The sequence below is a fragment of the Phyllobates terribilis genome, unplaced genomic scaffold (genome assembly GCF_046119375.1).
Source record: "Phyllobates terribilis strain yellow unplaced genomic scaffold, ASM4611937v1 Scaffold_5__5_contigs__length_657084704, whole genome shotgun sequence".
Lineage (NCBI taxonomy): Eukaryota > Metazoa > Chordata > Amphibia > Anura > Dendrobatidae > Phyllobates > Phyllobates terribilis.
The window spans coordinates 435,743,799-435,887,977 of NW_027362765.1; the positions used below are offsets into that span (position 1 = coordinate 435,743,799).

A 144,179-nucleotide genomic window follows, 5' to 3' on the forward strand; every position below is an offset into this window, starting at 1 on the left:
TTTACAGGACACCGGATCCGAGCTTACCGAGATCTCTATGACCCAGTAAGGCATAACTGGAATCCCTGGAGAACAACAAGTCCCAGGATCGCTAAGCTGCTGATACGTAACAGAGGCAGGAGACGCTTTGGCCCCGCATACTGGGAGTGTGAACTCCAATAGAAGGCCCTACCACAAGGTCAGCCAGCGCAGGACAGACACAAAGTTAGGCCTAGCTCCAGGCAGGTCAGAAACTTACTACGCAGAGGCAAGAAACAGGAGGCCCTACACCCGCTCATTGGGGAGGATCCTGATATGCACCCTTCACCCTACAGTGCTCCGGGATGTGCCTGTATTTCCACCAGTTAAAGGTGCTGAATTGACTACCGTGTCCATTCCTGTTCTTGCTCTGACCCAGCTGGGTCTCGACTGTCCTGCATTCCCCCTGCATACGCTTTTCTGAGGCCTAGCTCCACCTGTGGGGAGATATACCATCGAGCTGTCTTATCACCGGCCTCAGTGGACTACTGCAGCGCTGGTGCTTCTCAACAGATACCACAGGTGGCGTCACGAACTCTTATAAAATTAACAATTATCCACCCTTTTAAAGACTGACCCCAGGGTACAGGCCCGGGAGCCGACCACCGCGACATCCCAAAGGCCAGGCAAAGGCCCGGGTACCGAGTCATCCCCATCCCCTGATCTAGTCACATCCTCCTCCACCTCCTCTGCTGACCTCATCAACTGGCTGACTGTGGGTTGACAGTAAGTTGGATCTCCAACCTCGTCATCATCACCCTTTGTGTTCTCACACCCGTCGTCCTCAGAGCCAACCTCTTCCTGACTTGACCGAAAAGTCAAGTTGTCGCTCCAATCAGGTATTTGAGTCTCATCATCGTCTTCATCATTGTCTCCACCAACACGAGTTACAGTTTGGGAACGAGGGTCTACATTATGCTCAGAACCTTCTTCATCTGGTCCTGGATCCGAATAATAAAGATTCTGGGCATCAGTGCAGATCATTTCCTCGTCTGGATTAACAGAAGCTCTGGAGCAGACCTCTGATTCCCAGGCTATAGTATGAGTAAACAGCTGTGCAGATTCAACCATCTGTTCTACCTCATACTCAGACGGGCAGCTGGAGACTTGGGAGATGTGAGGAAGCAAGTGCGATTGGGGTGACACCTCTGAGGACTGGAGTATTTCTGATGTTGAAGTTGAGGTGGAGGAGAGCCCACTTGAAGGAGCACTTGATATATGTTGAAGCACCTGCTGTTTTTGTGCCTCATCTGGAATTTGTAGCGATGGGCGTGTCCGTAACAAAGGGATCGAATCACATTGTCCACGAAAAGAAGTAGAAATCTTAGTTTGACTGGAAGATGGTCTTTCTTCTGCAGATGTTACTTCCCCCCACCGCTTGGTGGCTCGACCCACCAGCGGACAGGCACCAGTATTGGGAGAGGGGGGCTTGCCGTCAGGGTCCACCGCAGCTCTGGCACAAACCCGGCGACACGGAGGTCGCACGGGCAGGAACGGACTGGCCGTGTCGGCTTCGCACTTTTTTGGTTTTAGAAGGGCATGACATGCCTATATCTGTGTCTCCCCCTCCTTTTACTCCTCCACCTCTTTTCTTTTTGCATGACTATATGTACTTGTCACTTTTCCATGTGTTAGTTGTGTCTTCTGAGCAGTTTGTCAGCTTTTGGACACCTTTGAAGTGTTTTCTATGTGTTTTCTATGTGTTTTTGTTTGCCTGCCATTGGTTTTAACGGTGTTCAACGGTGTTCAACGAACAGTTCGACGAACAGTTCGGCGAACATTCGGGTGTTCGACGAACCGAACCGAACTCGAACACAACGGGGGTGGCTCAACACTACTCATAGGCTTGTGAATTAAAACATTGATTTCTCTAGAATGCAGTAATAGATAGAAGATTTAAAGCTGATTATAAATTTATATTTCAAAAACCTGCATTCTCATGTATGCCGTTGGGGAGGAGGGAGGTTTGAATGTTACTATATAGAGAAGAGCAGATCGATCCACAGAGGATCGAGTTAGAGCTTGCGGGAATTCAAACATTTGGAGATTCAATGTGAGGTTAAAAAAAATATATACAGTACAGACCAAAAGTTTGCACACACCTTCTCATTTAAAGATTTTTCTGTATTTTCATGACTATGAAAATTGTACATTCACTAGAGATGAGCAGTGTTCGACTCGAACTGTTCGACAATCTCAAATTCGAGCTGTTTTGGGCGGTGTTCGAGCCGATCGGCGAACACGAACGATTTGAAAAAAATTCGGCTGTTCGAGGTTATGTTCGATAACTGTTCGTGCACCAAAATCATAACTGGATTTTTTCTCAGCAATGCTGAAAATTAATGTTAATAAGCAGTTTGAGAGTACAGCGGGGCGGGGGGAGGGGCTGGGGATGGATCTCTGCAGAAATAATGAAGATCTCCATTTTTTTTTCTCTTCCCCGCATTTACAGCGGGGCGGTGCAGTCTGTCAGCCTATCAGCAGTGCACACACGGAGCGAACTGCTTTTTTTCACACAAGCAAAGGCATGTGTCATTGGCAGTGTATGTCACATGTCCTTACCCTATAGGACTGAGCTATTTTCCCCGTCGCCACCATTTTCTCACTGCTGTAGCTGCGTGTTAGACGGCACCCCTGTTGCTGTGTGCGCTATACTTTGTTAATTTCAAGCCAATTTTCGCACAAATCTACAGATAGCTTGGGAGTAGGGTAGAGTTGTGATTGCAGTCCTTTTAAGGACTAGGTTACATTATTTCCTACGACTTTTATCAGGCAGGTCTGTGCTCTTAAATAGATAGGTTGGGAGTAAAGACTAATTGTAATTGCAGTCCTTTTCAGGGCTAGGTTACATCAGTTCCTATCACTTTTTGCCAGGCAGGTCTGTGCCAGTGCTGTGCAAGTTTTTTTCACAGCATTTGGCTAAATCTAGCAGAGCAAATCCTTTTTGGCCTATTGCAGAGTGTGTTCATCAGTGGAGTAGCCTATCTGTGTTGCAAGCTACACAACCTGTGTATAGAATACAATTTTTTTTACTGCACCTAGTGAAGTAAAACCTTTTGAGCATAGCATTATTCTATTAGTCCATCTATACTAACCTGCACCAGGTTGCAAATTCAATATAATTTTTTTCTGCATCGAGCTCTGAAAAAATATTTAGGCTTCTAGCAGTGTGTGGGACTTGTTCTATTAGTCCATCTATACTAACCTCCATCAGGTTGCAAATTCAATATAATTTTTTTCTGCATGTTGCTCTGAAAAAATATTTAGGCTTCTAGCAGTGTGTGGGACTTGTTCTATTAGTCTATCTATATTGACCTCCATCAGGTTGCAAATTCAATATAATTTTTTTTCTGCATCTAGCTCTGAAAAAATATTTAGGCATCTAGCTGTGTGTGGGACTTGTTCTATTAGTCCATCTATACTGACCTCCATTAGGTTGAAAATTCAATATAATTTTTTTCTGCATCTAGCTCTGAAAAAATATTTCGGCTTCTAGCAGTTTGTGGGACTTGTTCTATTAGTCCATCTATACTGACCTCCATCAGGTTGCAAATTCAATATAATTTTTTTCTTCATCTAGCTCTGAAAAAATATTTCAGCTTGTAACAGTGTGTGGGACTTGTTCTTTTAGTCCATCTATACTAACCTCCACCAGGTTGCAAATTCAATATAATTTTTTTCTGCATTGAGCTCTGAAAAAATATATCGGCTTCTAGCAGTGTGTGGGACTTGTTCTATTAGTCCATCTATACTGACCTCCATCATTTTGCAAATTCATTATAATTTTTTTCTGCATCTAGCTCTGAAAAAATATTTCGGATTCTTCCAATGTGTGGGACTTGTTCTATTAGTCTATCTATACTGACATCCATCAGGTTGCAAATTCAATATAATTTTTTTCTGCACCTAGCTCTGAAAAAATATTTCAGCTTGTAGCAGTGTGTGGGACTTGTTCTATTAGTCCATCTATACTAACCTCCATCAGGATGCAAATTCAATATAATTTTTTTCTGCATCGAGCTCTGAAAAAATATTTCGGCTTCTACCAGTGTGTGGGACTTGTTCTTTTAGTCCATCTATACTGACCTCCATCAGGTTGCAAATTCAATATAATTTATTTCTGCATCTAGCTCTGAAAAAATATTTCGGCTTCTAGCAGTGTGTGGGACTTGTTCTATTAGTCCATCTATACTGACCTCCATCAGGTTGCAAAATCAATATAATTTTTTCGTGCATTTAACCCAGCCAATACTTTTGGGCTAATACCACAGTTTGGCCACTCAGCTCTGCTCGGTTCCCATCCATTGTTTTTTGTGCAAACAACTCCAGAGTTGTGAATTAGTTAACCAACAAAATGAGTGGAAAAAGGCCTGCTTCTGGTGGAAAGGGGAATAGGCGTGTTGGGAAGGGAAAAAAAGGTTGTGTCCGTGGCGTAGGTGTTAAAGCAACAGTAACATCTGCAGAAGAAAGACTATCTTCCTGCCATACTAAGATGTCTACTTCTTTTAGCGGACAATGTGATAAGATCCCTTTCTTACGGCCACGCCAATCGCTACAAATTCCAGATGAGGCACAAAAACAGCAGGTGCTTCAACGGATATCAAGTGCTCCTTTAAGTGGGCTCTCCTCCACCTCAACTTCAACATCAGAAATACTCCAGTCCTCAGAGGTGTCACCCCAATTGCACTTGCTTCCTCACAGCTCCCAAGTCTCCAGCTGCCCATCTGAGTATGGGGTAGAACAGATGGTTGAGCCTGCAGAGCTGTTTACTCATACTATAGCCTGGGATTAAGAGGTCAGCTCCAGAGCTTCTGTGAATCCAGACGAGGAAATGATCTGCACTGATGCCCAGAATCTTTATGAATCATATCCAGGACCAGACGCAGAAGGTTCTGACCATAATGTAGACCCTCGTTCCCAAACTGTAACTCCTGTTGGTGGAGACAATGAGGAAGACGATGATGAGACTCAAATACCTGATTGGAGCGACAACTTTAGTTTTTTGTCAGGGCAGGAACAGGTTGGCTCTGAGGACGACGGGTGTGATAACACACAGGGTGATGATGATGAGGTTGGAGATCCCACTTACTGTCAACCCACAGTCAGCCAAGAGATGAGGAAAGCAATGGAGGTGGATGACGATGCTAGTGACGACGAGGTCAGGTTGCGCCTTCCTGGACAGAAATGTAGTACTGGAAGCACGTCAACAACTGCATCCTCAAACACAACTCTGCCTCTGACCAAAAGTCGTGGTGGCTCTTCAGTTCGCATGGGTGCTAAGCCTTGCATAGCCTGGGCATTTTTTCAGATCGATAAAGATGACCCAACTAGTGTTATCTGTAACATTTATCAGCAAAAGCTAAGTAGAGGCCAAAAAATACATAGTTTGAGTACTTCATGCATGAACCGGATAATGGATATGAAGCATAAGTTGCAGTGGGAAGCTCACTGTGCTACAATGTGGCATAGCCGGCCGGGCCAACCACCGTCTGCCACATCTTGTGCATCCGCCGCCTCTTCATCCTGTGTGACTGGGGGGACAGCAGTCACACGTGTTTTGGGACGCAGACCTGCCACCTCTTTACCCGCAACAGCCAGCGTGATTGGCAGTTCATCATTTTCTTTGGAGGTGGAAACACCAGCTGGTGTTCAGCGCTGTCCGACATCGATAGCACCACCTTTGGATCAAGGCAACCTAACATGTCCGCCTGCATCTTCCTCGCAGACCGGCAGATTGCTGGGGACACCCTTCTCAACCCCGTCTAAGCACAACAGCCAGCCCTCGGTCCCTCAGATGTGGACAAGTAAAAGACCTTTTCCTCCTAGCCATGAGAAAGCGAAGAGGTTGAATTTCACCATCTGCAAGCTCTTGGCTACAGAAATGCTGCCTTTCCACCTCGTGGACGCAGAGGATTTTCGAGACCTTATGTCGGTCGCTGTGCCCCAGTACCAGATGCCCAGTCGGCACTACTTCTCAAAGAAAGGTGTGCCTGCGCTCCACCAGCATGTCGCACACAACATCACCGCTTCTTTGAGAAACTCTGTGTGTGACAGGGTGAATTTCACAACTGACACTTGAACGAGTAGGCATGGATAGGGGCGTTAGATGTAGCTGACTGGGCACTGGGTAACTATGGTGACAGCAGGTCAAGGGGCTGCTGTCCAAGTCTTGCCGGCCCCACGAGTTGTGCGTCAATCCTCTTTATCTCAAAGTTCCTCCACTGCTTCTGCCTAATCAACCTCCTCTCGGTCCTCCACCTGCACCCAAAGCCTGTCTGGTCAAGCCACAAGCTTTCTAACTGCGCAGAAGGGATCCTGCACACCTCCTTACTATGATGGCAGCAGGGCTCAACGTCATCAGGCGATTTTTACTTTGAAATGTCTGGGAAATGTGAGTCACACAGCTGAGGATTTGTGGTTAGCTCTGGAGAACCAGTTTCTTGTATGGTTGTCTCCACTGGACCTGAAACCAGGGAAGGCCGTGTGCGACAATGCTGCAAACCTGGGTGCGGCCCTTCGCCGGGGCAATGTCACACACGTGCCTTGTATGGCTCACGTGTTGAACCTGGTTGTCCATCAATTTTTGTCTATCCTGGACAAGAGGGCCTTCTGCAGAGTGCGCGGTCGCTGTGTGCTCACTTCCGCCATTCGCATCCCGCAGCTCAGCGACTTACATCTCTACAGAAGTCGTTGGGCCTGCCACTTCACCGGCTGAAATGCGATGTGCCGACATGTGGGAATTCAACTCTTTACATGTTGCAGCGACTGTGGCAGCACCGACAAGCCCTGGTGCAATAAGTTCTGATGTATAGCCTGTTCCAACGAGATCCAGAGGTGGGGCAAATCACGCTGGAGGAGTGGTCTCAGATCAGGGACCTATGCACCCTTATGCACAGTTTTGAAATAGCGACGAGGATGTTTAGGGCTGACGATGCCATTATCAGCATGACTATTCCGGTGATTTACATGCTGGAGCACATGTTAAACAGAATTCGGAGTCAGGTGGTGGCACAAGAGGAGGTGGAGGAAGTAGAGGAGGAGGAGTTGTATGCAGAAGGGCTAACATCTGCAAGGTCCAGACGGTCGGCAGCACCAAGGCGGCAGGCATGTGAGGATGGAGGAGATGGCTTTACCAGGGCGCATGGTAGCAGCCAAACTAGTGAGGAAGGTGCAGGAGCCCAGGAAGAAGTGGAGGACGAACTGATGGAAGACTCATCAGATGAGGGAGACCTTGATCACATTTCTGTTGTGCGAGGTTGGGGGGAGAGGACAGAGGAAGGAAGCATGATTGTTATCTCGCCACCAACACAACTGGGACTTGGTGCTCCTGGATGTCCAAGACTCATGAGTGCCTTCTTGCTGCACTACCTGCAACATGACCCTCGAATTGTGAGAATTAGAAATAATCCTGACTACTGGGTTGCCACACTGTTAGATCCCCGGTACAAAAGTAAATTTGCAGAAATGATTCCTGCCATAGAAAGGGATGCACGCATGCAGGAGTATCAGCAGAGACTGTTGCAGAATCTTTCATGTGCTTTTCCACAAAACACCAGTGGTGAACCTAGTGAATCTCATAGTTCCAACTTGCCAACCGTGGGACCGTCGAGTGTTCAACACTCAAACCGTAACAGAAACACAGTATCTGCTGGTAACATCAATTTTGCGGAATCGTTTCACCACTTTTTTAGCCCATCCTTTGCAACGCCACAGGAGACAAGAAGTCTGACACATAGTCAACGCCTAGAGACGATGGTACAGGAGTATCTCCAAGTAAACATTGAAGCCATGAATGTGTCACTGGACCCTTGCTCTTTTTGGGCTTCCAATCTGGATAAATGGCCGGAGCTCGCCACTTACGCCTTCGAGATCTAGCCATGCCCTGCAGCCAGCTTTCTGTCTGAACGTGTGTTCAGCGCTGCTGGTGGTGTGCTGACAGATAAGCGCACGCGGCTCTCCACTGATAATGTAGACAGACTCACTTTCATAAAGATGAACAAATCATGGATCCAAAATGACTTTTCTACCCCTGTGTCATCCTGGGGAGAATAAAAACTTGATGAATTGTTAAAATCACCTCACCAACCGTTTTAAGCTTTCAAATTACTAATCATGTTTATCTGTATCTTGGCTGGAAAATAATTTGGGCCTTGTAGCAGTGTGCAGTACTGATTCTATTAGGCCATCTATACTAAGCTCCACCAGATTTAAAATTACTAATCATGTTTATCTGTATCTTGGCTGGAAAATAATTTGGGCCTTTTAGCAGTGTGCAGTACTGATTCTATTAGGCCATCTATACTAAACTCCACCAGATTTAAAATTACTAATCATGTTTATCTGTATCTTGGCTGGGAAATAATTTGGGCTTTGTAGCAGTTTGCAGTACTGATTCTATTAGGCCATCTATACTAAGCTCCACCAGCTTTCAAATTAATAATAATTTTTAGCTGCATCTAGCCCGGAAAATAATTTTGGGGCTCCAAGATGCGCATGACACATGAGTGCCTTCTTGCTACACTACCTGCAACATGACCCTAAGATTGTCAGAATTCGAAGTAATTCTGACTAGTGGGTTGCCACACTCTTAGATCCCCCACACTCTTCGATCAACCTTTTCATTTTAATAAAGAACAAAAAAATTGTAATTTTTGAAATTATAAGCATTAGCAGGTTATTAGAAACTGAAATCAAACAGTTTTCAACTCAAAACTCAAGGTGATGTTACATTTGCACATAGGACCCCTTGTTCAAAAGGAGCTTCTGAACTCTCTCGTCCATTGAATTTGTCAGGTTTTGGATGGTTTCTGCTTCAATTGTTTTGCATGAGGACAGAATACCCTCCCAGAGCTGTTGCTTAGATGTGAACTGCCTCCCGCCATCATAGACACTCCTTTTGATGATGCTCCAGAGGTTCTGAATGGGGTTGAGGTCAGGGGAGCATGGGGCTCACACCATAAGTTTGTCCCCTTGTATGCCCATATCAGCCAGAGATGCAGATGTGTTATGTGCAGCATGAGACGGTGCATTATCATGCATGAAAATGATCTTGCTGCGGAATACACGGTTCTTCTTCTTGAACCATGGCAGGAAGTGCTGTTTGAGAAACTCCACATACATTATGGAGTTCATCTTTACCCCTTCAGGGATCCTAAAGGGGCCAACAATCTCTCTCCCCATGATTCCAGCCCAAAACATTACTCCACCGCCTCCTTGTTGGCGCGGTAGCCGTGTTTGTGTGGGGTGTCCATCAACCAGCCATCCTCCACTCCATCCATCTGGACCATCGAGCGTTGCACGGCACTCATCGGTGAACAAAACAGTTTTGAAGTCAGTCTTCATGTATTGTTTGGCCCACTGGAGCCATTTCTGCTTGTGTGCAGTGGATAGAGGAGGTCGACAGGATGGCTTACGCACAGCTGCAAACCTCTGAAGGACTCTGCATCTTGTTGTTCGGGGGACGTTGGAGGCACCAGCAGCTTCAAAAACTTGTCTGCTGCTATGACAAGGCTTTTTTGCCGCTGCTCTTTTAACCTGACGTAATTGCCTGGAGGAAAGAGTCCTCAATTTTCCCTTATCAGCACGCACACGTGTGTACTGTGAATCAGCTACATACTTCTTGATTGTGCGATGATCAGGATGAAGTGTCTTGGCAATGTTGATTGTAGTCATGCCTTGACCTAAACACTCCACAATTTGTTGCTTCTCAGCAGCCGACACATCCTTTTTCTTTCACATTTTGGCAGAAAATTTAGGCTGCTTAATAATGTGGGACAGCATTCTTAAGTAGTCTCGCCTTTCATTGGACCCACCTGCCAAACTAATTAGCACAGGTGTCTGCAATTGCTTACAGTGATATAAAGGGCCCTGACACACATCACCATCAATGAGTTTAACTGACAAACAAACAAATTCTTCCCTTATCACTCCTAAACACTTTTTGCATAATAATTTGGAACACAGTGTACATGTGCTTTTCCACAAAACACCAGTGGTTCACGTATTGAATCTTACAGTTCTAACTTGCCAACCGTGGTCTGTATGGAGGTCCCAAAATTAAGATAACAAAGACGGGAGAGGTCTCTATGAATACGAATTCCTAAGTATTTGATACCCTGTGAGGGCCAGGCAAAGGGAAAGTTGGACTGGATGGAATCCTGTATGGATTTGGAGAGGGAGACATCGAGGGCCTCAGACTTCGCTGCATTGATTTTAAAATTTGACCATGTAACAAAGTGATCTATTTCAGCCATAACAGCAGGGATGGATATATGTGATTGAGTGATATATACTAGGACATCATCAGCAAATGCAGAGCACTTGTACTCGGTGCCTCCCACCTCAATCCACCTAATATTGGGGTTATGGCGAATTGATGAGAGCAGGTGCTCCGTCACTAGGATGTATAAGAGAGGGGACAAAGGACATCCCTGCCTTGTCCCATTGGTGATTATGAAAGGTGATGAAATTGTTCCATTTATCTTCAGCCTAGGTGACGTATTGCGATACAGGGCCGTGATTTTGCTTATAAAAGGGTCCCCTAGACCCCTACCCAAAGCTTTTTAAGGGAATAATATATGGCGTGCCAGGAGACTCCATGGATTGCTTCCTCAGCATCCAACGAGAGTATCTGAATACAAATTTTTAACTGCATCTAGCCCAGGAAATACTTTGTGCCTAGTAGCAGTGTCTGCTAGTCAGCGGATTATCCCAGCTGTTAAGCAAGCTACACCACCTGTAGTTTGGACACTTAATTTTTTCAAAGGAAATGCTTCGGACCCCCGGGACACTCAGTGAAGAGCATCGGGGAGATACCCCAAGGCATAGGGGCTGGGACTGGCGGTAGGACGCCTTGCGGTGGACCGCCGAGCTCGATCCTTATAAAATCTTTTTAATTGCAGCAGCTTTAGTGGATGCTACTGGAGCTGGAATTACGCGGCTGCTGACATGAGACTTGCCCTCCAATAGATCCTTGTAAAAGGATTTAAAGTGTATTCATTCAAATTAGAGAGACAATTTAAATTAAAAAGCTTAGACCTGCCTCCACCACAGGGGGGCTCGCTCGACCCACCAGCGGACAGGCACCAGTATTGGGAGAGGGGGGCTGGCATTCAGAGTCCACCGCAGCTCTGGCACAAACCCGGCGACACGGAGGTGGCACGGGCAGGAGCGGACTGGCCGTGTCGGCTTCTCACTTTTTGGATTTTAGAAGGGCATGACATGCCTATATCTGTGTCTCCCCCTCCTTTTACTCCTCCACCTCTTATCTTTTCGCATGATATATGTACTTGTCACTTTTCCATGTGTTAGTTGTGTCTTCTGAGCAGTTTGTCAGCTTTTGGACACCTTTTGAAGGTGTTTTCTATGTATTTCTATGTGTTTTTGTTTGCCTGCCATTGGTTTTAACGGTGTTCGAAGGTGTTCAACGAACAGTTCGACGAACAGTTCGGCGAACATACAGGTGTTCGACGAACCGAACCGAACTCGCACACTACGGGGGTGCCTCAACACTAACATTCACACTGAATGCATCAAAACTATGAATTAACACATGTGGAATTATATACTTAACAAAAAAGTGTGAAACAATTGAAAATATGTCTTATATTCTAGGTTCTTCAAAGTAGCCACCTTTTGCTTTGATGACTGCTTTGCACGCTCTTGGAATTCTCTTGATGAGCTTCAAGAGGAAGTCACCGGAAACGGTCTTCCAACAATTTTGAAGGAGTTCCCAGAGATACTTAACACTTGTTGGCCCTTTTGCCTTCACTCTGCGGTCCAGCTCACCACAAGCCATCTCAATTGGGTTCAGGTCTGGTGACTGTGGAGACCAGGTCATCTGGCATAGCACCCCATCACTCTCTTTCTTGGTCAAATAGCCCTTACACAGCCTGAAGGTGTGTTTGTGGTCATTGTCCTGTTGAAAAATAAATGATGGTCCAACTAAACACAAACCGGATGGAATAGCATGCCGCTGCAAAATGCTGTGGTAGCCATGCTGGTTCAGTATGCCTTCAATTTTGAATAAATCCCCAACAGTGTCACTAGCAAAGCACCCCCACACCATCACACCTCCTCCTCCATGCTTCATGGTGGGAACCAGGCATGTAGAGTCCATCCGTTCACTTTTTCTGCATCGAACAAAGACGCGGTGGTTGGAACCCAAGATCTCAAATTTGGACTCATCAGACCAAAGCACAGATTTCCACTGGTCTAATGTCCATTCCTTGTGTTCTTTAGCCCAAACAAGTCTCTTCTGCTTGTTGCCTGTCCTTAGCAGTGGTTTCCTAGCAGCTATTTTACCATGAAGGCCTGCTGCACAAAGTCTCCTCTTAACAGTTGTTGAAAAGACGTGTCTGCTGCTAGAACTCTGTGTGGCATTGACCTGGTCTCTAATCTGAGCTGCTTTTATCCTGTGATTTCTGAGGCTTGTGACTTGGATAAACTTATCCTCAGAAGCAGAGGTGACTCTTGGTCTTCTTTTCCTGGGGTGGTCCTCATGTGAGCCAGTTTCTTTGTAGCTCTTGATGGTTTTTGCAACTGCAACACTTTCAAAGTTTTCCCAATTTTTCGCACTGACTGACCTTCATTTCTTAAAGTAATGATGGCCACTCATTTTTCTTTACTTAGCTGCTTTTTTCTTGCCATAATACAAATTCTAACAATCTATTCAGTAGGACTATCAGCTGTGTATCCACCAGACTTCTTCACAACACAACTGATAGTCCCAACCCCATTTATAAGGCAAGAAATCCTACTTATTAAACCTGACAGGGCACACCTGTGAAGTGAAAACCATTTCCGGTGACTTCCACTTGAAGCTCATCTAGAGAATGCCAAGAGTGTGCAAAGCAGTCATCAAAGCAAAAGGTGGCTACTTTGAAGAACCTAGAATAAAAGACATATTTTCAGTTGTTTCACACTTTTTTGTTAAGTATATAATTCCACATGTGTTAATTCATAGTTTTGATGCCTTCAGTGAGAATGTACAATTTTCATAGTCATGAAAATACAGAAAAATCTTTAAATGAGAAGGTGTGTCCAAACTTTTGGTCTGTACTGTATATATTACCTGGCACCATTTCCCACACTGCTGAAGCTTCAAAGAATGGGCTAACATGACATTTTATGTATTATCATTCCTTATACAGTGGTAAGTAAATAGGCCATCAGATATCAGCGACTCAAAGTGGAGCACAGCTTCTACTAAAGAGTGGTTTTTCATCTTTTATAATAAAAAGGGTACTCTTTCTCTCCCCTGTAGAGTGTAAGCTTTTATGGTCAGCAGGGTCCTCTCTCTCTCCTGTAGAGGGTAAGTTACTATGGTCAGCAGGGTCCTCTCTCTCCTGTACAGTGTAAGTTCTTATGGTCAGTAGGATTCTCTCTCTTTTGCCTCTAAAGTTTTAGCTCATATGTTTACCCGGGTCCTCTCTCTCTCTCACGCTCATGCCCCATATGTGGTGGAAAACTAATGTTTGGGTAAATGGCAGAGTTTGAAAGGGGAGGAGCCCCAACTGAATTCTGTAGTGCAATTTTGGCTGGAACAGATTGCGGATGCCATGCCACACTATAAGAGCCCCTGACATGCCAAAACAGCAGAAAACCCCACAAGTGACCCCATTTTGGAAGCTACACTTCTTGAGGAATTAATTTAGGGGTATAGGGAGCATTTTTAACCCTTAGGCAATTCATAGAATTGAATAACATTGGGTTGAGTCAATGTAAAATTACCATTTTTCCAGTATAATGTTGTTTTGGCCCCAAATTTTCAAAAGAGATAATAATAGAAAATGGACTGTACAATATCTCATATGTGGTCAAAGACTACATTTGAGGCATAGTGCAGAGCTCAGTGGCACAATTCCTCGTCTCAGAGCATCATATGCATAGTGAGTAATAGCTTAGTCATCCAACCAGGTGCAGGGGTGTGCTGATCTGTTAGTGTGTTGATTGACAGCTCAGTCATCTAATCAAATTCAGATGAGTGCTGAGCTGTTGGTCCCAGAGACTGGGAGATCAGGAGAATTTGGAACAGTCATGTAGAGCGACACAATCAAAAGACTGGAGGTGCTGGGCTTCTTGTAGTTGCTTCCTGATTCTAATTAATTCCTTGCTACTTAGCTAAGATCTCATCCCAGATCTCCCAGTCTCTGGTTGGACTACTGAGCTGTCAACCAACGCACTGACAGCTCAGCACACCCCTGTAACCGATGACACTCTGACAGGAAGAATCGCAACACTCAGAAGGGAAGAAGCACCATATTGGAGTTCAGATTTGGCTGTTACGGTTTGTGGGTGCCATGTCACATTGGCAGTGCCCTTGAAGTGCCAAAACAGGTGAACCCCTCCATAAGTGACTCCATTTTACAAACTACATCTCTTAATGAATTCATCTAAGGGTGCAGTAATCATAATGACAAGACAGATGTGTCATAAAATTTTATATCATTGGCCAATGAAGAAAAAATAATATTTTTACCACAAAATTTTTGTTTTACACCCATATTTTACATTTTCTCACAAAAAAAGTAGTAGAAATGTCACCAATATTTGTCACACAATTTCTGCTGGACTTTGCAAAACCCTATAATACCACATATGTGGCTATACAGCATGGAGGGACGGAGCGCTATTTGACAAATTATAGTAGAATAGTTTCCAGACTTCATATTCAGAGCTTCTAAGTGCCAAAAGAGCAGAATCCCCGCCTCAAGTTACCTCATTTTGGAAATTATACTCCTCTGGGAATTTATCTAAAGGTGTAGTGAAGATTTTGACTCCAATGGTGTTTTCCAGCAAGAAGGAGCATTGGATGTTGCTGAGTGAAAAGTGGAAATCTGCCAATGTAGTACCCATACATTGTAGTGTCCAATATGTTGAATTTTGTATATTGTAGTGCACATACATTGTGCCCAGCTCGTGCTTCTGGAGACACGCACCCCGTAAATTAAGCAGGCTCTCATTGCTCCTGAAATAGCAAACATGTGGATGCTAAATTTGGTTTAGGCACACTGTGGGGCTCAGAATGAAGGGGGGCATTTGAATTTGTGAGTGCAGAATTCGCTGGATTTCTTTTGGAGGGCGAGGATCCATGGCATTTTTCCAGAACTTTGTGCTACGAGTAACGTGGAAGCCTTCTGTATTTCCATTGACAAATGATGCACCTGAGAGGGATTTTTTTTTTGTGGATTGAGTTGAATCTTTTATTGGGAACGTTTTAAATAGCATTTTGGATCACATTTATCCTGCGCTCTACGCTGAGCACATACATCGGGGGTTTCCATTTAAACCTCTGACTTATGAAATTAAGATGAAACCTCCGAGGGATCATTTCACTATAATGAGGGAGCAGAGTTACTCTTGACTCCATCTGGTCTCTAATGTGGCTTATAGCGATTTTATGCATGCTTAAAAAGATGACACCACTGGATAATAGGCAAGACAGACTACACAGTGTCTCCATCTGCCTGATTAAAGGGAACCTCCCTCCACGGGTTCCATCTGAATCACGTTTTTCAGAGATTTACACCGAAACTTTGGTGCAATCGCTTAGCGCAGAGCACAGGATAAATGTGAGCAGGGCTTTACTGCGATCTTTAGGTGGCAGAATAAACAAATCAACAGCAGGTGAAGAATTGGTTTTACATATTTTTTATGCCATTCACCATGTTATATAAGTAATAAGTCAACTTTGTTCTTAGGGTCAATGCAATTACTGCGATACCAGATTTACAGTGGGTACGGAAAGTATTCAGACCCCTTTACATTTTTCACTCTTTGTTTCATTACAGCCATATGGTAAATTCTAAAAAGTTAATTTTCTTTTCTTATCTAAGTACACTCTGCACCTCATCTTGACTGAAAAAAACAGAAATGCTGAAATTTTTACAAATTTATTAAAAAAGAAAAACTGAAATATCACATGGTCATAAGTATTCAGACCCTTTGCTCAGTATTGAGTAGAAGCACCCTTTTGAGCTAGTACAGCCATGAGTCTTCTTGGGAATGATGCAACCAGTTTTTCACACCTGGATTTGGGGATCCTCTGCCATTCTGCTTTGCAGATCCTCTCCAGATCCGTCAGGTTGGATGGTGAACGTTGGTGGACAGCCATTTTCAGGTCTCTCCAGAGATGCTTAATTGAGTTTAGGTCAGGGCTCTGGCCGGGCCAGTCAAGAATGGTCACAGAGTTGTTCTGAAGCCACTCCTTTGTTATTTTAGCTCTGTGCTTAGGGTCATTGTCTTGTTGGAAGGTGAACCTTTGGCCAAGTCTGAGGTCCAGAGCACTCTTTAAGAGGTTTTCATCCAGGATATCTCTGTACTTGGCCACATTCATGTTTCCTTCAATTTCAACCAGTCGTCCTGTCCCTGCAGCTGAAAAACACCCCCATAGCATGATGCTGCCACCACAATGTTTCACTGTTGGGATTGTATTGGGCAGGTGATGTGCAGTGTCTGGTTTTCTCCACATATACCGCTTAGAATTATCACCAAAAAGTTCTATCTTCATCTCATCAGACCAGAGAATCTAATTTCTCGTAGTCTGGGAGTCCTTCATGTGTTTTTGAGCAAACTCTATGTGGGCTTTCATATGTCTTGCACTGAGGAGAGGCTTCCGTCGGGCCACTCCACTCTGCCATAAATGGCCAACTGGTGGAGGGCTGTAGTGATAGTTGACTTTGTGGAACTTTCTCCCTTCTCCCTACTGCATCTCTGGAGCTCAGCCACAGTGATCTTGGGGTTCTTCTTTACCTCTCTCACCAAGGCTCTTCTCCCATGATTGCTCAGTTTGGCTGGACGGCCAGGTCTAGGAAGACTTCTGGTGGTCCCAAACTTCTTCCATTTAAGGATTATGTAGCCCACTGTGCTCTTACGAACCTTGAGTAATGCAGAAATTCTTTTGTAATCTTGGCCAGATCTGTGCCTTGCCACAATTCTGTCTCTGAGCTCCTTGGGCAGTTCCTTTGAGCTCATGATTCTCATTTGGTCTGACATGCACTGTGAGCTGTGAGGTCTTATATAGACAGGTGTGGGCATTTCCAAGGCAAGTCCTAGCAGTTTAATTAAACACAGCTAGACTCTAATGAAGGCGTAGAACCATCTCAAGGAGAATCACAAGGAAAAGGACAGCATGTGACATATATGAGTGTCTGAGCAAAGGGTCTGAATACTTATGCCCATGTGATATTTCAGTTTTTCTTTTTAAATAAATTTGCAAAAATTTCTACATTTCTTTTTTTTTTTCAGTCAAGATGGGGTGCAGAATGTACTGTAATGAGAAAAAAATGAACTTTTTAGAATTTACCAAATGGCTGCAATGAAACAAAGAGTGGAAAATTTTAAGGAGTCTGAATACTTTCCGTAAACACTGTATAATTTTTTTTTATGCTTGGCTACTATCACAAACTAAAAAACGTTTTTTTTTGTAAAAACATGTTTTTACATTGACATATTTTGAGAGCTATAATATTTCTGTATTTCTGCAGACGGAGTCATGTGAGGGCTTATTTTTTGCAAGACGAGTTGTCCTTTTTATCAGTACCATTTTCGGGCACATAACTTTTTTTATCACTTTCTATTCCAATTTTAGGAGACAGAATGAACAAAAACTGGAAATTGAGGACCTGTTTTTTTATGCTGTTCATCGTATGGTAAAAGTGATAAGGCATCTTTATTCTTTGGGTCACTACAACTACAGTGATACCACATTTATTTAAATTTTTTCTCATGTTTTGCTGCTTTTACACAATAAAAACTATTTTATAGACAAAAGAATGTTTTTGCATTGCTATAGCTTCCCCCCCCCTGCTCATGGAGCTGTATGGTGGCTTATTTCTTGCTGGACAAGATGATGTTTTCAGTAGTGTTGAGCCACCCCCGTAGTGTTCGAGTTCGGTTCGTCGAACACCCGTATGTTCGCCGAACTGTTCGTCGAACACCTTCGAACACCGTTAAAACCAATGGCAGGCAAACAAAAACACATAGAAATACATAGAAAACACATTCAAAGGTGTCCAAAAGCTGACAAACTGCTCAGAAGACACAACTAACACATGGAAAAGTGACAAGTACATATAGTCATGCGAAAAGAAAAGAGGTGGAGGAGTAAAAGGTGGGGGAGACACAGATATAGGCATGTCATGCCCTTCTAAAACCAAAAAAGTGCAAAGCCGACACGGCCAGTCCGTTCCTGCCCGTGCGACCTCCGTGTCGCCGGGTTTGTGCCAGAGCTGCGGTGGACCCTGACGGCCAGCCCCCCTCTCCCAAAAACTGGTGCCTGTCCGCTGGTGTGTCGAGCGGTGGAGGCAGGTCTAAGCTTTTTAATTTAAATTGTCTCTCTAATTTGAATGAATACACTTTAAATCCTTTTACAAGGATCTATTGGAGGGCAAGTCTCATGCCAGCAGCCGCTTAATTCCAGCTCCAGTAGCGTCCAATAAAGCTGCTGCAGTTAAAAAGCTTTTATAAGGATCGAGCTCGGCTGTCCACCGCAAGGCGTCCTACCGCCAGTCCCAGCCCCTATGCCTTGGGGTGCCTCCTGATGCTCTTCACTGAGTATCCCGTGGTCCCGAAGCATTTCCTTTGAAAATATTAAGTGTCCAAACTACAGGTGGTGTAGCTTGCTTAACAGCTGGGATAATCCGCTGACTAGCAGACACTGCTACTAGGCACAAAGTATTTCCTGGGCTAGATGCAGTTAAAAATTTGTAATCAGATACTCTCGATGGATGCTGAGAAAGCACTCCATGGAGTCTCCTGGCACACCATATATTATTCTCTTAAAAAGCTTGGGGTAGGGGTCTAGGGGACCATTTTATAGGCAAAATCACGGCCCTGTATCGCAATACGTCACCTAGGCTGAAGATAAATGGAACATTTTCATCACATTTCATAATCACCAATGGGACAAGGCAGGGATGTCCTCTGTCCCCTCTCTTATACATCCTAGTGACGGAGCACCTGCTCTCATCAATTTGCCATAACCCCAATATTAGGTGGATTGAGGTGGGAGGCACCGAGTACAAGTGCTCTGCATTTGCTGATGATGTCCTAGTATATATCACTCAATCACATATATCCATCCCTGCTGTTATGGCTGAAATAGATCACTTTGTTACATGGTCAAATTTTAAAATCAATGCAGCGAAGTCTGAGGCCCTCGATGTCTCCCTTCCCAAATCCATACAGGATTCCATCCAGTCCAACTTTCCCTTTGCCTGGCCCTCACAGGGTATCAAATACTTAGGAATTCGTATTCATAGAGACCTCTCCCGTCTATGTTATCTTAATTTTGGGCCCTTTATTGAACAACTCCATACAGACCACGGTTGGAAAGTTAGAACTGTAAGATTCACTACGTGAACCACTGGTGTTTTGTGGAAAAGCACATGTACACTGTGTTCCAAATTATTATGCAAAAAGTGTTTAGGAGTGATAAGGGAAGAATTTGTTTGTTTGTCAGTTAAACTCATTGATGGTGATGTGTGTCAGGGCTCTTTATATCTCTGTAAGCAATTGCAGACACCTGTGCTAATTAGTTTGGCAGGTGTGTCCAATGAAACGCAAGACTACTTAAGAAGGCTGTCCCACATTATTAAGCAGCCTACATTTTCTGCCAAAATGGGAAAGAAGAAGAATGTGTCAGCTGCTGAGAAGCAACAAATTGTGGAGTGTTTAGGTCAAGGCATGACTGCAATCAACATTGCCAAAACACTTCATCCTGATCATCGTACAATCAAGAAGTATGTAGCTGATTCACAGTACACACGTGTGCGTGCTGATAAGGGAAAATTGAGGACTCTTTCCTCCAGGCTATTACATCAGGTTAAAAGAGCAGTGGCAAAAAAGCCTTGTCATAGCAGCAGACAAGTTTTTGAAGCTGCTGGTGCCTCCAACATCTCCCGAACAACAAGATGCAGAGTCCTTCTGAGGTTTGCAGCTGTGCGTAAGCCATCCTGTCGACCTCCTCTATCGACTGCACACAAGCAGAAACGGCTCCAGTGGGCCAAACAATACATGAAGACTGACTTCAAAACTGTTTTGTTCACCGATGAGTGCCGTGCAACGCTCGATGGTCCAGATGGATGGAGTGGAGGATGGCTGGATGATGGACACTCCACGCAAACACGGCTAAAGCGCCAACAAGGAGGAGATGGAGTAATGTTTTGGGCTGGAATCATGGGGAGAGAGATTGTCGGCCCCTTTAGGATCCCTGAAGGGGTAAAGATGAACTCCATAATGTATGTGGAGTTTCTCAAACAGCACTTCCTGCCATGGTTCAAGAAGAAGAACCGTGTATTCTGCAGCAAGATCATGATAATGCACCGTCTAATGCTGCACATAACACATCTGCATCTCTGGCTGATATGGGCATAAAAGGGGACAAATTTATGGTGTGACCCCCATGCTCCCCTGACCTCAACCCCATTCAGAACCTCTGGAGCATCATCAAAAGGAGTGTCTATGATGGCGGGAGGCAGTTCACATCTAAGCAACAGCTCTGGGAGGGTATTCTGTCCTCATGCAAAACAATTGAAGCAGAAACCATTCAAAACCTGACAAATTCAATGGACGAGAGAGTTCAGAAACTCCTTTCGAACAAGGAGTCCTATGTGCAAATGTAACATCACCTAGAATAAAGTTTTGAGTTGAAAATTGTTTGATTTTAGTTTCTAATAACCTGCTAATGCTTATCATTTCAAAAATTACCATTTTTTGTTCTTTATTAAAATGAAAAGGTTGATCGAAGAGTGTGGGGGTTCTAAGAGTGTGGCAACCCAGTAGTCAGTATTACTTCGAATTCTGACAATCTGAGGGTCATGTTGCAGGTAGTGCAGAAAGAAGGCACCCATGTGTCTTGCGCATCTAGGAGACCCAAAATTATTTTCTGGGCTAGATGCAGCTAAAAATTATTATTAATTTGAAAGCTGGTGGAGCTTAGTATAGATGGCCTAATAGAATCAGCACTGCAAACTGCTACAAAGCACAAATTATTTTCCAGCCAAGATACAGATAAACATGAATAGTAATTTTAAATCTTGTGGAGATTAGTATAGATGGCCTAATAGAATCAGTACTGCACACTGCTACAAGGCCCAAATTATTTTCCAGCCAAGATACAGATAAACATGTTTAGTAATTTTAATCTGGTGGAGCTTAGTATAGATGGCCTAATTGAATCAGTACTGCACACTGCTCCAAGGCCCAAATTATTTTCCAGCCAAGATACAGATAAACATGATTAGTAATTTTAAATACTGAAATGGTTAGTGAGGTGATTTTAACAAATCATCAAGCTTTTACTCTCCCCAGGGTGACACAGGGGTAGAAAAGTCGTTTCGGATCCATGATTTGTTCATCTTTATGAATGTGAGTCTGTCTACAATATCAGTGGAGAGCCGCGTGCGCTTATCTGTCAGCACACCACCAGCAGCGCTGAACACACGTTCAGACAGAACGCTGGCTGCAGGGCATGACAAGATCTCCAAGGCTTAAGTGGCGAGCTCCGGCCATTTATCCAGATTGGAAGCCCAAAAAGAGCAAGGGTCCAGTGACACAGTCATAGCTTCAATGTTTACTTGGAGATACTCCTGTACCATCGTCTCTAGGCGTTGACTATGTGTCAGACTTCTTATCTCCTGCGGCCTTGCAAAGGATGGGCTAAAAAAGTGGTGAAATGATTCCGCAAAATTGATGTTACCAGCAGATACTGTGTTTCTGTTACAGTTTGAGTGCTGAACACTCGACGGTCCCATGGTTGGCAAGTTGGAACTGTGAGATTCACTACGTGCACCACTGGTGTTTTGTGGAAAAGCACATGTTAAATTCTGCAACAGACTCTGCTGATACTCCTGCATGCGTGCATCCCTTTCTATGGCAGGAATAATTTCTGCAAATTTACTTTTGTACCGGGGATCTAACAGCGTGGCAACCCAGTAGTCAGGATTATTTCTAATTCTCACAATTCGAGGGTCATGTTGCAGGTAGTGCAGCAAGAAGGCACTCATGTGTCTTGCGCATCCAGGAGCACCAAGTCCCTGTTGTGTTGGTGGAGAGGTAACAATCATGCTTCCTTCCTCTGTCCTCTCCCCCCAACCTCGCACAACAGAAATGTGATCAAGGTTTCCCTCATCTGAAGAGTCTTCCATCAGTTCGTCCTCCTCTTCTTCCTCACTAGTTTGGCTGCTACCATGCGCCCTGGTAAAACCATCTCCCCCACCCTCCCATGCCTGCCGCCTTGGTGCTGCCGACCGTCTGGACCTTGCAGATGTTAGCCCTTCCGCATACAACTCCTCCTCCTCTACTTCCTCCACCTCCTCTTGTGCCACCACCTGACTCCGAATTCTGTTTAACATGTGCTCCAGCATGTAATTCACCGGAATAGTCATGCTGATAATGGCATCGTCAGCACTAAACATCCTCGTCGCCATTTCAAAACTGTGCATAAGGGTGCATAGGTCCCTGATCTGAGACCACTCCTCCAGCGTGATTTGCCCCACCTCTGGATCTCGTTGGCCCAGGCTATGCATCACAACGTATTGCACCAGGGCTTGTCGGTGCTGCCACAGTCACTGCAACTTGTGCAGAGTTGAATTCCACCGGGTAGGCACATCGCATTTTAGGCGGTGAAGTGGCAGGCCCAATGACTTCTGTAGAGATGTAAGTCGCTGAGCTGCGGGATGCGAACGGCGGAAGTGAGCACACAGCGACGGTGCCCTCTGCAGAAGGCCATCTAGTCTGGGATAGTGGGCTAAAACTTGCTGGACAACCAGGTTCAACACGTGAGCCATACAAGGCACGTGTGTGACATTGCCCCGACGAAGGGCCGCACCCAGGTTTGCAGCATTGTCGCACACGGCCTTCCCTGGTTGCAGGTCCAGTGGAGACAACCATTCATGAAACTGGTTCTCCAGAGCTGCCCACAACTCCTCAGCTGTGTGACTCACATTTCCCAGACATTTCAAAGTAAAAACCGCCTGATGACGTTGAGCCCTGCTGCCAGCATAGTAAGGAGGTGTGCAAGATCCGTTCTGCGCAGTTAGAAATCTTGTGGCATGACCAGACAGTATTTGGGTGGAGGTGGAGGACCGAGAGGAGGTTGAGGAGGCAGAAGCAGTGGAGGAACTTTGAGATAAAGAGGATTGACGCACAACTCGTGGGGACGACAAGACTTGGACAGCAGCCCCTTGTCCTGCTGTCACCATAGTTACCTAGTGCCCAGTCAGCGACATGTAACGCCCCTGTCCATGCCTACTCGTCCAAGTGTCTGTGGTGAAATGCACCCTGTCACACACAGAGTTTCTCAAAGAAGCAGTGATGTTGTGTGCGACATGCTGGTGGAGCGCAGGCACACCATCCTTTGAGAAGTAGTGCCGACTGGGCATCTGATACTGGGGCACTGCGACGGACATAAGGTCTCAAAAATTCTCTGTGTCCACCAGGGGGAAAGGAAGCATTTCAGTAGCCAAGAGCTTGCAGATGGTGAAATTCAACCTCTTAGCTTTCTCATGGCTAGGAGGAAATGGTCTTTTACTTGTCCACATCTGAGGGACCGAGAGCTGGCTGTTGTGCTTTGACGGGGTTGAGAAGGGTGTCCCCGGCAAACTGCCGGTCTGTGAGGAAGATGCAGGCGGACATGTTAGGTTGCCTTGATCCAAAGATGGTGCTATCGATGTCGGACAGCGCTCAACACCAGCTCCAAAGAAAATAATGACCTGCCAATCACGCTGGCTGTTGCGGGTAAAGAGGTGGCAGGTCTGCATCCCAAAACAGGTGTGACTGCTGTCCCCCCAGTCATAGAGGATGAAGAGGCCGCGGATGCACAAGATGTGGCAGACGGTGGTTGGCCCGGCCAGCTAGGCCGCATTGTAGCACAGTGAGCTTCCCACTGCAACTTATGCTTCATGTCCATGTGCCGGTTCATGCATGAAGTACTCAAACTATGTATTTTTTGGCCTCTACTTAGCTTTTGCTGACAAATGTTACAGATAACATGAGTTTGGTCATCTTTATCGATCTGAAAAAAATGACCAGGCTATGCAAGGCTTAGCACCCGTGCGACCTGAAGAGCCACCACGACTTGTGGTCAGAGGCAGAGATGTGTTTGACGTGCTTCCAGTACTACGTCTCTGTCCAAGAAGGCGCAACCTGACCTCTTCATCACTAGCATCCTCCTCCACCTCCTCTGCTGACTGTGGGTTGACAGTAAGTGGGATCTCCAACCTCATCATCATCACCCTGTGTGTTATCACACCCGTCGTCCTCAGAGCCAACCTGTTCCTGCCCTGACAAAAAACTAAAGTTGTCACTCCAATCAGGTATTTGAGTCTCATCATCGTCTTCCTCATTGTCTCCACCAACAGGAGTTACAGTTTGGGAAGGAGGGTCTACATTATGGTCAGAACCTTCTGCTTCTGGTCCTGGATCCGACTCATAAAGATTCTGGGCATCAGTGCAGATCATTTCCTCGTCTGGATTCACAGAAGCTCTGGAGCCGACCTCTGATTCCCAGGCTATAGTATGAGTAAACAGCTCTGCAGACTCAACCATCTGTTCTACCCCATACTCAGACGGGCAGCTGGAGACTTGGGAGCTGTGAGAAAGCAAGTGCGATTGGGGTGACACCTCTGAGGACTGGAGTATTTGTGATGTTGAAGTTGAGGTGGAGGAGAGCCCACTTAAAGGAGCACTTGATATCCATTGAAGCACCTGCTCTTTTTGTGCCTCATCTGGAATTTGTAGTGATTGGCGTGGCCATAAGAAAGTGATCTTATCACACAGTCCGCTAAAAGAAGTAGACATCTTAGTTTGGCTGGAAGATGGTCTTTCTTCTGCAGATGTTACTGTTGCTTTAACACCTACCCCATGGACACAACCTTTTTTTCCCTTCCTAACACGCATATTCCCCTTTCCACCAGCAGCAGGCATTTTTCCACTCATTTTGGTGGTTAACTAATTCACAACTCTGGAGTTGTTTGCACAAAAAACAATGGATGGTAACCGAGCAGAGCTGAGTGGCCAAACTGTGGTATTAGCCCAAAAGTTTTGGCTTGGTTAGATGCAGAAAAAAATTATATTGAATTTTCAACCTGATGGAGGTCAGTATAGATGGACTAATAGAACAAGTCCCACACACTGCTAGAAGCCGAAATATTTTTTCAGAGCTAGATGCAGAAAAAAATTATATTGAATTTGCAACCTGATGGAGGTCAGTATAGATGGACTAATAGAACAAGTCCCACACACTGCTAGCAGCCGAAACATTTTTTCAGAGCTAGATGCAGAAAAAAATTATATTGAATTTGCAACCTGATGGAGGTTAGTATAGATGGACTAATAGAACAAGTCCCACACACTGCTAGAAGCCGAAATATTTTTTCAGAGCTAGATGCAGAAAAAAATTATATTGAATTTGCAACCTGATGGAGGTCAGTATAGATGGGCTAATAGAACAAGTCCCACACACTGCTAGAAGCCGAAATATTTTTTCAGAGCTCGATGCAGAAAAAAATTATATTGAATTTGCAAGCTGATGGAGGTCAGTATAGATGGACTAATAGAATGATGCTATGCCTAAAAGGTTTTACTTCACTAGGTGGAGTAAAAAAATTAGTATTCTATACACAGGTGGTGTAGTTTTCAACACAGATAGGCTACTCCACTGACTAACACACTCTGCAATAGGCCAAAAAGGATTTGCTTTGCTAGATTTAGCCAAATGCTGTGAAAAAATCTTGCACAGCACTGGCGCAGACCTGCCTGGCAAAAAGTGATAGGAACTGATTTAACCTACCCCTGAAAAGGACTGCAATTACAATTAGTCTTTACTCCCAACCTATCTATTCAAGAGCACAGACCTGCCTGATAAAAGTCGTAGGAAATTATGTAACCTAGTCCTTAAGAGGACTGCAAACACAACTATTCCCTACTCCCAAGCTTTTTGTAGATTTGTGCGAAAATTGGCTTGAAATTAACAAAGTATAGCGCACACAGCAACAGCGGGGCCGTCTAACACGCAGCTGCAGCAGTGAGAAAATGGAGGCGATGGGGAAAATGACTGGGTTTTATAGGGCAAGGACATGTGACATACACAGCCAATGACACATGCCCTTGATTGTGTGAAAAAAAGCAGTTCACTCCGTGTGTGCGCTGCTGATAGGCTGACAGACTGCACCGCCCCACTGTAAATGCGGGGAAGAGAAAAAAAAATGGAGATCTTCATTATTTCTGCAGAGATCAATCCCCTGCCCCTCCCCCCGCCCCGCTGTACACTCAAACTGCATATTAACATTAATTTTCAGCATTACTGAGAAAAAATCCAGTTATGATTTTGGTGCACGAACAGTTATCGAACATAACCTCGAACAGCCGAATTTTTTTCAAATCGTTCGTGTTCGCCGAACGGCTCGAAAACCGCCCAAAACAGCTTGAATTTGAGATTGGCGAACAGTTCGAGTCGAACACCGCTCATCTCTAGTTTTCAGTGATACCATTTTTATTTACATTTGACATTCTGATCAAGTTTTATTCTACTTTTTGTTTGGTGGTATGATGAAAAAGCATAGTTTTATATTTATTTTTTTACGATGTTCAATGAAAGGTTTAACTAGTGTGACAGTTTTACAGGTTGGTATTTATTGGTACAATATTTTCATTTTTTATACTTTGTGATTTTTTAAAATATTTTTACAATTTTTTTTTTTTATTTTTTAAACTTTTTTACTTAACTTAGTCCCTCTATGGGCTTTTATTAGTCTGAACGCTGGTATAATGCATTGCAATGCACCAGCATTGTAATACTTTATACCTGTCAGTGTTACACTGACAGAAGCCGCTTAGACCATGGTGTTGGTATGGTCAAACAGAATTGCCGCAGCTGGCTGACCCGGAGGTCCTGGCAGTGATAGCCAGGTCTCGTCTATCATGTATGTCGAGCTACCAGCAGCGATCCTGTGCCACGCACTAGCGCCATGACCTACCCATACTTCAAAGGTCGGGAAGCCCTAATGTATGGATGCGTCAAAGGGGTTGAGAAAAAAAAGTACCGCAATTGGCCTGGCAGATCATACATTCAATTCAACTACCATGAATCTTAATAGTTATTGTATGGCAGTAATATTTAAACATTATGTAGCATAGCTTTTAGATTACTGTATGTATGGAGATATTATTTGATCTCTGTATGTTAACATTCTTGAGCTTTGGGTGGTGACATCAAATGAAGCATTATAAAGCATTATTATTAAGGGCCTGTTCACACAGAGTTTTACAGTGTGCTCATTTCTATATCTGGAGCTTCCATTTAAATCCCCTAAAAACCATGAAGAATTTATGCCACTGACAGAGTTATCGAGTTAATTAAGACTAATGGAGCCTGAAACTTATAGCTCTGTTTGCGCAACTTTTGGGCGAAGTGTATAATTTAACTTAATAGGTCCTTTAACATTTCACTGTATCTGATTATTGTTCCGGTTTTATTTGTGAAAATTAATTGTTTTATACATTTCTCTTTTACATACAGTCTAAACCTATTATGGCGGATTCTTTTCTTTCACTGTCTGTAGCAATCCTTATTTGTATCCATTTTACTTGCAAAATTTGAATGCCCAGATGGAAGTTATATAGATAAATAGCTGACTTGACTTTTCTCGTTTTCTGGAAGATCCATGTATGTTTATAACTGGACATCTGAATATGGCAATCTAATATTGGACAGTAGTTAAAGAGAAGTCTATAGACTGAGTATACTTTTCGTATGAAGAAATTATTGATTTATCAAACCCTAGATGTGCAGTTTGTCATCTACTTCTAGTTTTCAACTTTTCTAATGAACTAACAAAGTTTTATTCTTGTACGGACTTCTTCTTGTCACGATTCCACCACTCAGTGACAAACTGAGTGACAGCTCAGCCACCTTATGAGATCAAGGGCATGCAGGACTGTCAAGTATTATGAGTGACAGCCCAGTCGTCCAATCTGAGGCAGATACAGTTATATGAAAAAGTTTGGGCACCCCTATTAATCTTAAGCTTAATGTTTTCTTAAAATTGTTGTTTTTGCAACAGCTATTTCAGTTTGATATATGTAATAACTGTTGGACAAAGTAATGTTTCTGCCTTGAAATGAGGTTTATTGTACCAACAGAAAATGTGCAGTCTGCATTCAAACAAAATTTGACAGGTGCATAAGTATTGGCACCCTTATCATTTTCTTGTTTTAAATACTCCTACCTACTTTTTACTGACTTACTAAAGCACTTTTTTTTGGTTTTGTAACCTCATTGAGCTTTGAACTTCATAGCCAGGTGTATGCAATCATGAGAAAAGCTACTTAAAGTGGCCACTTGCAAGTTGTTCTCCTGTTTGAATCTCCTCTGAAGAGTGGCATCATGGGCTCCTCAAAACAACTGTCAAATGATCTGAAAACAAAGATTATTCAACATAGTTGTTCAGGGGAAGGATACAAAAAGCTGTCTCAGAGATTTAACCTGTCAGTTTCCACTGTGAGAAACATAGTAAGGAAATGGAAGAACACAGGGACAGCTCTTGCTAAGGCCAGAAGTGGCAGGCCAAGAAAAACATCAGAAAGGCAGAGAAGAAGAATGGTAAGATCTGTCAAGGACAATCCTCCGACCACCTCCAGAGAGCTGCAGCATCAACTTGCTGCAGATGGTGTCACTGTGCATCGGTCAACTATACAACGCAGTTTGCACAAGGAGAAGCTGTATGGGAGAGTGATGCGAAAGAAGCCGTTTCTGCAAGCACGCCACAAACAGAGTTGGCTGAGGTATGCAAAAGCACATGTGGAGAAGCCAATTTCTTTTTGGAAGAAGGTCCTGTGGACTGATGAAACCAAGATTGAGTTGTTTGGTCATACCATAAGGCGTTATGCATGGAGTCAAAAAAACACAGCATTCCAAGAAAAACACTTGCTACCCACAGAAAAATTTGGTGGAGGTTCCATCATGCTTTGGGGCTGTGTGGCCAATGCCGGCACCAGGAATCTTGATAAAGTTGAGGGACGCATGGATTCCACTCAGTGTCAGCAGATTCTTGACAATAATGTTCAAGAATCTGTGATAAAGTTGAAGTTACGCAGGGGATGGATCTTTCAGCAAGACAATGATCCAAAACACCGCTCCAAATCTACTCAGGCATTCATGCAGAGGAACAATTACCATGTTCTGGAATGGCCATCCGAGTCCCCAGACCTGAATATCATTGAACATCTGTGGGATCATTTGAAGAGGGCTGTCCATGCTCGGCGACCATCAAATTTAACTGAACTGGAATTGTTTTGTAAAGTGGAATGGTCAAAAATACCTTCATACAGGATCCAGGAACTCATTAAAAGCTACAGGAGGTGACTAGAGGCTGTTATTTTTGCAAAAGGAGGATCTACTAAATATTAATGTCACTTTTCTGGTGAGGTGCCCATACTTATGCACCTGTCAAATTTTGTTTGAATGCAGATTGCATATTTTCTGTTAGTACAATAAACCTCAATTCAAGTCAGAAACATTACTGTGTCCAACAGTTATTACATATATGAAACTGAAATAGCTGTTGCAAAAACACCAAATTTAAGAAAACATTAAATTTAAGATTAACCCCTTAACAACATTTGACGTACTAATACGCGTCTGTGCCCTGGGACTTAAGAGCCAGACCCGTATTAGTACGTCATGGCGATCGCGCGCGCACACAGGCTGTGCGGGCGCGATCGCCGCCGGGTGTCAGCTGATTGTCACAGCTGACACTCGGTACTATGTGCAGGGAGCGGTCCTGCACCGCTCCCAGCACATTAACCCCCGCGATGCTGCAATCGAAGTCGATCGCAGCATTGCGGTGGCAAGGGGAGGTGATCGCAGATACTCACCTCCTCTTCCGGCTTCCAGCGCTGACTGCCGTGGTTTCCAGGATGTTGCCATGACGACCCGATATCGTCATGACAACATCCGGGTCACCGGACAGCAGGAAGATTTTTTGGACATGCGCAGTGCATCTCCAAACAATCTTCTCCCTGTCCAGCTCTGACAGCCTGCATGGCACAGGGATGGTGCTGCATTCCTGTGCCATGCAGGCGATCAGAGAAAAAAAAGTGAAAGTCCCACAGTGGGAAAAAGTAATAAAGTATAAAAACTGTCTGAAAGTGAAAAAAAAAATAAAAAAAAAATTGTAAAAATATAAAAAAAAAATAAAAAAAATAATCCACCAAAAATAAAAATATAATGTACCCATCAATAAATATTATTATAAAAAAAAAATATAAAAGTACACATATTTGGTATTGCCGCGTCCGGAACAACCTGACCTATAAAACTGTCCCACGAGTTAACCCCTTCAGTGAACACGGTAAAAAAAATAAAAAAAAAATTAAGCAAAAAACAATGCTTTATCACCATACCGCCAAACAAAAAATGGAATAACACGCGATCAAAAAGACAAATATAAATAAAAATTGTACCGCTGAAAACGTCATCTCGTCCCGCAAAAAACAAGCTGTGATACAGCTCCTTCAGCCCAAAAATAAAAAAGTTATAGCTCTCAGAATAAAGCTATGCTAAAAAATAATTTTGTCTACAAAATTGCTTTTATTATGTAAAAGTGCAAAACATAGAAATACGATATAAATGTGGTACCGCTGTAAACGTACTGACCCGAAGAATAAAGCTACCTTATCAATTTTACCACACGCGGAACACAATAAAAAAAAAAAAAAAAAAAACAATTCCTGAATTGTTAGTTTTTGTTTATTCTGCCTACCAAAAATCGGAATAGAAAGCGATCAAAAAATGTCACGTGCCTGAAAATGGCACCAATAACAACGTCAACTCATCCCGCAAAAAAAAAGCCATCAAATGACTGTCTGCCAAAATCTGGAAAAATTATAGCTCTCAAAATATGGCAATGCAAAAACTAGATTTTACAAAAAATGCAACTTTTAGTGTGTGACAGCTGTCAGTCATAAAAACCCCATATGATTCTGGTATCTCTGTAGTCTCACCGACCCGAAGAATAAGGTCGTCTATTCACTTATACTGCATGAGGAACGGCGTAAAAAATAAACTCTCAGGTTAGGGTTGTGCTAGGGATAGGGTTGTGCTAGGGTTAGGGTTGTGCTACGGTTACGGTTGTGCTACAGTTAGGGTTGTGTTAGGGTTAGGGCTGGGGTTGGGGTTAGGGTTGGGCTTAGGGTTGTGATGGGGTTGGGATTTTTTTCAAAAGTAAGAAAAAAAGATGACGATATGGCGACTAGTGTTGAGCGCAAGTGCTCGCTACTTGAGTTTGCATCGGGTGTTCTGGTATGCATTGAGTATCGTGGGTATTTGAGTGACATGCTTGAGTCTCCTCCCCATATGCTTCACGGCCCAAAAAACTGCGGGGATTGCCTGACATGCACGAGCGATCCCCGCATGTTTTTTTTTGGGTGTCTAATAACCGTAAAACATCCGGGCGGGGACTCGATCATGTCACTCGAGCACACGCAGTACATGGTGCATACCTGAGTACCCGATGCAAACTCAAGTAGCGAGCACTTGCGCTCAAGACTAATGACAACTTATTCAATATGATGACCTAATTTTATCAAATTCTGTGTCGTACCTCTGGGTTCAGAATGTTCACTATACACCTTAATAAAATCCTTGAGGGGTATAGTTTCCAAAATGGGGTCACTTGTAGGGGAGCTCCACTGTTTAGGCACATCAGGGGCTCTCCAAATGCAACATGGTGTCCGCTAACAAATTGAATGGAAAATCGGCTCAAATTGTTAGCAGACGCCATGTTGCGTTTGGAGAGCCCCTGTGTGCCGAAACATTGGAGCTCCCTCACAAGTGACCCCATTTTGGAAACTAGACCCCCCAAGGCACCTATCTAGATGCATAGTGAGCACTTCGAATCCCCAGGTGCTTCACAAATTGATTCATATAAATGAAAAAGTGTTTTTTTTTTTCACTTTTTCATTTTTACAAATTAATTTGTGAAGCACCTGGGGGTTCCAACTGCTCACTATGCATCTAGACAAGTGCCTTGGGGGGTCTAGTTTCCAAAATGGGGTCACTTGTGGGGGAGCTCCAATGTTTGGGCACACAGGGACTCTCCAAATGCAACATGGTGTCCGCGAACAAATTATCTGCTCAAATTGTTAGCGGACACCATGTTGCGTTTGGAGAGCCCCTGTGTGCCCAAACATTGGAGCTTCCCCACAAGTGACCCCATTTTGGAAACTAGACCCCCCAAGGCACCTATCTAGATGCATAGTGAGCACTTGGAACCCCCAGGTGCTTCACAAATTGATTCATATAAATGAAAAAGTGTTTTTTTTTCACTTTTTCATTTTTACGAATCAATTTGTGAAGCACCTGGGGGTTCCAGCTGCTCACTATGCATCTAGACAGGTGCCTTGGGGGGACTAGTTTCCAAAATGGGGTCACCTGTGGGGGAGCTCCAATGTTTGGGCACACAGGGACTCTCCAAATGCAACATGGTGCCTGCTAACAAATTGTCGGCTCAAATTGTTAGCGGAACCATGTTGCGTTTGGAGAGCCCCTGTGTGCCCAAACATTGGAGCTCCCCCACATGTGACCCCATTTTGGAAACTAGACCCCCCAAGGCACCTATCTAGATGCATATTGAGCACTTGGAACCCCTAGGTGCTTCACAAATTGATTCGTAAAAATGAAAAAGTGAAAAAAAAACACTTTTTCATTTTTACGAATCATTTTGTGAAGCACCTGGGGGCTCCAAGTGCTCACTATGCATCTAGATGGGTGCCTTGGGGGGTCTAGTTTCCAAAATGGGGTCATTTGTGGGGGAGCTCTAATGTTTTGGCTTACAGGGGCTCTCCAAACGCAACATGGTGTCCGCTTACAAATTGAGCCGATTTTCCATTCAATTTGTTAGCGGACACCACGTTGCATTTGGAGAGTCCCTGTGTGCCCAAACATTGGAGCTCCCCCACAAGTGACCCCATTTTGGAAACTAGACCCCCCAAGGCACCTATCTAGATGCATAGTGAGCACTTGGAACCCCTAGGTGCTTCACAAATTGATTCGTAAAAATGAAAAAGTGAAAAAAAAAACACTTTTTCATTTTTACGAATCAATTTGTGAAGCACCTGGGGGTTCCAAGTGCTCACTATGCAACTAGATAGGTGCCTTGGGGGGTCTAGTTTCCAAAATGGGGTTACTTGTGGGGGAGCTCCAATGTTTGGGCACACATGGACTCTCCAAACGCAACATGGCGTCCGCTAATTATTCAAGCAAATTTTACAATCAAAAAGTCAAATGGCGCTCCTTCCCTTCCGAGCCCGGCCGTGTGCCCAAACAGTGTTTTTTCCCCACATATGGGGTATCTGCGTGCCCATGGGAAATTGCACAACAAATTTTGGGGTCCATTTTTTCTTGTTACCCCTGTGAAAATAAGAAAAATTGGGTCTAAAGTAACATTTTTGTGAATAAAGTTAAATGTTCTTTTTTTCTTCCGCATTCGAAAAATTCCTGTGAAGCACCTGAAGGGTTAATAAACTTATTGAATGTGGTTTTGAGCACCTTGAGGGGTGCAGTTTTTAGAATGTTGTCACTTTTGGGTATTTTCTGTCATAAAGACCTCTCAAAGTGACTTCAAATGTGTTGTGGTCCCTAAAAAAATGGTTTTGTAAATTTTGTTGGAAAAATGAGAAATCGCTGGTCAAATTTTAACCCTTATAGCTCCCTAACAAAAAAAAATTTTGGTTCCAAAATTGTGCTGATGTAAAGTAGACATGTGGAAAATGTTATTTATTAACTCTTTTGTGTGACATATCTCTCTGATTTAAGGGCATAAAAATTCAAATTTTGAAAATTGCAAAATTTTCAACATTTTCGCCAAATTTTCATTTTTTTCACAAATAAACGTAAGTGATATCGAAGAAATTTTACCACAATCATGAAGTACAATATGTCACGAAAAAATTATCTCAGAATCAGGGGGATCCGTTGAAGAGTTCCAGAGTAATTACCTCATAAAGTGACAGTGGTCAGAATTGTTAAAATTCGCCTGGTCATTAACGTGCAAACCACCCTCGGGGGTTAAGGGGTTAATAGGGGTGCCCAAACTTTTTCATATAACTGTATGTACTGGGCTGTTAGGATCCTGAATGACAGCCCAGCTGTCCAATCTGGCCAGGCCTGTGGGGTTTCTTCCAGGTGTCTCTCATTCAAGGTAATTACCTGGCTATTTAGTTGTTTGGCAATGGTTAGACCATTGCCATTTGTAGCCTTGCTCAGTGTTGTGTTTTACGAGTATCATGAAGTGCAATATGTCACAAAAAACATTCTTAAAACATTCTTAGAAACAGTGGGATCCGTTGAAGCGTTCCAAAGCTATTACCTCATTAAGTGACACTGGTCAGAATTGTAAAATTTGGGTTGGTCATTAAGGACATAATAAGCTTGGTCACTAAGAGGTTAATTTACTCTGTCCTTAGTTGCCTGACCCCAGACTTTGCCTCTGACTATCCGTTTGTCTTATCCCTCTATCCTTGATGTCCCCTACTGGCTTTTGACCTCGGACTACTTGACTTCCCGGCCTCATAGCTGGCCCGTGAAAAGTGACTCAGCATCACACCTCTTATCCCTCTCATTCATTGCCCCAGCTGTGTGTTCCATCTTCTCGCTCTGTACCTTAGAACAGTCTGTTTGCTATCATATAGAATCTCTCCAGCATTTACACTCCTGACTTTCCAGTGCTCTCCTCTCTCTGTACACTTTAGTACAGATAGTGGGATTCCCTTGCTCCTCAACTACTCTGTGCATCCTTCTTACCATATGTGCATGTCAAAACTCATACACTTTACAGTCAGATAAAATGGACAAATTTCATCCATATTGCATCCATGTGCAATGTAAGTCCGTTTTTTACACCTATAAGACACCCATATGGCATCCATCAGCAACACATAAAATGTACAAGAGGAAATACAGATTGTTGTTAAGAATTGCAATAAATCAATAAAAATCACATGCTATATTGATGATGCATATAGATTCTGACTTGTTTTGTGCACCCATAGACTTGGAAAAAACGTATGCATGCTGCAATTTTTTTCACACAGACACTTGGTCCATGTGAAAAAACTGTAATTTGAACAGCCCTATTGGATAACATTGGTCAGCGTGCTGTCCATGTGCTATCCAATTTTAATAGGTACAGCAAAGAAGTAAAAAATGCTCATCTGAACGAGCCCTTAGGCTTAGAGTGTTTTCTATCCATACGAGAAAAACGGTCATATTATGCTAATCAGAATCTGATCAGGGTTTGGTCAAAGTGGGATCCGCCTTTGTCAGAAGTGAAAAAAAAAGAAAAAGTTTCTCCAGCTTCTCCATTATGTCAGTCTAGGAAAGTCAGACTGCAGTCAGATGTCACAGACCTTTACAATTAACCCCTTAACCCCCGAGGGTGGTTTGCACGTTAATGACCAGGCCAATTTTTACAATTCTGACCACTGTCACTTTATGAGGTAATTACTCTGGAACGCTTCAATGGATCCCCCTGATTCTGAGAATGTTTTTTCGTGACATATTGTACTTCAAGATTGTAGTAAAATTTCTTCGATATCACTTGCGTTTATTTGTGAAAAAAATGGAAATTTGGCAAAAATGTTGAAAATTTTGCAATTTTCAAAATTTGAATTTTTATGCCCTTAAATCAGAGAGATATGTCACACAAAAGAGTTGATAAATAACATTTCCCACATGTCTACTTTACATCAGCACAATTTTGGAACCAAAATTTTTTTTATTAGGGAGCTATAAGGGTTAAAAGTTGACCAGCGATTTCTCATTTTTCCAACAAAATTTACAAAACCATTTTTTTAGGGACCACATCACATTTGAAGTGACTTTGAGAGGTCTTTATGACAGGAAATACCCAAAAGTGACACCATTCTAAAAACTGCACCCCTCAAGGTGCTCAAAACCACATTCAATAAGTTTATTAACCCTTCAGGTGCTTCACAGGAATTTTTGGAATGAGGAAGAAAAAAATGAAAATTTAACTTTTTTCACAAAAATGTTATTTAGACCCAATTTTTTTTATTTTCACAGGGGTAACAAGAAAAAATGGACCTCAAAGTTTGTTGTGCAATTTCCCCTGGGCACGCAGATACCCCATATGTGGGGAAAAAACACTGTTTGGGCGCATGGCAGGGCTCGGACAGGAAGGAGCGCCATTTGACTTTTTGATTGTAAAATTTGCTTGAATAATTAGCGGATGCCATGTTGCGTTTGGAGAGCCCCTGTGTGCCCAAACATTGGAGGTCCCCCCCACAAGTGACCCCATTTTGGAAACTAGACCCCCCAAGGCACCTATCTAGATGCATAGTGAGCACTTGGAACCCCCAGGTGCTTCACAAATTGATTCGTAAAAATGAAAAACTGTTTTTTTTTTTCCCTTTTTCATTTTTACGAATCAATTTGTGAAGCACTTAGGGGTTCCAAGTGGTCACTATGCATCTAGATAGGTGCCTTGGGGGGTCTAGTTTCCAAAATGGGGCCACTTGTGGGGGAGCTCCAATGTTTGGGCACACAGGGACACTCCAAACGCAACATGGTGTCCGCTAACAATTTGAGCCGACAATTTGTTAGCTGACACCATGTTGCATTTGGAGAGTCTCTGTGTGCTCAAACATTGGAGCTCCCCCACAAGTGACCCCATTTTGGAAACTAGACCCCCCAAGGCACCTATCTAGATGCATAGTGAGTACTGTTGAGCGAACATGCTCGACACTGCTCGGTACTCACCCGAGCATCACGCTACTCGGGATGTTCGGCGAGCACCGAGCAATTCCGGGTTACTCGGGCGGGAGCTCGGGTCTCCGCCCTGCATGTTTGGCGCTCTTTACAGAGCCAATGAACATGCAGGGATTGCCAGCCAGTCACTGTAATGCCGCAGCCATGTTGTTTGTGGGCATTACAGTGATTGGCTGGCCGCACAGCGTCACCTCGAGTATTTAAAACCGGGCGCCACCATCTTGGACACAGTCGCTCCGGATCAGACTGTGTAGGGACAGCGCTGCTGATTTAGGGAGAGATATATCCTGCAAAATAGTTAGTGTAGGGTCTGTAAAGGCTGCCAGATCAAACAAACAGTCCTTCTCAGGACTAATATTCATCCCAGGTATATCAGGCAGGCAGGCTGTATAGGAGACGCAGTGGTTATACCAGCAAACGCTGCATTACAGTCCTGTGTGCTGCTCCTGTTGCTGAAATTGCTGGACTTAGCTCCAGGTCCCAGGGGCCAGGAAAAATCCTTTTTTTATCTAAATCCTCTTTTTTTTTTCCTCCTTCACAATGTACAAATACCCATCTTATTAACCTTTTGGTGCCTCCCCCCCCCCCAAAAAAAAAGTGTACCTCTGATTTTTCAGACACAAATATATCTGTTGAAAATAGTCTGGTGTAGGCCAGAGAGACAGAGTGTGCTTTTGCTGTTCCATGGTAAAAAATCTCTATTATCCTGCTTTTTGCATTTTTTGCTGTAAAAAAAAAAAAAATAGTGTCTCCCTGATTTTTCAGACACAAATATATCTGTTGAAAATAGTCTGGTGTAGGCCCAAGAAATACAAGTGTGGTTTTGCAGTTCCACGGTACAAACCTCTGTATTATCCACTTTTGGACCATTTGTATCTAAAAAAAACAGTTTGAGTGTGTCGCTCACTGTTCAGCCGCAAATATATATATATTTTAAAAAGCCTGGTATACACCAGTAAATTATTACTGTGGTTTTGATGTTCCACGGTAAAACATCTCTATTATCCTGTTTTTGGCATTTTTTGCTGTATAAAAATAATAATAGTGTCTCCCTGATTTTTCAGACACAAATATATCTGTTGAAAATAGTCTGGTGTAGGCCCGAGAAATACAAGTGTGGTTTTGCAGCTCCACGGTACAAACCTCTGTATTATCCACTTTTGGGCCATTTGTATCTAAAAAAAACAGTTTGAGTGTGTCGCTCACTGTTCAGCTGCAAATATATATATATTTTAAAAAGCATGGTATACACCAGTAAATTATTACTGTGGTTTTGATGTTCCACGGTAAAACATCTCTATTATCCTGTTTTTGGCATTTTTTGCTGTATAAAAATAATAATAGTGTCTCCCTGATTTTTCAGACACAAATATATCTGTTGAAAATAGTCTGGTGTAGGCCAGAGAGAAAGAAGTGTGCTTTTGCTGTTCCACGGTAAAAAATCTCTATTATCCTGCTTTTTGCATTTTTTCTGTAAAAAAAATAAATAAATTGTGTCTCCCTGATTTTTCAGACACAAATATATCTGTTGAAAATAGTCTGGTGTAGGCCCGAGAAATACAAGTGTGGTTTTGCAGTTCCACGGTACAAACCTCTGTATTATCCACTTTTGGGCCATTTGTATCTAAAAAAAACAGTTTGAGTGTGTCGCTCACTGTTCAGCCGCAAATATATATATATTTTAAAAAGCCTGGTATACACCAGTAAATTATTACTGTGGTTTTGCTGTTCCACGGTAAAACATCTCTATTATCCTGTGTTTGGCATTTTTTGCTGTATAAAAATAATAATAGTGTCTCCCTGATTTTTCAGACACAAATATATCTGTTGAAATTAGTCTGGTGTAGGCCAGAGAGACAGAAGTGTGCTTTTGCTGTTTCACGGTAAAAAATCTCTATTATCCTGCTTTTTGCATTTTTTGCTGTTAAAAAAAAAAAAAAATAGTGTCTCCCTGATTTTTCAGACACAAACATATCTGTTGAAAATAGTCTGGTGTAGGCCGGAGAAATACAAGTGTGGTTTTGCAGTTCCACGGTACAAACCTCTGTATTATCCACTTTTGGGCCATTTGTATCTAAAAAAAACAGTTTGAGTGTGTCGCTCACTGTTCAGCCGCAAATATATATATATTTTAAAAAGCTTGGTATACACCAGTAAATTATAAATGTGGTTTTGCTGTTCCACGGTAAAAAATCTCTATTATTCAGGTTTTGGTAACTTTTTCCGTAAAGAAAAACAGTAGTGTCTCCTGACTGTTGTGGCGCAAAAATATATCTGTTGAAAATAGTCTTGTGTAGGCCCGACATCCCAGTGTGGTTTCGCAGTTCCACGGGTCAAATTGCTGTACTATCCAGTTTTGGGCCTTTGGTATCTAAAAAAAAAGCAGTTTGAGTGTGTCGCTCACTGTTCAGCCGCAAATATCTCTATTTAAAAAAGTGTGGTATACCCCAGTAAACAATAACTGTGGTTTTCCTCTTCCACGGTTCTAATCTACTCTTTATTACCCTTTTTCCATTGATAGTGCAAGTGTAAGCTATTTTACTTCATTTACAATGGGCAAGGCGCGTGGCAAGGGACGTGGAAGTGGACGTTCTGGTGATGGTTCGTGCAGAGGACGGGGCCGTGGCCAAGGTGAAAATGTGCCACAACCAACAGCCACATCTTCTCGCTCCCACTTCTTGACCGAATTACTAGGGAAGCACAGAACAACACCAGTAATGAGAACTGATCAGTGTGAACAGGTTATTAATTGGATAGCAGACAATACTTCCAGTTACCTGGGCACCACCACCTCCAGTCTGTCTTCCACACGGTCAACTCTTAGTAGCCGTGAGTCTCGACCGCATACTCCTCCTCACCCTGATGCTCCTTCCTCCCACCATGCCGAGTGTCGTCAGACAGCAAGTGATCCCACACTTGGACACTCTGAAGAGCTGTTCACTGGTCCATTTCCATATTTGGGCCCCTCGCCTGATACGCTTGAAGTGGTGGAAGAGGAGATTCCATGTTGCGATGCCCAAATATTTGAACAGCCACGGCCACAGGAAGTCGACATTGGCAATCTGTCACAAGAGGTGGACGATGACGAGACACAATTGCCAGGAAGTGAGGAGGAGGATCGTGGTGCGCAAGTGGAAGAGGAGGAGGTGGTGGATGATCTAGTAACTGACCCAACGTGAAAGGAGGACATGCAGAGTGAGGCCAGCAGCACACAGGGTGAGGGAGGCAGAGTACCGCAACAGGCAGGAAGAAGCAGTGTGGTGGCCGCAAACAGAAGGCAGGCAAACGTTCCCCGTAACACCAACACGAGGGACGTTGCCAGTACAAGCGGTAGGTCTTCCAGAGTCTGGAATTTTTTTAAAGACTCTGCTGATAACCCCAAAAAGGCCATATGTTCCACCTGCCATGCCAGCATCAGCAGAGGTGACAAAACTACCAGCCTGACCACCACCAGCATGATCAGGCACATGGCAGCAAAGCACCCGACTTTGTGGGGCGAAACCTAGGGTCCACGACCAGTGTCAGCGGGTGTCACCACTGCTTCTTCCACTGTTATTCGTGCAATAGAACCCCCTGTTGTGTGTGCAAGGCAATCCCCTGTCCATACTGCATGTAAAGATGCCCCCTCCTCTCAGGCTTCACTTGTTATGGCAGTTTCTCAAGACACACCATCAACGTCCACGTCCACGTCCCACTGCAGCGTTCAATTGTCCATATCCCAGACCTTTGAACGAAAGCGGAAATTCGCAGCTAACACTCCACAGGCCACAGTCCTAAATTTGCACATTTCACGACTGCTTGCATTGGAAATGCTGCCTTTTAGGCTGGTGGAGACGGAATCCTTCCGCAATCTTTTGGCGGTGGCCGTCCCTCGGTACTCGGTCCCCAGCCGACACTATTTTGCCCGGTGTGCCATCCCCGCACTACACAAGCACGTGTCCCAAAGCATCTGCCGTGCCCTCAACAACGCAGTTACTGGGAGAGTCCACCTGACAACGGACACGTGGACAAGTGCTTGTGGCCAGGGACGGTACATCTCTCTGACGGCACACTGGGTAAACATAGTGGAAGCCGGGACCCAGTCGGACCTTGGGACGGAACACATCCTCCCCACACCGAGGATTGCGGGCCCTATGTCAGTCAGAGTTGCCCCCACAGTGTACAGCTCCTGCGCATCCTCCTCCTCCTCCTCCTCATGTTCAGCCTCCATCTCAGATATCACCACATCAGTTACAAGCTGGAAGCATTGCAGTACTGCCTCCGCCAAGAGGCAACAGGCTGTGCTGAAACTCATAAGCTTAGGTGATAAACCTCACACTGCTTGTGAGTTGTGGACAGCTGTGAAAGAGCAGGCAGATCTGTGGCTGAGACCGCTGAACCGACATCCCGGCATGGTCGTGTGTGACAATGGCCGTAACCTGGTGGCGGCTCTGAGGCGAGGTGAGATCACACACGTACCATGCCTGGCTCATGTGCTTAACCTCGTGGTTCAGCGGTTTCTTAAATCATACCCCGAGTTGCCAGATCTGCTCGTGAAAGTACGGCACCTGTCAGCTCATTTTCGCAAGTCGGCTACAGCTTCCGCCACCCTTGCTGTCTTGCAGAAGCGTTTGCAGCTTCCGGCACACCGACTGGTGTGTGATGTCCCCACACGTTGGAACTCTACCCTCCACATGTTGCAAAGGATTTGTGAGCAGAAGAGAGCAGTTGTGAAGTACCAGCTGCAACAAGGCCGTCGATATTCAGGTCAGACTCCACACATAAGGCCTCAGGAGTGGACCTGGATGTCTGACATATGAACCATCCTGACAAACTTTGAGGAGGCCACCAAGATGGTGAGTGGCGATGACGCCATCATTAGTGTCAGCATCCCACTTGTCTGTCTTTTGCAACACTCTCTGCAGAGAATTAAAGAGGAGACATTGCAGCCAGAGTATGATGAGATGGATCAAGAAGCCATAGCGGGCGATTACACACAGCCCAGCCTCATCTCATCCCAACGTGCATTGGAGGACAATGAGGGAGAGGAGGAGGAGGAGGAGGAAGAACAGGAGCTGCTATCATGCGTTGTAGACGGTAGTACCTGTACAAGTGTCATACCGTCGGTTCAGTGTGGGTGGCCTGAGGACAGGGGAGAGGAGGAAGAGGAGGAGGAGGAGGAGAGCATGGTCAGTCGTCATCTTGGTGAGGACACGGAAATCTTGCCCGTTACCAGTCTGGCACGCATGGCTGACTTTATGTTACGCTGCCTTAACCGTGACCCTCGTGTTGTCAAAATGTTGGGTGACAGTCATTACTGGTTGGTGACACTTGTAGACCCCCGCTACAAGGAGAACTTTCACTCTCTTATTCCTGAGGTGGAGAGGTCTACAAAAATGGGGCAATACCAGAAGGCCCTTGCTGCAGAACTCTTAAAAAAATTCCCATCTGAGCACGCTATCGGCTGAGGTCACAGTTCGTTGCCCAACCAAGGCGTACAGGCGAGAGAGATGCAACTCCAATCCAGCAGAGGCAGGGAAACACTGTCAAACACTGTTAGCCGCTACTACATACATGCGTTTGCATTCCAAGAAAACAAAGCAGATGCTAACTTCTACCATCATCATGCTCCTCACCTAGGCACTCTCAACTCCCCTGATGGAGAAGCCAGGGCCCACTGGAGGAGTCTGGTTCTCTGGTGGGGTCGTCCAATGCTGCCCTAAAGCAGGCCAGGCTAAGAAAAGTGTGGGGGAAGGTGACAGGAGAAATCAGGGCGGCTGGGGACCGAGTATGGACACCTGGCCGCCACCTGGCGGCTGGGGACCGAGCGTGGACACCCGGCCGCCGGGTGGCTGGGGACAGAGTTTGGATTCCTCGCTGCCGAAGCGGCCATGAGGTAGTGGCCAGCTTCGGCCTCCTCCAAACTAAAAGGCCCCATTTCAAGTGAAAGCTAGCAGTATGGTATTGCAGCCTGCGGGTGGGTGGGTGGTTGGCTGCATATTTTCGCTTGCATTGCAAGGAATGGGGGAGGTACAATTGAACACTGCCCTGGGACAAGTACTTGCACGGGGATAGTTGCAAGTCAGCATCTTCTGATGCGGCAAGGATCACTTCTGATGGGCACACTTTTAGACAGTGACATGGGGGTCAGAGATTCTTCCAGGGGTCTTCCCCATGTTGATCCCATGTCTTTTCAGCACTGTATGCATGTGTCACACAGCACATGGCCAGATAAGGTTGTAAAATGTTAAAATGACATTTCCCATTGAATGCATTTGTCACGGTTGAAAGCAATACAAAGGTGCAAAAACGCATGAGAAATGCTACTTGTGAACATAGCCCAAGGTGTGGAGGAGTATTTTTGTTTTTGGTTATTTATTTTACCTTATACACAAGTTTTTACCCTGGAAAGGAAATTCCTTAACATATTTCACAGGAAAACCGTTTCAGTTTCGTTTTTGAACGTTTTATTGTGAGCCCGCAAAAGTGGCTTAATACCTCTGACCAAGTTGTTGACAGCAGTGACCTGGGGGTCAGAAATGCTTCCAGGGGAGATCCCCATGCTGTCCCCATGTCTTTTGAGCACTGTCACTATCGTTTTGGGCACTTTTTAGGCTTTCTACAGACTGCCGGGGGTGCTGCCGCAAAAATGCTCAGGTCTCCCATAGACTAACATTGGGCTCGTTGCTCGGGTCGAGCACCCGAGTATCACGGTAAGCTCGGCCCGAGCTTCGAGCACCCGAGCATTTTAGTGATCGCTCAACACTATCAGTTGTCATCTTGGTGAGGACACGGAAGTCTTGCCCGTTACCAGTCTGGCACCCATGGCTGACTTTATGTTACGCTGCCTTAACCGTGACCCTCGCGTTGTCAAAATGTTCGGTGACAGTCATTACTGGTTGGTGACACTTGAAGACCCCCGCTACAAGGAGAACTTTCACTCTCTTATTCCTGAAGTGGAGAGGTCTACAAAAATGGGGCAATACCAGAAGGCCCTTGCTGCAGAACTCTTAAAAAAATTCCCATCTGAACACGCTAGCGGCAGAGGTCACAGTTCGATGCCCAACCAAGGCGTACAGGCGAGAGAGATGCAACTCCAATCCAGCAGAGGCAGGGGAACACTGTCAACGTTCTGGAACAGTTTTCTGACACCCGCCCAGCTTACAGGCCCTGAGGCGTGGGGTACTCTCACAAGGAGTGGAAAGTTTCAAAAGATGGTGAGGGAGTACCTTGCCGATCGTACCAGCGTCCTCCGTGATTCCTCTGTGCCTTTTAATTATTGGGTATCCAATAACTGATAAGAGCACTCGTCTGTCAACTGACCATGCTGTCAAGCTGACCCTTATCAAAATGAACAAGGGCTGGATTGGGCCAGACTTCTCATCACCACCAAATGACAGCAGAGTCACATAAAGTCAAATCCACTGTGTTATTTTGGGAGGTGTATTCCCATGCATCGCTTGACACCCACACATGGGTATACGCTTCCTCATTTCGGCTGTTTTTTGCTTTTCTCCTTATCCTCAGCCTCCACGACCACTATACCACCAGGGTGACTGTGGTCTATGTTGCCAGCATTGCAAGTTCCTCTGTCCTAATGTATATACCACCATGTATATACCACCATGTGCGAACCCAGAGGCTGCTGGGGATGTGTTGTCAGGGGTGATGGTCCGGCTTCAGACTAAACACACAAACTCTCTAACTGTAATTTCTGGGGATTTCAATCGAGTAAAGATCTCATCTGCAATACCAAAGTTCTATCAATATGTCAAATGTCCTACACGGGACAACAACACACTGGATCTCCTCTTTGCTAATGTTAAGAATGCTTATTCATCGGCTGCATTACCCCCCCCTGGGGAAATCTGACCACAACCTCATACTATTGTCTCCTGCTTACCAACCAGACGTCCGCAAACAACCAGTGACAATTAAAAAGATAAGGAAGTGGTGTCCAGCAGCAGAGGAGGCGTTACAAGACTGCTTTGATTGTACAGACTGGGAGGTGTTGTGTACCATGAAAGAGAATTGTGATGTTAATGAGATTACTGGCAGAGTTACTGATTACATCAACTTCTGTATGGACATTGTAGTACCTGTTCAAGAGATTCGGTGTTATGCAAACAATAAGCCATGGATTACAAAAGAGTTGAAACATTTACTAAACATGAAAAAACTGGCTTTTAAAAGGAAGGACAAGGAGGCATTGAAAATTATACAGCGAGACCTAAAGGGGAAAATTAAGATTGCCCGTGAGGCATTCAGAGTTAAATTAGAAAATCAATTTGCACAAAAAAGCTCCAGAGAGGTGTGGGCTGGAATGAAGCTAGTGACTGGGTTTAAGGCAAGGTCGGAGCAGGGGGGTGGTGGACTTAGAATGGCTAATGAAATGAATGAGTTCTTCAATAGATTCAGCAATAAAGGTGCGGTAGCAGCAGGGAAGGGGGAGGAGGCCGGGGAACAACTAGCTAAATTAACAGGGGGTGAAATAGATCATTTCTCGGTCTCCAAAAATGACGTGAGGGACCAGTTTAGTAAGCTGGCCATTGGCAAAGCAGCAGGGCCTGACGTTCTCAGTCCACGTGTCCTCAGAGTGTGTGCAAATGAGTTGTGTACTGTCTTCCAGCATCTCTTTAACCAGAGCTTACAATCAAAGAGAGTACCAGTGCTATGGAAGACTTCCTGCCTGGTGCCGGTTCCCAAGACTACCTTCCCGGCTTCCCCGGGGGACTATAGACCGGTGGCCTTAACATCGCATGCGATGAAGTCCTTGGAGAGAATAGTACTTGCTCACTTGTGTCCGAGGGTGATGGCGCATAATGATGCTCTTCAGTTTGCGTACCGGCAGGGACTGGGGGTGGACGATGCTGTAGCGTCTCTGCTACAAACAGTACATTCCTTTTTGGACAATGATGGAACCACAGTGCGTGCTTTGTTCTTTGATTTCTCTAGTGCGTTCAACACATTACAGCCACTCTTACTGCGTGGAAAGTTGATTAAAATGGCGGTGGATGAGGGACTTGTGAATTGGATAATTGACTACCTGTCGGATAGGCCACAGTTTGTTAGGTGGGGGACGGCTACATCAGATAGTGTACTGAGCAGTGTCGGAGCCCCGCAGGGAACAGTGCTGTCGCCATTCCTCTTTACATTGTACACAGCTGACTTTCAGTATAAATCAGACCGTTGTCACCTCCAGAAGTACTCAGATGACTCTGTGATAGTTGGCGGTATTGGGAAGGACCAGGATGAAGAGGAATATAGAAGGGTGGTTGCGGACTTTGTAGTATGGTGCCAGGCTAACCATCTAGAACTAAATGTTAAGAAAACCAGGGAGTTGGTGATGAGCTATGGAAGGTGCAAGAAGGTATGCCTACCTGTTACCATTGACGGTCAGGATGTGGAGATGGTGGACAGTTTCAAATATTTGGGGGTTTACCTGGATAGCAAGCTAGATTGGAAGTGCCACATGGAGAAGGTCTACAAGAAGGGGATGAGTAGATTGTACTTCCTAAGGAAGTTAAGGTCTTTTAATGTGTGTGGCAAAATGCTTGAGGTGTTCTACCAATCCACTGTGGCTAGTGCCACCTTTGCGGCAATAATTTGCTGGGGTAACAGTGTGCGTGTTGCTGACGCCAACAAGCTCAACAAACTTATAAAGAAGGCTAGCGCGACGGTGGGCCTACAGCTTGGGACTTTTGAAGAGGTGGTAGAGGATAGGATTAAGAAGAAGTGCAGAGCTATAATGGGCAACAACACACACTCGCTTTATGAACTGTTTGCGAAACAGAAGAGCACATTCAGCAATCGCCTAATACAACTAAGGTGTAAAAAGGAAAAATACAGGAGATCGTTTGTTCCAACAGCTATGGGGGTGTTTAACAAATGTCTGAAAAGCAATGTCTAAAGCATTCCAAATGTTATGTTGTCATATGTGTCATGTTCGAGATCTGTGTTCTGCTGCTGTGATACCGCAATTTCCTCCGGGATAAATAAAGTATATCTTATCTTATCTTATCTAATTTTTGGCAGCTTTTGCTTGGAAGGCATAGGCAAAGACTATGGGAGACCCGCTCCCCAATAATGGGAATAATGTTTTTAATATGCTGTACTGCAAGGCTCTTGTAAGGGGCATTAAAATCATCTTGTTAAGCTACTGTGACCTCCACGTCTCTTCCACGGGACATTGATATTGTGTTTTTATTTCACTGTAACCTCCACCACTCTTCCAAGGGGCATTAAAACTGTCTTGTTAAACCACTCTGAACTCCACGTCTCTTCCAAGGGGCATTAAAACCATCTTGTTAAGCTACTGTGACCTCCACATCTCTTCCAAGGGGCATTAAAACTGTCTTGTTAAACGACTCTGAACTCCACGTCTCTTCTAAGGGGCATTAAAACCATCTTGTTAAACCACTCTGAACTCCACAGCTCTTGCAAGGGGCATTGACATGTTGTTTTTAATTACCTCTAACCTCCACGACTCTTGCAACGGGCATTGCATTTCCTCCTAATTTTTGTCAGCTTTTGCTTTTCAATGCATAGGCGAACACTAAGGGAGACCCACTCCCCAATAATGGGTAGAAGGTTTTTAATATGCTGTAATCCACGTCTGTTTCAAGGGGCTTTGCAGTGCCTAATAATTTTTGGAAAGCCTTCCATTCCCTGCTTAGGCCAACAGTGTACAGGAGACCCAGTTGCTATAAATGGAAAAAACGGTTTAGTTAAGGCCCTCTGACCTCCATGTCACTTCCAAGGGGCATTGGAGTGCCTCGAAATTTTTGGTACGCATTGCATTCACTGTATGCCTTATAACTGTGTAGCTGAACCGCTTCTTTTGGTACAGAAACATATCCTACAAGACATGTGTGGTTGGCTGGCCTGATATTGATGTGAATGGTTCCTGTTCCTCCTGCTCTTTCTCCTTTGCCACCACCTCATCCATCATTGATCACCTGAAGCTTTGTTTTAACGGGAGTCATAGAACTGGGATAGTAGCAGGAAAACATCCAGCAATCCTCGAAGGAGGTAGAATATGCGCCAAAACGCTGACCACCTCAGGCCTAGCTGCTACTACATACATGCGCTTGCATTCCAAGGAACAGAAAGCTTAGGAGGTGGATGGCCTCATGATCATGAATAATTTACTCGTTGTGTAGGAGGCCGACCACTGCTGCTGTCTACCTTCTGAACTTTGTGTTGAAGCCTGATTGACCCAGGACCTGCAATCCTCTATGTCTGGAGGACGTGTTGCATCCCAGTGTCCAACTGTGTCCCGGCTTCCACAATATTAACCCAGTGTGAAGGCGTCAGTGAGATGGACCATTCCTGGCCACATTCACTTGTCCACGTGTTTGTGGTTAGGCTGTCCTTCCCACTAAATGCACTGGGGAGGGCACAGGTAATGTTTTTGTATGCTCGCTTGTGTATAAGGCGCACGGGACAAATAGGGGCGGCTGGGGACAGTTTATGGACACCCGGCCACCCCCACGCGGCTGGGGACTGTGTGTGGGCACCCGGCCGCGGGGCGGCTGGGGACTGAGTATGGACACCCGGCCGCCCCCTGGCGGCTGGGGATCAAGCGTGGACACCCGGCCGCCGGGCAGCTGGGGACTGAGTATGAATACCAGGCTACCGACGCAGCCATGACGTGGTGGCCAGATTCCACCTCCACATGCCTAAAAGGCCCAATTTCAAGTGCAAGGAAGCTAGCAGCCTGGGGGTGGGTGGGTGGGTATTGCAGCCTGGGGGTGGGTGGGTGGCAGGCTTCATACTTGCGCTTGTTTTGCAAGTTATGGGGGAGGTACAATTGAACACTGCCCTGGGACAAGGACTTGCATGGGGATAGTTGCAAGTCTGCATCTTCTGATGCGGCAAGGATCACTTCTGATGGGCACACTTTTTGGCAGTGACCTGGGTGTCAGAGATGCTTCCAGGGGTCTTCCCCATGCTGATCCCATGTCTTTTTAGCACTGTATGCATGTGTCACACAGCACATGGCCAGATAAGGTTGTAAAATGTTAAAATGACATTTCCCGGTGAATGCATTTGTCACGGTTGAAAGCAATACAAACGTGCAAAAACGCATAAAAAATGCTACTTGTGAACATAGCCCAAGGTGTGGAGGAGTATTTTTGTTTTTGGTTATTTATTTTACCTTATACACAAGTCTTTACCCTGGAAAGGATGTTCCTTAACCCCTTTCCGACCTGGTCAGTAATAGTACGCACCAGGTCGGGAAGGCCGGTTCAGCGGGGGCTCCGGCGGTGAGCCCGCACTGAAGCGAGCACATGTCAGCTGATTATTGGAATCGCAATCCACCCGCGGCTGTTAACATGTTAAATCTCTGACAGTGGCATTTAACTCGCGCTTCCGGGAGTCCTAAGCCCTGCCCATCAGTGACCCCGTCACGTGATCGCGGGTCATCAATGGGTGGGCATGACAACCCAGGGTCTGCAGCAGACGCCTGTGGTAGTCATGTCTCAATTGCTTTGAGCGCCACCTAGTGTTCCGCGTCTGGTAAAATTGATAAGGCAGCTTTATTCTTCGGGTCAGTACGTTTACAGCGGTACCACATTTATATCGTATTTCTATGTTTTGCACTTTTACATAATAAAAGCAATTTTATAGAAAAAATTATTTTTTAGCATAGCTTTATTCTGAGAGCTATAACTTTTTTATTTTTCAGTTGATGGAGCTGTGTTGTGGCTTATTTTTTGCAGGACGAGATGATGTTTTCAGCGTACCATTTTTATTTATATTTGTGTTTTTGATCGCGTATTATTCCATTTTTTGTTTGGCGGTATAGTAATAAAGCATTGTTTTTTGCTTAGTTTTTTATTTATTTTTTTTACCGTGTTCACTGAAGGGGTTAACTAGTGGGACAGTTTTATAGGTTAGGTTGTTCCGGACGTGGAAATACCAAATATGTGTACTTTTATTGTTTTCTTTTTTGTTTTTTTTATAATAATATTTATTGATGGGTACATTATATTTTTATTTTTGGTGGATTATTTTTTTTATTTTATTTTTAATATTTTTCCAATTTTTATTTTTTTTTTTCACTTTATGATAGTTTTTATACTTTATTACTTTGTCCCACTGTGGGACTTTCACTTTTTTTTCTATGATCGCCTGCATGGCACAGGAATGCAGCACTGCGCATGTCCAAAAAATCTTCCTGCTGTCTGGTGACCCGGATGTTGTCATGACGACATCGGGTGGTCATGGCAACATCCTGGAAGCCACGGCAGTCAGTGCTGGAAGCCGGAAGAGGAGGTGAGTATCTGCGATCACCTCCCCTTGCCACCGCAATGCTGCGATTGACTTCGATCGCAGCATCGCGGGGGTTAATGTGCTGGGAGCGGTGCAGGACCGCTCCCTGCACATAGTACCGGGTGTCAGCTGTGACAATCAGCTGACACCCGGCGGCGATCGCGCCCGCACAGCCTGTGTGCGCGCGCAATCGCCATGACGTACTAATACGGGTCTGGCTCTTAAGTCCCAGGGCACAGACGCGTATTAGTACGTCAAATGTTGTTAAGGGGTTAAAGGGGTTTCCCACGAATAAAATTTCATTTTAATCAATAGATCTTGGAGTTACAATATGTTCCACAATTGGATGTGATTAAATAAAATGTTCCTGTGCTGAGATAATCTTATAAATGTGCCCCTGCTGGGTACTGTGTAATGGCTGTGTCTGACCGTGTACAGACCATGGTTTGATCATACCACATCTCCTGGGCAGGGGAGGATGCAAAAGTGTATACAGACATTACAGCACGGGATCGCAGCTGATTCTTTGAAGTAAAACATTGTTTAAAAACAGGCAGGGAAATGTTTTACCTCACAAAAAGAAACCGTTGTGATTCCATGCTGTAATGTCTGCATACTCTTTTTGCTTCCCCCCTACCCAGAGAAATGGTATGATCAAATCATGTTCCGTACACGGTCAGACACAACTATTACACAGTGGCACATTTATAAGATTATCTCAGCACAGGAACATTTTATTTAAACACATCCAATTATGGAAGTCATTATCATTCCAAGGATCTATTGATTAAAATCAAATTTCATTTGTGGGAAAACCCTTTTAAAGCCACATTCATCCATTCAGTATTTGGTCAGTATTTCACATTAGTATTTGCAAGCCAAAACCAGGAGTGGATGGAAAATACAGAAGTGGTGACGTGTTTCTATTATACTTTTCCTCTGATTATTCCTCTCCTGATTTTGTCTTTCAAATACTAATGTAAAATACTGACCAAATACTGAATGTGTGAACGTGGCCTTAAAGAGTGAGTACCATCCAGTTCTCGGAGCCAATCGTGCATGCTGTGATTTTTTACCTCAGACCACTTTGAGGAAAAATTCAGACTTATGAACAGCCCCATAGAATAACATGGGAATGAATGCAATTAGTCAAAATAATGGATAGCACTCATCCGATTTAAACATGTGCACAAGCCCTTTAACCCCTTCACCCCCAGGTGATTTTCTGCTTTTCGTTTTTTCCTCTACTTCTTCCAAGAGCCATAACTTTTTTATTTTTCCATCAATATGGTCATATGAGGGTTTGGTTTTTGCAGAACGAGTTGTACATTTGAATGCCATTATTGATTTTACTACATAGTTTACTGTAAAACGGGGAAAAAATTCAAGTGCAATAAGAAGTGCAATGCCACAATTATATTTATTTATTTTTTTTATTTACCATGTTCACTATATAGTTAAACTGACCTGGCAATATGATTCTCTAGGTCCATACAAGTACATAGATACCAAACATGTATAGTTTCTTTCTTACTTAATTGCTGAAAAAAAATTCTGAAATTTATATGAAAAAAAGTTTTTGTGATTGTTGCCATTTTCCGAGACCCATAGAGTTTCTATTTTTTGGGATCTGGGGCTAGATGATGGATTATTTTTGCGCCCTGAGCTGACATTTTTATTGAAACCATTTTGGGGTACATACAATGTTTTATTCGCTTCTTTTGCGGCAACCCAAAAAAATAATTCTGGGGTTTTGATTTTTTTTCTCGTTACGCCGTTCACTGATTAAATTAATTTACTTTGTATTTTGATAGATTTTTTTTTACTTTTAATGGGGCAAAAGGGGGTGATTTTATCTTGTGTTTTTTTATTTTTTTTTTATATTTTTGAAAACTTTTTTTTACTTTATGCTGAGTTTAATAGTCCCCTTAGGAGACTTGAAGCTGTGATCTTCCAATCGCCTGTTCTATACATAGCAGTGTATCAGTGTTCTGCAGTCCCCCGATAATCATGACAGCCCATCTGCACACCACGATCACGTGACTGGGGCGGCGATGGCGGGACTTAGGACTCACTCCCGGCCAGTGCGTGTTAGATACCCCTGTCAGTGATTCACAGCGGCATTTAGCTGATTAACAGCTGTGGGTGGATCTCAGATCTACCTGCGGCTGTTAGAGGCACTTGATGGCTGATTAAATCAGCCATAAAGTGCAGGGAAAGATGTAAGCTTCGTGCCGAAGACCGCATCAACGGCAGGGACATGGTCAATGATGTGACTATACGTCATCGGTCGTGAAGGGGTTAAAATGGCTAGGGTGAAGAGTAGACTATGAGGGCTCATTTACACCTGTTTATTATAAATTTATATTTTATTAAAAAAATGTTGCCAGTACATTTAAAAGGTTTTATTCAGATTTCTAGCTTATACAAGTGTTTTTTTTATGCACAAACCATTTTTTTTTATATGCAACATGTTTTGGTGGATCCATACTGCTGCAGTTTTTAGCAAAGAGAAAATCAGTCTATGTATGCTCTTTATTTTTATACAGTAGATGACACAATCACATATATTTGTAAAAGGACAGTATTTAATACCCAAAACACACATCTACCTCCAGAGACATAAAGTAAAGTGAAAAACAATAAAAGAAAACTTCCCAAAGCATGTAAAGATACGATATTCCCAATTGATTATTCAAATTAATAGAGTTCTCCAATAAAAAAATTTAAGTAATGCCTCTGAGAACCGTTTTCTTGTTTTTATTAACCTCAAAAGTCTACAGGTTTTTTTCTATCAGTATTTTAGCAACATTACCAATATTACCAAATAAATAAAATAATTTTTAAAGAAAATTTTTTATATGGATGAAAAATGAACAAATGATGAAGAAGTCAAAAAACAGATACATCAGAGAAACAAAAATGGAACAAATTATGAATAAAATAAAGATTTGTATTGCGCATACATAATTGAACAAGTTTTGAACCAGTCCCTAAGCAGATAAAGTAGATGAAGTCAGACCTCAGCAACAATGTCAGAATCCCTGTAGCAGCATGGATTTGTCTTTAGAAAAGAAACTTTTTTATACATTATTTGCATACAGCTTTTAACATGATTGTAAAAGTATATCTTAACACAATTCACATTTATCTTGCTTTACTAATTAATAGAAGAAAGATTTACTGGTAGCCTTTGGCAGATTAATCTTAGCCTAGTACTGCATGGTGTTGTGAGACGTAAAGTGTATTCCAAAGAGGCACATCTTATTTCTCTACACTGAGAAGGGTAGGTCCTGCAAAATAAATGAAAATCCTGACAATCATTAAATAAGTATAAAATACAATAAAAACCTACATATATATATTACACACACACATATACAGTTGAAACCAGAAGTTTACATACACAATATAAAAAAGGGACACATATGCATGTTTTTCTCAATATCTGACATGAAATCAGAAAAAAACTTTCCTGTTTTAGCTCAATTAGGATTACCATAATTTTTAATATTTGCCAAATGCCTGAATAATGAGAGAGAGAGAATGTTTTAAGGCATTTTTATTACTTACTGCAAAGTCAAAATTTTACATACATTTCATTAGTATTTGTTACCATTGCCCTTTAACTGAATGACTTGGGTCAAACATTTGGGATATCCTTCCACAAGCGTCTTACAATAGTTGGTCGGAATTTGGGCCCGTTCCTCCTGATAAAAATGGTGTAACTGATCCAGGTTTGTTGGTCGCCGTGCTTGCACCTGCCTTTTCAGCTTTGCCCAGAAATTTTCAATAGGATTGAGAACAGGGCTTTGTGATGGCCACTCCAAAACATTGACATTGTTATCCTTAAGCCACTTAGTTACCATTTTGGCAGTATGCTTTGGGTCATTGTCCATTTGGAGGACCCATTTCCGCCAAAGCTTTAACTTCCTGGCTGATGTCTTGAGATGTTGCTTCAGTATTGCCACATAATTTTCTTTTCTCATGATGCCATCTATTTTGTGAAGTGCATCAGTCCCTCCTGCAGCAAAACAACCCCACAACCTGATGCTGCCACCCCCATGTTTCACAATTGTGATGGTGTTCTTAGATTTCCAAGCTTCTCCCTTTTTCCTCCAAGTGTAACGATGGTCATTATGCCCAAAAAGTTACATTTCAGTTTCATCAGACGACAGGACATGTCTCCAAAAAAGAATGTCTTTGTTCCTGTGTGCATTTGCAAACATTAATCTATCTTTTTATGTTTCTTTTATAGTAATAACTTCTTCCTGGCAGAGTGGCCAGTGTTGATACAGTACTCGTTTCACTGTGGATACTGACACAATCTTACCAGCTTCTGCTATCATCTTCACAAGGTCTTTTACTTTTCTCCTTGGGTTGATATATACATGTCGGAGCAAAGCACGTTCATCTCTGGGACACAGAACCCTTCTCCTTCCTGAGCGGTATGATGGCTGGACATTCCCATCTTGTTTGTACTTGCATATAATTGTCTGTACAGATGAACGAGGCACCTTCAGGTATCTTGAAATTGTACCCAAGGATGAGCCAGACTTGTGCAAGTCCACAATTCTCTTCCTGATATCTTGGCTGATTTCTTTAGACTTTCCCATGATGCTACACAAAGAAGCAGTGTGTTTCAGGTGTGCATTAAAATACATCCACAGGTGTGTCTCTAATTAACTCAGATGTTGCCAAAAAAAAACTATCAGAAACTTCCAAACACATGACATCATCACATGGGCAGTCCAGAATTGTTTAAAGACATAGTAATCTTAGTGTATGTAAACATTTGACTTTGCAGTAAGTAATAAAAACGGGAAAGGTTTATTCTGATATCATGTCAGATATTGAGAAAAACAAGCATATGTGTCTTTTTATATAGTGCATGTAAACTTCTGGTTTCAACTGTATATATAATCACTGGAAAATGATGATATCGGGTGCAAGATGCTTCAAACAAAATCCAAATGTATATAGCAATGTACCGTATTTTTCAGACTATAAGACGCACTGGACCATAAGAAGCACCTAGGCTTTAGAGGAGGAAAATAGAAAAAAAAATGTAAGCAAAAAATGTGGTCATGATGCCCTGTTAAGGGGGAGGGGGTCAGCTGCTGACACTGTTATAGGGGTAATGTCCCCCAATTCTATTAATATCCCCCATCCTGGTATATATGGCCCCCTCTTTCTTGTTATACGTGGCCCTCATCCCCATCCTGATATGCATGGCACCCCAATCCCCCATCGTGGTCTGCATGGCCCCTTCCTGGTATGTATGGCACCTTTCATCCTGGTATGTATGGCTCCCCCCCTCACACCCATCCTGGTATATATGGCACCTTCATTCCTCTTCCTAGTATGTATGGCACTCTTCATCCCTGTATGTATGGTCCCCCTCATCCTGGTATGTATGGCACCCTTCATCCCTGTATGTATGGCCCCCCTCATCCTGGTATGCCTGGCACCCCCTGATCCCCGTCGCGCTGTACAGAAAAAAAATAAACAATTATACTCACCTCCTCTCTCCTCCACAGCTGTGTCCCACTCTGTGCCGGAATAGTCACTGCTGCCCACGCCGGGACTGCGTGCATGGGGAGCAGTGATCATTCATTCTCCTTAATAGCGCACACACTGTAGCCGCAGCGCGGCTCCTGCTGTGCTCGGCTGTCAGCATGCCCGCTATTAAAGTCCATGAATACTCACTACACCCATGAGAGTAGCAGGCACAGTTTAGGCTGCAGCAGGCGGCTGCTGCCTCCTGTGCCCCGCTACTCCACCGCTGTCACTTCCCACACATAAACCACCACCCACAGTCACAGTATTTATGTATATCGGACTATAAGACGCACCCACACTTTCCTCCAAAATTTTGGAGGAAAAAATTGCATTTTATAGTCTGAAAAATACAGTAACTAAATAAAAAGAGGTAACACTCCAATAGATTGTGCAAAAGAGAAGTGGACTTTAACTTATGTGGCCACATGGACTTATTAAAGCCCACTTCCAATTTATTGGAGTGACACCTCTTTTTATTTATATATATGTATAGATATCTATCTATCTATCTATGTAGATATATATAGAGCTATATATATATATATATATATATATATATATATATATATAAAGATAGATAGATAGATAGATAGATAGATTGATAGATAGATATGCATATATACACTGCTCAAAAAAATAAAGGGAACACTCAAATAACACATCCTAGATCTGAATGAATTAAATATTCTCATTGAATACTTTGTTCTGTACAAAGTTGAAAGTGCTGACAACAAAATCACACAAAAATCATCAATGGAAGTCAAATTTATTAACCAATGGAGGCCTGGATTTGGAGTCACCACCAAAATTAAAGTGGAAAAACACACTACAGGCTGATCCAACTTTCATGTAATGCCCTTAAAACAAGTCAAAATGAGGCTCAGTATTGTGTGTGGCCTCCACGTGCCTGTATGACCTCCCTACAATGCCTGGGCATGCTCCTGTTGAGGGTGCGGATGGTCTCCTGTGGGATCTCCTCCAGGATGGCACATCAATGAAAGCTGTGGCAAGAAGGTTTGCTGTGTCTGTCAGCGTAGTGGCCAGTACACCAGGAGACATGGAGGGGGCCGTAGGAGGGAAACAACCCAGCAGCAGGACTGCTACCTCTGCCTTTGTGCAAGAAGTAACAGGAGGAGCACTGCCAGAGCCCTGCAAAATGACCTCCAGCAGGCCACAAATGTACATGTGTCTGCACAAATGGTTAGAAACCGACTCCATGAGGGTGGTATGAGTGCCCGACGTCAACAAATGGGGGTTGTGCTCACAGCCCAACACCGTGCAGGATGCTTGGCATTTGCCACAGAACACCAGGATTGGCAAAGTCGCCACTGGCGCCCTGTGCTCTTCACAGAAGAAAGCAGGTTGACACTGAGCACATGTGACGAGTCTGGAGATGCCATGGAGAGTGATATGCTGCCTGCAACATCCTTCAGCATCACCAGTTTGGCAGTGGATCAGTAATGGTGTGCGCTGGCATTTCTTTGGAGCGCCGCACAGCCCTCCATGTGCTCGCCAGAGGTAGCCTGACTGCCATTAGGTACCGAGATGAGATCCTCACACCCCTTGTGAGACCATATGCTGGTGCGGTTGGCCCTGGATTCCTCTTAATGCAGGACAATGCCAGACCTCATGTGGCTGGAGTGTGTCAGCAGTTCTTGCAAGATGAAGGCATTGAAGCTATGAACTGGCCCGCCCATTCCCCAGACCTGAATCCGATTGGGCACATCTGGGACATCATTTCTCGCTCCATCCACTAAAGTCACGTTGCACCACAGACTGTTCAGGAGTTGGCGGATGCTTTAGTCCAGGTCTGGGAGGAGATCCGACAGGAGACCATCCGCAACTTCATCAGGAGCATGTAGGGAGGTATTGTAGGGAGGTGATACAGGCACGTGGAGGCCACACACAATACTGAGCCTCATTTTGACTTGTTTTAAGGACATTACATCAAAGTTGAATCAGCCTGAAGTGTGTTTTTCCACTTTAATTTTGGTGGTGACTCCAAATCCAGGCCTCCATTGGTTAATAAATTTGATTTCCATTGATGATTTCTGTTTGATTTTGTTGTCAGCACTAGTGTTGAGCCACCCCCATAGTGTTCGGGTTCGGTTCGGTTCTTCGAACACCGGGATGTTTGAGGAACTGTTCGTCGAACTGTTCGTCGAACACCTTAGAACACCGTCGAACACCGTTAAAACCAATGGCAGGCAAACAAAAACACATAGAAACACATAGAAAACACCTTCAAAGGTGTCCAAAAGCTCACAAACTGCTCAGAAGACGCTCTCTTTAAAAAAGCCGGCCGGCAATTCAGCAGCGGCATACACCGGTACCCGACAATTTAGACAAGAAGGAATAGAGCATCACACATAGATTAGATAGATTGAAACATGTCAGTCACATATATAAGAAGTACAGTGACAGTGTTGGTTACTGTACTTGTCATTTAGTGTAAAGGATTTATTAAAAAAAATATTAGTGTTTTCATGCACCATCTCTTTAAAAAAGCTGGCCGGCAATTCAGCAACGGTACCCGACAATTTAGAACAGAAAGAATAAAGCTTCACACATAGATTAGATAGATAGAAACAAGTCAGTCACATATATAAGAAGTACAGTGATAGTGTTGGTTACTGTACTTGTCATTTAGTGTTAAAATAAAGGATTTATTAAAAAAAAAATTGGCGTGGGGTTCCCCGTAATTTTAGTCTCTAGCGGAGGTTAAGCAGATGGCTGGGGCAGATGTTTGAAGCCTGGGAAGGGGGTAATACCCATGGAGCTTCCCAGGCTACTAATATCAGCCCCCAGCTGAATACCTAGCCTTTACTAGCTATTAAAATGGGGGACCCCCCCAAAAAAAGATGTGGGGACCCCCCTATTTTAATAGCTAGCAAAGGCTAGGCAGACAGCTGGGTGCTGATATTAATAGCCCAGGAAGGGTGCCATGAATATTGGCCCCCTCCCAGGCTTGAAACACCAGCCATCAGCCATCCCAGAAATGGCGCATCCATAGGATGCGCCAATTCTGGCACTTAGCCTCGCTCTTCCCACTGCGCTGTAGCGGTGGCAGTGGGGTAATAGGGTTGGGGTTGATGTTAGCTTATAATGCCAGCTGACATGAAGCCCAGGTTAGTAATGGAGAGGCATCTATAAGACACCCCCATTTCTAACCCCATAGTCAAAGTTAAAAAAAAACACAAACACCCAGAATAAAGTCCTTTAATTGAAATAAACACACAATTCTTTATTGTTCTAAATTAAACCATACTTACCATCACGCCCATTCCAGCTGAAGCCAACGATCTCCTGCAATAAAAGAAAAATAATAAAGCAACATCATCCTTACCTTTCGATGGTTCCCAGGACAGCTCCAGCTCTGCTACATCGAGATGACAGGCTGGACCGCAGCAGAAAGCTGCCATCCAGCCTGTCATCCCGCAGACACTGAGAAGCGCAGGCATGCTTGTGCTCCTCAGTGTCTGGCTGTGACGGCATCCATTCAGATCTAGGATGTGTTATTTGAGTGTTCCCTTTATTTTTTTGAATAGTGTATATATATATATATATATATATATATATATATATATATAGATAGATAGATAGATAGATAGATAGATAGATAGATATACAGTACAGACCAAAAGTTTGGACACACCTCATTTAAAATTTTTTCTGTATTTTCCTGACTATGAAAATTGTACATTCACACTGAAGGCATCAAAACTATGAATTAACACATGTGGAATTATATACTTAACAAAAAAGTGTGCACAACTGAAAATATGTCTTATAGTCTAGGTTCTTCAAAGTAGCCACCTTTTGCTTTGATGACTGCTTTGCACAATCTTGGCATTCTCTTGATGAGGTTCAAGAGGTAGTCACCGGAAATGGTCTTCACTTCACAGGTGTGCCCTGTCAGGTTTAATAAGTGGGATTTCTTGCCTTATAAATGGGGTTGGGACCATCAGTTGTGTTGTGCAGAAGTCTGGTGGATACACAGCTGATAGTTCTACTGAATAGACTGTTAAAATTTGTATTATGGCAAGTAAAAAGCAGCTAAGTAAAGAAAAACGAGTTGCCATCATTACTTTAAGAAATGAAGTTCAGTCAGTGCTAAAAATTGGGAAAACTTTGAAAGTGTCCCCAAGTGCAGTTGCAAAAAACATCAAGCGCTACAAAGAAAATGGCTCACATGAGGACCGCCCCAGGAAAGTAAGACCAAGAGTCACCTCTGCTTCTGAGGATAAGTTTATCTGAGTCACCAGCCTCAGAAATCGCAGGTTAACAGCAGCTCAGATTAGAGACCAGGTCAATGCCACACAGAGTTCTAGCAGCAGACACATCTCTTCAACAACTGTTCAAAGGAGACTTTGTGCAGCAGGCCTTCATGGTAAAATAGCTGCTAGGAAACCACTGCTAAGGACAGGCAACAAGCAGAAGAGACTTGTTTGGGCTAAAGAACACAAGGAAATCTGTGCTTTGGTCTGATGAGTCCAAATTTGAGATCTTTGGCTCCAACCACCGTGTCTTTGTGCGACACAGAAAAGGTGAACGGATGGACTCTAGATGCCTGGTTCCCACCGTGAAGCATGGAGGAGGAGGTGTGATGGTGTGGGGGTGCTTTGCTGGTGACACTGTTGAGGATTTATTCAAAATTGAAGGCATACTGAACCAGCATGGCTACCACAGCATCTTGCAGCGGCATGCTATTCCATCTGGTTTGCGTTTAGTTGGACCATCATTTATTTTTCAACAGGACAATGACCCCAAACACACCTCCAGGCTGTGTAAGGGCTATTTGACCAAGAAGGAGAGTGATGGGGTGCTACGCCAAATGACCTTGCCTCCACAGTCACCAGACCTGAACCCAATCGAGATGGTTTGGGGTGAGCTGGACCGCAGAGTGAAGGCAAAAGGGCCAACAAGTGCTAAGCATCTCTGAGAACTCCTTCAAGATTGTTGGAAGACCATTTCCGGTGACTACCTCTTGAAGCCCATCAAGAGAATGCCAAGAGTGTGCAAAGCAGTCATCAAAGCAAAAGGTGGCTACTTTGAAGAACCTAGAATATAAGACATATTTTCAGTTGTTTCACACTTTTTTGTTAAGTATATAATTCCACATGTGTTAATTCATAGTTTTGACGCCTTCAGTGTGAATGTACAATTTTCATAGTCAGGAAAATACAGAAAAATCTTTAAATGAGAAGGTGTGTCCAAACTTTTGGTCTGTACTGTATATATATATATATATATATATATATATATATATATATATACAGTCCAAAAATTTGGATACACCTTCTCATTTAAAGATTTTTCTGCTTTTTCATGACTGATATATTTATACTTATTATATACTTAAGAAAAAAGTGTGAAACAACTGAAAATATGTCTTATATTCTAGGTTCTTCAAAGTAGCCACCTTTTACTTTGAGGAGAAGGTGTGTCCAAACTTTTGGTCAGCCCTGTATATACTGTATATATATATTACCTATTGAGCCCGTTCTACGCCCGGGTGGGGAGCATTTTTATTGATTTATGGTCTCCCATGCTGGTATGTGCTGCCCCCATCCTGGTATTTATGCTGACCCCATCCTGGTATTTGTGCTCCCCAATCCTGTTCCTCCATCCTGTTATGTGCTGCCCTCATCCTTATCCTGGTATGCATGGCACACATCATCCCTATCCTGATATGCATGGCATCCCTCACCCCTAATCCTGGTATGCATGGCAGCCCTCATCCCCAATCCTGTTATGCATGGCACCCCTCACCACCAATCCTGGTATGCATGGCACCCCTCATCCCCAATCCTGGTATACATGGCACCCCTCATCTCCAATCCTGGTATGCATGGCATTCCTCATCCCCAATCCTGGAAATCACGGGACCCCTCATCCCCAATCCTGGTATGCATGGCCCCCTCATCCCCAATCCTGGTATGCATGGCACCCCTCATCCCCAATCCTGGTATGCATTGACCCCTCATCCCCAATCCTGGTATGCATGGCACCCCTCATCCCCAATCCTGGTATGCATGGCACCCCTCATCCTGGTATGCATGGCTCCTTCATATCCAATCCTGGTATGCATGGTACCCCATTCCTCATCCCTATGCTGGTATGTATGGCACCCCTCATCCTTGTATGCATGGCACCCCTCATCCCCAATCCTGGTATGCATGGCCCCCCTGATCCCCAATCCTGGTATGCATGGCACCCCTCATCCCCAATCTTGGTATGCATGGCACCCCTCATCCCCAATCCTAGTATGCATGGCTTCCCTCATCCCCAATCCTGGCATGCATGGCACCGCTCACCCCAATCCTGTATGCATGGCATCCCTCACCCCCAAATCCAGGAATGCATGGCACCCCTCATCCCCAATCTTGGTATTCATGGCACACCTCATCTCCAATCCTGGTATGCATGGCTCCCCTCATCCCCAATCCTGGTATGCATGGTACCCCTCACAACAATCCTGTATGCATGGCATCCCTCACCCCCAATACTGGAATGCATGGCACCCCTCATCAGCAATCCTGGTATGCATGGCACCCCTCATCCCCAATCATGGTATGCATGGCACCCCTCATCCCCAGTCATGGTATGCATGGCACCCCTCATCCCCAATCCTGGTATGCATGGCCCCCCTCATCCCCAATCCTGGCATGCATGGCACCCCGCACCCCCAATCCTGTATTCATGGTACCCCTCACCCCCAATCCTGTATGCATGGCACCCCTCACCCCCATTCCTGGAATGCATGGCACCCCTAATCCCCAATCCTGGTAAGCATGGCACCCCTCATCCTGGTATGCATGGCTCACTCAAACCCAATCCTGATATGCATGGTACCCCATTTCTCATCCCTATCCTGGTATGTATGGTACCCCTCATCCTGGTATACATGGCACCCCTCATCCCCAATCCTGTTATGCATGGCACCCCTCACCCCCAATCCTGGTATGCATGGCACCCCTCATCCCTAATCCTGGTATACATGGCACCCCTCAACTCCAATCCTGGTATGCATGGTACTCCCCTACCCCAATCCTGGAATGCACGGCACCCCTCATCCCCAATCCTGGTTTGCATGGCCCCCCTCATCCCCAATCCTGGTATGCATGGCACCCCTCATCCCCAATCCTGGTATGCATGGACCCCTCATCCCCAATCCTGGTATGCATGGCACCCTCACCCCCAATCCTGTATGCAGCAATCCCCTCACCCCCAATCCTGGAATGCATGGCACCCCTCATCCCCAATCCTGGCATGCATGGCACCCCTCATCCTGATGTGCATGGCTCCCTCATATCCAATCCTGGTATGCATGGTACCCCATTCCTCATCCCTATCCTGGTATGTATGGTACCCCTCATCCTGGTATGCATGGCACCCCTCATCCCAATCCTGGTATGCATGGCCCCCCTGATCCCCAATCTTGGTATGCATGGCACCCCTCATCCCCAATCTTGGTATGCATGGCACACCTCATCCCCAATCCTTGTATGCATGGCACCCCTCATCCCTATCCTGGTATGCATGACACCCCTCATCCCCAATTCTGGTATGCATGGCCCCCCTCATCCCCAATCCTGTATGCATGGCCCCCCTCATCCCCAATCCTGGTATGCATGGCACCCCTCACCCCAATCCTGAATGCATGGCATCCCTCACCCCCAATCCTGGAATTCATGACACCCCTCATCCCCAATCCTGGTATGCATGGCACCCCTCATCCGCAATCATGGTATGCATGGCCCCCCTCATCCCCAATCCTGGTATGCATGGCACCCCTCATCCCCAATCCTGGCATGCATTACACCCAACACCCCCAATCCTGTATTTATGGCACCCCTCACCCCCAATCCTGTATGCATAGAACTCCTAATCCCCAATCCTGGTATGCATGGCACCCCTCATCCTGTTATGCATGGCTCACTCAAACCCAATCCTGGTATGCATGGCACCCCATTCCTCATCCCTATCCTGGTTTGTATGGTACCCCTCATCCTGGTATGCATGGACCCCTCATCCCCAATCCTGGTATGCATGGCCCCACTCATTACCAATCCTAGTATGCATGGCACCCCTCACCCCCAATCCTGTATTCATGGCACCCCTCACCCCCAATCCTGTATGCATGGCATCCCTCATCCCCAATCCTAGAATGCATGGCACCCCTAATCCCCAATCCTGGTATGCATGGCACCCCTCATCCTGGTATGCATGGCTCACTCATACCCAATCCTGGTATGCGTGGCACCCCTCATCCCCAATCCTGGTATGCATGGCACCCCTCATCCCCAATCCTGGTATGCATGGCCCCCCTCATCCCCAATCCTGGTAAGCATGGCACCCCTCATCCCCAACCCTGGTATGCTTGGCACCCCTCATCCCCAATCCTGGTATGCATGGCCACCCTCATCGACAATCCTGGTATGCATGGCACCCCTCACCCCCAACCCTGTATGCATGGCACCACTCACCCCCAATCCTGGTATGCATGGCACCCCTCATCCCCAATCCTGGTATGCATGGCCCCCCTCATCCCCAATCCTGGTATGTATGGCACCCCTCATACCCAATCCTGGTTTGCATGGTACCCCATTCCTCATCCCTATCCTGGTATGTATGGTATCCCTCATCCTGGTGTGCATGGCACCCCTCATCCCCCAATCTTGGTATGTATGGTACCCAATCTCTCATCCTGGTAAAATATGGCTTCCTCATCCCCAATCCTGGTATGCATGGTAACCCTCATTCCCAAATCCTGGTAGGCATGGCATCCCTCATCCCTATCCTGGTATGTATGTTACCCCTCATCCTGGTATGCATGGCACTCCTCATCCCTATCCTGGTATGCATGGTACCCCGCATCCCTATCCTGGTATGTATGATATCCTTCATCCTGGAATGCATGGCACACCTCATCTCAATTCTGGTATGTATGGCCTCCTCTTCCTTCAATTCTGGTATGCATGGTACCCCGCATTCCTATCCTGGTCTGCATTGTACCCCTCATCCTGGTATGCATGGCACCCCATCCCTCATCCTTGTATGCATGATACCCCTCATCCTGGTAAACATGGCACCCCTCATCCCAATTCTGGTATGTGTAACATCCCTGGCAGCGTGCTGACATGGCTTACCACCTCCCACCATGCAAGACCGCCATCTTACCTATCAGTCCTGGCTGCACACTTTGCTCCAGTACCTGCTGTGTGCATGTCTCTTGTCTGATTGCTTAGGGCAGCGGCGTGGTTACTGTCTGATTCTTATAGTTACTGGTGCGCACTCCTAATGCATCCCCAGCCTATTGTTGTGAGTCACTTTATACTTAAACCCCCTCCACCCAGTAGGTGGGGCCCGAGCAACACTTTCTTTCAGTGTGTTCTGTGCAACAGAGTTGCCAGGTTCTGTCCTGTATCTTGTTTCCGCCACCCTGGGGGCTGAGTACCCAGGCTTGTTTCCTGTATCTGTGACTTCTAGTCTGTTCTACCACCCTGGGGGCTGTATACCCTGGCCCGTTACCTGTATCTGTGACTTCTAGTCTGTTTCTGCCACCCTGGGGGCTGAGTTCCCAGGGTCGCTCATGTATCTTGTTCCTGGTTCAGTTTCTGTCTGAACAGTGTCCTAGTCCGTTACTTGTTTGTCTCTATGTTCGTATCTTCCCTTTTCCTGCAGTGTCTGAACCCGCACTTAACTTCAACTTGTTGTCTCTGTACTTCTGTTTGTGAGTTTAGTGTCCACTCACTACTTCATTGTAAGTACCTTGTGTGTATCTGCTCTGCTTGCCTACCGCACCTGCGGGTTTTGCTCTGCTCTGCTTGTCTACCGCACCTGCGGGTTTTGCTCTGCTCTGTTTGTCTACCGCACCTGCGGGTTTTGCTCTGCTCTGCTTATCTACTGCATCTGCGGGATTTGCTCTGCTCTGTTTGTCTACTGCACCTGCAGGTTTTGCTCTGCTCGTCTACCGCGCCTGTGTGTTTTGCTCTGCACTGCTTGTCTGCCGCACCTACGGCTCTGTTCCTGTATCCCAGTCTGTACTGGTCTTTATCCTGCCTGTGTTCCTACCTGCCAGTACCCACCTGTCTGCATACCAGCCGTGCCTGCCAGTACCCACCTGTCTGCATACCAGCAGTGCCTGCCAGTGCCCACCTGTCTGCATACCAGCCGTACCTGCCAGTTCCCACCTGTCAGTATGCCAGCCTAACCAGCCTGTTCCTGCATTCCCTGGTGTGGGTCAACATCTGTGACCAGGGTCTGACCTGGAGTAGCACCTGGTCCCTCTGCTCGGTTCCTCCCTGGTTCACGGAGTCGACTGAGCCACCGTGCGACGTTGGTCAGACCGAGATGATACTTAGTCACGCCCCTCCAGGCACTCCTCGGTTTATGGTCCAGTGGGATCACTAACCATGCTCACGCCAGTCAGTCCAAGCGTGTGCGTAACAGTTTGCTCAGGCCATGGTCCCCGTTGAGCCCCACGGCCCTTCGCTCTTGGAGACATTTGAATTCTTGTCTGGCGAATACGGGCACCAAGGAAAAAATTTTCTCAAGCTGAGGTCCAGGCGATTTGCGCATCAGCACAAATGGAGCTATCAGCACTCGTTCCTGCGGATCCACCACGGTACTACGGGGATCCAAAACAATGCCGTGTGTTTGTGGAGCAATGAATGCTGCATTTCATATTCTATGCTCACTATTTTCCCACTGATCGGGTTAAAGTAGCATTATGATGTCTTACTTAGGGGGTGATGCCTTGAATTGGATCATCCCCCTATGGGAAGCATGGGATCCTATCGTCTCCGACCTGCAGGCCTTCCCAATATCCTGGAGCAGTCCCGATGGGTGATGCGTGTAGGTAGCCCACCAGCTCTCCAGCCTGAAGAGACTGCGGCCCACACAGAATACACACAGGATGACAATGCTCCACAGAATACTTCTCTTCCCAACCTCAAGAGGCAGTCCAGACACGCAAGGCGTAGAGGTAAACCGTCACGCCAGGTTCTGTCCTCCCTAAGACCTACTGTTCCCCAGCCTGTAGAGGCAACTACCCGCACAGTATCCATGAAGGATGACCATTTTCGTCAGGCAAAGCAGAGGCCGGAACTCAGTCACAAAATAGGATTGCGGTCCCGCTGCGGTTGTTTGGTACACCCTGATGGTCTTTGTCCAGCGAAGGTTGGAGAATCCCAAGACATTAGGCCTGTAGGAGAGGCTGCTCTGGGCATTAGTGTTTTCTCTCCACAGATGACCGTGACTGTCTCCATGGCAAGTGAAGGCCTCGGATTAACCGGAAGTTTCGGGCGTTTATCCTTCAAGAGTCGGTGTCTGATTCCCGTCCGACAACTCCAGAATCCGGTTTGGGCATTGTCAGTGGAAAGACGAGCCCTACTCAGAAACAGTCAAAATATGTCTGTACAAATTAAGCTCCAGATTGGAGCATTACACATGAAGAAGTTCACATTCCAGGTGCTGTCTGATTTACCCACAGGTCATCCTGAGCCGAGAGATCTAGTGCCCGCTCAAGTCTGAATATCCTGCATGGTGTTTCCTGGGGGACTGCTGAGGTACAAGGGGTGTCCAGTCCCCATATCTTCAGGACAGTCAGCAGTGTCTTCTTCTTCTTCTTCACCAGATCTGCTAGTCACTGACTCGCTGCGCGCTGAAGTCTCCGAAGGAAGGGAAACGGAGGCATTGTCCCAACACAGTCTCGACAATTGTTCCAATGATCTGGCTTCAGGTACCGCCCCACTTCGCAGATGTGTCATCTCAGAAACCAGACTGAAGTTCGTCCCTAAGCAAGGATCCTCCATCTCTAATAAATCTGGCAATAAGTCCATCTAGGCGGTGGCTACCTCCAAGTCTCTGCACCCCTCCAATCAGGCAGAGGACTTCCAGTTGTCTCTTGAATCTAACGGGGTGCTCTGATAACTAATGGAGAGAGACTTTTTTGCACCCTGTACCTGGTACTTCGCCCACTTCATCCAGTGAGCTTGGCAAAGTGTACATCAAGGCGGTGGTTACCCCCGAGTCTCTGCACCATTCCAACCCAGTGGAGGATCTCCAGTTGTCCTGTGAATCCTTTGGGGTGCAACCCGATATTAACAAATGGAGAGAGACTTTCCTGTGTCCTGTTCCTGGTACTACACTCACTTCATCTGTTGCGGAGGATGGCTCGAAGGGAGGAAGCATCCTAGTCACCAAGATGGTGAGACCAGTTTCATTCCCTCTCGTGGACAAAAGAGGTAATCTTCTTGAAGAGAAGGATCGGCCTCCAAATTCTCTGCAGAAAATCCTTGCAGGCTTGAAGAAGAGGGGATGTAAAGGGGTGGGTACTGTAACATCCCTGGCGGCGTGCTGGCATGGCTTACCACCTTCCAGCATGCAAGACCGCCAACTTACCTATCAGTCCTGGCTGCACACTTTGCTCCAGTACCTGCTGTGTGCATGTCTCTTTTCTGATTGCTTAGGGCGAAGGCACGGTTACTGTCTGATTCTTATAGTTACTGTGTGCTCACTAGTGTTGAGCCACCCCCGTAGTGTTCGAGTTCGGTTCGGTTCGTCGAACACCCGTGTGTTCGCCGAACTGTTCGTCGAACTGTTCGTCGAACACCTTCGAACACCGTTAAAACCAATGGCAGGCAAACAAAAACACATAGAAACACATAGAAAACACCTTCAAAGGTGTCCAAAAGCTGACAAACTGCTCAGAAGACACAACTAACACATGGAAAAGTGACAAGTACATATAGTCATGCGAAAAGAAAAGAGGTGGAGGAGTAAAAGGAGGGGGAGACACAGATATAGGCATGTCATGCCCTTCTAAAATCCAAAAAGTGAGAAGCCGAGACGGCCAGTCCGCTCCTGCCCGTGCCACCTCCGTGTCGCCGGGTTTGTGCCAGAGCCGCGGTGAACCCTGACGGCCAGCCCCCCTCTCCCAATACTGGTGCCTGTCCGCTGGTGGGTCGAGAGAGCCCCCCTGTGGTGGAGGCAGCTCTAAGCTTTTTAATTTAAATTGTCCCTCTAATTTGAATGAATACACTTTAAATCCATTTACAAGGATCTATTGGAGGGCAAGTCTCATGCCAGCAGCCGCGTAATTCCAGCTCCAGTAGCGTCCACTAAAGCTGCTGCAGTTAAAAAGCTTTTATAAGGATCGAGCTCGGCTGTCCACCGCAAGGCATCCTAGTGCCAGTCCCAGCCCCTATGCCTTGGGGTGCCTCCTGATGCTCTTCACTAAGTATCCCGTGGTCCCGAAGCATTTCCTTTGAAAAAATGAAGTGTCCAAACTACAGGTGGTGTAGCTTGCTTAACAGCCGGGATAATCCGCTGACTAGCAGACACTGCTACTAGGCACAAAGTATTTCCTGGGCTAGATGCAGTTAAAAATTTGTAAGTAGATACTCTCGTTGGATGCTGAGAAAGCATTCCATAGAGTCTCCTGGCACGCCATATATGATTCTCTTAAAAAGCTTGGGGTAGGGGTCTAGGGGACCCTTTTATAGCCAAAATCACGGCCCTGTATCACAATACGTCACCTAGGCTGAAGATAAATGGAACTGTAGCACCGAGGGCTCGGTTGCTACAGACGTATTGCACCTCACCCAGAGGTGTGATATCTCACTCTCAGATAAGGATGGAGTGTGGATCAGGACCCGACATCTGCATGCATTACACCACATTGCCGTGGGGCAGGGCGACCAATATGCCCCTGAGATGGGCACGACAGTCCCTGTCCCTGGCTGGAGTGGGGGGAGGGAACACTGAGGAAGGGGAACCCTGCAGTGCAGGAGCAGGGAGGAAGCAGTTCCTGGGTGCATTGAGAAGGGAGTATAAAAGGTGGGCACCATCTTAGTTCAGTGCAGAGAAGTCTGAGCAGAAGTGGCAGGGAGCAGGGGCTCTGCATGAGCTCTGCTCCGGAGGCGGGCCTAGTAACAGAGGCCCAGGCCTGCAAGAGGGAGAAGGAAGGAAGAGGAGCGGAGAAGGCTCCAGGAACGAGGAATGAAGGGATCCCAGGGGTGCGGACGGGCGAGTCGCCACCGCACGCCCGAATCCACCTGCGTGGAGGGGTCAGGCCAAAGGGGGAGACCGGTCCCCGAACTAGTGGAGGCAGGAAACGACCCTCAGCTAGAAACCGGAGGCTCTGACATTTTATGTGGCGCAGCCCCTTGCTCCACCCGCTAGGAAGGCACCACATAGGGTCAGGGAAACTGGCGCCAAGTTTACCAAGAGGAGGCCCGAGGCAGCCGGACAGAAGTGTTGGTAAGAAAGGCCAGACAAAGGACACACAAAGGGGGTCCTGTGAAGCGCTCCAAAGTTATCTGGGAGTTGTCTGAGCCCCTCACCTGGTGAGCACAGTACGACGTGGGCAGCCGTTACCTGCAGACGTGGTCTGGATAATAAGAACTGTGAGTAAAGGCCCTGAACTGCATCACTGACTCCGTGTCGTTACTGCTGCTGCCCTGCACCATCACCCCCATCCTCCGCATACACTGCCCTGAGGCTATACTCCTCCCGTGGGGAGTTATGCTACGCTCTGCTGCACCCACAACATCAGCCTTAGCGGTCTGCCCTGTAGCGTCGGTTCACTCTGACCGCAATCCACGGGTGGCGTAGTCGGACATTTAAACATCAAAACCACATAAATAGTTCCGCCACTGGTTTGACCGCCCTGAGCCACGGAACCGGATCGCCGCCACGAAGACTACAACCACCAGCATCCACCAAAAAGGGTCCGGCTCCGGGTGTCCCAAGGCCCAGGGGGTGCGTCAGAAAATTTTCATCACCTTTCACAATCACCAATGGGACAAGGCAGGGATGTCCTCTGTCCCCTCTCTTATACATCCTAGTGACGGAGCACCTGCTCTCATCAATTCGCCATAACCCCAATATTAGGTGGATTGAGGTGGGAGGCACCGAGTACAAGTGCTCTCTATTTGCTGCTGATGTCCTAGTATATATCACTCAATCACATATATCCATCCCTGCTGTTATGGCTGAAATAGATCACTTTGTTACATGGTAAAATTTTAAAATCAATGCAGCGAAGTCTGAGGCCCTCGATGTCTCCCTCCCTAAATCCATATAGGATTCCATCCAGTCCAACTTTCCCTTTGCCTGGCCCTCACAGGGTATCAAATACTTAGGAATTCCTATTCATAGAGACCTCTCCCATCTATGTTATCTTAATTTTGGGCCCTTTATTGAACAATTCCATACAGACCACGGTTGGCAAGTTAGAACTGTAAGATTCACTACGTGAACCACTGGTGTTTTGTGGAAAAGCACATGTACACCGCGTTCCAAATTATTATGCAAAAAGTGTTTAGGAGTGATAAGGGAAGAATTTGTTTGTTTGTCAGTTAAACTCATTGATGGTGATGTGTGTCAGGGCTCTTTATATCACTGTAAGCAATTGCAGACACCTGTGCTAATTAGTTTGGCAGGTGTGTCCAATGAAAGGCAAGACTACTTAAGAAGGCTCTCTCACATTATTAAGCAGCCTACATTTTCTGCCAAAATGGGAAAGAAAAAGGATGTGTCGGCTGCTGAGAAGCAACAAATTGTGGAGTGTTTAGGTCAAGGCATGACTACAATCAACATTGTGCGATGATCAGGATGAAGTGTCTTGGCAAGCAAGAAGTATGTAGCTGATTCACAGTACACACGTGTGCGTGCTGATAAGGGCAAATTGAGGACTCTTTCCTACAGGCAATTACGTCAGGTTGAAAGAGCAGCGGCAAAAAAGCCTTGTCATAGCAGCAGACAAGTTTTTGAAGCTGCTTGTGCCTCCAACGTCCCCCGAACAACAAGATGCAGGGTCCTTCAGAGGTTTGCAGCTGTGCATACGCCATCCTGTCGACCTCCTCTATCCACTTCACACAAGCAGAAACGGCTCCAGTGGGCCAAACATTACATGAAGACTGATTTCAAAACTGTTTTGTTCACGGATGAGTGCCGTGCAGCGCTCGATGGTCCAGATGAATGGAGTGGAGGATGGCTGGTTGAAGGACACCCCACGCAAACACGGCTACAGCGCCAACAAGGAGGAGGTGGAGTAATGTTTTGGGCTGGAAGCATGGGGAGAGAGATTGTCGGCCCCTTTAGGATCCCTGAAGGCGCTAAAGATGAACTCCATAATGTATGTGGATTTTCTCAAACAGCACTTCCTGCCATGGTTCAAGAAGAAGAACGGTGTATTTCACAGCAAGATCATTTTTCTGCATGATAATGCACCATCTCATGCTGCACATAAAACATCTGCATCTTTGGCTGATATGGGCATAAAAGGGGACAAACTTATGGTGTGACCCCCATGCTCCCCTGACCTCTACCCCATTCAGAACCTTTGGAGCATCATTAAAAGGAGTGTCTATGATGGCGGGAGGCAGTTCACATCTAAGCAACAGCTCTGGGAGGGTATTCTGTCCTCATGCAAAACAATTGAAGCAGAAACCATCCAAAACCTGACAAATTCAATGGACGAGAGAGTTCAGAAGCTCCTTTCGAACAAGGGGTCCTATGTGAAAATGTAACATCACCTAGAATAAAGTTTTGAGTTGAAAACTGTTTGATTTCAGTTTCTAACAACCTGCTAATGCTTATAATTTCAAAAATGACCATTTTTTTGGTCTTTATTAAAATGAAAAGGTTGATCGAAAAGTTTGGGGGATCTAAGAGTGTGGCAACCCAGTAGTCATGATTACTTCGAATTCTGACAATATGAGGGTCATGCTGCAGGTAGTGCAGCAAGAAGGCACTTATGTGTCTTGCGCATCTCGGAGCCCCAAAATTATTTTCCGGGCTAGATGCAGCTAAAAATTATTTTTAATTTTAAATCTGGTGAAGCTTATTATAGATGGCCTAATAGGATCAGTGCTGCACACTGCTACAAAGCCCAAATTATTTTCCAGTCAAGATACAGATAAACATGATTAGTAATTTGAAAGCTTAAAACGGTTGGTAGGGTGATTTTAACCAATCATCAAGCTTTTACTCTCCCCAGGATGACACAGGGGTAGAAAAGTCGTTTCGGATCCATGATTTGTTCATCTTTATGAACATGAGTCTGTCTACATTATCAGTGGAGAGCCACGTGCGCTTATCTGTCAGCACACCACCAGCAGCGCTGAACACACGTTCAGACAGAACGCTGGCTGCGGGGCATGACAAGATCTCCAAGGCGTAAGTGGCTAGCTCCGGCCATTTATCCAGATTGGAAGCCCAAAAAGAGCAAGGGTCCAGTGACACAGTCGTGGCTTCAATGTTTACTTGGAGATACTCCTGTACCATCGTCTCTAGGCGTTGACTATGTGTCAGACTTCTTGTCTCCTGTGGCCTTGCAAAGGATGGGCTAAAAAAGTGGTGAAATGATTCCGCAAAATTGATGTTACCAGCAGATACTGTGGTTCTGTTACGGTTTGAGTGCTGAACACTTGACGGTCCCACGGTTGGCAAGTTGGAACTGTGAGATTCACTACGTGCACCACTGGTATTTTGTGGAAAAGCACATGTAAGATTCTGCAACAGTCTCTGCTGATACTCCTGCATGCGTGCATCCCTTTCTATGGCAGGAATAATTTCTGCAAATTTACTTTTGTACCGGGAATCTAACAGTGTGGCAACCCAGTAGTCAGGATTATTTCTAATTCTCACAATTCGAGGGTCATGTTGCAGGTAGTGCAGCAAGAAGGCACTCATGTGTGTTGCGCATCCAGGAGCACCAAGTCCCTGTTGTGTTGGTGGCGAGGTAACAATCATGCTTCCTTCCTCTGTCCTCTCCCCCCAACCTCGCACAACAGAAATGTGATCAAGGTCTCCCTCATCTGATGAGTCTTCCATCAGTTCGTCCTCCACTTCTTCCTGGGCTCCTGCACCTTCCTCACTAGTTTGGCTGCTACCATGCGCCCTGGTAAAATCATCTCCCCCACCCTCACATGCCTGCCGCCCTGGTGCTGCCGACCGTCTGGACCTTGCAGATGTTAGCCCTTCCGCATACAACTCCTCCTCCTCTACTTCCTCCACCTCCTCTTGTGCCACCACCTGACTCCGAATTCTGTTTAACATGTGCTCCAGCATGTAAATCACCGGAATAGTCATGCTGATAATGGCATCGTCAGCACTAAACATCTTCGTCGCCATTTCAAAACTGTGCAGAAGGGTGCATAGGTCCCTGATCTGAGACCACTCCTCCAGCGTGAGTTGCCCCACCTCTGAATCTCGTTGGCCCAGGCTATACGTCAGAACGTATTGCACCAGGGCTTGTCGGTGCTGCCACAGTCGCTGCAACATGTGCAGAGTTGAATTCCACCGGGTAGGCACATCGCATTTTAGCCGGTGAAGTGGCAGGCCCAACGACTTCTGTAGAGATGTAAGTCGCTGAGCTGCGGGATGCGAACGGCGGAAGTGAGCACACAGCGACCGTGCCCTCTGCAGAAGGCCATCTAGTCTGGGATAGTGGGCTAAAAATTGCTGGACAACCAGGTTCAACACGTGAGCCATACAAGGCACGTGTGTGACATTGCCCCGGAGAAGAGCCGCACCCAGGTTTGCAGCATTGTCGCACACGGCCTTCCCTGGTTTCAGGTCCAGTGGAGACAACCATTCATGAAATTGGTTCTCCAGAGCTGACCACAACTCCTCAGCTGTGTGACTCACATTTCCCAGACATTTCAATGTAAAAACCGCCTGATGACGTTGAGCCCTACTGAGAGCATAGTAAGGAGGTGTGCAGGATCCCTTCTGCGCAGTTAGAAAGCTTGTGGCATGACCAGACAGGCTTTGGGTGCAGGTGGAAGACCGAGAGGAGGTTGAGGAGGCAGAAGCAGTGGAGGAACTTTGACATAAAGAGGATTGACGCACAACTCGTGGGGACGGCAAGACTTGGACAGCAGCCCCTTGTCCTGCTGTCACCATAGTTACCCAGTGCCCAGTCAGCGACATGTAACGCCCCTGTCCATGCCTACTCGTCCAAGTGTCTGTGGTGAAATGCACCCTGTCACACACAGAGTTTCTCAAAGAAGCGGTGATGTTGTGTGTGACATGCTGGTGGAGCGCAGGCACACCTTTCTTTGAGAAGTAGTGCTGACTGGGCATCTGGTACTGGGGCACTGCGACGGACATAAGGTCTCGAAAATCCTCTGTGTCCACCAGGCGGAAAGGCAGCATTTCTGTAGCCAAGAGCTTGCAGATGGTGAAATTCAACCTCTTAGCTTTCTCATGGCTAGGAGGAAATGGTCTTTTACTTGTCCACATCTGAGGGACCGAGGGCTGGCTATTGTGCTTAGACGGGGTTGATAAGGGTGTCCCCGGCAAACTGCCGGTCTGTGAGGAAGATGCAGGCGGACATGTTAGGTTGCCTTGATCCAAAGGTGGTGCTATCGATGTCGGACAGCGCTCAAGACCAGCTGGTGTTACCACCTCCAAAGAAAATGATGACCTGCCAATCACGCTGGCTGTTGCGGGTAAAGAGGTGGCAGGTCTGCGCCCCAAAACAGGTGTGACTGCTGTCCCCCCAGTCACAGAGGATGAAGAGGCCGCGGATGCACAAGATATGGCAGACGGTGGTTGGCCCGGCCGGCTAGACCGCATTGTAGCACACTGAGCTTCCCACTGCAACTTATGCTTCATGTCCATGTGCCGGTTCATGCATGAAGTACTCAAACTATGTATTTTTTGGCCTCTACTTAGCTTTTGCTGACAAATGTTACAGATAACACGAGTTGGGTCATCTTTATTGATCTGAAAAAATGCCCAGGCTATGCAAGGCTTAGCACCCATGCGACCTGAAGAGCCACCACGACTTGTGGTGAGAGGCAGAGTTGTGTTTGAGGATGCAGTTGTTGACGTGCTTCCAGTACTACGTCTCTGTCCAGGAAGGCGCAACCTGACCTCGTCGTCACTAGCATCTTCCTCCACCTCCTCTGCTGACCTCATCTCTTGGCTGACTGTGGGTTGACAGTAAGTGGGATCTCCGACCTCATCATCATCACCCTGTGCGTTATCACACCCGTCGTCCTCAGAGCCAACCTGTTCCTGCCCTGACAAAAAACTAAAGTTGTCGCTCCAATCAGGTATTTGAGTCTTATCATCGTCTTCCTCATTGTCTCCACCAACAGGAGTTACAGTTTGGGAATGAGGGTCTACATTATGGTCAGAACCTTCTGCGTCTGGTCCTGGATCCGACTCATAAAGATTCTGGGCATCAGTGCAGATCATTTCCTCGTCTGGATTCACAGAAGCGCTGGAGTCGACCTCTGATTCCCAGGCTATAGTATGAGTAAACAGCTCTGCAGACTCAACCATCTGTTCTACCTCATACTCAGACGGGCAGCTGGAGATTTGGGAGCTGTGAGGAAGCAAGTGCGATTTGGGTGACACCTTTGAGGACTGGAGTATTTGTGATGTTGAAGTTGATGTGGAGGAGAGCCCACTTAAAGGAGCACTTGATATCCGTTGAAGCACCTGCTGTTTTTGTGCCTCATCTGGAATTTGTAGCGATTGGCGTGGCCGTAAGAAAGGGATCTTATCACATTGTCCGCTAAAAGAAGTAGACATTTTAGTTTGGCTGGAAGATGGTCTTTCTTCTGCACCTACCCCACGGACACAACCTTTTTTCCCCTTCCCAACACGCCTATTCCCCTTTCCACCAGCAGCAGGCCTTTTTCCACTCATTTTGGTGGTTAACTAATTCACAACTCTGGAGTTGTTTGCACAAAAAAACAATGGATGGTAACCGAGCAGAGCTGAGTGGCCAAACTGTGGTATTAGGCCAAAACTATTGGCTGGGTTAGATGCAGAAAAAAATTATTTTTAATTTGCAACCTGATGGAGGTCAGTATAGATGGACTAATAGACCAAGTCCCACACACCGCTAGAAGCCCAAATATTTTTTCAGAGCTAGATGCAGAAAATTTTTTTATTCAATTTGCAACCTGATGGAGGTCAGTATAGATGGACTAATAGACCAAGTCCCACACACTGCTAGAAGCCCAAATATTTTTTCAGAGCTAGATGCAGAAAAAAATTATTTTTAATTTGCAACCTGATGGAGGTCAGTATAGATGGACTAATAGACCAAGTCCCACACACCGCTAGAAGCCCAAATATTTTTTCAGAGCTAGATGCAGAAAAAAATTATTTTTAATTTGCAACCTGATGGAGGTCAGTATAGATGGACTAATAGACCAAGTCCCACACACCGCTAGAAGCCCATATATTTTTTCAGAGCTAGATGCAGAAAAAAATTATATTCAATTTGCAACCTGCTGGAGGTCAGTATAGAAGGACTAATAGAACAAGTCCCACACACTGCTAGAAGCCCAAATATTTTTTCAGAGCTAAATGAAGAAAAAAATTATTTTTAATTTGCAACCTGATGGAGGTCAGTATAGATGGACTAATAGACCAAGTCCCACACACTGCTAGAAGCCCAAATATTTTTTCAGAGCTAGATGCAGAAAAAAATTATTTTTAATTTGCAACCTGATGGAGGTCAGTATAGATGGACTAATAGACCAAGTCCCACACACCGCTAGAAGCCCAAATATTTTTTCAGAGCTAGATGCAGAAAATTTTTTTATTCAATTTGCAACCTGATGGAGGTCAGTATAGATGGACTAATAGACCAAGTCCCACACACTGCTAGAAGCCCAAATATTTTTTCAGAGCTAGATGCAGAAAAAAATTATTTTTAATTTGCAACCTGATGGAGGTCAGTATAGATGGACTAATAGACCAAGTCCCACACACCGCTAGAAGCGGAAATATTTTTTCAGAGCTAGATGCAGAAAAAAATTATTTTTAATTTGCAACCTGATGGAGGTCAGTATAGATGGACTAATAGACCAAGTCCCACACACCGCTAGAAGCCCAAATATTTTTTCAGAGCTAGATGCAGAAAAAAATTATATTCAATTTGCAACCTGCTGGAGGTTAGTATAGAAGGACTAATAGAACAAGTCCCACACACTGCTAGAAGCCCAAATATTTTTTCAGAGCTAAATGAAGAAAAAAATTATTTTTAATTTGCAACCTGATGGAGGTCAGTATAGATGGACTAATAGACCAAGTCCCACACACTGCTAGAAGCCCAAATATTTTTTCAGAGCTAGATGCAGAAAAAAATTATTTTTAATTTGCAACCTGATGGAGGTCAGTATAGATGGACTAATAGACCAAGTCCCACACACTGCTAGAAGCCCAAATATTTTTTCAGAGCTAGATGCAGAAAAAAATTATTTTTAATTTGCAACCTGATGGAGGTCAGTATAGATGGACTAATAGACCAATTCCCACACACTGCTAGAAGCCCAAATATTTTTTCAGAGCTAGATGCAGAAAAAAAATATTTTTAATTTGCAACCTGATGGAGGTCAGTATAGATGGACTAATAGAACAAGTCCCACACGCTGCTAGAAGCCCAAATATTTTTTCAGAGATAAATGAAGAAAAAAATTATTTTTAATTTGCAACCTGATGGAGGTCAGTATAGATGGACTAATAGACCAAGTCCCACACACTGCTAGAAGCCCAAATATTTTTTCAGAGCTAGATGCAGAAAAAAATTATTTTTAATTTTCAACCTGATGGAGGTCAGTATAGATGGACTAATAGACCAAGTCCCACACACCGCTAGAAGCCCAAATATTTTTTCAGAGCTAGATGCAGAAAAAAATTATATTCAATTTGCAACCTGCTGGAGGTCAGTATAGAAGGACTAATAGAACAAGTCCCACACACTGCTAGAAGCCCAAATATTTTTTCAGAGCTAAATGAAGAAAAAAATTATTTTTAATTTGCAACCTGATGGAGGTCAGTATAGATGGACTAATAGACCAAGTCCCACACACTGCTAGAAGCCCAAATATTTTTTCAGAGCTAGATGCAGAAAAAAATTATATTCAGTTTGCAACCTGATGGAGGTCAGTATAGATGGACTAATAGAATGATGCTATGCCCAAAAGATTTTACTTCACTAGGTGCAGTAAAAAAATTGGTATTCTATACACAGGTGGTATATCTTGCAACACAGATAGGCTACTCCACTGACTAACACACTCTGCAATAGGCCAAAAAGGATTAGCTTTGCTAGATTCAGCCAAATGCTGTGAAAAAAACTTGCACAGCACTGGCACAGACCTGCCTGGCAAAAACTGATAGGAACTGATGTAACCTAGTCCTGAAAAGGACTCCAATTACAATTAGTCTTTACTCCCACAATCTATCTATTTAAGAGCACAGACCTGCCTGATAAAAGTCGTAGGAAATGCTGTAACCTAGTCCTTAAAAGGACTGCAATCACAACTATTCCCTACTCCCAAGCTATCTGTATATTTGTGCGAAAATTGGCTTGAAATTAACAAGGTATAGCGCACACAGCAACAGCGGTGCCGTCTAACACGCAGCTGCAGCAGTGAGAAAATGGTGGCGACGGGGAAAATGGCTTGGTCTTATAGGGCAAGGACATGTGACATACACTGCCAATCACACATGCCCTTGCTTGTGTGAAAAAAAGCACTTCGCTCCGTGTGTGCGCTGCTGATAGGCTGACAGATTGCACCTCCCCACTGCAAATGCAGGAAAGAGAAAAAAAAATGGAGATCTTCATTGTTCCTGCAGAGATCCATCCCCTGCCCCTCCCCCCGCCCCGCTGTACACTCAAACTGCGTATTAACATTAATTTTCATCATTACTGAGAAAAAATCCAGTTATGATTTTGGTGCACGAACAGTTATCGAACATAACCTCGAACAGCCGAATTTTTCTCAAATTGTTCGTGTTCGCCGACCGGCTCGAACACCGCCCAAAACAGCTCGAATTTGAGATTGGCGAACAGTTCGAGTAGAACAACGCTCATCTCTAGTGCTCACTACTAATGCATCCCCAGCCTATTGTTGTGAGTCACTGGATACTTAAACCCCCTCCACCCAGTAGGTGGGGCCTGAGCAACACTTTCTTTCAGTGTTTTCTGTGGAACTCAGTTGCCAGGTCCTGTCCTGTATCTTGTTTGTTTCCGCCACCCTGGGGGCTGAGTACCCAGGCCTGTTTCCTGTATCTGTGACTTCTAGTCTGTTCCGCCACCCTAGGGGCTGTATACCTAGGCCCGTTACATGTATCTGTTATCTGTGACTTCTAGTCTGTTTCCGCCACCCTGGGGGCTAAGTTCCCAGGGTCGTTCCTGTATCTTGTTCCTGGTTCAGTTCCTGTCTGAACAGTGTCCTAGCCCGTTACTTGTTTATCTCTATGTTCATATCTTCCCTTTTCCTGCAGTGTCTGAACCTGCACCTAACTTCAACTCGTTGTCTCTGTACTTCTGTTTGTGAGTTTAGTGTCTACTCGCTACTTCATTGTAAGTACCTTGTGTGTATCTGCTCTGCTTGCCTACCGCACCTGCGGGTTTTGCTCTGCTCTGCTTGTCTACCGCACCTGCGGGTTTTGCTCTGCTCTGCTTGTCTACCGCACTTGCGGGTTTTGCTCGCTCTGCTCTGCTTGTCTACTGCACCTGCGGGTTTTTTTTCTCTGCTCTGCTTGTCTACCGCACCTGCGGATTTTGCTCTGCTCTGCTTGTCTACCGCACCTGCGGGTTTTGCTCTGCTCTGCTTGTCTGCCGCACTTGTGGGTTTTGCTCTGCTCGTCTACCACACCTGCGGGTTTTGCTCTGCTCTGCTCGTTTACCGCACCTGTGGGTTTTGCTCTGCTCTGCTTGTCTACCGCTCCTGCGAGTTTTGCTCTGCTCTGCTTGTCTACCGCACCTGCGGGTTTTGCTCTGCTCTGCTTCTCTACAGCATCTGCGGGTTTTGCTCTGCTCTGCTTGTCTACCGCACTTGCGGGTTTTGCTCTGCTCTGCTTGTCTACCGCATCTGCGGGTTTTGCTCTGCTCTGCTTGTCTACCGCACCTGAGGGTTTTGCTCTGCTCTGCTTGTCTGCCTCACCTGCGACTCTATTGTTCCTGTATCCGAGTCTGATATGGTCTCTATCCTGCCTGCGTTCCTACCTGCCAGTACCCACTTGTCTTTATACCAGCCTTGCCTGCCAGTACCCACCTATCTACATACCAGCCGTTCCTGCCAGTACCCACCTGTCTGCATACCAGCCGTGCCTGCCAGTACCCACCTGTCAGTATGCCAGACTAACCGGCCTGTTTCTGCATTCCCCAGTGTGGGTCAACAGCTGAGACCGGGGTCTGACCTGGAGTAGCACCTAGTCCCTCTGCTCGTTTCCTCCCTGGTTCACGGATTTGACTGAGCCTCCTTGCGACCTTGGTCGGACCGAGTTGAGGCTTAGTCACGCCCCTCCAGGCAATCCTCGGTTCATGGTCCAGTGGGATCACTAAACATGCTCACGCTAGTCAGTCCGGGCGTGTGTGTAACAGTTTGTATGGCACCCCTCATTTTCCAATCTTGGTATGGATGACCTCCTCATCCCCCAGTCCTGATATGCATGGCACCCAACCCCTCATCCTGGTATGTACGGCAACCCTCATCCCCAATCCTGGTATGTATGGCCCCCTCATCCCTATCCTGGCATGCATGGCACTCCTCATCCCTCAATCCTGGCATGCATGGCACCACATATTCCTATTCTGGTATGCATGGTACCCCTCATCCCTATTCTGGTATGCATGGTACCCATCATCCTGGTATGCATGGCACCCCATCTATCATCCTGGTATGCATGGTACCCCACATTACTATCCTGGTATGCATGCTACTCCTCATCCCCAATGCTGGTATGCATGGCACCCCTCACCCCCCAATCCTGGTATGCATGGCAACCCTCATCCCCCAATTCTGGTATGCATGGTCCCACTCATTCCCCAATCCTGGTATGCATGGTCCCCTCACCCCCAATTGTGGAATGCATGGTCCACTCACTCCCCAATCCTGGTATGCATGGTCCCCTCACCCCTCAATCCTGATATGCATGGTCCCCTCACCCCTCAATCCTGATATGCATGGTCCGCTCACCCCTCAATCCTGGTATGTATGGTACCCCTCATCCCCCAGTCCTGGTATGTATGGTACCCCTCATCCACCAATCCTGGTATTTATGGTATCCCTCATCCCCCAATCCTGGTATGTATGGTACCCCTCATCCCCCAATCCTGGTATGTGTGGCCCCCTCACCCCCCAATCCTGGTATGCATGGGCCCCTCACCCCTCAATCCTGGTATGCAAGGTCACCTCATCTCCCAATCCTGGTATGCATGGGCCCTCACCCCCAATCCTGCATGGGCCCCTCACCCCCCATTCCTGGTTTGCATGGGACCCTCACCCCCAATCCTGGTATGTGTGGCCCCCTCACTCCCCAATCCTGGTATGTGTGGCCCCCTCACCCCCCAATCCTGGTATGTGTGGCCCCCTCATCCCTTTCACGCTGCACACATACAAAAAAAAACACTTATGCTCATCTTTCTTCCCTATGCTCCAGCACTGCAGTGTCCTGTTCTGCCGGATGCCGGGGGAGGAGTGTGGCACCGAAATTCGCGCGTGCCCATCCCGCGCTGTCCGGCGCCATTTTGCTGAAGATACACTGCAAATGTGTCTTCCGTAAAATGGCGCCGGATAGCGCTATGTGCATGCGCCGACTCGGACGCCTTCACTCCTGCCCCGGTCTCCGGCGAGAAGAGAGGTGCCGCGGCAACGCTCCTCCCAGTCAGGTAAGTATCTAAGTATGGCGCCGGAGATGGCAGTATGCGTTCAGTGTCTACGCATACCGCAATCTCCGGCACCATACACTCCTCTTACCTGTAACGGCTCCATGCGTTCTTCTGTCTGCAGCCAGACTGCGCGTCGCGCATGCGAAGTCTATAGAGGCTTCAGACAGAGGGACGCTTGCAGCGTTATATTATATATATATATATATATACACATACATATATATATATATATATAATTAAATCCATTTGTAATTTATTTTTCTTTATTCATCTTGGAAAAACAAGGATGACACATGGCTAGTAAAAACAGGCACACAGATGACACACTGATGGAAAACACTGACAGTACCATTTTTTCAAATTTTACATGGATGTGTGAAGGAGGCCTTACATTGCCTTGCTCAAAAGAAAACACTTTATTGCAAAAAATAATAAAGTATAAAAGAACTATACATATTTTGCATCATCAGGTCTGTAATGACCCAATCCGTAAAATATGCATGCTAATTGCTTATTATCCTTACCTGTGAACCTCATGAAAAAGAACAACAAAAAAACAAATCCTAGGAATTATTAAAAATTCAAGGAATTAATTATCAGCGCTCATGATTGATATATAAATCACAAAATAAAAAAGTCGCTGGCATTGTAATTGCTAGGACTAAATTGCTGCATACCAACAAATAATTGCCATAATAATATAGAAAAAAAAACATAACCAGTAAAAAGTATAAAGGACTTAGTATCTTTATCCACAAACTGAATCTATTTTATTATACATAAATAACAGACTAGACAAAAAAATACAGTATATACAAACTAAAAAAGGATCCAAAAGAGGCAACTGGTGTCAACATTAGCATATATACATTTCACTAGATGGTTGCCCGATTCTAACGCATCAGGTATTCTAGAATATGCCCCATGCAGGATGTGACTCCCCCCCCCATATAATGCGCCATGCAGGATGTCACATCCCCCGTCCGTTATAATGCCCCATGCTGGATGTGACATCCCCCCTCCCTTATAATGCCCCATGTAGGATGTCACATCTCCCCTATATAATACCCCATGCAGGATGTCACATCCCCTACATAGTGCCCCATGAAGGATGTCACATCCCCCTTCCCTTATAATGGCCCCTCCACGATGTCACACTTCCCCACCCCACCATTTAATGCCCTATGGCCCCATACAATAAAAAAAAAAAAAATCCAATACTCACCTCACCTGTCAGCTGCTCCTCTGGACTCCAGCGTAGCCCGCATGTTCCCGCTGTGCGCTGTGACCGGTCAGGAGAGAGCGCAGTGTAAAGACGTCACCGCGCTCTCTGACCTGACACATCACACAGCAGCAGCGGAAGACACAGCAGCTGCTGCGCAGGCACGGGGAGGGGTAAGTATGGCGCCGGGTGCCGGGGTCCTGAGCGAGGGGGGGCGGGGGGAGAGGAGGAGAGGGGGGGTGTAAGTATGGCGCCGGGTGCAGGGGTCCTGAGCGAGTGGGGGGAGGGACAGGAGGAGAGGGGAGGAGAGGAGGGGAGGAGAGAGTAGAGGAGGGGAGGAGAGGGGAGCGGCGTCACTTTTACCGTCCGGAGATAAGCGGCCGTAGCCGCTGATCTCCCGACAGTAGCCGCATGGGGGTCAGTGGCGCCTCCGGTCGGGAGACGTATGCTGCGAGCAGCCGGCTTCATCTCCCGGCTGCATCGCCGCTCACCTCTGTGCGGCAGATCAGCCGCTAACGGCCGCCATCTTTTTGTGAAATGCCGCGTCGCTGATTGGCCGCGGCCGGACCAATCAGCGACGCGGGATTTCCTGGACAGACAGACAGACAAAAAGACAGACAGACAGACGGGATAAGACAATTATATAGATAGATGGTAGACAGAGGGGTGGTAGGGAAAAACACCACACCACACGTATATTGACACTCACAATGGTGCACCCTTGAGGAAGCCAATGGAAGCAGCGATACGCATGGGCTGTTTTTTCTTATCACTTCCCTGCCTATTATACTAAGTCCACATTGGGTATTTTTATCACATGCTCTTCATTGTTTTTTCCTTTGTAAGCACACTTCAGGAAATTGCCATGAGTGGCTATATATTTAGGATATTTTTCCCTAGCATTTTCCTTAGCATTTTATTACACATTTATCAACTATAATAACTTTTTGCTAAAATCTTGATCTTTTACTTGATATTATGCAAATTGATGAATACCTGTATTGCTTGTTCTTCGCAAGGTCTCACAAGGTCTTTAATTCACATATCTTGAATATATTTGTATCTTCCCATTATCTATCCAGTTGAAATATAGGGTTGTATATTTCTATTGCAAGGTGATTTTGGAAGGGGAAAACATAACTGGTTGACATCAATTGTCTCATGGTCTTTTTAATTGCTTTTTTGGCATTTTTGCCTGGTCTGGTATTTATTTATATTTTTTGCATTTTTGACTGTGAGAAACACACCGGCTATTTTCTGAATACCGGAAAATCAGTGAAAGAAAGTCGAGCAGCTAGAAACTTTATGGGAGGATAGATATTAAATTCCTGAAGACTGATTTCAAAAAGACAAGATGCTTATGTGCTTCTGATGCTAAATGCTTATCTATTCATTTTACCATGGATACAATTGCAATTACTGCCAGAAATGCGTAGACATCCAGATGGGCATTTTGCGCATCAGCCTTCATGAACAGTGCAAAGGAATAAGATGCACCAAATCCTTAAAGAGGTATATGCCTCTTAATGAATTCGGTGCATCTTTCAGCATACCTAAAAATGACATTATATTAAAGATGATAGAAAGCCAGAGTAGGTCGACTTCAAGTGCGCTGCTGATTCAGGAACGAATCAATCAACAAATTAATTAAAAGTGGTTTATTTGTCAACGCATTTCAGAGTCAAATCCGACTCCTTTCTCAGGACAACCACATTATATACAAATCTGTGGACATTACAGCAGCTGACAACTAAGCTATGATAGTGGTTGTGTCACACACAACCCCTAGAGGTGAGCAGCTTTCAATTAAATCTCCAACCTCAATACCCAGATGAGACCCTATTGCGCTTTTTACCTATTTACAATTGTGTTAAAGATGGACACTCAGCTCGAAATAGATGGATATGGAATAGTCTTTTTCATGAGCAGTGTGAAATTAAGGATCATAAAAAATATATTGTTACTCACATGTATGTTGTGTTATCTAGCCACAACCATCTTTCATTTGATTTTAAAGAACACATAAGACCGATCCATGCATTGTTTGAATATGAAACTTGGAAATTGCAAGTGATAAATTTCTGAAAATGACAAACAAATATAAACATAATAAAAAGTTGAAAATTTTTGAAATATACAACTATACACATATTGTATGATATACAGTGGCGACAAAAAGTTTTGCATTTTTTAAAAGTGTGATTACTTCTGTCTGGTTGTTGTTATGCCATGTTGCTGGTGATTTTAGTAAACCGGAAGGAAATGGTTGTCAGCTATAATGACGAAAATTGTGTTTGCCATTGTTTTATCCCTTTATGTGTTAGTTTTCAACATTTGCTGGGCCAAATGTTTTGCATATTTTGTCATGGGTAGTCGAAGTTTGCCTAAAAATTTTTTTGTGTGTGTGTTTTTAGGTTAAATATGGCAAAGACAAAGCCAAATTTATCACCGGATGTCAGGAAGCTTATTATTCTGAGAGTGAAGTCAGGCAAAAGTCCAAAAGCGGTAGCTATGGAATTCAACTGTTCTCAGAGTCAAGTGTCACGCATATTAAAGAAAGAAAAAGAATGCTATGGAACAGCTGACAAACCTAGAAGTGGACGACCACGGAAAACTTCCTCCAGAGTTGGTCACATTATTAAGAAAAAGTCAGCATCTGATGTCCATAAAAGTGCTGGACAAATATCCCACAAAATGAATGAAGAATATGGGGTTAAAGTGAAAACAGTGAAACACGGTGGTGGCAATGTCATGGTTTGGGGCTGCTTTTCTGCATCTGCCATTGGCACTCTGCATAGAATTGATGGAAATATGAAAACTCCCATGTACAAGGATATACTGGAGAATTTAATGCTGCCACATGATAAAATCAAAGTAGGCAGGGGATTGAGATTCCAACAAGACAATGATCCTAAGTACACATCCAATTTAGTTGAAATTGGTTAGCAAAGAAAAATGTACGCCTGTTGCAATGGCCAAGTCAATCACCTGATTTACACCCTATAGAGCACCTTTGGGATGAGTTGGTGATGAGTTGGGGCCCGTACCCAGAGCAATAAAGGTGAATTGTTTGCAGATTTGCAAATGGAATGGCGTAAGATCCCTCAAGATGTCTTGAATACCCTAGTGGCTTCAATGCCCCATCGGTGTGGGGCAGTAATTAATGCAAGAGGTTATGCTACAAAATAGTAAGTTTTGGCATTGTTAACAATGAATTACTCTCTATGTTGTGGTCAATAAATTGTATATGCAAAACTTTTGGCAGTCAGTTTTCTTTAATTAATTGACCATACCTATATTCAAACGCATTTTGGTTAAAATTAAGGTCTTGCATGATGACAACTTCATGCACTTTCAATTCATCACCAGGGAAATGGCATCACAACAGCCAGACAGAAGTAATGTATATATACATATAAAGTGCTCAGCATAAATGAGTACACCCCATTTGAAAAGTATGATTTTAATCAATATTTTTTTTTAATGCATTACATGAAATTAAGGTTAATAATTTAACTTTCATTACAAAATATTAAGTTTTACGCTTGTCAGTGGATGCAAACATGAAAATACCCCCATCAAAAACAACTACAGTGTCTTGCAAAAGTACTCATTACTGTTAGAATCAGTTTCTTTGGGACCATCCGCCATTTTGTTGTGGTTTTCTGGCTGTTGGTATTTTTCCCCTGGTATTGGGTTTGACTAAGGTCAGGTGATTGTATCACCCTTTATTACCCAGCACCTGCCTCCTAGTCCTTGCCGGACAACAGTGTTAATCCGCGAGAGTTATGGCTAGGAGGTTTGTTAGTAGTACTTTCTGTGTTTAGTTTTGTGCAGTTCTAGGATCCTCTAGTTCTGCCTGCTGAAGATTCCTTTATTCCCTTTTTCGTTTCTGCAGCTTCCTCTAGTTTCCTGTTAGGAGGTCACCTGTTTGCTTTTTCCCAGTCCTTAGTTCTTTCAGGGTATCCTTCCCCTCTTCCTTTAGGTCTTCTTTTGAGTTTAGTCTAGGAAATGTCGGTGGGTCTATTCGCTAGGAATAGGTTGCCCACTCCACCGTAGAGCTTCAGTCTAGACCTACAGTAGTGCAGGGACAGCTTTTGCCTCTTCTGCCCTAGTGTGGAATTGCAGCTTCGTAACAATTACCCTTGGCATTTTTTGTGTTTTGCTACCTCACAACCAGGAATTTCAAAGTATTTTTTAGGGCTTGCATCAGTTCATTTAAACAACATGCCTACAACTGTGAACATTTGGTTTTCTTTTTATTGTGAAAAAAATAACAAATAGGTAAAAATAACTGAAAATTTCAGTGTGCTTAACTATTTGCTCCCTTAAAGTCAGTGCTTTGTACAGCCTCCTTTTGCAGCATTTACAGCTATAGGTCTCTTTGGATAAGTCTCTATGAGCTTTCCACATCTTGCCTCTAGGATTTTTGCCCATTCCTCAAGGCAAAACTGCCCCAGCTCCTTCAAGTTAGATGGTTTCCTTTGGTGAACAACAATTTTCAAGTCTGACCACCGATTCTCAATTAGATTAAGGTCTGGGCTTTGACTAGGCTATTTCAAAACATTTACACGTTTCCCCTTAAAGGGAACCTGTCAAGTCCCCCTTGCCCTTGAACCCAGCAGCATTCACCTATATATGATTAAACTCCCTGGCTAACCAGCCCTGTATAATGAAATTAAGTTAAACAAATGCTTTAAAAAAGCATTTATAATGTCTCCATTTCCTATGCTAATGATTCCGACTTCAGAGGTGCACTGTGCATGACTGGAAGCCATCTTCCAAACTTCCAGTCATGTGCAGTGCGCCTCTGTCCCCATTTCCTTTGCTAATGAGGGATTTCACTATTTGTGTTAGTTTCCCCAGACTAGTCAGCCCTCTTTCCATGTTATCTCACCCCTGTGGGTGTTTTAACATAATTTACAAGAGCCGACATCATTGCCAGCTCATGCAAATCTTGTGCATGAGCGCCGCTCATTTTGGCAGCGTCACTACATCTTTGAACCTGGGTGTGTGCTTCCTGGCTTCAGAGGTGCACTGTGCATGACCGGAAGCCATATTTCAAACTTCCGGTCATGCGCAGTATGCCTCTGAAGCCGGGAACCCAAAATGAATGGCACGAATGCGCAAGATTTACATGAGTTGGTGATGACGTTGAATCGTGAAAATTATGTTATCACGCTTACAGAGGCATGACAACATTGACAGAGGCCTGACTAGTCTGGGGAAACTAATGCCCCATCGACTAGCCAAAGCCCTCATTAGCATAGGAAACGGGGACATTATAAATGCTTTTTTAAATAAATTTTTTAAACTGAATTACAATATACAGGGCTGGTTATGCAGGGAGTGTAATCATACAAAGGTGAATACTGCTGGGCTGGAGGGCATGGGAGATCTGACAGTTTCCCTTTAAATCAGTGGAGTGTTACTTTAGCAGTATGCTTTGGGTCATTGTCTTGTTGGAAGGTGAAGCTCTGTCCCAGTCTCAAATCACTGACAGACTGAAACAGTTTTTGCTCAAGAATATCCCTGTATTTTGCACCATCCATCTCCCCCCTGACTTGGACCAGTTTCCCTGTCACTGTTGATGAAAAACATCCCCAAAGCATGATGCTGCCACCACCATGTTTCACTGTGTTCTTTTGGGGTGATGAGCTGTTTTGGTTTGGCTCCACACATAGCGTTTACCTTGGTGGCCAAAAAGTTCAATTTTGGTCTCATCTGACCACAGCGCCTTTTTCCATATATTTAGGGAGTCTCCCACATGTATTTTGGCAAGCTCAAAACAAGCCTTAACATTTTTGTAAGTAAAGGCTTTTTTATGGCTATTCTTCCATAAAGACCACCTCTATAAAGTGTATGGCTTATTGTGGCTGTATGGACAGATACTCCAGTTTCTGCTTGGGAACTCTGCAGCTCCTTCAGAGTTATCTTTGGTCTCCGTGCTGCCTCTCTGATTAATGCCTCCTTGCCCAGGCTGAGAGTTTTGGTGTGTGACCCTCTCTTGGCAGGTTTGTTGTGGTGCCATTTTCTTTATGTTTGATGATTATGGATTTGATGGTGCTCTGGTGGATCATCAGAGATTGGGATATTTTTTATAACCCAACCCTGACTTGTACTTCTCAACAATTTTGTCTCTGACTTGTTTGGAGATCTCCATGGTCTTCATGGTGTTGCTAGTTTAGTGGTGCTCTTGCTTAATGGTGTTGCAGCCTCTGTGGCCTTTCAGAAAAGGTGTATGTATACTGACAGACATGTGACACTTAGGTGGACTTCCTTTCACTAAGCATGTTACTTTTGAAGGTAATTGCTTGCACCAGAAATTGCAAAAGGGGTAAATACATATGCACATGCCAAATTTTAGCTATTTGATCCCATTAATTTAATGTATGCCTATTAGTGTTGAGCGATACCTTCCGATATCAGGAAATATCGGATCGGATTGGATCGGGCCGATACTCAAAAAGTATCGGATATCGCCGATTCCGATACCGGAAACCAATGCAAGTCAATGGGACACAAATATCGGAATGAAAATAAACCCTTTCTTTCCTTGTAGGTTAATTCTACATGAAGGAAAACAACTAACAATAATGTAGAATGTATTGGGGGAGGAGGTTGCCCAAATTGATGGGAACAGTGCTCACAGTGAAACATGAAAAGCCGGCAATTCATCAGCGGCATACACTGGTACCCGACAATTTAGAACAGAAAGAATAAAGCTTAACTCATAGATTAGATAGATAGAAACATGTTAGTCACATTTATAAGAAGTACAGGGACAGTGTTGCTTACTGTACTTGTCATTTAGTGTAAAGGATTTATTTAAAAAAATAATAGTGTTTTCGTGCACCGTCTCTTTAAAAAAGCTGGCCGGCAATTCAGCAGCGGTACCCGACAATTTAGAACAGAAAGATAGAGCATCACACATAGATTAGATAGATAGAAACATGTCAGTCACATATATAAGAAGTACAGTGACAGTGTTGGTTACTGTACTTGTCATTTAGTGTAAAGGATTTATTTAAAAAAATAAAAGTGTTTTCGTGCACCGTCTCTTTAAAAAAGCCAGCCGGCAATTCAGCAGCGGTACCCGGCAATTTAGAACAGAAAGATAGAGCATCACAGATAGATTAGATAGATAGAAACATGTCAGTCACATATATAAGAAGTACAGTGACAGTGTTGCTTACTGTACTTGTCATTTAGTGTTAAAATAAAGGATTTATTAAAAAAAAAATTGGCGTGGGGTTCCCCGTAATTTTAGTCTCTAGCGGAGGTTAAGCAGACGGCTGGGGCAGATGTTTGAAGCCTGGGAAGGGGGTAATACCCACGGAGCTTCCCAGGCTACTAATATCAGCCCCCAGCTGAATACCTAGCCTTTACTAGCTATTAAAATGGGGGACCCGAAAAAAAAAAATGATGTGGGGTCCCCCCTATTTTAATAGCTAGCAAAGGCTAGGCAGACAGCTGGGGGCTGATATTAATAGCCCAGGAAGGGTGCCATGTATATTGGCCCCCTCCCTGGCTAGAAACACCAGCCGTCAGCCGCCCCAGAAATGGCGCATCCATAGGATGCGCCAATTCTGGCACTTAGCCTCGCTCTTCCTACTGCCCTGTAGCGGTGGCAGTGGGGTAATAGGGCTGGGGTTGATGTCAGCTTATAATGCCAGCTGACATCAAGCCCAGGTTAGTAATGGAGAGGCATCTATAAGACACCCCCATTACTAACCCCGTAGTCAAAGTTAAAAAAAACACAACACCCAGAAAAAAGTCCTTTAATTGAAATAAACACACAATTCTTTATTGTTCTAAATTAAACCATACTTATCATCATGCCCATTCCAGCTGAAGCCAACGATTTCCTGCAATAAAAGAAAAATAATAAAGCAACATCATCCTTACCTTTCCATGGTTCCCACGACAGCTTCAGCTCTGCTACATTCACATGACAGGCTGGATCGCTGCAGAAAGCTGCCATCCAGCTTGCCATGCCGCAGACACTGAGAAGGGCAGGCATGCTTGCGCTCCTCAGTGTCTGGCTGTGACGGCATCCAGATGAGCAGAGATCATGTCCAATGAACTCAGCTCATCTCATGCACGTCACTGACAGCGTGCGAAAATTCTCCTGCTGAAGCGCTGAGTGCAGGAGAATTTTCCTACGCTGTCAGTGACATGCATGAGGTGAGCTGAGTTCATTGGACATGAACGCTCCTCATGCACGTCACTGACAGCGTGGGAAAATTCTCACGCTGAAGCGCTGAGTGCAGGAGAATTTTCCCACGCTGTCAGTGACGTGCATGAGGTGAGCTCATGTCCAATGAACTCAGCTCACCTCATGCACGTCACTGACAGCGTGGAAAAATTCTCCTGCACTCAGCGCTTCAGTGTGAGAATTCTGCCACGCTGTCAGTGACGTGCATGAGGTGAGCTGAGTTCATTGGACATGAACTCACCTCATGCACGTCACTGACAGCGTGGGAAAATTCTCCTGCACTCAGTGCTTCAGCAGGAGAATTCTCCCACGCTGTTAGTGATGTGCATGAGGTGAGCTGAGTTCATTGGACATGAACTCAGCTCATCTGGATGCCGTCACAGCGAGACACTGAGGAGCGCAAGCATGCCTGCCCTTCTCAGTGTCTGCGGCATGGCAAGCTGGATGGCAGCTTTCTGCAGTGATCCAGCCTGTCATGTGAATGTAGCAGAGCTGAAGCTGTCGTGGGAACCATGGAAAGGTATTTACTTTTATTGCAGGAGATCCTTGGCTTCAGCTGGAATGGGCGTGATGGTAAGTATGGTTTAATTTAGAACAATAAAGAATTGTGTCTTTATTTCAATTAAAGGACTTTATTCTGGGTGTTTGTGTTTTTTTTTAACTTTGACTATGGGGTTAGTAATGGGGGTGTCTTATAGACGCCTCTCCATTACTAACCTGGGCTTGATGTCAGCTGGCATTATAAGATGACATCAACCCCAGCCCTATTACCCCACTGCCACTGCTACAGGGCAGTGGGAAGAGCGAGGCTAAGTGCCAGAATTGGCGTATCCTATGGATGCGCCATTTCTGGGGCGGCTGACGGCTGGTGTTTCTAGCCTGGGAGGGGGCCAATATTCTTGGCACCCTTCCTGAGCTATTAATATCAGCCCTCAGCTGTCTGCCTAGCCTTTGCTAGCTATTAAAATAGGGGGGACCCCACGTCATTTTTTTTGGGGGGGTCCCACATTTTAATAGCTAGTAAAGGCTAGGTATTCAGCTGGGGGCTGATATCAGTAGCCTGGGAAGCTCCGTGGGTATTACGCCCTTCCCAGGCTTCAAACATCTGCCCCAGCTGTCTGCTTAACCTCTGCTAGAGACTAAAATTACGGGGAACCCCACGCCAATTTTTTTTTAAATAAATCCTTTATTTTAACACTAAATGACAAGTACAGCAACCAACACTGTCACTGTACTTCTTATATATGTGACTGACATGCTTCTATCTATCTAATCTATGTGTGATGCTCTATTCTTTCTATTCTAAATTGTCGGGTACCGCTGCTGAATTGCCGGTGCATGAAAACACTAATGTTTTTTTAAATAAATCCTTTACACTAAATGACAAGTACAGTAAGCTGAGCGCTGACATCCAACTTGTCATCATTCAGAGACACGGCAGAGCGCAGGCATTATGGGAACTTCTGATTCCGGTATTCGATATTGTCAAAGTATCGGAAATCAGTATCGGAACTCCGATACCGCGAAAATCGGTCGATACTCGATATTTCAGTATCGGAATGCTCAACACTAATGCCTATATTTTTCTCACTTCATCAACTTAGACTATTTAGTGCTGTTGCATTACACACAAATCGGATTACAAAAATATTTAAATACAAGTTGTAATGTATTAAAATAGGTAAAAAGCCAAGGGGTGTGTGAATACTTTTGCAATGCAAGCCACTGTACATCTAGTATTTTGCATGACCTTCATCATTTTTAAGGACAGCACCAAGTCTAGCCATGGAATGATCAAGTTGGTGACATATTGCAACATCTATCTTTTTCCATTTTTGAGGAATGACCTCTTCTAGAGCCTGGATGTTGGATGGAGAGTGATGATAACTTGTCTCTTCAGAATTCCCAATAAATATTCTATTGGGTTCAGATCAGCAGACACTTGGGCATTGAATCACTTTTATCCTGTTCTTTTTCAGAAATGTAACATTTGTGTGTTTTGGATCATTTTTATGTTGGGAAAGTGCACGTCTACCAAGGGCACGAAGTGATGGTGACATCTTATCTTTCAATATAGAACAGTCTATTTGTGCTTACTTTTCAAAGGGGGTGTACTACTTTAAGTTGAGAACTGTATATATCCATCGGATGAAATAAGTATTGAACACGTCACCAAATTTTCTAAGCAAATATATTTCTAAAGGTGCTATTGACTTGAAATCCTCACCAAATGTTGGTAACAACCCATGCAATCCACACAGGCAAAATAAATCTAACCATAGATGTCCATAAATTAAGTTTTGTAGAATAATGAGAAATGACACAGGAAAAAGTATTGAACACATGAATAAAGAGAGGTGCGAAAACCCATGGAAAGTCATGATACAAGCGGAAATTAATCAGTAATTAGAAAACACATTGATTGTGGCAAAGAAAATGCAGTAGATGTCTAAGCGATCATCTACTACCATAAATGTCTGATGTATACAAACAAAACAATTAATGATAAATCATTTATTTTTGGTCAAAATCCGTTGTGTAACATATGCTGCTAAATCAAGTAGATGTATGGATATAAACTTTGAAGAGTGCCATGAATACATTCTACAGTCAATCTTTATGGGGTGCAGAGAGGGAGTCTATGCCAAAGAGTAAGCCATCAATATTTTGATTGTGGTAAACCCATTTAGAGGGAATGTAACATCAGAAAATCACCTGTTAACTAAATAAGATTTTGGGATAAATTATATTTTAGTTAATAATGTGGCAAAGTGTTTTGTATATCACAATCTGCATTAGAAAAAAAATCTTGCAATTTTCACATTGGCCACTAGGCAATATTACACTCATGTTGCACCTGATCTGTAGAGAAAACTTTTCAGAAGTCTCATTATTATCACAGACAAGATTACAATGACAGGTAATACCTTTGTACATAGCTGGTAACACAGGATCAAACATTAGCAAAAGGTGATGCTGCTCATCCTTTCTACTCAATGACCTTTGCACACATTTGTCAGACTTTTAAATACCAAAGATAGGGTCAGAGACAGAGTCAGACTGTTGCAGTTAAGGTATACATGAATTTCCTGAAAAAACAGGAAGTATAAGTCTAGATTAGCCTCAGTGCTTAGTGTGAAAGTATTAGATATTTATTTGCTTGGTATGAAAAAAAAAATTGTGATATTCAAAAAAAATCACCCATAAAAAAAAATAGATTTCACATAAAAAACATGAATTAAACAGTAGGTAATTTTGAGATGATGCAGTCTCTTTAAGATATAGTTATATCTCAATTTTTATGTTGTTCCCTTTACTAAATATTCTTACCATTTCTTCAGGAGTTTTTGGCATTATAAGACTGGAGTTTTGAGATTCACAAAAGCTCTGTGATTCTTGCCATGACAGCATTTTATCTAGCATGTAGTAACAATTCTTCTGTATTAAAACCCAGTTCATTGGACAAAGCAGACAAGAATCTAAATCAAGAAGACTGAAAGTTAAACGTCTATGAATGAAAAAGCATTGTATTAACAGCAACATTTTACATGATCGCATTCTGTTTCAGTTACTTGACATATAATATTCCAAAAAATAAAGTGTGCATTTAATAAAAAATTGTAAGGCTTATTTTGTACCAAGCTGTTGTTTGACTAAGGCTGTGTGTCCACGATACAGATTTAATGCGTTTCCGTGGTGCCATTTCCGCCGCGAAAAGGCATTAAAAATGCTTATTAAGTTGTCTGCCATATTTCCCAATGATAATCTGCATGTGCTGTGCACGTGCTGGTGAAATTTCCGCTGAGGATTATCATTGCGCAAAAATCTGCAGCACGACCATTTCTTGTGGATAATCGCGACGAAATTGTCGCCATTGACTTGCATTGAACCGCTTAACATCTGCATATATACATGTATGCATGCAGATGTTAAGCGGATCAATGCGCGGATGGTACCCGGGTCTGGAGAAGAGGAGGCTCTCATCCGACCCTGGTACGATTAATAAAAAAAGAATTAAAACGTAAAAAAAAAAAAAAAATTATACTTACTTCTCCGGTGGCCCCCGGTCACCTCTCCGGTGGCTTCCTCTGTCCTCGGCGTCCCGCGGTGTTCAGAAAGGACCTGCAGTGACGTCATTTAGTCATATGATGGTCACACGACCGCTGACGTCGCCGGTCGCGTGACCTGTCAGCTGACTAAATTACGTCAACGCAGGTCCTTTCAGAACACTGTGGTACGCCGATGACAGAGGACACCATCGGAGAGTGATGGTATGGTAAGTATAATTTTATTTGTTTTTTTTACGTTTTAACTCTTTTTTTACTATTGATGCTGCATTTAAAGAGCATAAGTTGGTCACACAATATAAATCAATGCCAGTTGCATGGATTTATATTGTGTGACCAACTTGTTCAGCACTTTTCCAAGTGATGCTCAAAATCGCTTGAAAAAGTGCTTGAAAAAATGCATGCGAAAATGCATGCAAAAGCGCTTAAAAAACGCTATTCCCTGTCAGAAAAAATGCATGTAAAATCCGCATGTACAATCCGCATGTACAATCCGCATGCGTTTTTTTCTGCCAGGGAGATGCAGAAACGCTCAGGAAAAATCCACATCATTCTGCATCGTGGGCACATAGCCTTAACAGTCCAGAGCAGCATTCCTAATTCTGCTGGAATCAATCAATTAACTCGCCCACAGAAATGTATTAAATTTTCTTAGCCTCTTGTAAATATTTGTCATGGAATGATTTGGACAAGCATAAATCTACGGAAACTCTGTGCAGCAGTCATTTAGATAGAAGCGAATATTTTGCCTCACCCAGTGTCTGCATCCCTATTCATTTACTACAATACCTGGCAGAACAGTCATAATAAAGTCGGGAATTGGATGTTTCGCCCCCAGCAGTTCGCTCCCAGCAGTTCGCCCCTAGCAGTTCGCCCCCAGCAATTCGTCCCCAGGTACATTTCTCCCCCGGACATCATTTCATCCCCAGCATTTGGCCCCCAAGATGTTTTGCCCCCGCACATTTCACCCCCGCACATATCGCCCCCAGTTCACCCCCAGCAGTTCGCTCCCAGCAGTTCGCCCCTAGCAGTTCGCCCCCAGCAATTCGTCCCCAGGTACATTTCTCCCCCGGACATCATTTCGTCCCCAGCATTTGGCCCCCAAGATGTTTTGCCCCCGCACATTTCACCCCCGCACATATCGCCCCCAGTTCACCCCCCGATGTTTCGCCCCCAGCAGTTCGCCCCCGGATGTTTCGTGTAGGGTGAGGCCTACTGATTCCAACTATACCTCACTTGTTTAGTTGCAGTTTGATTCTCTGCTCAGCTTCAAATTAGAAGTCCTGCCTTTGAGATACAGTGGTCTACCATATTCATAAGCAGAGTGGTAACCTTGTCCACCAACCATGATTTGCAGGTATCCAGCCATTATCAATCACAGCCAGAGGACAAGGTTGTCGCATCAAACCTGCATCACTAGATATCAATTTTAGTGTAGAATTTTCTGCTATAAAATAGCTGCAGATTGTCTGCTGCAACTACTTAGTGCATGTGAATGTACCTTAAGGATTCATTAACATGTTTCCTAACCTCTGTGGATTATCCACAACTGTACAGTAGATATGCAGCTATTCTGGTGTAGATAATTCTACACCAAAATCTCCATTTAGTTCTATGGATTTAGGTGCAGGTTTTAGTGCAGAATTTTAGCCCCTTGTCTGAATGGCTGGAATCTTCGAAACATCCAGGGGCGAAACGTCTGGGGGCGAATCTTCCTGGGGGCGAAATGATAGGGGCGAAATGTGCGGAGACGAAATATACCAGGGGGCGAACTGATGGGGGCGACCTGCTGGGGGCGAAACTTCCTATAACCAATAAAGTCATGGTTATTAGAGATTGGAGAATTTATTCAAATGGAATTAAATTATACTTAAATTTTGCAAAAATCCACATTCTGGAGAATGTTTCACATGAATTCAGAATAATGATGGTCAGCTGCGGCCACCACCTTGCTGAGTAGGAAAAGAGCCAGTAAAAGGTTGGAAAAGATAAAAAACATACTCCCCTTAAGGCTCACCTCTTCGAACGCCCCTGATGCTTCTTTCCCGCTGTCTTCACGTTTCCGTCGCATCACATTTTTGTTAGGGTGTCCACTCTATGTCAGGGCTTCCAGCCATGAGGAGACCCCGGAGTTAAATGGGTTATTCAGGCGGAGGTGACCGAGTGGACCGGGAGGACCGGTAGGAGGCTCCGGAGGGACGAGCGCAAGAGAGAGCACTGTGATAGCGTGCAGCGCCGCCGGCCGGCGGAGGGCGCCAGGTGGTGGTGACCAGGAGGTGACCAGGAGGTGACCAGGAGGACCGGTAAGAGGCGACCGGAGGGGCGAGCGCGCTGTGATAGCGTGCAGCGTGCAGCGTCCCTAGAGGAGGTGAGCGAGGGGCAGGAGGCCGCGATAAGCGGCCCTACTGAACCCGAGTGTGTACTGTACTGTATTGTATTTGTATTTGTATTGTAATTGTATTATATTTAAGTGCTCCCCCCCCCCCCGGCCTTATTTAAATTAATCCTGTCCATATTTGATCGATCTCCCCTATCCATATTTAGTACAACTCCCCCGGCCACCTTTAGTGATCCCCCAGTCCATTTTTAATTGATCACCCCCTGTCCATATTTAAATTGATTCCCGTGATCACCCCCCATCCATATTTAACTGATCCCCCTGACCACATTTAAATTGACCCCCCATCCTCATTTAATTGATCCCCCCGACCACCCCCCGTCCATATTAAATTGATCGCCCCGACCACATTTAACTGATTGACCCCCCCAGCCCATAATCAATTGATCCCCCTTGTCCATATTTAATAGATTCCCCCTGTCCACTTTTACTGATCCCTCAGTCCCTATTTATTTGCCTTATCCCCATCCATATTTAATTAACCCCCTGTCCCCCTGTCCATAATTAATTGATTGATTCCCCAGTCCACAATTAATTATTTCCCCAGTCCATATTTATTGATCCCCAGTCCATAGTTAATTGACACACCGTCCATATTTAATTAATCCACCTGACCTACTCAGCTGATTTCCCCGTCCATACTTAATTGATACTTAATTGATCCCCCGTCCATACTTAACTGATCCCCCGCCGATATCTAATTGATACACTTGCACATCCCTAATTGATCCCCGTCCATACACCTATATATAAATAATTGTGTTTTGTACTTGTATATATATACTGACTGTATCCCCATATTTAGAATGACATCCATGTTGGCCGGAGCCGTGCAGTGTACATCTTGCGCAATGTATGCATTCCGTGAGCTACCGCTCGAGGATCCATACTGCTGCGAGAGATGTGAGCATATCGTGCACTTGGAAGCCCAAATTCTGGATCTAAGTGCTCAGATAGCGATACTGAGGAGCATCGACAACATGGAACAGAGTTTGCTGCTCACCGAGCAGACACTCAATGGGTCAATACTGGGGGTGGAGCATAGAGGGGAAGTGCAGGCTGAACAGGCAGGGAGCTGGATAACAGTTAGGAGGGATAGAGGGAAGAAGTATAGGAAGGCTGGTTCAGAACCAGCATTATTGGAGCACAACAGATCCTCTGACCGCCGGGGGAGTGTATGCTCCAGTAATGAGGGGGAGGGGGGAAGTGTAGGGCAGGCAAGACAGGTCCTGGTAGTGGGTGACTCTATTATTAGGGGTACAGACAGGGCAATCTGTCACAAAGACCGGGATCGCCGAACGGTGTGCTGCCTCCCTTGCGCTCGAGTCCGGCACATCACGGATCGGGTTGACAGGTTACTTGGTGGGGCTGGCGAAGACCCAGCGGTCATGGTCCACATCGGCACCAATGACAAAGTGAGTGGTAGATGGAGGGTCCTTAAAAATGATTTCAGGGACCTAGGTAGGAAGCTTAGGGCAAGGACCTCCAAGGTAGTTTTCTCAGAAATACTACCAATCCCGCGAGCCACACAGGAGCGCCAACGGGAAGTTAGGGAGGTGAATAAGTGGCTAAAGAGTTGGTGCAAGGCAGAAGGGTTTGGGTTCATGGAGAACAGGGCCGACTTCGCGGTCGGCTACAGGCTCTACCGTAGGGACGGTCTGCACCTCAATGGGGAGGGTGCAGCGGTGCTGGGGAAGAAGATGGCTAATAGGTTGGAGGAGTATTTAAACTAGAGACGGGGGGGGAAACCAAGGAAATAGGTGGGATGTGAGGCAAGCAAGGGGGAAGGGGAGAATTGAATATAATGAGGGTGGAGAGGGGGGTGGGGATAGTACAGTTAGATCGATAGAGAAGAATAGGATGCTAACTAACCCCAAAGTTTTATCTTGCATGCTGACCAACGCAAGAAGCCTGACCAATAAGGCGGATGAGCTGCGGGCGCTTATATCGGAGGAGAGGTATGACATCGTAGGTATAACAGAGACTTGGTTAGACGATAGCTACGACTGGGCAGTAAATTTATTAGATTATAGTTTATTTAGAAGGGACCGGAAACAGGGGAAAGGCGGAGGAGTCTGCCTATATGTAAAGTCATGTCTAAAGCCCAGACTAAGGGAAGATATAGGAGAGGGAGAAGAGGGGGTTGAGTCCATGTGGGTAGAGATAGAGGGGGCAAAAAATAATAATAAAATATTACTGGGGGTCTGCTATAATCCACCAAATATAACAGAGGAGAATGAGAATCTGCTATTAGGACAAATAGACAAAGTAGCAAAACATAATGAAGTGATTGTAATGGGGGATTTCAACTACCCGGATATTGACTGGGAAACAGAAACCTGTAGATCTCAGAAAGGAAAAAGGTTCTTGACAAATATTAAGGATAATTATCTCTCCCAACTAGTGCAGGAACAAACGAGAGGGAAGGCCATGTTGGACTTAATATTGACTAATAGGCCTGATAGAATAACTGAGGTACAGATAGGGGGGCACCTAGGTAATAGCGATCATAATATTATCGATTTCAAAATGCCCTTCAGTAGGGTTATCAATAAGAGAACAACAAAAACATTAAACTTTAGGAGGGCGAAGTTTGATCAGCTGATAGAAAACCTTCAACTTATTGACTGGGACAAAGTTCTTAATCAAAGGAATACGAATAGTAAATGGGAAACCTTCAAAAGAATTCTGAATACTCAGTGCGAGAGATATATACCGTATAGGAATAAAAGGGCCAGAAATAAGAGGAAACCAATATGGTTGAACAAGAACGTAAAAGGGGCGTTAAATAGCAAAAAAGAGGCATTCAAGAGATTAAAACAGGAAAACAGTAAGGAGGCACTAATGTGTTACAAGGAAAAAACGAGAACCTGCAAAAAACAAATAAAAATAGCAAAGGAGGAAACAGAGAGACGTATTGCTAGGGAAAGTAGATCAAATCCCAAACTGTTCTTTACGTATATAAATAGTAAAAGGATTAAATGGGATAATATTGGACCGATAAAAAGTGATGAAGGCAAAATCATAGAGAAAGATGAGGATAAAGCGAATCTATTAATTAATTTTTTTTCGACAACTTTCACAAAGGAAATAGAACTAACAGGCGAAATGAGAAGTGACAAGCTTAATCCTCCACTAAGTATGACAAATCTAACCCAAGTTGGGGTACAGAAATGCCTCAGTAACATTAAAATAAACAAATCACCAGGACCTGATGGCATACACCAACGGGTACTAAGGGAACTAAGTAATGTGATAGACAGACCGTTATATCTTATATTTAAGGACTCTGTTGAGACTGGGTCTGTACCACTTGATTGGCGACAGGCGAATGTAGTGCCAATATTCAAAAAGGGAGCAAAAAGTGACGCCGGAAACTATCGGCCGGTGAGTCTGCCGTCCGTTGTGGGCAAAATTTTTGAAAGCTTCATTAAAGAGGCGATTACGAAGCATCTTGATGCTAATAATCTTTTAACCACGAACCAACATGGATTCATGAGGAATCGCTCCTGCCAAACAAACCTGATTGACTTCTACGAGGAGGTTAGCTCTCGAGTAGATCAGGGGGAACCAGTGGATGTCGTGTATCTCAACTTCTCAAAAGCGTTCGATAGCATGCCACATAATAGGTTGGTATACAAAATGAGAATGATGGGGCTGGGGGAAAATGTTTGCAAGTGGGTAGCTAACTGGCTAAGGGATAGAAGGCAAAGGGTGGTTATAAATGGAATATACTCAGATTGGGTAAGTGTCACTAGTGGGGTACCACAGAGGTCTGCACTAGGCCCAATGTTATTTAATATCTTTATTAACGACATAGTCAATGGGATAAATAGTAAAATATCAATATTTGCAGATGACACAAAGTTATGTAAAACAATTAATATAAAAGAGGACAGTGCAGACCTACAGAGGGATTTGGATAAGCTGGGTAGGTGGAGCATTAAATGGCAAATGAGGTTTAATGAGGAGAAATGTAAGGTCATACATATGGGAAGGAAAAATGGAAGTCACCAGTACTCACTAAATGGGAAATCATTGGGGAATTCAGAGATGGAGAAGGACTTGGGCATCTTGATTGATAGCAAACTAAATTGGAGTGCCCAAAGTCAGGCCACTGCTGTAAGGGCAAACAGGGCAATGGGATGTATCAGAAGAGGTATAGCTGCAAAGGATGAGAACATTGTTCTTCCACTGTACAAAGCACTGGTCAGACCACACTTGGAATACTGTGCTCAGTTATGGGCCCCAATATATAGAAAAGATTTAAATGAGCTTGAGAAGGTACAAAGAAGGGCAACAAAATTAATAAAGGGAATGGAGGGACTGCAATACCCAGAGAGGTTGGCAAAACTAGGACTATTCAGCCTGGAAAAGAGAAGGTTGAGGGGGGACATAATAAATGTGTACAAATATGTTAGGGGACAGTATAGAGATCTTGCCCGGGATTTGTTCAAAAGGAGGGATATTACGGTAACAAGAGGGCATTCACTAAGACTGGAAGAGAAAAGGTTTCAGCACCAGTATAGGAAGGGGTTCTTTACGGTAAGAGCAGTGAGAATATGGAATTTACTGAGTGAGGAGACGCTAATGTCGGATTCACTACACCAGTTCAAGAGGCGACTGGATGCATTTCTAGATACCAGGCAGATTTCAGCGTATACTTAAAAATAAAATAAAATAGTAGGTTGATACAGGGATTTATTCTGACTGCTAGTTTCAGAGTCGGGAGGGAATTTTTCCTCAGGTGAAGATTGGCTAAATCATTTGGGGTTTTTGCCCTCCTCTGGATTAACTTTAGCAATTACAGAACTAACAGGTCGAACTTGATGGACGCAAGTCTTTATTCGGCTTTACAAACTATGTTACTATGTTACTATGTTCACGAAAGTCTGCAGTCACTTTCTGTGACTGCAGACTTGTGAATCCTCACATTGTGCACAGTGTGCACTGTCATGATTATAATCCTTATATAATTCCATATTAACATATCGAGAAAGATATATTAATAACCTGTATGCATAGCGACTCACAAATTATATAAAAAAGGGGAGAACCAAGAATCCATAAAGCTATGATAAACTGACAATTTTATTATAAACAATTATTTAAAAAAAACACATATGATTTGTTATTTCAATGAAAAAAGCTTTTTCTTGCCGTATCTGTTAGAAATAGATGACAACGGGTGCCACATTAATGGATCAGTAACCCATTGACAACAATGTTAAAAAAACATATCTGGCAGAGATCAGTTAGTGAATGACAGACTAAAAAGTTGTCAAGAAAGAAAGAATTGTGCGGTGTTAGGAAAGCGCTAGAACAACTAGACAGGGGATTACGGTTATAACACACAAACCTTTTATTGTTTAATACGCTCTCTAATGCCACGACACGTTTCGATAGCAGAAGCTATCTTCCTCAGGTAGAGGACGATAGATAGCTTCTGCTATCGAAACGCATTGTGGCGTTAGAGAGCGTATTAAGCAATAAAAGGTTTGGGGGGTTATAACCGTAATCCCCTGTCTAGTTGTTCTAGCGCTTCCCTAACACCACACAATTCTTTCTTTCTTGATTGCTAATCTCCCTTGTGGAGAGCGGTGCAAGCTACTCTGTTTACAACTAGCTTACTAAAGGACCTGCCGTGATGTCATTGTGGAACGCCCACTTCGGTCACACTGTCTCGTTCATGTGACCGCTGAAGCAGGAAGAAACGCCTTACAGCAGTCGCTATTAAGCTGCGGTCATCTTACAGACTCCTACCTGGAAGCGTTTTCCCATGTTGTGCAGGGCTCCTTGGCACAACAGGACCAGGTGAGTGGTCACAACGTTCTCCCCCTTCCCCCCACCCCCAAACCTCAGACTCTTCACCATTGGCGCTCCAACTGCTTTTGTTTTCCAGGACTAAAAAGTTGTGTCAGCACAACTTTTCTCCTAACGGATTTCTGCTTGATCCGTTCTAACGGATCATTACCGGACATGTGAACATAGCCATTCACTTGTTATTTGTTGAAGGTTTTTACCTTTTTGTTCATCTTCATTTTTCATGCACAGCTCATTTTTCACATTCGCCAGCGTTTGTGAGATGCTTTTGATTCTATTTTGATAATACTTTTGCCTTTCAGATGTCTGCAATACTTTGGACAAAAATATTTTACAAACCGTAGTAAAATGTATGAAAAATAATTAAATTATTTCAAATAATATATCATGGTAAAACAATACGCTTTTGGTAATTTTGTTTAAAACACCACACCAAACTTTTTTACTCAACCGATCAGTGTCCTCATCTGTTTTCAGCACCACATAACAGCTTCTGGTAAGCTGCCTGATCACAGTGTGTTCATTCTGAATTCCCAAATACTTGCATTAAAAAGATTTAAAAAAATGAATTCCGCTTCATACAGCAACCACATTGACAACAATGGCGGTCACAAATCCAGAGCAGGCCTGAAACTGGGTGAAGTTGGCTACAAGTAAGTATATGACTACATGCATTATACTCACATAGGTGATTCCTAGCAAAGGGAGGAAAAATGCTGGAGTGGTGCTTTAAATATGAAATAATGGCTGGGTAACTGACAAATATAAAGCTCAGACTTATAGTTTACCTTACCTCAAATTTAAAATCTGCAATTATTGAGTGATTAGAGATGTTCTAATCTTCTCAAATGCATATTCACCAGGTTCATAAAAATTTTTCCTAAAAATTTGATTTGCAGCTACTCAATTCAACATGAATCTCCAAACTGAAAAGTCTCTAAGTGCCCACAAATGATGTGTATCCAACCCTTTTCATGCTCTTTAACAAAAACACAGCCTTAGAAATGTGAAAGTGATCTTGCCATAAAAATGAATGTTAATCGGAAGTAACCAACAGTCCATTTAATAACACAGCAGAGTGACAAAATGTAATCTTTTTTAAAAATGAAACGGCTGTCCAAAAATTATCCCTCGTAGTTATTTATGGTCAGACAGACCATTCTTTGCAGAAAATTAAAACTACCAGAAGTACCATAATGTAACTGACATACAGTGGGTATGGAAAGTATTTAGACCCCTTTAAATTTTTCACTCTTTGCTTCATTGCAGCTATTTGATAAATTCTAAAAAGTTCATTTAAAGTACACTCTGCACCCCATCTTGACTGAAAAAAAACAAATGTAGAAATTTTTGCAAATGTATTAAAAAAGAAAACTGAAATATCACATGATCAATCATACGTATTCAGACCCTTTGCTCAGTATTGATTAGAAGCACCCTTTTGAGCTAGTACAGCCATGAGCCTTCTTGGGAATGATGCAACAAATTTTTCACACCAGGATTTGGGGATCCTCTGCCATTCTTCCTTGCAGATCCTCTCCAGTTCCGTTAGGTCGGATGGTGAACGTTGGTGGACATCCATTTTCAGGTCTCTCCAGAGATGCTCCATTGGGTTTAGGTCAGGGCTCTGGCTGTGCCAGTCAAGAATGGTGTAGAGTTGTTCTGAAGCCACTCCTTTGTTCTTTTAGCTGTGTGCTTATGGTCATTGTCTTGTTGGAAGCTGAACCTGCGGCCAAGTCTGAGGTCCAGAGCACTCTGGAAGAGATTTCCAGGATATCTCTGTACTTGGCCGCATTCATGTTTTCTTCAATTGAAACCAGTCGTCCTGTCCCTGCAGCTGAAAAACACACCCCTAGCATGATGCTGCCGCCACCATATTTCACTGTTGGGATTGTATTGGGCAGGTAATGAGCAGTGCCTGGTTTTCTCCACACATACTGCTTAGAATTATCACCAAAAAGTTCTATCTTTGTCTCATCATACCACAGAATCTTATTTCTCATAGTCTGGGAGTCCTTCATGTGTTTTTGAGCAAACTCTATGTGGGCTTTCATATGTCTTGCACTGAGAAGTGGCTTCCGTCGGGCCACTCTGCCATAAATGCCCGACTGTTGGAGGGCTGCAGTGATAGTGGACTTTGTTGAACTTTCTCCCATCTCCCTACTGCATCTGTGGAGCTCAGCTAAAGTGATCTTGGGGTTCTTCTTTACCTCTTTCACAAAGGCTCTTCTCCCATGATTGCTCAGTTTGGCTGGATGGCCAGGTCTAGGAAGACTTCTGGTCATCCCAAACTTCTTCCATTTAAGGATTATGGAGGCCACTGTGCTCTTAGGAGCCTTGCGTAAAGCAGAAATTCTTTAGTAACCTTGGCCAGATCTGTGCCTTGCCACAAGTCTGTCTCTGAGATCCTTGGGCAGTTCCTTTGAGCTCATGATTCTCATTAGGTCTGACATGCACTGTGAGCTGTGAGGTCTTATATAGATAGGTGTGTGCCTTTCCAAATCAAGTCCTATCAGTTTAATTAAACACAGCTGGACTGCAATGAAGGAGTAGAACCATCTCAAGGAGGATCACAAGGAAATGGACAGCATGTGACTTAAATATGAGTGTCTGAGCAAAGCATCTGAATACTTATGACTATGTGATATTTCAGTTTTTCTTTTTTAATAAATTTGCAAAAATTTCTGCATTTCTGTTTTTTTTCAGTCAAGATGGGGTGCAGAGTGTACTTTAATAAGAAAAAAATGAATTCCGTACTAATGGCCCCCATCCTGACCCCTATCCTTTTATAATGGCATCGGTCCTGGCTCCCATCCTGTAATAATGTCGTCTGTCCTGGCCCTTCTTGTAATAATGTATAATAATGTCTGTCCTGACCCTTCCTATAATAATGTAACTAACCTGTAATAATGTCCGCTGCCCTGCCCCCCATCCTGTAATATTGCCCCATGTTTTGGTGATTTTCTCCAACACATAAAAATAAGCAATTCCTCTCACCTATCCTTGTTCTTACGGGGAGCAATGTCCTCTTTCTCCTCCATAGCTGGGTAAGGGGGGCGAACAGTGCATGTCAGTAACATCATACACCACCTGTGTGGGGCAAGCTGATGTCAGCTGTCTGCCTCTGATTGGCAGGAGGCCTGTATAGCTATTGGGGTGGGGGGGAGCCAGTGGCTCTTTGTGCCAAATACATTTCAGCTGAATGTGCGCCCTTGGATGTGCATTCAATTTAAAATAGCACTTCAATTTGCTGACCTCCTGATTCCATGAACCTGGTCGCAAACTCTGCAACTGCGATCATTATGGCTCTGGGGGTGATGCCTCTACTGCTGCTGCTAGCAGCTCCCATTTTCTTAGTATGTCTTTTTTTTTTACAAACAATTTATACAAACACTATAATTAACTTTTAACAATCTCTTTGAATAAAATTATAAAACCCTTTTGAAAAAAAGTGCAAGGTCTCTGCTGTCAGTCAGTGCTGAGAGCGTAGTTACAGCCGCCACTCTCTATACACAGAGCGGCGACTGAAATCAAGCCGGCGCCACCTCTATGACTAGAAGCCAAACATTGGACAGGTTCAGAGCACTATTTACCTGCAGATTAAGTTCCTACCTGTAGATTAACAGTGTTATTTTACAAGACAGACTCCTTTTAATCGTTAGTGAAACTTTGTTTAGTAATGGCAGGCACTTTAACACAGTGAGACTTTTATCAAGACTTACATAAAATAGTCATTGTTAACAAAGCAAGGAGAAGAATACCAATTAGTATTCCTATGATAATGTATGTTTTCTTCTGACTTCTGCAGAGATTATGATTATGCTCAGAGGAAACACCTGCAAGGAAACAAATAAAGGAACTGAATTCTAATAAATTATGAACAGACTTGTACAGCAATTTCATGTAAAATGACCAAGACTTCCCTATTATTTTCACTGTTCGACAGTCAATCTATCTAACAGCCGTGACACTTGCAGGCGCGGCGACAATGAATGAAATGCCGGGCACGTCAAAGTACTCAGTGAGCACCCAAGTGTACTTGCCAAAAGGGTTAATGAGACAAACTCGATCAACACTTATTTTCACCCTTTCAACAATTTCACCAAAGAGGGTGTAAAATATACTATTTTTATTTGTGCAGAAGGGTTAGGGGGAATGGGCAGTTTTATGTGTGCAGCACCAAGATCTTGGTGCTTCAGGCACCTTTATCACATAATATGTACAGTGAGATGGTTTTTATTGGGGTCCAAGAAGCTCAAAGTTGCGTCATTGTGATCCCTTTATGTATAATAAAAACTGAAAACCACTCTCAATTTTCTGTCCTCTGCAGAGTGCAGATAGATGATAGAAACCACTCGTAATATTACCAAAAAAAGAATGACAGCAATAAAGGCGCCAATTGTTTCAAATGTATAAAATGAGAAATATGAGAATAATTAGTAGACATGTTATACAGTCTCCATAATAATCTTCAAAAATATTTAGCATCAAGATAAGATAATTTTCTGTCTGTTAGGCTTCTGTGACATCAGAAAACAAGGTGCCATCACAATAGTTTTAGTGAAGTGATTGTTTGGTAAACCAAAAATGTTTGAGATAGGTAACATGTAGACATGAGCAAATAAATTTGACTGGAATTGAATTCCCCGATGTCCATTTTTTTTGCATTCGCATCCACTCGGATTCAGCAAAATGGTTGCTACTGGCCATCATTTTTCTGAACCGTAAAAAGACATCAAAATGTTCAGGCTGGACCGGGACCTTCCATTTTGAGGAAGCCCTGGAAAATTCTTTGCAGGTACTGCAAAGATTTAAATGTCATAACTTCACAGTGAGCACCATGACCTTGCCTGCGTATGTGCAGACCTTCTGGGTCTCCTCAAAGCCAGAAGTCCCAACTAAACATGAGAGACCCATGGAATTCAGCAAGAGTGGAGGTGACCTGAAGATGCTGCAAGAACTAGAAGGATGGCAGTGAGGAAAAGAGGGGCCTGAGAGGTGCGCGGCCCCCTTTTTATAGGTTTTTTTACATCTTCCATTTATTATGATCTTGGGTTGATGAGATCCCAGAGCATAATAAGGGATATTAATTTCAAAATAATCAAATTTTCTGGGAAAATCCCCGTGAACAGGGGAATGTGAATTTTGCCTGATCCTCTTATCTCTAGTAACATGACATCTAGGTTTAGTCAGGCAAAATTCAAGAGATCATAAAAATGTTTCAGAAAAATGAGTGACCTTACAAGTGTGTTTTCTTCAAGTAATCTGATGTGACAATATAATTCCTTTCTGTTATGTAAACTAATGTGATGTCATAACTATTTTCATGCATCAAATCGACAGTTGAAAATCATAGACTGGGTTTCTGTCATTTTAGTGTCCGCTCCGGATATGGGAATAAGACCTTAAAGCTCAGCTCTGTGAAGGGGGGGTTCAATAAATGAATAAATAGATATGTCATACATTTAACACATATTCATGTAGCTTATAATTATAAAGTAATGATTTTGGGCACCTACCTTCTGTGTTCTTCTCCAATGTACGACTAATAGACACACAGCTGGAATCATAAAACCTAAGGTCAGCATAGGTTATCTCTTCAGCCATTGGAAGAGGGAAATAAAGTGTCTGAGATTTTTGATACAAGCACTATATGTACTTCCGAATGACATAAATAACTGTAAATACAGTCAAACTTCCTGATGACACATCTTGTGGTAAGAGGTTTTCTGCTGAATAACAAACCAAATTTTATAAACTGCTTAGTTTACATATGGAAAAAAAAGCTTTCTTGAGGAAATACAAGGGGAGAGCTAAGATAATCGAGCCACAAGAAATTGCAGCTCCTTGTTCAAACATATTTTTTAGGGGACAGTTAAATAATAAAGTAGAATCACAATTTCTAAAAATTGTCCGCTTACAGGCATCACGTGACCCTGGCTGCAGCCGGCTCTGACATCCGCTGATGTCGCATCAAGTTTCGGCTGCAGCCAGGGGTCTCTCTTCAGCGTTCCACCAGTGGATGCTGGGCTGTGGGTGGGGTTACCCCATGCGTCACAAACAGCATCCACTCTCTCCCTCTCCTCATTCATCGGGTAAGCGCATGGTGGATGTTGGGTGTGATGCGCAGCGTTACCCCACCCACAGCCAATCATCCACCAAGGGGACCACATCACTGATGACATGCCTAACTTGACATGACACCAGCGGAAGAAAGAGCCAGCTGCAGCCGGGGATCACGTGATGCCTGTGAGCGGCCAGTGAATGCGCCGCTCACAGGCAATAAATACAACTAAAGGTATTACAAAAATACTTATGGCCACATGCTAAATACATTGGGCCAGTTCAAAAAAGTACTGGACAACGTCTTTAAATATTTAGCACCAGCTGCAAAAAAAAACACTTTTTAAACTATTATTGAAAGCATTTAGCTCTATACTTACTATGAAAACTATATGTAGTAGTTGCTTGACTGTAAATGAAAATAAGTTTGATATAGAGGAAAAGGGAATTATAGGAAAGGCAGTGCCAGACATATCATTGGTGCAACGGCTCAAGAGATAAGTGGGCCCAATTCCATTTTCACCTTTTCACCCCCAAAGCAGATGAAACTTTGCATTACAATGAGCCTTTGGACTGTCAAGGGTCTACATAATATTCTTGCACAGGGACTTTTTTTCAGTGTGTGTCTACCAGTAAAGAAAGGGGAAGAGTTAATCCTATAAATTGCTATAAAACACATGAGAGATATAAGCACACAAGAGTTTCTCTTCCTCTATTTATTTTCCATTCTGCTTTTTGTTGAAGCTCTTCATATGGATTTAGTGTTTACCAAATTATGAAATCACAGTAATTGTAAAAACTTGTTCAAGAAAATATAACTTTTAAGACAGAGTTCATATAATAAATGCCACACAGACAATGTTCTTACAGAAAGCGCCATAGAGTGCTGAAAGAATAATGCCAACATAATACTCATAGTGCTCCAGTAATGGACATGTGATTCACAGTATGGGAAAGACTAAGTGCAACATGAAGGGATGAGGGGAAGGAAGCTCAGACACTAGAGAAAGGAGGAGTGGAGACCCCTAGGCAGAACTAATATAACCCTGCCTCCCCTAACCTAAGCCCTCTATGTCCCTAGAGCTAGGCCCTGGATAGGGAGGGGGTGAGCACTGGTCTAGGAAGACAAACAAAGGGGGAGAAACTTAGCTTGAGCAAACTCCAGAGAGATAACACCAAACGTCCTCCAAGGGCACCAGAGAGGAAGTAAGACGACTGCCAAACCTTTACAATGGAAAATGTGAATATGATTGGTGACTCCCTGAAGCAGACTGAGAGTTTATAAACAAACAGGCCAAGGTGTGTCAATCAGAGCAGGAGGGAGGCTGCCGCTGGGTCCAAAAGTCAGAAGGATTAAGAAGGTTTCTGCAATGCCAAATGCAGAGACCTTCTGCAGCCAGATGCAGAGCAACTGTCTGTTGCATCTGATACACCCGTGACAGGACATGAAACTAAACTGTCCACACTTCCACAACATATCAGAAGGTACATGCTACTAGCCTTTCCAGCATCAATCTTGAAAGGCCTTTAGCTTTATGAAGGCAGGTGTAAAGTTATCACCTTCCTGGTCTGTGTCACCACGTTTAACCATGAAGATGAAATCTCTGCTATTGTCAGATGTGAGAAGTATCAAGCATTGTGACTGCTGTCCATTATGGTTATTCATCTTTCAAATTACAGTAAATGTAATCCTCTTTTTTACTATAACAGATTGTCCTGATTTATTGTTTGTGATTTTCACCTAACGCACCTCAAGCCGCTGCCACCAGCCCATAAGGAAGCAGCATGAATAGGGTGAGGGTGAGGGTGAGGGTATAAGCTGAGCACATGACTCACTTATTACTGATATTGAAAGGTTGAAGACAACACATGACCAAGAGGAACCTTACCCCAAATTTTGGCACATTTGGCAAGATCAAGAACCCTGTTTATTATAGAATTAAATGTGTGTTGCAGGAAAAATGTATGCTTTGTAGTGTTGAGCGAACATGCTCGACACTGCTCGGTACTCGCCCGAGCATCACGCTACTCGGGATGTTCGGCGAGCACCAAGCATTTCCGGGTTACTCGGGCGGTAGCTCAGGTCTCCGCTCTGCATGTTTGGCGCTCTTTACAGAGCCAATGAACATGCAGGGATTGCCAGCAAGTCACTGTAATGCTGCAGCCATGTTGGTTGTGGGCATTACAGTGATTGGCTGGCCGCACAGCGTCACCTCGAGTATTTAAAATGGGGCGCCGCCATCTTGGACACAGTCGCTCAGGATTAGACAGTTTAGGGACAGCGCTGCTGATTTAGGGAGAGATATAAACTGCAAAATAGTTAGTGTAGGGTCTGTAAAGGCTGCAAGAACAAACAAACAGTCCTTTTCAGGACTAATATCCATCCCAGATACCAGGCAGCCAGGCTGTATAGGAGACACAGTGGTTATACCAGCAAATGCTGCATTACAGTCCTGTGTGCTCCAGTTGCTCAAATTGCTGGACTTAGCAGCAGGTGTCGGGGGCCAGGAAAAATCCTTTTTTTTTCATCTAAATCCTGCTTTTTCTTTCCTCCTTCACATTGTACAAATACCTGTCTTATTAACCTTTTGGTGTGTCCCCCCCCACCCCCAAAAAAAAGCGTGTCTCTGATTTTTCAGACACAAATATAACTGTTGAAAATAGTCTGGTGTAGGCTAGAGAAACAGAAGTGTTGTTTTGCACTTCCACGGTTCAAACCTCTGTATTATCCATTTTGGGCCATTTGTAGATAAAAAAAAAACTGTTTGAGTGTGTCCCTCACTGTTCAGCCGCAAATATCTCTATTTAAAAAAGTGTGGTATACCAAGGTAAACAATACCTGTGGTTTTGCCATCCCACGGTAAAAAATCTCTATTATTCAGCTTTTGGTAGTTTTTTCCGTAAAGAAAAACAGTAGTGTCTCCTGACTGTTGTGACACAAAAATATATCTGTTGAAAATAGTCTTGTGTAGGCCCGACATCCCAGTGTGGTTTCGCAGTTCCACGGGTCAAATCGCTGTACTATCCAGTTTTGGGCCTTTGGTATCTAAAAAAATGCAGTTTGAGTGTGTCGCTCACTGTTCAGCCGCAAATATCTCTATTTAAAAAAGTGTGGTATACCCCAGTAAACAATGACTGTGGTTTTGCCATCGCACGGTAAAAAATCTCTATTATTCAGCTTTTGGTAGTTTTTTCCGTAAAGAAAAACAGTAGTGTCTCCTGACTGTTGTGACACAAAAATATATCTGTTGAAAATAGTCTTGTGTAGGCCCGACATCCCAGTGTGGTTTCGCAGTTCCACGGGTCAAATCGCTGTACTATCCAGTTTTGGGCCTTTGGTATCTAAAAAAAAAGCAGTTTGAGTGTGTCGCTCACTGTTCAGCCGCAAATATCTCTATAAAAAAAAGTGTGGTATACCCCAGTAAACAATAACTGTGGTTTTGCCATCCCACGGTAAAAAATCTTTATTATTCAGCTTTTGGTAGTTTTTTCCAGTAAAGAAAAACAGCAGTGTCTCCTGACTGTTGTGACACAAAAATATATCTGTTGAAAATTGTCTTGTGTAGGTCCGACATCCCAGTGTGGTTTCGCAGTTCCACGGGTCAAATCGCTGTACTATCCAGTTTTGGGCCTTTGGTATCTAAAAAAAATGCAGTTTGAGTGTGTCACTCACTGTTCAGCCGCAAATATCTCTATAAAAAAAAGTGTGGTATACCCCAGTAAACAATAACTGTGGTTTTGCCATCGCACGGTAAGAAATCTCTATTATTCAGCTTTTGGTAGTTTTTTCCGTAAAGAAAAACAGTAGTGTCTCCTGACTGTTGTGACACAAAAATATATCTGTTGAAAATAGTCTTGTGTAGGCCCGACATCCCAGTGTGGTTTCGCAGTTCCACGGGTCAAATCGCTGTACTATCCAGTTTTGGGCCTTTTGTATCTAAAAAAAAAGCAGTTTGAGTGTGTCGCTCACTGTTCAGCCGCAAATATCTCTATAAAAAAAAGTGTGGTATACCCCAGTAAACAATAACTGTGGTTTTGCCATCCCACGGTAAAAAATCTCTATTATTCAAGTTTTGGTAGTTTTTACCGTAAAGAAAAACAGTAGTGTCTCCTGACTGTTGTGACACAAAAATATATCTGTTGAAAATAGTCTTGTGTAGGACCGACATCCCAGTGTGGTTTCGCAGTTCCACGGGTCAAATCGCTGTACTATCCAGTTTTGGGCCTTCGGTATCTAAAAAAAAAGCAGTTTGAGTGTGTCGCTCACTGTTCAGCCGCAAATATCTCTATTTAAAAAAGTGTGGTATACCCCAGTAAACAATAACTGTGGTTTTGCCATCTCACGGTAAAAAATCTTTATTATTCAGCTTTTGGTAGTTTTTTCCGTAAAGAAAAACAGTAGTGTCTCCTGACTGTTGTGACACAAAAATATATCTGTTGAAAATAGTCTTGTGTAGGCCCGACATCCCAGTGTGGTTTCGCAGTTCCACGGGTCAAATCGCTGTACTATCCAGTTTTGGGCCTTTGGCATCTAAAAAAAATGCAGTTTGAGTGTGTCGCTCACTGTTCAGCCGCAAATATCTCTATTTAAAAAAGAGTGGTATACCCCAGTAAACAATAACTGTGGTTTTGCCATCCCACGGTAAAAAATCTTTATTATTCAGCTTTTGGTAGTTTTTTCCAGTAAAGAAAAACAGCAGTGTCTCCTGACTGTTGTGACACAAAAATATATCTGTTGAAAATTGTCTTGTGTAGGCCCGACATCCCAGTGTGGTTTCGCAGTTCCACGGGTCAAATCGCTGTACTATCCAGTTTTGGGCCTTTTGTATCTAAAAAAAATGCAGTTTGAGTGTGTCGCTCACTGTTCAGCCGCAAATATCTCTATTTAAAAAAGTGTGGTATACCCCAGTAAACAATAACTGTGGTTTTGCCATCGCACGGTAAGAAATCTCTATTATTCAGCTTTTGGTAGTTTTTTCCGTAAAGAAAAACAGTAGTGTCTCCTGACTGTTGTGACACAAAAATATATCTGTTGAAAATAGTCTTGTGTAGGCCCGACATCCAAGTGTCGTTTCGCAGTTCCACGGGTCAAATCGCTGTACTATCCAGTTTTGGGCCTTTTGTATCTAAAAAAAAAGCAGTTTGAGTGTGTCGCTCACTGTTCAGCCGCAAATATCTCTATAAAAAAAAGTGTGGTATACCCCAGAAAACAATAACTGTGGTTTTGCCATCCCACGGTAAAAAATCTCTATTATTCAGGTTTTGGTAGTTTTTACCGTAAAGAAAAACAGTAGTGTCTCCTGACTGTTGTAACACAAAAATATATCTGTTGAAAATAGTCTTGTGTAGGCCCGACATCCCAGTGTGGTTTCACAGTTCCACGGGTCAAATCGCTGTACTATCCAGTTTTGGGCCTTTGGTATCTAAAAAAAAAGCAGTTTGAGTGTGTCGCTCACTGTTCAGCCGCAAATATCTCTATTTAAAAAAGTGTGGTATACCCCAGTAAACAATAACTGTGGTTTTGCCATCCCACCGTAAAAAATCTCTATTATTCAGCTTTTGGTAGTTTTTTCCGTAAAGAAAAACAGTAGTGTCTCCTGACTGTTGTGACACAAAAATATATCTGTTGAAAATAGTCTTGTGTAGGCCCGACATCCCAGTGTGGTTTCGCAGTTCCACGGGTCAAATCGCTGTACTATCCAGTTTTGGGCCTTTGGTATCTAAAAAAAATGCAGTTTGAGTGTGTCGCTAACTGTTCAGCCGCAAATATCTCTATTTAAAAAAGTGTGGTATAGCCCAGTAAACAATAACTGTGGTTTTGCCATCCCACGGTAAAAAATTTCTATTATTCAGCTTTTGGTAGTTTTTTCCGTAAAGAAAAATAGCAGTGTCTCCTGACTGTTGTGACACAAAAATATATCTGTTGAAAATTGTCTTGTGTAGGCCCGACATCCCAGTGTGGTTTCGCAGTTCCACGGGTCAAATCGCTGTACTATCCAGTTTTGGGCCTTTGGTATCTAAAAAAAAAGCAGTTTGAGTGTGTCGCTCACTGTTCAGCCGCAAATATCTCTATTTAAAAAAGTGTGGTATACCCCAGTAAACAATAACTGTGGTTTTGCCATCCCACTTTAAAAAACCTCTATTATTCAAGTTTTGGTAGTTTTTTCCGTAAAGAAAAACAGTAGTGTCTCCTGACTGTTGTGACACAAAAATATATCTGTTGAAAATAGTCTTGTGTAGGCCCGACATCCCAGTGTGGTTTCGCAGTTCCACGGGTCAAATCGCTGTACTATCCAGTTTTGGGCCTTTGGTATCTAAAAAAAAAGCAGTTTGAGTGTGTCGCTCACTGTTCAACCTGCAAATATCTCTATTTAAAAAAGTGTGGTATACCCCAGTAAACAATAACTGTGGTTTTGCCATCCCACGGTAAAAAATCTCTATTATTCAGCTTTTGGTAGTTTTTTCCGTAAAGAAAAACAGTAGTGTCTCCAGACTGTTGTGACACAAAAATATATCTGTTGAAAATAGTCTTGTGTAGGACCGACATCCCAGTGTGGTTTCGCAGTTCCACGGGTCAAATCGCTGTACTATCCAGTATTGGGCCTTCGTTATCTTAAAAAAAAGCAGTTTGAGTGTGTCGCTCACTGTTCAGCCGCAAATATCTCTATTTAAAAAAGTGTGGTATACCCCAGTAAACAATAACTGTGGTTTTGCCATCCCACCGTAAAAAATCTCTATTATTCAGCTTTTGGTAGTTTTTTCCGTAAAGAAAAACAGTAGTGTATCCTGACTGTTGTGACACAAAAATATATCTGTTGAAAATAGTCTTGTGTAGGCGCGACATCCCAGTGTGGTTTCGCAGTTCCACGGGTCAAACCGCTGTACTATCCAGTTTTGGGCCTTTGGTATCTAAAAAAAATGCAGTTTGAGTGTGTCGCTCACTGTTCAGCCGCAAATATCTCTATTTGAAAAAGTGTGGTATACCCCAGTAAACAATAACTGTGGTTTTGCCATCCCACGGTAAAAAATCTTTATTATTCAGCTTTTGGTAGTTTTTTCCAGTAAAGAAAAACAGCAGTGTCTCCTGACTGTTGTGACACAAAAATATATCTGTTGAAAATTGTCTTGTGTAGGTCCGACATCCCAGTGTGGTTTCGCAGTTCCACGGGTCAAATCGCTGTACTATCCAGTTTTGGGCCTTTGGTATCTAAAAAAAATGCAGTTTGAGTGTGTCGCTCACTGTTCAGCCGCAAATATCTCTATTTAAAAAAGTGTGGTATACCCCAGTAAACAATAACTGTGGTTTTGCCATCGCACGGTAAGAAATCTCTATTATTCAGCTTTTGGTAGTTTTTTCCGTAAAGAAAAACAGTAGTGTCTCCTGACTGTTGTGACACAAAAATATATCTGTTGAAAATAGTCTTGTGTAGGCCCGACATCCCAGTGTGGTTTCGCAGTTCCACGGGTCAAATCGCTGTACTATCCAGTTTTGGGCCTTTTGTATCTAAAAAAAAAGCAGTTTGAGTGTGTCGCTCACTGTTCAGCCGCAAATATCTCTATAAAAAAAAGTGTGGTATACCCCAGTAAACAATAACTGTGGTTTTGCCATCCCACGGTAAAAAATCTCTATTATTCAAGTTTTGGTAGTTTTTACCGTAAAGAAAAACAGTAGTGTCTCCTGACTGTTGTGACACAAAAATATATCTGTTGAAAATAGTCTTGTGTAGGACCGACATCCCAGTGTGGTTTCGCAGTTCCACGGGTCAAATCGCTGTACTATCCAGTTTTGGGCCTTCGGTATCTAAAAAAAAAGCAGTTTGAGTGTGTCGCTCACTGTTCAGCCGCAAATATCTCTATTTAAAAAAGTGTGGTATACCCCAGTAAACAATAACTGTGGTTTTGCCATCTCACGGTAAAAAATCTTTATTATTCAGCTTTTGGTAGTTTTTTCCGTAAAGAAAAACAGTAGTGTCTCCTGACTGTTGTGACACAAAAATATATCTGTTGAAAATTGTCTTGTGTAGGCCCGACATCCCAGTGTGGTTTCGCAGTTCATCGGGTCAAATCGCTGTACTATCCAGTTTTGGGCCTTTGGCATCTAAAAAAAATGCAGTTTGAGTGTGTCGCTCACTGTTCAGCCGCAAATATCTCTATTTAAAAAAGTGTGGTATACCCCAGTAAACAATAACTGTGGTTTTGCCATCCCACGGTAAAAAATCTTTATTATTCAGCTTTTGGTAGTTTTTTCCAGTAAAGAAAAACAGCAGTGTCTCCTGACTGTTGTGACACAAAAATATATCTGTTGAAAATTGTCTTGTGTAGGCCCGACATCCCAGTGTGGTTTCGCAGTTCCACGGGTCAAGTCGCTGTACTATCCAGTTTTGGGCCTTTTGTATCTAAAAAAAATGCAGTTTGAGTGTGTCGCTCACTGTTCAGCCGCAAATATCTCTATTTAAAAAAGTGTGGTATACCCCAGTAAACAATAACTGTGGTTTTGCCATCGCACGGTAAGAAATCTCTATTATTCAGCTTTTGGTAGTTTTTTCCGTAAAGAAAAACAGTAGTGTCTCCTGACTGTTGTGACACAAAAATATATCTGTTGAAAATAGTCTTGTGTAGGCCCGACATCCAAGTGTCGTTTCGCAGTTCCACGGGTCAAATCGCTGTACTATCCAGTTTTGGGCCTTTTGTATCTAAAAAAAAAGCAGTTTGAGTGTGTCGCTCACTGTTCAGCCACAAATATCTCTATAAAAAAAAGTGTGGTATACCCCAGAAAACAATAACTGTGGTTTTGCCATCCCACGGTAAAAAATCTCTATTATTCAGGTTTTGGTAGTTTTTACCGTAAAGAAAAACAGTAGTGTCTCCTGACTGTTGTAACACAAAAATATATCTGTTGAAAATAGTCTTGTGTAGGCCCGACATCCCAGTGTGGTTTCACAGTTCCACGGGTCAAATCGCTGTACTATCCAGTTTTGGGCCTTTGGTATCTAAAAAAAAAAGCAGTTTGAGTGTGTCGCTCACTGTTCAGCCGCAAATATCTCTATTTAAAATAGTGTGGTATACCCCAGTAAACAATAACTGTGGTTTTGCCATCCCACCGTAAAAAATCTCTATTATTCAGCTTTTGGTAGTTTTTTCCGTAAAGAAAAACAGTAGTGTCTCCTGACTGTTGTGACACAAAAATATATCTGTTGAAAATAGTCTTGTGTAGGCCCGACATCCCAGTGTGGTTTCGCAGTTCCACGGGTCAAATCGCTGTACTATCCAGTTTTGGGCCTTTGGTATCTAAAAAAAATGCAGTTTGAGTGTGTCGCTAACTGTTCAGCCGCAAATATCTCTATTTAAAAAAGTGTGGTATAGCCCAGTAAACAATAACTGTGGTTTTGCCATCCCACGGTAAAAAATTTCTATTATTCAGCTTTTGGTAGTTTTTTCCGTAAAGAAAAACAGCAGTGTCTCCTGACTGTTGTGACACAAAAATATATCTGTTGAAAATTGTCTTGTGTAGGCCCGACATCCCAGTGTGGTTTTGCAGTTCCACGGGTCAAATCGCTGTACTATCCAGTTTTGGGCCTTTGGTATGTAAAAAAAATGCAGTTTGAGTGTGTCGCTCACTGTTCAGCCGCAAATATCTCTATTTAAAAAAGTGTGGTATACCCCAGTAAACAATAACTGTGGTTTTGCCATCGCACGGTAAAAAATCTCTATTATTCAGCTTTTGGTAGTTTTATCCGTAAAGAAAAACAGTAGTGTCTCCTGACTGTTGTGACACAAAAATATATCTGTTGAAAATAGTCTTGTGTAGGCCCGACATCCCAGTGTGGTTTCGCAGTTCCACGGGTCAAATCGCTGTACTATCCAGTTTTGGGCCTTTGGTATCTAAAAAAAAAGCAGTTTGAGTGTGTCGCTCACTGTTCAGCCGCAAATATCTCTATAAAAAAAAGTGTGGTATACCCCAGTAAACAATAACTGTGGTTTTGCCATCCCACGGTAAAAAATCTCTATTATTCAGGTTTTGGTAGTTTTTACCGTAAAGAAAAACAGTAGTGTCTCCTGACTGTTGTGACACAAAAATATATCTGTTGAAAATAGTCTTGTGTAGGCCCGACATCCCAGTGTGGTTTCTCAGTTCCACGGGTCAAATCGCTGTACTATCCAGTTTTGGGCCTTCGGTATCTAAAAAAAAAAGCAGTTTGATTGTGTCGCTCACTGTTCAGACGCAAATATCTCTATTTAAAAAAGTGTGGTATACCCCAGTAAACAATAACTGTGGCTTTGCCGTCCCACCGTAAAAAATCTCTATTATTCAGCTTTTGGTAGTTTTTTCCGTAAAGAAAAACAGTAGTGTCTCCTGACTGTTGTGACACAAAAATATATCTGTTGAAAATAGTCTTGTGTAGGCCCGACATCCCAGTGTGGTTTCGCAGTTCCACGGGTCAAATCGCTGTACTATCCAGTTTTGGGCCTTTGTTATCTAAAAAAAATGCAGTTTGAGTGTGTCGCTCACTGTTCAGCCGAAAATATCTCTATTTAAAAAAGTGTGGTATACCCCAGTAAACAATAACTGTGGTTTTGCCATCCCACGGTAAAAAATCTCTATTATTCAAGTTTTGGTAGTTTTTACCGTAAAGAAAAACAGTAGTGTCTCCTGACTGTTGTGACACAAAAATATATCTGTTGAAAATAGTCTTGTGTAGGACCGACATCCCAGTGTGGTTTCGCAGTTCCACGGATCAAATCACTGTACTATCCAGTTTTGGGCCTTCGGTATCTAAAAAAAAAGCAGTTTGATTGTGTCGCTCACTGTTCAGCCGCAAATATCTCTATTTAAAAAAGTGTGGTATACCCCAGTAAACTATAACTGTGGCTTTGGCGTCCCACGGTAAAAAATCTCTATTATTCAGCTTTTGGTAGTTTTTTCCGTAAAGAAAAACAGTTGTGTCTCCTGACTGTTGTGACAAAAAAATATATCTGTTGAAAATAGTCTTGTGTAGGCCCGACATCCCAGTGTGGTTTCGCAGTTCCACGGGTCAAATCGCTGTACTATCCAGTTTTGGGCCTTTGTTATCTAAAAAAAATGCAGTTTGAGTGTGTCGCTCACTGTTCAGCCGAAAATATCTCTATTTAAAAAAGTGTGGTATACCCCAGTAAACAATAACTGTGGTTTTGCCATCCCACGGTAAAAAATCTTTATTATTCAGCTTTTGGTAGTTTTTTCCAGTAAAGAAAAACAGCAGTGTCTCCTGACTATTGTGACACAAAAATATATCTGTTGAAAATTGTCTTGTGTAGGCCCGACATCCCAGTTTGGTTTCGCAGTTCCACGGGTCAAATCGCTGTACTATCCAGTTTTGGGCCTTTGGTATCTAAAAAAAATGCAGTTTGAGTGTGTCGCTCACTGTTCAGCCGCAAATATCTCTATTTAAAAAAGTGTGGTATACCCCAGTAAACAATAACTGTGGTTTTGCCATCGCACGGTAAGAAATCTCTATTATTCAGCTTTTGGTAGTTTTTTCCGTAAAGAAAAACAGTAGTGTCTCCTGACTGTTGTGACACAAAAATATATCTGTTGAAAATAGTCTTGTGTAGGCCCGACATCCCAGTGTGGTTTTGCAGTTCCACGGGTCAAATCGCTGTACTATCCAGTTTTGGGCCTTTTGTATCTAAAAAAAAAGCAGTTTGAGTGTGTCGCTCACTGTTCAGCCGCAAATATCTCTATAAAAAAAAGTGTGGTATACCCCAGTAAACAATAACTGTGGTTTTGCCATCCCACGGTAAAAAATCTCTATTATTCAAGTTTTGGTAGTTTTTACCGTAAAGAAAAACAGTAGTGTCTCCTGACTGTTGTGACACAAAAATATATCTGTTGAAAATAGTCTTGTGTAGGACCGACATCCCAGTGTGGTTTCGCAGTTCCACGGATCAAATCACTGTACTATCCAGTTTTGAGCCTTCGTTATCTAAAAAAAAAGCAGTTTGAGTGTGTCGCTCACTGTTCAGCCGCAAATATCTCTATTTAAAAAAGTGTGGTATACCCCAGTAAACAATAACGGTGGTTTTGCCATCTCACGGTAAAAAATCTCTATTATTCAGCTTTTGGTAGTTTTTTCCGTAATGAAAAACAGTAGTGTCTCCTGACTGTTGTGACACAAAAATATATCTGTTGAAAATAGTCTTGTGTAGGCCCGACATCCCAGTGTGGTTTCGCAGTTCCACGGGTCAAATCGCTGTACTATCCAGTTTTGGGCCTTTGTTATCTAAAAAAAATGCAGTTTGAGTGTGTCGCTCACTGTTCAGCCGCAAATATCTCTATTTAAAAAAGTGTGGTATACCCCAGTAAACAATAACTGTGGTTTTGCCATCCCACGGTAAAAAATCTTTATTATTCAGCTTTTGGTAGTTTTTTCCAGTAAAGAAAAACAGCAGTGTCTCCTGACTGTTGTGACACAAAAATATATCTGTTGAAAATTGTCTTGTGTAGGCCCGACATCCCAGTGTGGTTTCGCAGTTCCACGGGTCAAATCGCTGTACTATCCAGTTTTGGGCCTTTGGCATCTAAAAAAAATGCAGTTTGAGTGTGTCGCTCACTGTTCAGCCGCAAATATCTCTATTTAAAAAAGTGTGGTATACCCCAGTAAACAATAACTGTGGTTTTGCCATCCCACGGTAAAAAATCTTTATTATTCAGCTTTTGGTAGTTTTTTCCAGTAAAGAAAAACAGCAGTGTCTCCTGACTGTTGTGACACAAAAATATATCTGTTGAAAATTGTCTTGTGTAGGCCTGACATCCCAGTGTGGTTTCGCAGTTCCACGGGTCAAATCGCTGTACTATCCAGTTTTGGGCCTTTGGTATCTAAAAAAAATGCAGTTTGAGTGTGTCGCTCACTGTTCAGCCGCAAATATCTCTATTTAAAAAAGTGTGGTATACCCCGGTAAACAATAACTGTGGTTTTGCCATCGCACGGTAAGAAATCTCTATTATTCAGCTTTTGGTAGTTTTTTCCGTAAAGAAAAACAGTAGTGTCTCCTGACTGTTGTGACACAAAAATATATCTGTTGAAAATAGTCTTGTGTAGGCCCGACATCCAAGTGTGGTTTCGCAGTTCCACGGGTCAAATCGCTGTACTATAAAGTTTTGGGCCTTTTGTATCTAAAAAAAAAGCAGTTTGAGTGTGTCGCTCACTGTTCAGCCGCAAATATCTCTATAAAAAAAAGTGTGGTATACCCCAGTAAACAATAACTGTGGTTTTGCCATCCCACGGTAAAAAATCTCTATTATTCAGGTTTTGGTAGTTTTTACCGTAAAGAAAAACAGTAGTGTCTCCTGACTGTTGTAACACAAAAATATATCTGTTGAAAATAGTCTTGTGTAGGCCCGACATCCCAGTGTGGTTTCACAGTTCCACGGGTCAAATCGCTGTACTATCCAGTTTTGGGCCTTCGGTATCTAAAAAAAAAGCAGTTTGAGTGTGTCGCTCACTGTTCAGCCGCAAATATCTCTATTTAAAAAAGTGTGGTATACCCCAGTAAACAATAACTGTGGTTTTGCCATCGCACGGTAAGAAATCTCTATTATTCAGCTTTTGGTAGTTTTTTCCGTAAAGAAAAACAGTAGTGTCTCCTGACTGTTGTGACACAAAAATATATCTGTTGAAAATAGTCTTGTGTAGGCCCGACATCCAAGTGTGGTTTCGCAGTTCCACGGGTCAAATCGCTGTACTATCCAGTTTTGGGCCTTTGGTATCTAAAAAAAAAGCAGTTTGAGTGTGTCGCTCACTGTTCAGCTGCAAATATCTCTATTTAAAAAAGTGTGGTATAGCCCAGTAAACAATAACTGTGGTTTTGCCATCCCACGGTAAAAAATTTCTATTATTCAGCTTTTGGTAGTTTTTTCCGTAAAGAAAAACAGCAGTGTCTCCTGACTGTTGTGACACAAAAATATATCTGTTGAAAATTGTCTTGTGTAGGCCCGACATCCCAGTGTGGTTTCGCAGTTCCACGGGTCAAATCGCTGTACTATCCAGTTTTGGGCCTTTGGTATCTAAAAAAAATGCAGTTTGAGTGTGTCGCTCACTGTTCAGCCGCAAATATCTCTATTTAAAAAAGTGTGGTATACCCCAGTAAACAATAACTGTGGTTTTGCCATCGCACGGTAAAAAATCTCTGTTATTCAGCTTTTGGTAGTTTTATCCGTAAAGAAAAACAGTAGTGTCTCCTGACTGTTGTGACACAAAAATATATCTGTTGAAAATAGTCTTGTGTAGGCCCGACATCCCAGTGTGGTTTCGCAGTTCCACGGGTCAAATCGCTGTACTATCCAGTTTTGGGCCTTTGGTATCTAAAAAAATAGCAGTTTGAGTGTGTCGCTCACTGTTCAGCCGCAAATACCTCTATAAAAAAAAGTGTGGTATACCCCAGTAAACAATAACTGTGGTTTTGCCATCCCACGGTAAAAAATCTCTATTATTCAGGTTTTGGTAGTTTTTACCGTAAAGAAAAACAGTAGTGTATCCTGACTGTTGTAACACAAAAATATATCTGTTGAAAATAGTCTTGTGTAGGCCCGACATCCCAGTGTGGTTTCACAGTTCCACGGGTCAAATCGCTGTACTATCCAGTTTTGGGCCTTCGGTTTTTTAAAAAAAAGCAGTTTGAGTGTGTCGCTCACTGTTCAGCCGCAAATATCTCTATTTAAAAAAGTGTGGTATACCCCAGTAAACAATAACTGTGGTTTTGCCATCCCACTTTAAAAAACCTCTATTATTCAGGTTTTGGTAGTTTTTTCCGTAAAGAAAAACAGTAGTGTCTCCTGACTGTTGTGACACAAAAATATATCTGTTGAAAATAGTCTTGTGTAGGCCCGACATCCCAGTGTGGTTTCGCAGTTCCACGGGTCAAATCGCTGTACTATCCAGTTTTGGGCCTTCGGTATCTTAAAAAAAAGCAGTTTGATTGTGTCGCTCACTGTTCAGCCGCAAATATCTCTATTTAAAAAAGTGTGGTATACCCCAGTAAACAATAACTGTGGCTTTGCCGTCCCACCGTAAAAAATCTCTATTATTCAGCTTTTGGTAGTTTTTTCCGTAAAGAAAAACAGTAGTGTCTCCTGACTGTTGTGACACAAAATTATATCTGTTGAAAATAGTCTTGTGCAGGCCCGACATCCCAGTGTGGTTTCGCAGTTCCACGGGTCAAATCGCTGTACTATCCAGTTTTGGGCCTTTGTTATCTAAAAAAAATGCAGTTTGAGTGTGTCGATCACTGTTCAGCCGCAAATATCTCTATTTAAAAAAGTGTGGTATACCCCAGTAAACAATAACTGTGGTTTTGCCATCCCACGGTAAAAAATCTTCATTATTCAGCTTTTGGTAGTTTTTTCCAGTAAAGAAAAACAGCAGTGTCTCCTGACTGTTGTGACACAAAAATATATCTGTTGAAAATTGTCTTGTGTAGGCCCGACATCCCAGTGTGGTTTCGCAGTTCCACGGGTCAAATCGCTGTACTATCCAGTTTTGGGCCTTTGGTATCTAAAAAAAATGCAGTTTGAGTGTGTCGCTCACTGTTCAGCCGCAAATATCTCTATTTAAAAAAGTGTGGTATACCCCAGTAAACAATAACTGTGGTTTTGCCATCGCACGGTAAGAAATCTCTATTATTCAGCTTTTGGTCTTTTTTTCCGTAAAGAAAAACAGTAGTGTCTCCTGACTGTTGTGACACAAAAATATATCTGTTGAAAATAGTCTTGTGTAGGCCCGACATCCCAGTGTGGTTTTGCAGTTCCACGGGTCAAATCGCTGTACTATCCAGTTTTGGGCCTTTTGTATCTAAAAAAAAAGCAGTTTGAGTGTGTCGCTCACTGTTCAGCCGCAAATATCTCTATAAAAAAAAGTGTGGTATACCCCAGTAAACAATAACTGTGGTTTTGCCATCCCACGGTAAAAAATCTCTATTATTCAAGTTTTGGTAGTTTTTACTGTAAAGAAAAACAGTAGTGTCTCCTGACTGTTGTGACACAAAAATATATCTGTTGAAAATAGTCTTGTGTAGGACCGACATCCCAGTGTGGTTTCGCAGTTCCACGGGTCAAATCGCTGTACTATCCAGTTTTGGGCCTTCGGTATCTAAAAAAAAAGCAGTTTGAGTGTGTCGCTCACTGTTCAGCCGCAAATATCTCTATTTAAAAAAGTGTGGTATACCCCAGTAAACAATAACTGTGGTTTTGCCATCTCACGGTAAAAAATCTCTATTATTCAGCTTTTGGTAGTTTTTTCCGTAATGAAAAACAGTAGTGTCTCCTGACTGTTGTGACACAAAAATATATCTGTTGAAAATAGTCTTGTGTAGGCCCAACATCCCTGTGTGGTTTCTCAGTTCCAAGGGTCAAATCGCTGTACTATCCAGTTTTGGGACTTTGGTATCTAAAAAAAAAGCAGTTTGAGTGTGTCGCTCACTGTTCAGCCGCAAATATCTCTATTTAAAAAAGTGTGGTATACCCCAGTAAACCATAACTGTGGTTTTGCCATCCCACGGTAAAAAATCTTTATTATTCAGCTTTTGGTAGTTTTTTCCAGTAAAGAAAAACAGTAGTGTCTCCTGACTGTTGTGACACAAAAATATATCTGTTGAAAATAGTCTTGTGTAGGCCCGACATCCCAGTGTGGTTTCGCAGTTCCACGGGTCAAATCGCTGTACTATCCAGTTTTGGACCTTTTGTATCTAAAAAAAAAGCAGTTTGAGTGTGTCGCTCACTGTTCAGCCACAAATATCTCTATAAAAAAAAGTGTGGTATACCCCAGTAAACAATAACTGTGGTTTTGCCATCCCACGGTAAAAAATCTCTATTATTCAAGTTTTGGTAGTTTTTACCGTAAAGAAAAACAGTAGTGTCTCCTGACTGTTGTGAAACAAAAATATATCTGTTGAAAATAGTCTTGTGTAGGACCGACATCCCAGTGTGGTTTCGCAGTTCCACGGGTCAAATCGCTGTACTATCCAGTTTTGGGCCTTCGGTATCTAAAAAAAAAGCAGTTTTAGTGTGTCGCTCACTGTTCAGCCGCAAATATCTCTATTTAAAAAAGTGTGGTATACCCCGGTAAACAATAACTGTGGTTTTGCCATCTCACGGTAAAAAATCTCTATTATTCAGCTTTTGGTAGTTTTTTCCGTAATGAAAAACAGTAGTGTCTCCTGACTGTTGTGACACAAAAATATATCTGTTGAAAATAGTCTTGTGTAGGCCCGACATCCAAGTGTGGTTTCGCAGTTCCACGGGTCAAATCGCTGTACTATCCAGTTTTGGGCCTTTGGTATCTAAAAAAAAAGCAGTTTGAGTGTGTCGCTCACTGTTCAGCTGCAAATATCTCTATTTAAAAAAGTGTGGTATAGCCCAGTAAACAATAACTGTGGTTTTGCCATCCCACGGTAAAAAATTTCTATTATTCAGCTTTTGGTAGTTTTTTCCGTAAAGAAAAACAGCAGTGTCTCCTGACTGTTGTGACACAAAAATATATCTGTTGAAAATTGTCTTGTGTAGGCCCGACATCCCAGTGTGGTTTCGCAGTTCCACGGGTCAAATCGCTGTACTATCCAGTTTTGGGCCTTTGGTATCTAAAAAAAATGCAGTTTGAGTGTGTCGCTCACTGTTCAGCCGCAAATATCTCTATTTAAAAAAGTGTGGTATACCCCAGTAAACAATAACTGTGGTTTTGCCATCGCACGGTAAAAAATCTCTGTTATTCAGCTTTTGGTAGTTTTATCCGTAAAGAAAAACAGTAGTGTCTCCTGACTGTTGTGACACAAAAATATATCTGTTGAAAATAGTCTTGTGTAGGCCCGACATCCCAGTGTGGTTTCGCAGTTCCACGGGTCAAATCGCTGTACTATCCAGTTTTGGGCCTTTGGTATCTAAAAAAATAGCAGTTTGAGTGTGTCGCTCACTGTTCAGCCGCAAATACCTCTATAAAAAAAAGTGTGGTATACCCCAGTAAACAATAACTGTGGTTTTGCCATCCCACGGTAAAAAATCTCTATTATTCAGGTTTTGGTAGTTTTTACCGTAAAGAAAAACAGTAGTGTATCCTGACTGTTGTAACACAAAAATATATCTGTTGAAAATAGTCTTGTGTAGGCCCGACATCCCAGTGTGGTTTCACAGTTCCACGGGTCAAATCGCTGTACTATCCAGTTTTGGGCCTTCGGTTTTTTAAAAAAAAGCAGTTTGAGTGTGTCGCTCACTGTTCAGCCGCAAATATCTCTATTTAAAAAAGTGTGGTATACCCCAGTAAACAATAACTGTGGTTTTGCCATCCCACTTTAAAAAACCTCTATTATTCAGGTTTTGGTAGTTTTTTCCGTAAAGAAAAACAGTAGTGTCTCCTGACTGTTGTGACACAAAAATATATCTGTTGAAAATAGTCTTGTGTAGGCCCGACATCCCAGTGTGGTTTCGCAGTTCCACGGGTCAAATCGCTGTACTATCCAGTTTTGGGCCTTCGGTATCTTAAAAAAAAGCAGTTTGATTGTGTCGCTCACTGTTCAGCCGCAAATATCTCTATTTAAAAAAGTGTGGTATACCCCAGTAAACAATAACTGTGGCTTTGCCGTCCCACCGTAAAAAATCTCTATTATTCAGCTTTTGGTAGTTTTTTCCGTAAAGAAAAACAGTAGTGTCTCCTGACTGTTGTGACACAAAATTATATCTGTTGAAAATAGTCTTGTGCAGGCCCGACATCCCAGTGTGGTTTCGCAGTTCCACGGGTCAAATCGCTGTACTATCCAGTTTTGGGCCTTTGTTATCTAAAAAAAATGCAGTTTGAGTGTGTCGATCACTGTTCAGCCGCAAATATCTCTATTTAAAAAAGTGTGGTATACCCCAGTAAACAATAACTGTGGTTTTGCCATCCCACGGTAAAAAATCTTCATTATTCAGCTTTTGGTAGTTTTTTCCAGTAAAGAAAAACAGCAGTGTCTCCTGACTGTTGTGACACAAAAATATATCTGTTGAAAATTGTCTTGTGTAGGCCCGACATCCCAGTGTGGTTTCGCAGTTCCACGGGTCAAATCGCTGTACTATCCAGTTTTGGGCCTTTGGTATCTAAAAAAAATGCAGTTTGAGTGTGTCGCTCACTGTTCAGCCGCAAATATCTCTATTTAAAAAAGTGTGGTATACCCCAGTAAACAATAACTGTGGTTTTGCCATCGCACGGTAAGAAATCTCTATTATTCAGCTTTTGGTCTTTTTTTCCGTAAAGAAAAACAGTAGTGTCTCCTGACTGTTGTGACACAAAAATATATCTGTTGAAAATAGTCTTGTGTAGGCCCGACATCCCAGTGTGGTTTTGCAGTTCCACGGGTCAAATCGCTGTACTATCCAGTTTTGGGCCTTTTGTATCTAAAAAAAAAGCAGTTTGAGTGTGTCGCTCACTGTTCAGCCGCAAATATCTCTATAAAAAAAAGTGTGGTATACCCCAGTAAACAATAACTGTGGTTTTGCCATCCCACGGTAAAAAATCTCTATTATTCAAGTTTTGGTAGTTTTTACCGTAAAGAAAAACAGTAGTGTCTCCTGACTGTTGTGACACAAAAATATATCTGTTGAAAATAGTCTTGTGTAGGACCGACATCCCAGTGTGGTTTCGCAGTTCCACGGGTCAAATCGCTGTACTATCCAGTTTTGGGCCTTCGGTATCTAAAAAAAAAGCAGTTTGAGTGTGTCGCTCACTGTTCAGCCGCAAATATCTCTATTTAAAAAAGTGTGGTATACCCCAGTAAACAATAACTGTGGTTTTGCCATCTCACGGTAAAAAATCTCTATTATTCAGCTTTTGGTAGTTTTTTCCGTAATGAAAAACAGTAGTGTCTCCTGACTGTTGTGACACAAAAATATATCTGTTGAAAATAGTCTTGTGTAGGCCCAACATCCCAGTGTGGTTTCTCAGTTCCAAGGGTCAAATCGCTGTACTATCCAGTTTTGGGACTTTGGTATCTAAAAAAAAAGCAGTTTGAGTGTGTCGCTCACTGTTCAGCCGCAAATATCTCTATTTAAAAAAGTGTGGTATACCCCAGTAAACAATAACTGTGGTTTTGCCATCCCACGGTAAAAAATCTTTATTATTCAGCTTTTGGTAGTTTTTTCCAGTAAAGAAAAACAGTAGTGTCTCCTGACTGTTGTGACACAAAAATATATCTGTTGAAAATAGTCTTGTGTAGGCCCGACATCCCAGTGTGGTTTCGCAGTTCCACGGGTCAAATCGCTGTACTATCCAGTTTTGGACCTTTTGTATCTAAAAAAAAAGCAGTTTGAGTGTGTCGCTCACTGTTCAGCCACAAATATCTCTATAAAAAAAAGTGTGGTATACCCCAGTAAACAATAACTGTGGTTTTGCCATCCCACGGTAAAAAATCTCTATTATTCAAGTTTTGGTAGTTTTTACCGTAAAGAAAAACAGTAGTGTCTCCTGACTGTTGTGAAACAAAAATATATCTGTTGAAAATAGTCTTGTGTAGGACCGACATCCCAGTGTGGTTTCGCAGTTCCACGGGTCAAATCGCTGTACTATCCAGTATTGGGCCTTCGGTATCTAAAAAAAAAGCAGTTTTAGTGTGTCGCTCACTGTTCAGCCGCAAATATCTCTATTTAAAAAAGTGTGGTATACCCCGGTAAACAATAACTGTGGTTTTGCCATCTCACGGTAAAAAATCTCTATTATTCAGCTTTTGGTAGTTTTTTCCGTAATGAAAAACAGTAGTGTCTCCTGACTGTTGTGACACAAAAATATATCTGTTGAAAATAGTCTTGTGTAGGCCCGACATCACAGTGTGGTTTCGCAGTTCCACGGGTCAAATCGCTGTACTATCCAGTTTTGGGCCTTTGGTATCTAAAAAAAATGCAGTTTGAGTGTGTCGCTCACTGTTCATCCGCAAATATCTCTATTTAAAAAGGTGTGGTATACCCCAGTAAACAATAACTGTGGTTTTGCCATCCCACGGTAAAAAATCTTTATTATTCAGCTTTTGGTAGTTTTTTCCAGTAAAGAAAAACAGCAGTGTCTCCTGACTGTTGTGACACAAAAATATATCTGTTGAAAATTGTCTTGTGTAGGCCCGACATCCCAGTGTGGTTTCGCAGTTCCACGGGTCAAATCGCTGTACTATCCAGTTTTGGGCCTTTGGTATCTAAAAAAAATGCAGTTTGAGTGTGTCGCTCACTGTTCAGCCGCAAATATCTCTATTTAAAAAAGTGTGGTATACCCCAGTAAACAATAACTGTGGTTTTGCCATCGCACGGTAAAAAATCTCTGTTATTCAGCTTTTGGTAGTTTTATCCGTAAAGAAAAACAATAGTGTCTCCTGACTGTTGTGACACAAAAATATATCTGTTGAAAATAGTCTTGTGTAGGCCCGACATCCCAGTGTGGTTTCGCAGTTCCACGGGTCAAATCGCTGTACTATCCAGTTTTGGGCCTTTGGTATCTAAAAAAAAAAGCAGTTTGAGTGTGTCGCTCACTGTTCAGCCGCAAATACCTCTATAAAAAAAAGTGTGGTATACCCCAGTAAACAATAACTGTGGTTTTGTAATCCCACGGTAAAAAATCTCTATTATTCAGGTTTTGGTAGTTTTTACCGTAAAGAAAAACAGTAGTGTATCCTGTCTGTTGTAACACAAAAATATATCTGTTGAAAATAGTCTTGTGTAGGCCCGACATCCCAGTGTGGTTTCACAGTTCCACGGGTCAAATCGCTGTACTATCCAGTTTTGGGCCTTCGGTATCTAAAAAAAAAGCAGTTTGAGTGTGTCGCTCACTGTTCAGCCGCAAATATCTCTATTTAAAAAAGTGTGGTATACCCCAGTAAACAATAACTGTGGTTTTGCCATCCCACTTTAAAAAACCTCTATTATTCAGGTTTTGGTAGTTTTTTCCGTAAAGAAAAACAGTAGTGTCTCCTGACTGTTGTGACACAAAAATATATCTGTTGAAAATAGTCTTGTGTAGGCCCGACATCCCAGTGTGGTTTCGCAGTTCCACGGGTCAAATCGCTGTACTATCCAGTTTTGGGCCTTCGGTATCTAAAAAAAAAGCAGTTTGATTGTGTCGCTCACTGTTCAGCCGCAAATATCTCTATTTAAAAAAGTGTGGTATACCCCAGTAAACAATAACTGTGGTTTTGCCATCGCACGGTAAGAAATCTCTATTATTCAGCTTTTGGTAGTTTTTTCCGTAAAGAAAAACAGTAGTGTCTCCTGACTGTTGTGACACAAAAATATATCTGTTGAAAATAGTCTTGTGTAGGCCCGACATCCCAGTGTGGTTTTGCAGTTCCACGGGTCAAATCGCTGTACTATCCAGTTTTGGGCCTTTTGTATCTAAAAAAAAAGCAGTTTGAGTGTGTCGCTCACTGTTCAGCCGCAAATATCTCTATACAAAAAAGTGTGGTATACCCCAGTAAACAATAACTGTGGTTTTTGCCATCCCACGGTAAAAAATCTCTATTATTCAAGTTTTGGTAGTTTTTACCGTAAAGAAAAACAGTAGTGTCTCCTGACTGTTGTGACACAAAAATATATCTGTTGAAAATAGTCTTGTGTAGGCCCAACATCCCAGTGTGGTTTCTCAGTTCCAAGGGTCAAATCGCTGTACTATCCAGTTTTGGGACTTTGGTATCTAAAAAAAAAGCAGTTTGAGTGTGTCGCTCACTGTTCAGCCGCAAATATCTCTATTTAAAAAAGTGTGGTATACCCCAGTAAACAATAACTGTGGTTTTGCCATCCCACGGTAAAAAATCTTTATTATTCAGCTTTTGGTAGTTTTTTCCAGTAAAGAAAAACAGCAGTGTCTCCTGACTGTTGTGACACAAAAATATATCTGTTGAAAATTGTCTTGTGTAGGCCCGACATCCCAGTGTGGTTTCGCAGTTCCACGGGTCAAATCGCTGTACTATCCAGTTTTGGGCCTTTGGTATCTAAAAAAAATGCAGTTTGAGTGTGTCGCTCACTGTTCAGCCGCAAATATCTCTATTTAAAAAAGTGTGGTATACCCCAGTAAACAATAACTGTGGTTTTGCCATCGCACGGTAAGAAATCTCTATTATTCAGCTTTTGGTAGTTTTTTCCGTAAAGAAAAACAGTAGTGTCTCCTGACTGTTGTGACACAAAAATATATCTGTTGAAAATAGTCTTGTGTAGGCCCGACATCCCAGTGTGGTTTCGCAGTTCCACGGGTCAAATCGCTGTACTATCCAGTTTTGGACCTTTTGTATCTAAAAAAAAAGCAGTTTGAGTGTGTCGCTCACTGTTCAGCCACAAATATCTCTATAAAAAAAAGTGTGGTATACCCCAGTAAACAATAACTGTGGTTTTGCCATCCCACGGTAAAAAATCTCTATTATTCAAGTTTTGGTAGTTTTTACCGTAAAGTAAAACAGTAGTGTCTCCTGACTGTTGTGACACAAAAATATATCTGTTGAAAATAGTCTTGTGTAGGACCGACATCCCAGTGTGGTTTCGCAGTTCCACGGGTCAAATCGCTGTACTATCCAGTTTTGGGCCTTCGGTATCTAAAAAAAAAGCAGTTTTAGTGTGTCGCTCACTGTTCAGCCGCAAATATCTCTATTTAAAAAAGTGTGGTATACCCCGGTAAACAATAACTGTGGTTTTGCCATCTCACGGTAAAAAATCTCTATTATTCAGCTTTTGGTAGTTTTTTCCGTAATGAAAAACAGTAGTGTCTCCTGACTGTTGTGACACAAAAATATATCTGTTGAAAATAGTCTTGTGTAGGCCCGACATCACAGTGTGGTTTCGCAGTTCCACGGGTCAAATCGCTGTACTATCCAGTTTTGGGCCTTTGGTATCTAAAAAAAATGCAGTTTGAGTGTGTCGCTCACTGTTCATCCGCAAATATCTCTATTTAAAAAAGTGTGGTATACCCCAGTAAACAATAAATGTGGTTTTGCTATCCCACGGTAAAAAATCTTTATTATTCAGCTTTTGGTAGTTTTTTCCAGTAAAGAAAAACAGCAGTGTCTCCTGACTGTTGTGACACAAAAATATATCTGTTGAAAATTGTCTTGTGTAGGCCCGACATCCCAGTGTGGTTTCGCAGTTCCACGGGTCAAATCGCTGTACTATCCAGTTTTGGGCCTTTGGTATCTAAAAAAAATGCAGTTTGAGTGTGTCGCTCACTGTTCAGCCGCAAATATCTCTATTTAAAAAAGTGTGGTATACCCCAGTAAACAATAACTGTGGTTTTGCCATCGCACGGTAAGAAATCTCTATTATTCAGCTTTTGGTAGTTTTTTCCGCAAAGAAAAACAGTAGTGTCTCCTGACTGTTGTGACACAAAAATATATCTGTTGAAAATAGTCTTGTGTAGGCCCGACATCCCAGTGTGGTTTCGCAGTTCCACGGGTCAAATCGCTGTACTATCCAGTTTTGGGCCTTTTGTATCTAAAAAAAAAGCAGTTTGAGTGTGTCGCTCACTGTTCAGCCGCAAATATCTCTATAAAAAAAAGTGTGGTATACCCCAGTAAACAATAACTGTGGTTTTGCCATCCCACGGTAAAAAATCTCTATTATTCAGGTTTTGGTAGTTTTTACCGTAAAGAAAAACAGTAGTGTCTCCTGACTGTTGTAACACAAAAATATATCTGTTGAAAATAGTCTTGTGTAGGCCCGACATCCCAGTGTGGTTTCACAGTTCCACGGGTCAAATCGCTGTACTATCCAGTTTTGGGCCTTCGGTATCTAAAAAAAAAGCAGTTTGAGTGTCTCGCTCACTGTTCAGCCGCAAATATCTCTATTTAAAAAAGTGTGGTATACCCCAGTAAACAATAACTGTGGTTTTGCCATCCCACGGTAAAAACCTCTATTATTCAGGTTTTGGTAGTTTTTTCCGTAAAGAAAAACAGTAGTGTCTCCTGACTGTTGTGACACAAAAGTAAATCTGTTGAAAATAGTCTTGTGTAGGCCCGACATCCCAGTGTGGTTTCGCAGTTCCACGGGTCAAATCGCTGTACTATCCAGTTTTGGGCCTTTGGTATCTAAAAAAAAAGCAGTTTGAGTGTGTCGCTCACTGTTCAACCTGCAAATATCTCTATTTAAAAAAGTGTGGTATACCCCATTAAACAATAACTGTGGTTTTGCCATCCCACGGTAAAAAATCTCTATTATTCAGCTTTTGGTAGTTTTTTCCGTAAAGAAAAACAGTAGTGTCTCCTGACTGTTGTGACACAAATATATATCTGTTGAAAATAGTCTTGTGTAGGACCGACATCCCAGTGTGGTTTCGCAGTTCCACGGGTCAAATCGCTGTACTATCCAGTTTTGGGACTTTGGTATCTAAAAAAAAAGCAGTTTGAGTGTGTCGCTCACTGTTCAGCCGCAAATATCTCTATTTAAAAAAAGTGTGGTATACCCCAGTAAACAATAACTGTGGTTTTGCCATCCCACGGTAAAAAATCTCTATTATTCAGGTTTTGGTAGTTTTTACCGTAAAGAAAAACAGTAGTGTCTCCTGACTGTTGTAACACAAAAATATATCTGTTGAAAATAGTCTTTTGTAGGCCCGACATCCCAGCGTGGTTTCGCAGTTCCACGGGTCAAATCGCTGTACTATCCAGTTTTGGGCCTTCGGTATCTAAAAAAAAAGCAGTTTGAGTGTGTCGCTCACTGTTCAGCCGCAAATATCTCTATTTAAAAAAGTGTGGTATACCCCAGTAAACAATAACTGTGGTTTTGCCATTTCACGGTAAAAAATCTTTATTATTCAGCTTTTGGTAGTTTTTTCCGTAATGAAAAACAGTAGTGTCTCCTGACTGTTGTGACACAAAAATATATCTGTTGAAAATAGTCTTGTGTAGGCCCAACATCCCAGTGTGGTTTCTCAGTTCCACGGGTCAAATCGCTGTACTATCCAGTTTTGGGACTTTGGTATCTAAAAAAAAAGCAGTTTGAGTGTGTCGCTCACTGTTCAGCTGCAAATATCTCTATTTAAAAAAGTGTGGTATACCCCAGTAAACAATAACTGTGGTTTTGCCATCCCACCGTAAAAAATCTCTATTATTCAGCTTTTGGTAGTTTTTTCCGTAAAGAAAAACAGTAGTGTCTCCTGACTGTTGTGACACAAAAATATATCTGTTGAAAATAGTCTTGTGTAGGCCCGACATCCCAGTGTGGTTTCGCAGTTCCACGGGTCAAATCGCTGTACTATCCAGTTTTGGGCCTTTGGCATCTAAAAAAAATGCAGTTTGAGTGTGTCGCTCACTGTTCAGCCGCAAATATCTCTATTTAAAAAAGTGTGGTATACCCCAGTAAACAATAACTGTGGTTTTGCCATCCCACGGTAAAAAATCTTTATTATTCAGCTTTTGGTATTTTTTTCCAGTAAAGAAAAACAGCAGTGTCTCCTGACTGTTGTGACACAAAAATATATCTGTTGAAAATTGTCTTGTGTAGGCCCGACATCCCAGTGTGGTTTCGCAGTTCCACGGGTCAAATCGCTGTACTATCCAGTTTTGGGCCTTTGGTATCTAAAAAAAATGCAGTTTGAGTGTGTCGCTCACTGTTCAGCCGCAAATATCTCTATTTAAAAAAGTGTGGTATACCCCAGTAAACAATAACTGTGGTTTTGCCATCGCACGGTAAGAAATCTCTATTATTCAGCTTTTGGTCGTTTTTTCCGTAAAGAAAAACAGTAGTGTCTCCTGACTGTTGTGACACAAAAATCTATCTGTTGAAAATAGTCTTGTGTAGGCCCGACATCCCAGTGTGGTTTCGCAGATCCACTGGTCAAATCGCTGTACTATCCAGTTTTGGGCCTTTTGTATCTAAAAAAAAAGCAGTTTGAGTGTGTCGCTCACTGTTCAGCCGCAAATATCTCTATAAAAAAAAGTGTGGTATACCCCAGTAAACAATAACTGTGGTTTTGCCATCCCACGGTAAAAAATCTCTATTATTCAGGTTTTGGTAGTTTTTACCGTAAAGAAAAACAGTAGTGTCTCCTGACTGTTGTAACACAAAAATATATCTGTTGAAAATAGTCTTGTGTAGGCCCGACATCCCAGTGTGGTTTCACAGTTCCACGGGTCAAATCGCTGTACTATCCAGTTTTGGGCCTTCGGTATCTAAAAAAAAAGCAGTTTGAGTGTGTCGCTCACTGTTCAGCCGCAAATATCTCTATTTAAAAAAGTGTGGTATACCCCAGTAAACAATAACTGTGGTTTTGCCATCCCACCGTAAAAAATCTCTATTATTCAGCTTTTGGTAGTTTTTTCCGTAAACAAAAACAGTAGTGTCTCCTGACTGTTGTGACACAAAAATATATCTGTTGAAAATAGTCTTGTGTAGGCCCGACATCCCAGTGTGGTTTCGCAGTTCCACGGGTCAAATCGCTGTACTATCCAGTTTTGGGACTTTGGTATCTAAAAAAAAAGCAGTTTGAGTGTGTCGCTCACTGTTCAGCCGCAAATATCTCTATTTAAAAAAAGTGTGGTATACCCCAGTAAACAATAACTGTGGTTTTGCCATCCCACGGTAAAAAATCTCTATTATTCAGGTTTTGGTAGTTTTTACCGTAAAGAAAAACAGTAGTGTCTCCTGACTGTTGTAACACAAAAATATATCTGTTGAAAATAGTCTTTTGTAGGCCCGACATCCCAGCGTGGTTTCGCAGTTCCACGGGTCAAATCGCTGTACTATCCAGTTTTGGGCCTTCGGTATCTAAAAAAAAAGCAGTTTGAGTGTGTCGCTCACTGTTCAGCCGCAAATATCTCTATTTAAAAAAGTGTGGTATACCCCAGTAAACAATAACTGTGGTTTTGCCATCTCACGGTAAAAAATCTCTATTATTCAGCTTTTGGTAGTTTTTTCCGTAAAGAAAAACAGTAGTGTCTCCTGACTGTTGTGACACAAAAATATATCTGTTGAAAATAGTCTTGTGTAGGCCCAACATCCCAGTGTGGTTTCGTAGTTCCACGGGTCAAATCGCTGTACTATCCAGTTTTGGGACTTTGGTATCTAAAAAAAAAGCAGTTTGAGTGTGTCGCTCACTGTTCAGCCGCAAATATCTCTATTTAAAAAAGTGTGGTATACCCCAGTAAACAATAACTGTGGTTTTGCCATTTCACGGTAAAAAATCTTTATTATTCAGCTTTTGGTAGTTTTTTCCGTAATGAAAAACAGTAGTGTCTCCTGACTGTTGTGACACAAAAATATATCTGTTGAAAATAGTCTTGTGTAGGCCCAACATCCCAGTGTGGTTTCTCAGTTCCACGGGTCAAATCGCTGTACTATCCAGTTTTGGGACTTTGGTATCTAAAAAAAAAGCAGTTTGAGTGTGTCGCTCACTGTTCAGCTGCAAATATCTCTATTTAAAAAAGTGTGGTATACCCCAGTAAACAATAACTGTGGTTTTGCCATCCCACCGTAAAAAATCTCTATTATTCAGCTTTTGGTAGTTTTTTCCGTAAAGAAAAACAGTAGTGTCTCCTGACTGTTGTGACACAAAAATATATCTGTTGAAAATAGTCTTGTGTAGGCCCGACATCCCAGTGTGGTTTCGCAGTTCCACGGGTCAAATCGCTGTACTATCCAGTTTTGGGCCTTTGGCATCTAAAAAAAATGCAGTTTGAGTGTGTCGCTCACTGTTCAGCCGCAAATATCTCTATTTAAAAAAGTGTGGTATACCCCAGTAAACAATAACTGGGGTTTTGCCATCCCACGGTAAAAAATCTTTATTATTCAGCTTTTGGTATTTTTTTCCAGTAAAGAAAAACAGCAGTGTCTCCTGACTGTTGTGACACAAAAATATATCTGTTGAAAATTGTCTTGTGTAGGCCCGACATCCCAGTGTGGTTTCGCAGTTCCACGGGTCAAATCGCTGTACTATCCAGTTTTGGGCCTTTGGTATCTAAAAAAAATGCAGTTTGAGTGTGTCGCTCACTGTTCAGCCGCAAATATCTCTATTTAAAAAAGTGTGGTATACCCCAGTAAACAATAACTGTGGTTTTGCCATCGCACGGTAAGAAATCTCTATTATTCAGCTTTTGGTCGTTTTTTCCGTAAAGAAAAACAGTAGTGTCTCCTGACTGTTGTGACACAAAAATCTATCTGTTGAAAATAGTCTTGTGTAGGCCCGACATCCCAGTGTGGTTTCGCAGATCCACTGGTCAAATCGCTGTACTATCCAGTTTTGGGCCTTTTGTATCTAAAAAAAAAGCAGTTTGAGTGTGTCGCTCACTGTTCAGCCGCAAATATCTCTATAAAAAAAAGTGTGGTATACCCCAGTAAACAATAACTGTGGTTTTGCCATCCCACGGTAAAAAATCTCTATTATTCAGGTTTTGGTAGTTTTTACCGTAAAGAAAAACAGTAGTGTCTCCTGACTGTTGTAACACAAAAATATATCTGTTGAAAATAGTCTTGTGTAGGCCCGACATCCCAGTGTGGTTTCACAGTTCCACGGGTCAAATCGCTGTACTATCCAGTTTTGGGCCTTCGGTATCTAAAAAAAAAGCAGTTTGAGTGTGTCGCTCACTGTTCAGCCGCAAATATCTCTATTTAAAAAAGTGTGGTATACCCCAGTAAACAATAACTGTGGTTTTGCCATCCCACCGTAAAAAATCTCTATTATTCAGCTTTTGGTAGTTTTTTCCGTAAACAAAAACAGTAGTGTCTCCTGACTGTTGTGACACAAAAATATATCTGTTGAAAATAGTCTTGTGTAGGCCCGACATCCCAGTGTGGTTTCGCAGTTCCACGGATCAAATCGCTGTACTATCCAGTTTTGGGCCTTTGGTATCTAAAAAAAATGCAGTTTGAGTGTGTCGCTCACTGTTCAGCCGCAAATATCTCTATTTAAAAAAGTGTGGTATAGCCCAGTAAACAATAACTGTGGTTTTGCCATCCCACGGTAAAAAATTTCTATTATTCAGCTTTTGGTAGTTTTTTCCGTAAAGAAAAACAGCAGTGTCTCCTGACTGTTGTGACACAAAAATATATCTGTTGAAAATTGTCTTGTGTAGGCCCGACATCCCAGTGTGGTTTCGCAGTTCCACGGGTCAAATCGCTGTACTATCCAGTTTTGGGCCTTTGGTATCTAAAAAAAAGCAGTTTGAGTGTGTCGCTCACTGTTCAGCCGCAAATATCTCTATTTAAAAAAGTGTGGTATACCCCAGTAAACAATAACTGTGGTTTTGCCATCGCACGGTAAAAAATCTCTATTATTCAGCTTTAGGTAGTTTTATCCGTAAAGAAAAACAGTAGCGTCTCCTGACTGTTGTGACACAAAAATATATCTGTTGAAAATAGTCTTGTGTAGGCCCGACATCCCAGTGTGGTTTCGCAGTTCCACGGGTCAAATCGCTGTACTATCCAGTTTTGGGCCTTTGGTATCTAAAAAAAAAGCAGTTTGAGTGTGTCGCTCACTGTTCAGCCGCAAATAACTCTATAAAAAAAGTGTGGTATACCCCAGTAAACAATAACTGTGGTTTTGCCATCCCACGGTAAAAAATCTCTATTATTCAGGTTTTGGTAGTTTTTACCGTAAAGAAAAACAGTAGTGTATCCTGACTGTTGTAACACAAAAATATATCTGTTGAAAATAGTCTTGTGTAGGCCCGACATCCCAGTGTGGTTTCACAGTTCCACGGGTCAAATCGCTGTACTATCCAGTTTTGGGCCTTCGGTATCTAAAAAAAAAGCAGTTTGAGTGTGTCGCTCACTGTTCAGCCGCAAATATCTCTATTTAAAAAAGTGTGGTATACACCAGTAAACAATAACTGTGGTTTTGCCATCCCACGGTAAAAAACCTCTATTATTCAGGTTTTGGTAGTTTTTTCCGTAAAGAAAAACAGTAGTGTCTCCTGACTGTTGTGACACAAAAGTAAATCTGTTGAAAATAGTCTTGTGTAGGCCCGACATCCCAGTGTGGTTTCGCAGTTCCACGGGTCAAATCGCTGTACTATCCAGTTTTGGGCCTTTGGTATCTTAAAAAAAAAAGCATTTTGAGTGTGTCGCTCACTGTTCAACCTGCAAATATCTCTATTTAAAAAAGTGTGGTATATCCCAGTAAACAATAACTGTGGTTTTGCCATCCCACGGTAAAAAATCTCTATTATTCAGCTTTTGGTAGTTTTTTCCGTAAAGAAAAACAGTAGTCTCTCCTGACTGTTGTGACACAAATATATATCTGTTGAAAATAGTCTTGTGTAGGCCCAACATCCCAGTGTGGTTTCGTAGTTCCACGGGTCAAATCGCTGTACTATCCAGTTTTGGGACTTTGGTATCTAAAAAAAAAGCAGTTTGAGTGTGTCGCTCACTGTTCAGCCGCAAATATCTCTATTTAAAAAAGTGTGGTATACCCCAGTAAACAATAACTGTGGTTTTGCCATCTCACGGTAAAAAATCTTTATTATTCAGCTTTTGGTAGTTTTTTCCGTAATGAAAAACAGTAGTGTCTCCTGACTGTTGTGACACAAAAATATATCTGTTGAAAATAGTCTTGTGTAGGCCCAACATCCCAGTGTGGTTTCTCAGTTCCACGGGTCAAATCGCTGTACTATCCAGTTTTGGGACTTTGGTATCTAAAAAAAAAGCAGTTTGAGTGTGTCGCTCACTGTTCAGCCGCAAATATCTCTATTTAAAAAAGTGTGGTATACCCCAGTAAACAATAACTGTGGTTTTGCCATCCCACCGTAAAAAATCTCTATTATTCAGCTTTTGGTAGTTTTTTCCGTAAAGAAAAACAGTAGTGTCTCCTGACTGTTGTGACACAAAAATATATCTGTTGAAAATAGTCTTGTGTAGGCCCGACATCCCAGTGTGGTTTCGCAGTTCCACGGGTCAAATCGCTGTACTATCCAGTTTTGGGCCTTTGGCATCTAAAAAAAATGCAGTTTGAGTGTGTCGCTCACTGTTCAGCCGCAAATATCTCTATTTAAAAAAGTGTGGTATACCCCAGTAAACAATAACTGTGGTTTTGCCATCCCACGGTAAAAAATCTTTATTATTCAGCTTTTGGTATTTTTTTCCAGTAAAGAAAAACAGCAGTGTCTCCTGACTGTTGTGACACAAAAATATATCTGTTGAAAATTGTCTTGTGTAGGCCCGACATCCCAGTGTGGTTTCGCAGTTCCACGGGTCAAATCGCTGTACTATCCAGTTTTGGGCCTTTGGTATCTAAAAAAAATGCAGTTTGAGTGTGTCGCTCACTGTTCAGCCGCAAATATCTCTATTTAAAAAAGTGTGGTATACCCCAGTAAACAATAACTGTGGTTTTGCCATCGCACGGTAAGAAATCTCTATTATTCAGCTTTTGGTCGTTTTTTCCGTAAAGAAAAACAGTAGTGTCTCCTGACTGTTGTGACACAAAAATCTATCTGTTGAAAATAGTCTTGTGTAGGCCCGACATCCCAGTGTGGTTTCGCAGATCCACGGGTCAAATCGCTGTACTATCCAGTTTTGGGCCTTTTGTATCTAAAAAAAAAGCAGTTTGAGTGAGTCGCTCACTGTTCAGCCGCAAATATCTCTATAAAAAAAAGTGTGGTATACCCCAGTAAACAATAACTGTGGTTTTGCCATCCCACGGTAAAAAATCTCTATTATTCAGGTTTTGGTAGTTTTTACCGTAAAGAAAAACAGTAGTGTCTCCTGACTGTTGTAACACAAAAATATATCTGTTGAAAATAGTCTTGTGTAGGCCCGACATCCCAGTGTGGTTTCACAGTTCCACGGGTCAAATCGCTGTACTATCCAGTTTTGGGCCTTCGGTATCTAAAAAAAAAGCAGTTTGAGTGTGTCGCTCACTGTTCAGCCGCAAATATCTCTATTTAAAAAAGTGTGGTATACCCCAGTAAACAATAACTGTGGTTTTGCCATCCCACCGTAAAAAATCTCTATTATTCAGCTTTTGGTAGTTTTTTCCGTAAACAAAAACAGTAGTGTCTCCTGACTGTTGTGACACAAAAATATATCTGTTGAAAATAGTCTTGTGTAGGCCCGACATCCCAGTGTGGTTTCGCAGTTCCACGGATCAAATCGCTGTACTATCCAGTTTTGGGCCTTTGGTATCTAAAAAAAATGCAGTTTGAGTGTGTCGCTCACTGTTCAGCCGCAAATATCTCTATTTAAAAAAGTGTGGTATAGCCCAGTAAACAATAACTGTGGTTTTGCCATCCCACGGTAAAAAATTTCTATTATTCAGCTTTTGGTAGTTTTTTCCGTAAAGAAAAACAGCAGTGTCTCCTGACTGTTGTGACACAAAAATATATCTGTTGAAAATTGTCTTGTGTAGGCCCGACATCCCAGTGTGGTTTCGCAGTTCCACGGGTCAAATCGCTGTACTATCCAGTTTTGGGCCTTTGGTATCTAAAAAAAATGCAGTTTGAGTGTGTCGCTCACTGTTCAGCCGCAAATATCTCTATTTAAAAAAGTGTGGTATACCCCAGTAAACAATAACTGTGGTTTTGCCATCGCACGGTAAAAAATCTCTATTATTCAGCTTTAGGTAGTTTTATCCGTAAAGAAAAACAGTAGCGTCTCCTGACTGTTGTGACACAAATATATATCTGTTGAAAATAGTCTTGTGTAGGCCCGACATCCCAGTGTGGTTTCGCAGTTCCACGGGTCAAATCGCTGTACTATCCAGTTTTGGGCCTTTGGTATCTAAAAAAAAAGCAGTTTGAGTGTGTCGCTCACTGTTCAGCCGCAAATAACTCTATAAAAAAAGTGTGGTATACCCCAGTAAACAATAACTGTGGTTTTGCCATCCCACGGTAAAAAATCTCTATTATTCAGGTTTTGGTAGTTTTTACCGTAAAGAAAAACAGTAGTGTATCCTGACTGTTGTAACACAAAAATATATCTGTTGAAAATAGTCTTGTGTAGGCCCGACATCCCAGTGTGGTTTCACAGTTCCACGGGTCAAATCGCTGTACTATCCAGTTTTGGGCCTTCGGTATCTAAAAAAAAAGCAGTTTGAGTGTGTCGCTCACTGTTCAGCCGCAAATATCTCTATTTAAAAAAGTGTGGTATACACCAGTAAACAATAACTGTGGTTTTGCCATCCCACGGTAAAAAACCTCTATTATTCAGGTTTTG

At 43.3% G+C, this 144,179-nt stretch overlaps 1 protein-coding gene across 2 annotated transcripts; it reads right to left on the reverse strand.

Annotated features, from left to right (window-relative positions):
- Nucleotides 1-51,621: 51,621 nt before the first annotated feature.
- LOC141271248 (natural killer cells antigen CD94-like) lies at nucleotides 51,622-109,686 on the reverse strand. Of its 2 annotated transcripts, none has more exons than XM_073681367.1 (6): nucleotides 109,540-109,686; nucleotides 107,782-107,856; nucleotides 104,221-104,334; nucleotides 95,063-95,211; nucleotides 85,483-85,595; nucleotides 51,622-53,358 (listed from the first exon to the last, which is right to left on the reverse strand). In XM_073681367.1, exons 1-6 carry the CDS (start codon nucleotides 109,625-109,627, stop codon nucleotides 53,226-53,228), a joined length of 672 nt encoding a protein of 223 aa, XP_073537468.1. In that variant the 5' UTR covers nucleotides 109,628-109,686; the 3' UTR covers nucleotides 51,622-53,225. The 2 variants fall into 2 exon arrangements, with proteins under 2 accessions (XP_073537468.1, XP_073537466.1); XM_073681365.1 differs by having other exon boundaries at nucleotides 51,627-53,358; nucleotides 107,743-107,856.
- Nucleotides 109,687-144,179: the final 34,493 nt, after the last annotated feature.

What these genes read in the sequence shown, in the direction of transcription:
- LOC141271248 (XM_073681365.1), bottom strand. Translation starts at nt 109,627, where the DNA reads ATGGCTGAAGAGATAACCTATGCTGACCTTAGGTTTTATGATTCCAGC. An exon ending in AAATGAAGATGAACAAAAAG is followed by an intron (nt 95,212 to 104,220) that starts GTAAAAACCTTC and finishes TTCTTGATTTAG; the next exon opens with ATTCTTGTCTGCTTTGTCCA. An exon ending in CAAAAACTCCTGAAGAAATG is followed by an intron (nt 85,596 to 95,062) that starts GTAAGAATATTT and finishes TGTCATTTTCAG; the next exon opens with AAATTTATCACTTGCAATTT.